The sequence below is a fragment of the Phyllobates terribilis genome, unplaced genomic scaffold (genome assembly GCF_046119375.1).
Source record: "Phyllobates terribilis strain yellow unplaced genomic scaffold, ASM4611937v1 Scaffold_8__6_contigs__length_399053987, whole genome shotgun sequence".
In the NCBI taxonomy this organism is placed as follows: domain Eukaryota; kingdom Metazoa; phylum Chordata; class Amphibia; order Anura; family Dendrobatidae; genus Phyllobates; species Phyllobates terribilis.
Genome location: NW_027362768.1, coordinates 82124741 through 82268919, shown reverse-complemented (window position 1 = coordinate 82268919; position 144179 = coordinate 82124741). Strand labels below are relative to the sequence as shown.

Below are 144179 nucleotides of genomic sequence, written 5' to 3'. Positions count from 1 at the left end.
GCTGTCCAAGAAAAATAACAGAAACATATGGCTCCGTATGCAGCCTTGGATGGTAAAATAACTACGGGCTATTCAATGATGTTCCTAGATATACTTATTATATTGATATATTATATTGATTAATAGATTTCATGTAGTTTGGGTATTCTATTTTTGGATTAGTTAGTATTTACACCTATATACATTCATTTAGATTCTTAAATGTTAAACATTAAAAGACAAGGATGACTGCTCACTACTATATATAATTATTTACACTATATTACTATAGAAATGTTTGGAAGTTGAAGCTTCTCAGCCAATGAATCCATCGGGCTTCTTCTTGGAAAAGCTTCTTGTTTAACCCCTTAACGACATGTGCCTTACATGTACGGCACATGTCGTGTCTCTCCCTTTGGCGCGGGCTCCTGAGTTGAGCCCGCACGTTTCCAGGAACATGACAGCTGATCTGTCATGACATGACTGTGGGTCGCCAATGGGTTGGCATGACAACCCGGGGTCTGCAGGAGACCCCTGCAGTTGTCATTGCCAGGTTGCTATGAGCGCCACCCAGAGGTCGGCGCTCATAGCAAGTGAGCATTTCTGCTACACACTAAGTGATCTGAGGATCAGAACATCACAGCTTCTAACCTCCCTTGGAGATTTCTGAAGCAACTAAAAAGAAAAACATAATGTTTTTAAAAATATTAAAAAAATATAAAAGTTTAAATCACCCCTCCATCGCCCCATTCAAAATACAACAATAAAAAAAAATCAAATATACACATATTTGGTATCGCCGCGTTCAGAATCGCCCGATCTATCAATATAAAAAAGAATGAATTTGCTCGGTAAGCGGTGTAATGAGAAAAAAAATCAAAACGCCAGAATTACATTTTTTTGTTCACAATAAAAATCAATAATGGGTGATCAAAACATCGTATCTACCCCAAATTGGTATCAATAAAAACGTCGTTCAAAAGTACAACTTGTCCTGCAAAAAAATAAGCTCTCACATGGCCATATTGACCACCATAACTGAAAGCCAGCAACTCCTGGGAGGAAATAAGTTCATTCTCTCCCAGTAGCTGCACCTTCATTAAGTTTACTTGTAGATTGAACCTATATCTGCAGGTTAATAGCGATTTCCAAGGTGACAAGTTCTCTTTAAATCTCCTTACCTAGATCCTAACCTGGCATATTTTCCAAAAATTATAACATTTTTTTCACTAATGTTTGGACAGAGGTGTCTGTTTCTGCTTTTAAGATATGTTTGGAGGGAAGTCCTCTCCTTTAATCACTGCATTGTCTTGATGATATATAATTCAGGGCATATAAACCCAGCTGTATTTATCTCACCTGTTTGTCACTAAGTTTTCGATTTGTATACTCTTTATTAACCCCTTGAGGACCCAGCCATTTCGCATGTTAATGATCTTGCCAGTTTTTGTAAATCTTAATACGTGTGAATATTTTAGGAAATAACTGTCGATCTTTTGACATCCAAGCAATTTTTTTTCTGTCAAATGGTGTACTTACTTTTGTTGAACATTTTTTGTGCTTATTAATGAAAAATCATGAAAAACTGCAAAAAAAAAAAAAATAAAAAAGTCTTACTTTTAATTGTTTTATATTAAATATTTGTGTACGCACTATGAAAATCTGGTAGAAATGTATATTTGCTTTTACTATTTTGGGCATATTTCAAAGGGTATAAAAGTGACAATAATTAAATACAAAATTTACATTTTTTAATGTTCTATGCCAAGATTACATGGGCTAAGAAGGGGTACAATTTTAGAAACCCCCAACAAAGCACCCCATTTTGAAATCTTACACCCATTCAGGTATTTATCCAGCAGTGTAAAGCTTATTTTAAATGAAAGGAGGCGTTATCAGTGTGAGATATGTAATGACTGACAGTCTGCTCTCCTGATCTGCATGTCTCACACTGGTAAAGCCTCTTTTCATTTATTATAAGCTCTGTAGGCTGATTCTCATTGGGATCTATGTCCAACCCATAGATCTTAACAGCTCATTAACATATTAAAAAATGTGGATTTCTCTGGAATAAGACATCGGATCACAGATATCAAGGTATCATTTTATTCAAATTCCTATGACCGGCGTGCCCATATAGACGCTTAGGAGGATTGATCCTGCTGACAGATTCCCTTTAATGAGCATTGCTACTAATAAGATTGTTACTTACAATAGATGACACTTGAGTTTTAGTCTCTTCCTCTCTGAAGAGGCAATTTAATTTCCTAGACCAGCATTGCATGGCCTAAAAGTCTCCACAAACTAGCATGGCACTCTCCACAATGAGAAACATTATCCCTTAGATCTCTATCAGAGGCCTCTCATCCATCCAAATCAAGCCTATTACTTTGCACTGATGAAGGGCAAACACCCTGAAACACATTCCTGCAAATAGAGTGTTTGGTTTGGCTTCCTACCATAAGGTGGCTCAGTAGTTAGCACTGTTGCTTTGCAGCATTTAGATACTCGGTTCAAATCCCACCAAGGACAACTTCTGCAAGGAGTTTGTATGTTTTCCCCATATTTGCGTGAGTTTTCTCTGGTTTCTCCGGTTTCTTCCGACCCTCCAAAGACATACTGATAGGAAATTTAGATTGTGAGCCCCAATGGGGACAGCGATGACAATATATGTAAGGCCATGTGAAATATGATGGTGCTATATAAGTAAGCATAATAAATAACTAATAATTTATCTGACAAGGCTCATTAAAGGGTAAATTTTGACTTTTAGGATTGCTATTTCAAAAAGGAGGCACTAGAGTTCGTGTCACCTCTCTCTGAAGAGTTTGCATATTTCACAAATGTGTCACTTTTTTGACAGATGTGCATATACAACACAAAGTGAATTCGGAAAAAGCACACCAAGTTGCACTGAAAGATTTTAAGGCCAAATAAAACCCTCAAGATATTCATTTATGAGTATAATGAGAATTTAAAGAGAACTAGTCAGCGGAAGAAAAAAGATAAATAAATGCTATTTACCAACTGTGATAGTGGTAATCTGCAGGTAAATAGCATTTTAGATATGTTCAGCTGTGTAAATGGAAAAGAAGATGCAAGGAGAAACTGAAGTTTTGTTCTCCCTGCAGCTACTTACTTCTAGTCATTGGGGCAGCACAAGGGACAGTGATCAGTTAGAGCTCCCCTAACACATTAAGAACGCTGCAATCACTCTTCTGCATCTCAACTGACATCCTGCTCTGCACAGACATGCTGCAAAAAAATAATTTGGGTAGCTTAAGATAAATTGCTGGGAGTATAAATTGGTTTATTCAGTTATTAAATTTATAAATTCTTCTGAACAAAAATACTTATAAAAATGCACAACAATTAATTCCCCCAAATTAATATTCATTCCTTAGACTGAAGTAAAATCAAGAATTTGAGAGGTATATGTGGTGATAGGCTGGAAATCAAGATCACTGGCCCTTGAGCTAGGCTCAGCTGGCTCCATCTTGACTGGGGTTTATCACTCCTCCTGCATGACCAGGACAGGAAAAATTTCCTCAATCTCGGTGGCATGTCTTTTTCAGAACAGATCATCTCATAATCTTTATAGAGCGGGTGAAATAAGTATTGAACATGTCACTCATTTTTTAAGTAAATATATTTCTAAAGGTGCTATTGTCATGGAATTCTCACCAGATGTCGGCAATAACCCATCCAATCCACACAGGCAAAGAAATAAAACCATAGATGTCCATAAATTAAAGGGAACCTGTCACCATAAAAAATGTTGTTAACCTGCAAATATAGGGTGAATTTCCAGGTTAATAGCATTATTATGCTGCCCGGCGCCCACACTTAGCCAAACGCTGCAGGGAGAGAATGAACTTTCAGTCTCCGGGGTGGCGCCAGCGCGGGTTTAGTCACCAAGCTGTGGCTGTAACCGCGCCCTGGCCGGGAAGCGGTTACAGTTGCCACTATCTATACTCAGAGCGGTGACTGAACCAGCGCCACCCGGTGACTCAAACCGGAACGATGCAGGGGAAATAAAGTTCATTTTCTCCCCCCTGCATTTGACTGCATGCAGGCACTGGGCAGGTTAATAACGCTATTAACCTGCAGATTAACCCCATATCTGCAGGTTAATAGCATTTTTTCTCATGACAGGTTCACTTTAAGTAATGTTTAATAATAAAAAATAACACAGGGAAAAAGTATTGAACACACTTACTGAAATTTACTTAATACTTTGTACAAAAGCCTTTGTTGGTGATGACTGCTTCAAGAAACTAGCCGCACTTGGGGTGAACATGCATGTACGTGGGGGCCATGTACACATTTGGAGTTAGAGAGACTGCCACTATGGACAGGGGTGCACATATTTATTCTCCTTTGGGAAAATGGCAGCAGCCTGAGGAACCAACCCAGCCCAAATTGTGGGGAGGGTGGTTCTAGACAAGTCAAATCCCTGCCTCCCAGGATTTAGCGGTGGGAATAAGAAGACCTACAAGTGCAGACCAGCTTGTAAACCTCGAGCAGAGGTACAGTATGCTGCAACTGAGAATTGTTAAGACTGTACCAACTATTAGAGGGGTGGGAAGTGTTTTGAGGAATGGTGACCCAGAGAATGAGCAAATAACTGTGCCAAGTACCATCGGGACTTGAGGTGGAGACCAGGGTCCCAAAGTGGAGACCAGTGTTGCATTATAAACTTGGGTATATGGCTGCCAATTGTTTCATCATGACTAAGCCAATGGACTATAACATCTCCAGACGACTCATCCTGACTGCATAACCAGTTTATGCTGCAGAGACTGTGACAGAGACTGAACGTCAATAGACTTTCCCCTATTCTGGAAAAAAATGTTACCTATGTTAAAAATGTTACTAATATAAATGTGTGCCCTAAGGTTAGCCCCAAACCATTTGACCCAGATGTTAAGATACCAGGAGACAGAGGGGGCATTCCAATTAATAACACATTTCCACTGGTTGGTAATAGTTAAAAGTAAGAGGAAGTTCCTGATATGGGTGAGACAGAATAGTCAAGTGACAATTTTGATACTGTTCAGAGATCCCAGGTTGTTAAATGATGTATCACAACACACATATGCTAGGGGGACATCAGGGGTGTGAAAATACCAAAGAGCCTGTTCTACAATGTTTTTTCTGGCTAAGGATTTTTACGAATGTAGGGAGGTGGAAGGGTTGAAAAAGTCGTAGTGGCAACCGGGAGTTATATAATATTGTGCGCTGTTGTATTTATATGTGTGTGATAAAGAATGTTTATATTTTATTCCTATGACCGGTCTGTGTCTTGGTTCTCCTAGAAATTTTATCCTCAAGGCCGCCCCTGGGAATGGGGATGGTCTGTCCTCTAGGGAGACCATGCAAAGCATAGGGATATCGTTTGCACTACACAGGGCAGTAAAGAGTTAATAGTTTGGCATTAGCCCACAAGATGGGATGGCTTAGACCAATTTTAAAGAAAAAGTTTTTTTTTTCCAGGTTTTAGTCAGTCAAGGAGTTGAGTCTAGTCAGTGAAGGAGTGAAGGACAGTGGAGTTCAGCGGAAGGATAGACATTACAGTGTTAACAGGTTATAAGAAAGTGGAGGCAGTAGAGGTGGAAGGGTCCTGTCAGTACAAACCTCCTAACAGTATGAGGGCAAATCCGAAGCGCCGTCTGGATGCCAGGACAGTCTTGGGTCTAAGGCCCAGAACAGGAATTGAGTGTCATATCTCTGTCTCCCTTTGTGAGGAAGATGTCGGCCGGGTTGCAGAGGAAGGTAAGGATGGTGGGCCTCAGGGAAGCTGTTATGTCCGATAGGAAGTCCCTAGGGTCAATAGAAGAAGTTGGGCTAGGAACAGGTAAGGTAAAACGGAGGCAAAGACTAATATTACACAGGACAAAGGGAACATCACCTAAAAGAGATTCTGTCTTAATCTGTAAGCTGCAGCCATGTGTAACCGAATTGCACAGTAAAGCTGAACCTGTTAAACCGGACCCAAGGTCTCCTGTCTTGTCTGTAGCAGGATCCAGTCCCATGGACGGGGAGGTAACATGGACTCCCGAACTAAGAGTGAGTAAAGAACGAACTCCACATCACCTCACACAGCAGTCAGACTCCTGTTTAGAAGAGGGGCTTCAGGGCAAAGTGAACTCAGTTCCGGCCCACAGCAAACCAGCCCTGTACCCCCTTTCAAGTGGCGCTGCGAGCAGGGTCAGGCCCTGGAAAACGAGGAAACCAAAGAAAAAGAAGAAATGAGAAAATAAAGAATTAAGTACCTTAAAGGCGAAAAAGATTTCGGACAGCAACTTGAGCTCCAAAATGGCGGATAGCGGTGCGATTCCCAAGATGGCTGACAGCAACGTGAGTCCTAAGATAGCGACTACTGTTGGTCCGAGGATGGGAGATCCTGCCCATCGTGGGAGTGATCAGTGTCCAATGGCGTGAAAAGAGTGTGCCCGGCCCATGGAAGAAACGGCCTCCAAGATGTGTTCAGGATCCAGGATCCAACCCAGAAAGGGTGGAGCGGCACAGAAGAAGAAGGCATGGACAAGGATAAGAGAGGCCTCACCTGATAAGAGACGAGATCAAAGGGCGCATCTGGAGGCGGAGTCATGGGAGTGACAGCAGAGGTGTCTGCCGTGTCATTGGTGCGGAGCCTATCGGGCGGGAAATGCACCGGAAGTGACTTGTCAGCACTATTCTGCTTCCAGTACTTGTACAGTGAAGACATGTGCAGAGTAATTCTGAAGATGAAGCGAGCCGACCAGATAGATTGCTCCTCCAAAAGAAGATAATCTATTTAACCACCACAAGGGCCGCTGAAAGGAAAATTGCCAGCAAGGCCAAGGAAGAAGAATCACTGATGGCGCTTGCGGTTCATTGGGAGGCGACACCACGTCCTGAGGTGGGCCTCGTGCAACACGAGGTTTGGCTTGTATATTGGAGTCGGATGTCTGAGGAAGACCGGATGCCAGCCCTGGAAGCAGTAACACCTACAGGTCAGTGCATCCCTGCTGGGCCATCCATGCTGTCCCAAGAGGCCAAAGAGGAGGAGGAGGAGGAAGCTCCGGTACCTGCCCCTGCCACGGGCTACGCCCGATAATTTCGACTGGGACCATGGACAATGTGACCCCGCAATCCCTGAGAGGCCGGAGTTGCCTAATGTTGTTGAAGAATGAATGCTTCCCGACGCTCTTGCCCGGGAGTGGTTGGCAGGACCAAAGCATTCCCTGTTTGAGGAACAGTGTACGGAGGGGAGGTGTCGCTTCATCAAAGCAGGGGACTGGGGATGAAGTACGGTATATGCTAACAGAGCCTTGGTAAAGATAGACGTCTTGCCGTATCGCTTGCACAGCCTGTATGTAGGTGAGAAAATTAATTTCTGTAAAGTGTTGTGTCGCAAAGGCTGGTACGTTGTGGGCATCACACAGCCAGCAACCAGCGAAGAGGTCTCTAGGTGGGAGGAGGAAGTCGACCTTGAGAGGGCCCACTGTCACCAACGCCGTCACCCACCGCCTGCCTAGTCGATGTTCCGGGCATCAGAGTTGCCCAGTACACCTAAAAACGAAGTGCAGGCACCTACAGCAGTGCACCAAATCCCGTTTGGGCCGGAGAAGCAAAACTCTCTGGCGCTGAAGTACCCCATGTAGCCAGTCAGAGTATTTCTCTTGCCAAAAACAATTCGGCGCACATTGTAGTTTCCGGCACTGATATTCCAGAAGTTGACCACAGGAGGGAGAAGTTCCCTGATCATCCCTAGAGGTGGGATTGCCCTCCATCCCCCAACACCTGGCTAAAATGTCAGAAAGAGAAGCAAAAGTGAAAGTCTACAGATATTTCCAAGTGTTTTTTTTCTGTGATGTTCTTTCCAGAGTGGTCAAGTTCTAAAGGCCACTAGCTCAGTCAGTTCTGCCGGGCTCAGCAGGACACCGGAGTGAGCGTTCCAGTGGTCCAGTTTTTTTCTCTCTGTAGCCGTTTGCTACTGTAGCATCGGCGTCTCTGCCCCCTGACAGGCAGAGACGCCGCCCCCCTTACCGCCATGCTCCTGGCCCGGCGTCTTCCGGCTCTCCTGCTGCTGCCGCGTGCGTCGTCCTAAGGAGCCCCCGGCCAATGGCTGGAGGACTTCTCATATAAAAGGCACCTCCTCCAAAATGGAGGTGCCCGTGCAAGGTTGTAGCTCTGTGTACTAATTCTGCTTCAGCCCTCAGGTCCCGCTGCTATCCTGACTACCAGTCCAGTCCGCCAGCCTGACTACCAGCCTAGTACGCCAGCCTGACTACCAAGCCTAGTCCGCCAGCCTGACTACCAGCCTAGTCCGCCAGCCTGACTACCAGTCCAGTCCGCCAGCCTGACTACTAGTCCAGTCTGCCAGCCTGACTACCAGTCCAGTCCACCAGCCTGACTACCAGTCCAGCCCGACAGTCTGTTTACAGCCCAGCCCGCCAGTCTGTCTATGGGCCAGGTTAGTCTGCCTACCCGGAGAACGTACCAGTTACCTACCGTGCCTACCAGCCAGCCTACCTGGAGGCTCCTGCCTGTTACCTGCCGTGCCTACCAGCCTGCCTACCTGGAGGCTCCTGCCAGTTACCCGTGGTGTCTGCCAGTCCGTCTACGCAGATCACCCGTAAGCCTGACTGCCGAGCTCATCTGCTGTACCAGTCAGTCCCTGCCTTCTGACCCGTGGGAGTCACCTGCTCTCATACAAGGACTGGCCCAGAGTAGCACCTGGTCCCTCTGCTCGGTCCTTCCTTGGTTCATGGAGTCGATTGAGCCGCCGTGCAACCTTGGTCAGTCCGAGTTGATACCTAGTTACGCCCCTCTGGTCCCTCCTTGCACCGCAGCACAGAGGTTCCACCACCTGGATCCGTAACAGTTTGCACGGGCCATGGAACCAGGTGGCCCCCCAGGCTCCTTCGCTTGCCGACCTGTACCAGGAGGTTTCTCGTCAGAGATCCCAACAGGAAACCATCCTGACCTTCCTGCGATCTGTCAACTCCTGCCTGGACATGCTGTCCGTCTCACCTGTGTCTGCCTCGAGCCGAGCGGCATCCGCTCAGGCGGCGCCTCAGCCTACTGGTGCCATGGCATCCAGCTCTGGACCCCGGCTCTCTGCGCCTCCTCGTTTTGGGGGTGACCCCATCTTATGTCAGGGTTTTCTGAACCAGTGCACCCTGCACTTTGAGCTCCTGGTGACTAGCCCAGAGGAAGATGGGGATAACCTTTAGCCTGGCCTTTAGGGGTGTCGCGGTGGTCGGCTCCCGGGCCCGTACCCTGGGCCTCTCTTTAAAAAGGGGTTGATATTTGTAAAGTTTATAAAAGAAAGAGTTCGTGACGCCACCTGTGGTTTCTGGTGAGGATCACCAGCGCTGCGCAGTCCACTGAGGCTGATGATAGGGCAGCTTGATGGTATTGCTCTCCACAGGTAGAGCTGGGCCTCAGGGCAGTATTGGAACGGGGATGCAGGACAAAGAGACTACGCCGGGCCAGAGCAAGAACAGGGACGGACACGATAGTCACTTCAGTACCTTTTACTGGTGGAATTTCAGGCACTCCCCGGAGCACTGTAGGGTGAAGGGTGTATGTCCGGATCCTCCCCAATGAGCAGGTTTTGGGCCTCCTGGTTCTTGCTGCTGCGTAATAAGTTTCTGACCTGCCTGGAGCTAGGCCTAACTTTGTCTCTGTCCTGCGCTGGCTGACCTTGTGGTAGGGCCTTCTCTTGGAGTGCACGCTCCCGACCTACGGGGCCTATGTGTCTCCTGGCTCCGGTACGTATCAGCACTTTAGCAATCCTGGGACTTGTAGTTCTCCAGGGATTCCGGTTTATCTTACTGGGTCGTGGAGATCCCGGCAAGCTTCGGACCCGGTGTCCGGTAACTGATTCTCCTTCGGGGTGAGCTAGTTAAGCTCCTCTGCCCCCTATGTACTAACTCTCTACTCCTTCGCCTTCGGCCTACTCGGACCCTCAATAGGCTACTCACACTAACGGCAGCGTGCCGCGGTTCACCGATCTTATGGCGCCGGCACACCTAAAGCTCACCTCACTGAGCTACACCGAGCCTTGATCTGGATAAGCTCCACTGCAGACCGACCTCTCTCAGGCTTTTACACTGCAGGAACTCTCTCAACAGGTTTACTCTCTGTCAGTTCCAGTCTAGACTAACGGCTGCCTGGCTCCACCTTCCCTTATATATCTCCCTAAGGAGCTCCCTCTGGTGGTCTGAGGTGGAAGGTGGAGATGTGTGAATGGTTATGGGGGCCTCTTGTGGAGGAATCCTTCAATACACCCTTCTAGGATCTATGATACCAAGCACAGCTGGGCTTCACGCTGGCACATCAGTTTCCCTCCGACGGGGCCAAGGTGGCATTCATCATGTCTCACCTCACTGGGGAAGCATTGGCATGGCTAAACCCTTTATGGGAGAGAGGGGATCCCCTGGTGTCCGATCTTCTGGATTTCCTCACTGCCTTTCGGAATGTCTTCGATGAGCCCGGACGAAAATCTTCTACTGCCTCCTCATTGCTCGGTCTCCGCCAAGGGAGTCACACCGTGGGCCAGTATGCCATACAGTTCCGTACCCTCGCATCTGAGCTTGCCTGGAACAACGAGGCCCTGGTGTCCACCTTCTGGGAGGGTCTTTCCGGACGGATCAAGGACGAGCTAGCCGGCCGGGACATTCCTACCACCCTGGATGACCTGGTGTCACTAGCTACCGGATTGACATCCGTTTCCTGGAACGAGCTAAGGAGACTACCCGGGAGAGAAGATTTCCTCGTCTTGCTCCTGTTTTACAGAAACCTGCCTCCCAACCAGCAACTCCCTGGGCACGCTCGCCCGAACCCATGCAGATCGACCAGACCAAGATGGTCAAGTCTCGCCAAGAAACACGCCCAGCCGAGGGGAGCTGCTTCTACTGTGGTAGTAAGGAGCATCTGATCCATTCCTGTCCGGTGAAGCCGGGAAACTCCAGTGTCTAGGACCGCTCAGAGAGGTCATCCTAGGCAAGAGTAAATCGTCTCCGTCCTTGACACTATCCGTTTCTATTTCCTGTGGAGAGACCCGCTTCTTTGAAACCGCCCACCTGGATTCCGGAGCCGCTGGGAATCTCATTTCTCAGTCCCTTGTGGAGAAGTATCAGATTCCCACCAAACCTCTGGCTGAGCCATTTGCAGTCACTTCTGTGGATGGAAGAATCCTTCCGGTGACCATCTTGCTCGTCACAGAGCCGGTAACCCTTCAGGTGGGAATGCTGCACTCGGAGAGGATCTCCTTCAATGTGCTATCCGGACTCTCTCACTCCCTTTTGCTAGGTCTACCCTGGCTACAGACACATGAACCCGTTCTGAATTGGCGACCTGGTGAGGTGGTCCGTTGGGGGCAGGATTGCCATGAGACCTGCCTGGTTCCGGTTCGCCCGGCTCGACCTCCGTCTACCCCGGATAATTTACCTGGTCTACCGGCACCTTACTGGTCCTATGCAGATGTCTTCAACAAGAAGGAAGCAGAGACACTGCCACCTCATAGGCCTCTCCACCCCGTGGGTGTATCTACCCCTTGTCGCTGGCCGAAACCTGGGCCATGTCTGAGTATATCGAAGAAAATCTGGCTAGGGGATTCATCCAGAACTCTACCTCCCTGGCTGGAGCAGGATTCTTCTTCGTAAAAAAGAAAGACGGTTCACTACACCGCTGTATCGATTATAGGGGACTCAACCAGATTACCATCAAAAACAAATACCCCCTGCCGCTCATCTCAGAGCTGTTCGACCGCCTTAAAGGCGCGAAGATCTTCACCAAGCTCGATCTTCGTGGGGCGTATAACTTGGTCTGCATCCACCAAAGAGATGAGTGGAAGACGGCATTCAATACCCCGGATGGCCACTATGAATACCGTGTGATGCCCTTCGGCCTCTGTAATGCTCCAGCCATCTTCCAAGAACTAGTTAGCGACATCTTCCGTGACCTCTTATATTCATGCATGGTGGTGTACCTGGACGACATCTTGGTCTTCTCTCCGCATCTATCCACACACCGGGGGGATGTTCGTCAGGTCCTGCTTAGGCTCAGGCAGAATCACCTATACGCAAAATTTGAGAAATGCCTCTTCGAACAGACCTCTCTTCCGTTCCTGGGCTATATTATCTCTAAGACTTGTCTACGGATGGACTCCGAGAAGGTCTCTGCCGTCTTAAAGTGGCCCCGACCAGAGGGGTTGAAGGCGATTCAGCGATTCCTGGGCTTCGCTAACTATTACCGCCTCTTCATTCCACATTTCTCTTCCCGGACTGCTCCCATCTCTGCGCTCACCCGTTGTTAGAACCCTCCTGTTAGTTTTTTCTATTTTGCTGGTCACATGACTTTTTGCCTATATAATCCAGCTCCGCCCTCCTGGCCTTGCTGGACTTCAGTGTTTCATTTACTCTTAAGCTAGCCAGGTGCCTTGTACCTTACTCTGTAGTTTGCTTGGTCTTTTGACCACTAGTATTTCTGTTTGTTTGTTTGTCTTTGCTCTGCTACAATTTCTGCTAGGAGGTGTCCAACTATATCCCAGTCCTTAGTTCTTGTAGGGACCCCTCCCTTATATCTATAGGTCTGCGTTCAGACTAGCCGAGGACTTAGGCGGGTCTGTTCACAAGGAACAGGTCTCCCGCTGCATCGTAGGGAATCAGCTTAGTCCTATTGTAGGGACAGTTTTCCTTTCTTTCCTTAGTGCTTGTAGCAGTTCATAACACCCGTAAGGGAGCGAATCCTAAGGAATAGGCGTCCAATGCGGAGGAGGCCTTCCTCTCCTTAAAACAAGCCTTCTCTTCTGCCCCGGTGCTGCACCGTCCGGATTGAAACAAACAGTTCTTTCTGGAGGTTGATGCTTCCTCTTCCGGAGCCGGAGCGGTGCTCACCCAGAAATCTCCATCTGGGAGAATGGTAACCTGTAGCTTCTTCTCCAAGCTGTTCTCCTCGTCTGAGCGCAATTACTCCATAGGAGACCGAGAACTGCTAGCCATCAAATTGGCGCTGGAGAAGTGACGTTACCTGCTAGAGCGGGCTCTGCACCCGGTGGTCATCTACACTGACCACAAAAACCTGGTATATCTAAAAAATGGCCAAAGACTCAATCCGCGTCAGGCCCGGTGGTCTTTGTTCTTCGCCCGTTTCAACTTTACCCTACATTACCGCCCTGCGGACAAGAACGTTAAAGCCGACGCTTTGTCCTGATCCTTCTTGTCCTCCGATCAAGAAGAGGAGCCTATGCATATCATCGATCCCTCCAAAGTGATGAATGTGGCTCCGTTGTACCTGTCTCGTCTCCCACCCGGTAAGACATTTGTAGCGGTTCCGGATCGTAAGAAGGTTCTTCACTGGGGTCATTCATCTAAACTAGCTGGCCATGCTGGCCAGAGGAAGACCTTCCTGCTCATTACTGGTGGCCTTCCCTGCGCAAGGATGTCGTAGACTTCGTCACGGCCTGTTCATCCTGTGCCCGCAACAAGGTTCCCAGACATCTTCCAGCCGGCCGTCTCCTGCCTCTTCCCGTACCTGCTGCCCCGTGGCAACACATTGCTATGGACTTTATTACTGATCTCCCTGTTTATGCCGGTTGTACTGTCATTTGGGTGGTCGCTGACCGCTTTTCTAAAATGGCCCACTTTATCCCTCTGCCTGGTCTCCCGTCTGCATCTGTGCTGGCTAAGGACTTCATCCATCACATCTTTCATCTCCACGGCCTACACCTCCACATTGTGTCTGATCGAGGGGCCAAGTTCACTTCACGCTTCTGGAGAGCTACGTGTAAGCTGCTGGATGTCTCCCTGGATTTCTCCTCTGCTTATCATCCTCAGTCCAATGGCCAAGTGGAACGTATCAACCAGATCCTTACCAGCTTCCTCCGGCACTTCGTCAACGCTCACCATACCGATTGGGTAGAGCTCCTACCATGGGCCGAGTTCTCCTATAACAACCATGAGAGTGAATCTTCTTCCAAGTCCCTGTTCTTTGTGGTCTATGGTCAACACCCCCGGATTCCGTTTCCCATCTCCGCTTCAGTGGACAATCCTGCCGCGGAGTCTCTGGTCAGCGAATTTTTCACCATTTGGGAGGCCACTAGATCCGCTCTTCTTCAATCCTCTGAGTGGATGAAGAGACATGCCGACAAGAGACGTCTGGACCCACCTCAATTAAGTCCGGGAGACAAGGTTTGGCTCTCCTCCAAACATGTTCGTCTCAAAATACCCTCCTATAAGTCAGGTCCACGGTTCATCGGTCCATTTGAAGTCCTCAAGAAAATCAATCCAGTGGCCTACAAGTTAAAACTCCCGGCCACCTTACGGATTCCCAACTCCTTCCACGTATCTTTCCTCAAACCGGTTGTTCTTAATTCTTTTTCCGACGATCCAGGTACCTCCTCAGCTCCGGTCTCCACTGAGGACATCTATGAGGTAGAGAACATTCTGGTCACCAAGAGAGTAAGAGAAAAAAACTTTTTTTCGGTGGATTGGAACGGGTTTGGCCCAGAGGAGAGAACTTGGGAACCCAGGGAGAACATCCACGCCCCGCTTCTTCTTAACATTTTTTTTTCTGGCCTAAAAAAGAGGGGGTGTAAAGGGGGGGGTACTGTAGCATCGGCGTCTCTGCCCCCTGACAGGCAGAGACGCCGCCCCCCTTACCGCCGTGCTCCTGGCCCGGCGTCTTCCGGCTCTCCTGCTGCTGCCGGCGCGTGCAGCTTCCTGGGCACTGTGCTTAGGGTGCGCGCGCTCCCTCCCTCTTAGAGGGGCCGCACGCGTCGTCCTAAGGAGTCCCCGGCCAATGGCCAGAGGACTTCTCATATAAAAGGCACCTCCTCCAAAATGGAGGTGCCTGTGCAAGGTTGTAGCTCTGTGTACTAATTCTGCTTCAGCCCTCAGGTCCCGCTGCTAGCCTGACTACCAGTCCAGTCCGCCAGCCTGACTACCAGCTTAGTCCGCCAGCCTGAATACCAGCCTAATCCGCCAGCCTGACTACCAGACCAGTTCGCCAGCCTGACTACCAGTTCAGTCCGCCAGCCTGACTACTAGTCCAGTCCGCCAGCCTGACTACCAGTCCCGTCCGCCAGCCTGACTACCAGTCCAGCCCAACAGTCTGCTTACAGCCCAGCCCGCCAGTCTGTCTATTGGCCAGGTTAGCCTGCCTACCCGGAGAACGTACAAGTTAACGGCCATGCCTACCAGCCAGCCTACCTGGAAGCTCCTGCCTGTTACCTGCCGTGCCTACCAGCCTGCCTACCTGGAGGCTCCTGCCAGTTACCCGTGGTGTCTGCCAGTCCGTCTACCCGGATCACCCGTCAGCCTGCCTGCCGAGCTCATCTGCTGTACCGGTCAGTCCCTGCCTTCTGACCCGTGGGAGTCACCTGCTCTCATACAAGGACTGGCCCAGAGTAGCACCTGGTCCCTCTGCTCGGTCCTTCCCTGGTTCACGGAGTCGATTGAGCAGCCGTGCGACCTTGGTCAGTCCGAGTTGATACCTAGTTACGCCCCTCTGGTCCCTCCTTGCACCGCAGCACAGAGGTTCCACCACCCGGATCCGTAACAGCTACTTGGAGCCTGTTGCCTCACAAAGGGACACAAACACTCCGGTCAGGTGACCCAGCCCATGTGAACGACAGTTGTTTAAAGGATGAGGATGTCGTACACAGGAGAAGTAAAGATGGGGTTTGAACTGTTTTGTTTGTATGCAGTGTTTTGTGTGTTCTAAATGGTCAGATATGACCATGTTTTGCTGTGGGGGCATGTAGTGGGTGTAAGGCAGCTACCGGGCATATAGTTGATGGGAGGTATGTATCACAGAGATGGTTGTCAACTGTGATGTAATCCTGGAGTATTGCTCTAGTGCACATAGAACTAAGAGGATTGTTTGGTGCATCAGGGCCAGGTTTTACGGGCAGCCTGAGAGATGGGCGGATCTGGTTGCCCACATACCTCACCTCTGGGTGTGTTAAGAGGTTAAAATGGAGTCCGTTGTTTGACACATGGTCTGTGTATGGAGGGAGAAGGCCTCCTGTGTGGTTGATCCAGACTAAGCCAGGATACTGGACTGACTAACCATAGACTTTGTCTAAAGGACTGTTTTCTTTGTTTTGCCTGCACAGAAGGCAGTTTATTTTCCTTTTGCTTGAGGGCGGTTTATGAAGCAATAAACTGACATGGACGTTTAAACGGAAATGCTTCCTGTTTTGCCTCCCGACGCATCCAAGTGAGTAGCAGTCCCTACAATTGGTTTCACAAGTGCGGGCAGCATTCAGAGCAAACATGTTTGACTGCTACAAAAGGCAGCAAGCGACAACAGACAAAATGGAGGACCTGATTAAACATCTGGTGCAAACGCAGCAGCAACAGTACCAGCAGCACCAGCAACTGTTACAGCAGCAACAGCTGGCGCAACAGGAAACAAGGAGGCTGCTTATGCAGCAGATCCAGCTACAGCAGCAGCAGCGGCAACAGGACCAGCACTGACAACAGCAGCAGCAGATCGCTTTGCTCACTGAGGCGGTTCGTGGCACGATGACAGCTCCAACTCCAAGGTCAGTGAACAAGTTTTCAATCCGGAAGGTGGTAAGGAGAGCCCTTCAGAAAATGACCCTGGGGGACGACACAGAGGCCTTTTTGACCGTGTTTGAAAGGGTCGCTGAGAGGGAGAAACTTTAACCAGAGCAATAGGCAGAGGTGCTGGCGCCATAGTTGACGGGGAAACCCCAGAAGGCCTACTATGACTGAAATTTTGGCGCGCTTGGTGGTGACGATGACTGAGAGGGTGCAGCAGGTCCACCATTACAAACCCCCTCGCTCCCAAATGTTTGACCTACTGCACCTGGTCCAAAAATAGTTGCAGCCAGAGTCCTCTACCCCTGCGTAGATGGTAGAGCGAGAGGTGATGGAGCGGTTTGTGCATTCCCTGCCGAGGCCAATACAGACTTGGGTTGCCCAAGGTGAACCCCCAAACACCGATGAACTGGTCAGACTGATCAAGGGGTATCAGGGGGTCGAGGTTCCTTGGGAAAGCAGTCTACTCCATACTGGGGGTCCCAAAAGGGGGTGGGGTGTCCAATGTTAAAATAATGTTAAAAGGGGCAGGTGAGGTCTCTACTGGTGATATTAAATGTTGTAAATGTCATGGCCCAGACCACACAGCCGCCCGTTGCCCCCTGGCCTCAGAGCAAATGGACTGTAGCCTGGGACACTGCTGTTCATACTATGCATATCCGGTTTGCCGTATGAACGGTCCACCAAGCAAGGGGCCACAAGCTTGTTCCGTAAAAGTAAATGGTTGGCAAGTAACTAGACTGCTAGACTCAGGGAGTTTGGTGACCCTCATGAGGGCCACTCTTTCTCTCCAACTGATCGCTGGGAAGAATGTTGGCGTCCACTGCATTCATGGCAATGCTAAGGACTATCCAATGGCCAGAGTGGACATTGAAACGGCCCAAGATACGGAGTCCCATGAGGTCGGCGTTGTCCAGGACTTGTTGCACCCCATCATCATAGGCCAGGATTTTTGTTTGTTTTGGGACCTGTAAGGTGAGGGGACAGGGCTCAGTTGCTCGGATAAGAAATGAGGTGGCTCTAAAGCAGTATCACCACACCCAGAGTCGGACGGGTTCCTCTTCTGTGTCCTTATGTGGGATAAGGAGGTCATGTCCCCTGAGGCTGATATTCCAGAGCTAGGGGTGACCGGCGAAAATTTTGGGTCCACCCAACATAGTGACCTAACTCTAAGGGTAGTATTTAACAATGTAACTGTCATAAATGCTATAGCACAGAAGCCGGGGGCTGACACCAGGTTTCCCTATTTTATGTTAAGTGGGGAGTTATTATACCGGGTTACGAAAGTGAGGGAGGAGCGAGTGGAACAGTTATTGGTACTAGGACCCTATAGACGGAGGGTGTTGGACATGGAACATTCACATGTCTTAGGGGGCCATTTGGGGGTGGAAAAAACTCAGGAACGGATCATGCAGAGGTTCTTTTGGCATGGATATCATTGGGAAATCTTAAGGATTGCAGATCGTGTCCCACGTGCAAGCTAACTGCCCCCTCCTCCCACTTTTCAAATTCCCCTAGTACCTTTACCCATCATAGAAGTGCTGATTGAGAGAATTGCCATGGAATTGGTCGGACCCCTGGTTAAGTCTGCTCAAGGGCATCTATATATATTGGTCATCCTAGACTATGCTACGCGGTATCCTGAAGCAGTTCCCTTGAGGAATTCCTTGGTGAAAAGTATAGCACTCGAGTTGGTCCACATTTTTTCTCAGACAGGATTAGAGAGGGAAATCCTGACAGACCAAGGAACGCCCTTTATGAGTAAGGTGATGAGGTAAATGTGTAATGCCCTGCAAAATACACAACTGAAGACATCAGTATACCATCCCCAGACAGACGACCTTGTGGAAAGGTTCAATAAAACCCTCAAGAGTATGCTTAGGAAGACCATAGAGAAGGATGGTAGAGACTGGGACTGTCTACTACCTTATCTGCTGTTCTCTATCCTGTTCCACAGGCCTCTACTGGGTTCTCTCGGTTCAAGCTTCAGTATGGTCATCATCCGCAGAGTCTCCTTGATATAGCGAAAGAAACCTGGGAAGCCAAAGTCACGCCCCACCGGAGCATCATTGAGCACATCGCTCAGATGCATGAGAGGATTGCAAAAGTGATGCCCATCGTAAAAGGACATCTCCTCCAGGCACAAGAAGCTCAAGCTAGGGTCAACAACCGTTCAGCCAGAGTGAGGCAATTCAACCCTGGGGACCGATTCCTAGTACTAATTCCCGCCATGGAGAGCAAATTCCTGGCCAAGTGGCAGGGGCCTTATGAGGTGGTGAAAAAGCTTGGGGAAGTGAATTACAAGATTCATCAGCTGGGAAGACATAAGCCCTACCAGGTCTACCACATCAATGGTGTACAAAGATAATTGAACACGAGGTTATGACGGAACCCAATGTGCTGGTGAACTTGAAGCCCTATCGAATTCCTGAGGCTCGACGAGAGCTGATCTCCAAAGAAGTCAGTCGTATGTTAAAACTTGGAGTCATTAAGGAGTCCAAAAGTGGATGGTCCAGCCCGATTGTTCTGGTTCCAAAACCCGATGGCAAGTGGAGATTCTTCAACGATTATAGGAAGCTGAATTAAGTCTCCAAGTTCGACGCATATCCGATGCCATATGTGGATGAGCTGATCGAGAGACTTGGGCTGGACAGGTACATAACCACCTTGGATTTAATGAATGGATATTGGCAAATCCCTATGTCACAGAAAGCCAAAGATAAGACCGCTTTTTCTGTGCCTGATGGATTACATCCAGATGCCATTTGGACTGCAGGGAGCCCTTGCTTCTTTCCAGAGAGGCATAGACCATATCCTCGCACCCCATAAGAATTATGCTGCAGCAAATCTGGACGATATTATAATCTTCAGCCGGATTGGGGAAGTCACCTGAAAAAGGTCTAGGCGGTGTTTAATGCTCTTAGGAAGACGGGGTTTTCGATAAATCAAAAAAAATGTACCATGGGGAAGGAAGAGACCAAATACCTGGGATATATAGTAGGTAGAGGCAAGATAAAACCTCAAATCAGTAAAGTGGACGCAATCCAACCCTGGTCAAGACCGCTCTCAAAGAAGCAGGCTAGAGCCTTTTTAGGAATCGTGGGATGCTACAGGAGATTCATCCCAAACTTTGCCATGATGGCCGCACCCCTGACTGACCTCCTTAAAGGGACAACCATCAGACATGGTGTAGCATCGGCTTCTCTGCCTCCTGCCGGGCAGAGATGCCGTTCCCCTCACTGCCGTGGTCCCGGTTCGGCGTCTACGTGCTCCGCCGCTGCTGCTGTGGTGCGCAGCTTCCCGGGCACTGTGCTTAGGGCGCTCGTGCTCCCTCCCTCTTGGTCGGAGGACTTCTCCTATTTAAGGCACCTTCTCCAAAATGGTGGTGCCTGTGCAAGGTTGTTGTTTTGTGTGCTAACACTTTCCTCAGCCCTCAGGTCCTGCTGCCTGTCAGTCCTGCCCGCCAGTCTGTCTATCAGTCCAGCCCGCCAGTCAGTCTTACAGTCCCGCCCGCCAGTCTGTCTAACAGTCCTGTCCGCCAGACGGCCAGTTACCTGCCAAGCCCGCCAGCCTGCTTACCTGGAGCACCTGCCAGTAACTTGCCGTGCCCGCCAGCCTGGAGCACCTGCCAGTTACCTGCCGTGTCCGCCAGCCTGCCTACCCAGAGCTCCTGCCAGTAACCTGCCGAGCCTGCCAGCCTGCCTACCCGGAGCAACTGCCAGTAACCTGCCATGTCCACCAGCCTGCCTACCTGGAGCACCTGCCAGTTACCTGCCGTGTCCGCCAGCCTGCCTACCCAGAGCTCCTGCCAGTTACCTTCCGTGCCAGCCAGCTTGCCTACCCGGAGCACCCGTCTGACTAACCGCCGTACTCGTCTGCTTGCCTACCCGGAGCACCTGTCTGGCTATCAGCCGTACCTGCCTGCTTATCTACCCGGACCACCCGCCAGCCTTCCTGCCGTGTTCATCCGCTGTACCAGTCAGCTCCTGTCATTTGACCAGTGGGAGTCACCTGCTCTCACACAAGGTCAGTCCCAGAGTGGCACCCGGTTCACCTGCCCGGTCCCTCCCTGGTTCACGGAGTCGACTAAGCCGTCGTGTGACCTGGGTCGGTCCAAGTAGGGACTTAGTTACGCCCCTTTGGTCCCTCCTTGCACCAAAACACAGAGGTTCCACCACCCGGACCCGTAACATATGGCCAAGTGGGCTGTGGAAGCGGAGACGGCCTTTCAAAAACTGAAAGTGGCTCTGTGTAAGCAACTGGTCCTGGTTGCCCCAGACTTCAAGAGGGAATTTGAAGTTGGTTTAAGAGCAGTCCTTTCTCAGGAGATACACTGGGAGGAGGAATGCTCGTTGAAGCAAAAAAAAGTCATGTCCACTTCAGCTGACGGGCTCTCACTCAGCCTGACTGGAGCAGGTAAACAAGTGGAGGTTCTGCGTGACAGAGGAGGAAGAAGCAGCAGATGCGTTTGATGGGGCGACCGATGGTTGGTGAGGCACCCTGGTCCACATTTTATCTTAGTGAGATTGCCAGAGTAGTGCATGTTGATCGTGCATGTGACAGTTTATGCATGTAGTAGTCAAATGGTAGTCAAAAGTGTAGTAGTCACTTTTTCCCTCTACTGAGTGTTTTTTTGCAAAGTTGGCAGATAACGTGAGTTGGCTCATCCTTTATGGTGTCCAAAAAGGCCCAGGCTAGGCAACCCTTGCAGCCCCTGCGAGCTGCAGACCCGCGACCCCTGGGCCGTGGGGTACCCGGTGCCGGGCCGGTAGATGCTGGGGGTTGTAGTCACTGTGGCGGTGACCCGGTCCGTGACCCAGGGCGGTCAATCCCAGGGGAAATTGTATATAGAGATTATGATGTTCGACTACGCCACCTGTGGAATGCGGCTAAAGGGGGCCGCCGCTGTGGAACAGTCCTCTGAAGCTGGTGGTTTTGCAGCAATGATGGTGCAACTCCCCACAGGAAGAGTTAGTTTCAGGGCAGCGTGTGGATGATGGTGATTGTGCAGGTTGTGCTGGGCGTTGTAGTGCAGGGAGTGTTGGCACAGCAAGAAACACAGAGACAAGGGGGTGCAGTCCCAGGGTCTTTTACTCACGGTTATTGCAGTCAAGTTACAGAGCTCAGTATAACTATCCACGTCGTGCTGCGTTTACTCAGTGAGGGGTTCAGTCCACCCTCAGATATCTCTGGAGTACTTAGCAGGACCCCCTTCTGTGTCTTCTCTCTGGCTGACTCCCTGAAACCCACACCAAGTGTCCCAGTCCAGTATCTGCGGGCCTTAGCGGGCAACGTCTGTTCCGTCCCCTGGGTCCTATGTAGTTACCTTCCTGGTGAGACTGGCATGGAATGTTGGCTAGAGGACATGAAATACTGCAGCCTCCGGTTTCTAGTTAAGATGTACAATCTTTTGCTAGTTGAGGGATCCGGTTCCCTTTATGCAGCCTGACCCCTCCACCTCCCGGTAGATGCGGGCATACGGGTGGCCTTCTGCACGGCCCGTACCCCTAGGGTCCCTTCTTCCGTTCCTGGAGCCTTCCTGCTCCCTCTCCTCTTTTCTCTCCTTCTCTTCCCAGACTTGGGCCTCACTGTCCAGGCCCGCCTCTGGAGCAAAGCTCGTACAGAGCGTCGGCTCCTGTCACTTCTCCTCCTCTGACTGGCTTGTCCTTCTAAGATGGTGTCTGTGCTTATATCTTTCTTTTATGTGCTCCCCTTAACTACGTCCTCCACCCACACCCACTACATGGTTCCCCCTCTCTAGGTTTCCCCCACTCCAGCCAGGGAAGGGGCTCAGCAAGTACGAGGGAGGCATCTTGCCCCTCCTGCTGGCCTGGAGTGGTGTGTGTCGGATGCAGGTGTTAGGGTCCTGAGCTGTACTCCATCCTTACCTGAGAGTGAGATACCACACCTCTGGGTGAGATGCAGTACCTCTGTGGCGACTGAACCCTCAGGGGCGCCACACCCCCCCTGGTAAAACACAGCACGTCCGCGGGCTGGAACAGAGTAAAAACAATTTTAAAGACATGCAAAATTTTGGAATGCATTCGCATAGAAGATTATCAACATAACATTTCTTCCCTTTTATAGGAGGCTCTCTTTCTTTAACGTTACTGGTTACGTTTTCTCTTTCAAAAATATTATAAAACTTTCTTCATTTGTATAGACACATCTTTTGCATATAAAACATTTTTCTCATAAACATTCTTCATATTAAGCATTTGTCATATCAAAACATTTTTCTTGGCAACACATTTTCCATATAAAACTTTTGTCAACCGGTCACAGTGCAATTTGCAACCAGGTGTCCATTTTCTTTAATAAAGTGCTAACTGGTAAACACGAACATGAGGGACCCATCCGAAAACATTCAACGTAGGCCCTGGGCGTGGCTGCAGGGCATAGGTGATCCGGCGGTGGACCACGTCTTCGGCCACGCCAAAAGGGTTTTTGTTCTGAGGTAACTTGTTGTACAATTATAAAACCAATAGGGGGCACCTTAATAAGTGCAACTATTTACAAGGGAAAGTTCTTTGGTTATTCACCGTCCATAACCTGACAGTTTTTTTTGGTACCCTTACCGGGTAAGTATGCACACACAACTTTTTAACTTAAGGCTGTACCCTTCCGGGCAACTGGGTAAACATAAAACTCTTTTAACTTGCAGTGTCTCTGCTATACCCTGACGGGTAACTTATTTACAGTTAAAGTTCCAGCTACTGTGCTCAGTAGTGGTGCTCCCTCCGGGGAAGCTCTTGTCCACTGTAGGCTGACCCAGCCGGGTCTTCAGCACTGTAGGGTAGAAAGTTGCTCTTTGTCTCCACCCGGTGGACGTTCAGGGCATACCAGCCCCTTTCGCCTCGATGCCTTGTATAGGACACGGTGTCCCCTGGATACAGGTCCTGATCTGGGTGTCCTTCTTGTAAGCGGGACTCCACATCTCTCCTATTTACAAATAGATCCGTGTCGGACAGCGGGTCCCGGATGAACCCCCATCCTGCTTCAAGATTAAATTTTACTATAGTCCCGGTGACTCTGGGACCACGAGCTGCTTGTTTGTCCTTGCGGGTCCGGGCCTTCTCCTCCATATTTGTGGCCTCTAGCTTCTCCTACCGCACCCGCCGTAGTTGTCGCTCCTTCTCTAGCTGGGCCAGCTCTCTGCGGCAGTACTCCCTCCTGCGAGCCGCCGCTGCCCTAGACTCCTGGGTAAACCCCATCAGGTCTTCCCCAGAGTGATCCCATTCAAACTGAGCTTCGTCTTCCGGCTGCGGGTAGACGGCGGCGGGCTGCGGAGCGGGTAGGAACGAGGGCCGCTGGTCCTCCACTTCTGCGGACCAGTCCCATGGATGACGCCCATACACCCATGCGGGTGTCAGAGGAGGCGGTTCCTGGAGAGGGCCTAGGAGCGGGCCAGTGTCGCAAGTGCCCGGAGGTAATGGTTCCGGGACCTGGAGGGCGTCTAGGACGGACGCGCTTGGAGGTACAGGGCTGCTCTGGTGTGAGTGGGGTGGGCTGGCAGTGGCTTCGCCCGGGGTTGGAGGGCCTTGCTGGGGCTTTAGGAGTGGGGTGGCTTCAGTTGTGCCCGGGGTTAGCGGTTCCACCAGGGGGCTCAGGAGCAGGTCGACGCTAGCAGCACCCGGGACAGGGAGACTCCTCCTACCTGCTCCTGCGGCCGCTCCTGTGTCACACGCTGCCTCCTGATGCTGGTCTCGATCCTCGGAGGCTGAGGTGCTGCCGGTGTTTGGCGTCGCTGGCTGCCGGGTCGCCATCCTCTGCTCCATCTCTCTTTTCCATTCCTCGATGGGGTCCCGCTGGGCCCTTGCCATTCTCCGGCCCAGGTCTTCCATGCCAGAGCGGAGGAATTCTGTGTCCTCCCGGGGAAGCTTGGCCACCAGCTCCTCCAGTGTGTAGGGTGCTGCTGCCTGCAGCAGGCCGCTGGCAGGGACTCCGGTGCCTCTATCCTCCATGTCCTTTACCGGGTGCGGTCGGCCTAGACTGGTCCAGACCACACCCTGTCTCCCAGTTTTCTTCTCTCCTCTCCCCCTTCGGGGGCGGTTCCATGGTAGCCTGCTGTCGGTCACTCCTGGGGGCGTCTCTTCCAGACTGATGGACAGGTCCAGGGTCATGGCCACTGTTGCAGTGGGTGGGTGACGCTTTTGGCGCCATTCTGGGACCCGGCCCACGATGGGAGGTGATCTTTTGTTGTTGTTTGGCTCGCACATAATGGCGCCCGTTATTCAGGGGCGGGCGCCACATTTAGTAGAAAACACAGTCTTTTAGGCGCACAACACTCGGTGATAACGGGTGGGTTAAATATCCTGCCGACTACGCCAAAGTTGACGCGCCCCCTGGGCCGTGGGGTACCCGGTGCCGGGCCGGTAGATGCTGGGGGTTGTAGTCACTGTGGCGGTGACCCGGTCCGTGACCCAGGGCGGTCAATCCCAGGGGAAATTGTATATAGAGTTTATGATGTCTGACTACGCCACCTGTGGAATGCGGCTAAAGGGGGCCGCCACTGCGGAACAGTCCTCTGAAGCTGGTGGTTTTGCAGCAATAATGGTGCAACTCCCCACAGGAAGAGTTAGTTTCAGTGCAGTGTGTGGATGATGGTGGTTGTGCGGGTTGTGCTGGGAGTTGTAGTGCAGGGAGTGTTGGCACAGCAAGAAACACAGAGACAAGGGGGTGCAGTCCCAGGGTCTTTTACTCACGGTTATTGCAGTCCAAGCAGGGGTGGATTAAGAGTAGCAAGGGCCCCGGGCAGTTTAGAAGGCGTGCCCCCCCCCCCACACACACACCTGATGTATCACATGTCACATGATCCCCTGTGATAGATCATGTGATAGTTCACGTGAAATTAATTTGGCACAATATTAATATATTAATTATAATAATTTTTTTTAGGCTGTGTGCCCACTATGCGTTTCTTAAGCGTTTCCGAAGCGGCTATTCCGCTGCAGAAACGCTTAAAAAACGCTTGGTAGAAGGTCTGCCATGTTCCCCAATGATAAGCTGCATGTACTGTGCACATGCTGCGGAAATTTTCGCTGCGGATTATCATTGTGGAAAAATCCGCAGCACTACCAATTACAGTTATATGAAAAAGTTTGGGCACCCCTATTAATCTTAAGCTAAATGTTTTATAAAAATTGGTGTTTTTGCAACAGCTATTTCAGTTTGATATATGTAATAACTGCTGGACACAGTAATGTTTCTGATTTGAAATGAGGTTTATTGTACTAACAGAAAATGTGCAATCTGCATTCAAACAAAATTTGACAGGTGCATAAGTATGGGCACCTCACCAGAAAAGTGACATTAATATTTAGTAGATCCTCCTTTTGCAAAAATAACAGCCTCTAGTCGCTTCCTGTAGCTTTTAATGAGTTCCTGGATCCTGGATGAAGGTATTTTTGACCATTCCTCTTTACAAAACAATTCCAGTTCAGTTAAGTTTGATGGTCGCCGAGCATGGACAGCCCTCTTCAAATGATCCCACAGATGTTCAATGATATTCAGGTCTGGGGACTGGGATGGCCATTCCAGAACATTGTAATTGTTCCTCTGCATGAATGCCTGAGTAGATTTGGAGCGCTGTTTTGGATCATTGTCTTGCTGGAAGATCCATCCCCTGCTTAACTTCAACTTTGTCACTGATTCTTGAACATTATTGTCAAGAATCTGCTGATACTGAGTGGAATCCATGCGTCCCTCAACTTTAACAAGATTCCCGGTGCCGGCATTGGCCACACAGCCCCAAAGCATGATGGAACCTCCACCAAATGTTACTGTGGGTAGCAAGTATTTTTCTTGGAATGCTGTGTTTTTTTGCCGCCATGCATAACGCCTTTTTGTATGACCAAACAGCTCAATCTTGGTTTCATCAGTCCACAGGACCTTCTTCCAAAAAGAAATTGGCTTCTCCAAATATGCTTTTGCATACCTCAGCCGACTCTGTTTGTTGCGTGCTTGCAGAAACGGCTTCTTTTGCATCACTCTCCCATACAGCTTCTCCTTGTGCAAAGTGCGTTGTATAGTTGACCGATGCACAGTGACACCATCTGCAGCAAGTTGATGCTGCAGCTCTCTGGAGGTGGTCTGAGGATTGTCCTTGACTGATCTCACCGTTCTTCTTCTCTGCCTTTCTGATGTTTTTCTTGGCCTGCCACTTATGGCCTTATCAAGAACTGTCCCTGTGTTCTTCCATTTCCTTACTATGTTCCTCACAGTGGAAACTGACAGGTTAAATCTCTGAGACAGCTTTTTGTATCCTTCCCCTGAACAACTATGTTGAATAATCTTTGTTTTCAGATCATTTGACAGTTGTTTTGAGGAGCCCATGATGCCACTCTTCAGAGGAGATTCAAACAGGAGAACAACTTGCAAGTGGCCACTTTAAGTAGCTTTTCTCATGATTGCATACACATGGCTATGAAGTTCAAAGCTCAATGAGGTTACAAAACCAAAAAAAGTGCTTTAGTAAGTCAGTAAAAAGTAGGTAGGAGTATTTAAAACAAGAAAATGATAAGGGTGCCCATACTTATGCACCTGTCAAATTTTGTTTGAATGCAGATTGCACATTTTCTGTTAGTACAATAAACCTCATTTCAAGGCAGAAACATTACTGTGTCCAACAGTTATTACATATATCAAACTGAAATAGCTGTTGCAAAAACACCAATTTTTATAAAACATTAAGCTTAAGATTAATAGGGGTGCCCAAACTTTTTCATATAACTGTATTTTGCGGAAGCGCAGCGTTTTAGCCGTCATTGACTTGCATTGGAACGCATGGAATCCGCATCACTGCATCTGTACATGCGGAATCCATGCGTTCCAATGTGAGGATGGTACCCGGGTCTGGAGAAGAGGAGACTCTCCTCCGGACCCGGGTACCATAGAACCTGTAAAAAAAAGAATGAAATAAAAAATAAATATACTTACCTTCTGATGGCCCCCGGTGTCTTTTTCCGATGCGTCCTGGCTTGCCGGCAGCTCGCGGTAGACTAAAGGACCTGTGGTGACGTCATTTAGTCATGTGACGGGTCACGCGACCGCTGACGTCAGCAGGCCATCAGAAGGTAAGTATATATTTATTTTTTTTTTTTTACCATTCTTTTACAGTCACACTATATAAATCCATGCCGGCTGCATGGATTTATATAGTGTGACCAAGTTGTCAAGTACTTTTCCAAGTGATGCTAAAATCGCTTGGAAAGCGCTAGACAACCCGCATGAGGAAATGCATGTGAAGAACGCTTCACATCCGCTTATCCCTGGCAGGAAAAACGCATGTACAATCCGCATGCGTTTTTTCTGCCAGGGAGAGCAGAAATGCGCAAAAAAAATCCGGAGCGTTTCTGCATCGTGGGCACATAGCCTTACATTAATTGCATGGCTTAATATTGAGCACACGTAGCCATCTATACACAGCAGGAGGCCGCACGTAGCCATCTTTACACAGCAGGAGGCTGCACGTAGCCATCTATACACAGCAGGAGGCCGCATGTAGCCATCTATACACAGCAGGAGGCTGCACGTAGCCATCTATACACTGCAGGAGGCCGCACGTAGCCATCTATACACAGCAGGAGGCCGCATGGTGCCATCTATACACAGCAGGGGGCCGCACGTAGCCATCTATACACAGCAGGAGGCTGCACGTAGCCATCTATACACAGCAGGAGGCCGCACGTAGCCATCTTTACACAGCGGGAGGCCGCACGTAGCCATCTATACACAGCGGGAGGCCGCACGTAGCCATCTATATACAGCGGCAGGCCGCACGGCGCCATCTATACACAGCGGGAGGCCGCACGGCGCCATCTATACACAGCGGGAGGCTGCACGTAGCCATCTATACACAGCGGGAGGCCGCACGTAGCCATCTATACACAGCGGGAGGCCGCATGGTGCCATCTATGCATAGCGGGAGGCCGCACGGCGCCATCTATACACAGCGGGAGGCCGCACGGCACCATTTATACACAGCAGGAGGCCGCACGGCGCCATCTATACACAGCAGACGGCCGCACGCAGTCATGCACACACACAAACATATACAGACATATACATACACGCATAAACACATTTGAAACACAAAAATACATATAAACAGACATCACATAATGATATCTGCCTGCACACACACACACTCACTCACTCAATCACTCACACACACACACACACACACACACACTCACACACACTCTCACACACACTCTCTCACACACACACACACACACTCACTATCCCCCGGCTCGGCTCCAGTCCTCCAGCTCCTCTCCGGGGCAGCAGTGCAGCACGCACTGTGTGATGTCACACTAGCAGACACGGCCGCGCACAGGGCCGTGTCTCCTAGCAGTGACACGGCCGAGCCCGCACACAGGGAAGTTAACAGGTGCAGTGCTGGCCCAGCCGAAGAAGAAGTAGCGGCCGTGTGCCGCTGCTGGGGGAGTGGTCCCAGGGCCCCCCCGCCTCTGACTGCCAGTATATGCCACGGTGACGCATGTATTATAATGAGGGCAATCTGGCCATGGACCCCCCGGAGCCCCGGGCTGTAGCCCAGATTGCCCTCATTATAATCCGCCTATGAATCCAAGTTACAGAGCTCAGTATAACTATCCACGTCATGCTGCGTTTACTCAGTGAGGGGTTCAGTCCACCCTCAGATATCTCTGGAGTACTTAGCAGGACCCCCTTCTGTGTCTTCTCTCTGGCTGTCTCCCTGAACTCCACACCAAGTGTCCCAGTCCAGTATCTGCGGGCCTTAGCGGGCGACGTCTGTTCCATCCCCTGGGTCCTATGTAGTTACCTTCCTGGTGAGACTGGCATGGAATGTTGGCTACAGGACATGAAATACTGCAGCCTCCGGTTTCTAGTTAAGATGTACAATCTTTTGCTAGTTGAGGGATCCGATTCCCTTTATGCAGCCTGACCCCTCCACCTCCCGGTAGATGCGGGCGTACAGGTGGCCTTCTGCACGGCCCGTACCCCTAGGGTCCCTTCTTCCGCTCCTGGAGCCTTCCTGCTCCCTCTCCTCTGTTCTCTCCTTCTCTTCCCAGACTTGGGCCTCACTGTCCAGGCCCACCTCTGGAGCAGAGCTCGTACAGAGCCTCTGCTCCTGTCACTTCTCCTCCTCTGACTGGCTTGTCTTTCTAAGATGGTGTCTGTACTTATATCTTTCTTTTATGTGCTCCCCTTAACTACATCCTCCACCCACACCCACTACATGGTTCCCCCTCTCTACGTTCCCCCCACTCCAGCCAGGGAAGGGGCTCAGCAAGTACGAAGGAGGCATCTTGCCCCTCCTGCTGGCCTGCAGCGGTGTGTGTTGGATGCAGGTGTTAGGGTCCTGAGCTGTACTCCATCCTTACCTGAGAGTGAGATACCACACCTCTGGGTGAGATGCAGTACCTCTGTGGCGACTGAACCCTCAGGGGCACCACAGATGCAGTGCTCGTCGTGGTTGCATCACTCCGTGTCTGTGCCGTAGGGCGCAACGTAACCTCCTTGTCTTCCTCCTCCTCCACCTCCTCAGATGAGCTACTCTGATGCGTTTATCTGGGTTCACACCAAGTGGGATCTACAACCTCGTCATCATCCTCTCTGTTATCCCATTCCTCGCCCTGAGAGTGACACTCCTCCTCTTCCTGCCCTGACAGCACAAAACAGTCCTCGTGAGCCTCAGGTATCTGAGTCTCATCAGGATCACTCCCCCACCCCCCCGGGGGTTAACATCTGGTGACAAGGGTCAGGATGGTGCTCGGACCCTACTTCGTCCTGCTATGGATCCAACCTAAAAAAATTTTGGGCATCGGTAAAGATGCTTTCCTCCTCTTGAGTCTGTGAATCTTTGGAGCAGACTTCTGATGCCCATGGCATAGAATGTGTGAACAGCTCTGCAGATGCACCCATCTGTGGTTCCCTACAGTCAGTTGGGTGGTTGGAGAGTTGTGACGCAGGGGGAAACTCTGAGGATTGTACTGTGTGTGATGTTGAGGTAGAGGAAGAGGAAGAGAGGCCACTTGATGCAGCGCTTGCCATCCACTGGAGCACATGCTCTTTCTGGCCCTTATGTACAAGGCGTACTGCTGTGCGGCTGCCAAAGAGAGGGAGTAGAGAAGCCCGTCCAGTAACAGAAGTTGTCAGTTGTGTTTGGATAGGACATGACGGTGTTGGTTCACTAGTGCTTTCACTAACATTACCACCAACCCCACGTATACCATGAACACCAAGCCTATTCCCCCTTCCACCACGACCTCGCTTTTTCCCACTCATGTCGCTCAGAAAGTGTGGTTGGAGTACGCTATCAGCATCAAAAAATTATATTTTTTTTACTGTGGATGAGGCCAGTATTAAATAGAATATATGCTTCAAATAATTTCAAACTGAGATCTGGCCTGCTGTATCACGTTAGTAACAGAAGAAATTATTTTTTTTACTGTGGATGAGGCTTGTATTAAATAGAATATATGCTTCAAACAATTTCAAACTGAGATTTGGCCTACTGTATCACATTAGTAAAAGAAGAAATTATTTTTTTTACTGTGGATGAGGCTTGTATTAAATAGAATATATGCTTCAAACAATTTCAAACTGAGATCTGGCCTACTGTATCACGTTAGTAACAGAAGATTTTTTTTTTACTGTGGATGAGGCCTGTATTAAATAGAATATATGCTTCAAATAATTTCAAACTGAGATCTGGCCTGCTGTATCACGTTAGTAACAGAAGAAATTATTTTTTTTACTGTGGATGAGGCTTGTATTAAATAGAATATATGCTTCAAACAATTTCAAACTGAGATTTGGCCTACTGTATCACATTAGTAAAAGAAGAAATTATTTTTTTTACTGTGGATGAGGCTTGTATTAAATAGAATATATGCTTCAAACAATTTCAAACTGAGATCTGGCCTACTGTATCACGTTAGTAACAGAAGATTTTTTTTTTACTGTGGATGAGGCCTGTATTAAATAGAATATATGCTCCAACCAATTTAAAACTGAGATCTGGCCTAATGTATCATGTTAGTAACAGAAGAAATTTTTTTTTTTTTTTTACTGTGGATGAGGCCTGTATTAAATAGAATATATGCTCCAAACAATTTCAAACTGAGATCTAGCCTACTGTATCACATTAGTAAAAGAAGAATTCTTTTTTTTACTATGGATAAGGCCTGTATAACATAGAATATATGGTCCAAACAATTTCAAACTGAGATCTGGCCTATTGTATCACCTTAGTAACAGATTTTTATTTATTTTTTTTTACTGTGAATGAGGCCTGAATTAAATAGAATATATGCTCTAAACAATTTCAAACTGAGATCTGGCCTGCGGCATCACCTTAGTAACGGAAGATATTACTTTTTTTATGGTGGATGAAGCCAGTATTAAATAGAATATATGCTCCAAACAATTTCAAACTGAAATCTGACCTACTGTATCATGTTAGTAACAGAAGAATTTTTTTTTTACTGCGAATGAGGCGTGTATAACATAGAATATATGCGCCAAACAATTTCAAACTGAGATTTGACCTACTGTATCATGTTAGTAACAGATTATTTTTTTTTTTTACTGTTGATGAGGCCTGTATTAAATAGAATATATGCTCTAAACAATTTCAAACTGAGATCTGGCCTACTGTATCACGTTAGTAAAAGAAGATTTTTTTTTACTGTGGATGAGGCCTGTATAACGTAGAATATATGGTCCAAGCAATTTCAAAATGAGATCTGGCCTATTGTATCACCTTAGTAACAGAAAAAAATATTTTTTTTACTGTGGATGAGGCCTGTATTAAATAGAATATGTGCTCCAAACAATTTCAAACTGAGATCTGGCCTGCTGTATCACCTTAGTACCCTCCAAAAAATAAATAAAAAAAAACAAAACACAAAAACAGTGCTGGCTACCTCCTCCTCCGCCTCTTCCACTTACACCACCACACACACCTCCTCCTCAACCTCCTCCTCCATTTGGACCTGGTTCACGATTATTTTTTATTTGATGTTATTTTAAGCCATTTTCCTATCTACATTTGTTTGCAGGGCAATTGTCCTGCTCTTACTCCCATTTTGCTTTCTTTTGAAGCCCCATAGCCCTGACTATGACCATTTTACGGCCATTTTACAGCACCAAAGTTTGGGTCCACATTGACTTCTATTCGGTTCGGGGTCAAGTTCTGATACCTGAACCGAACTTTGGACTACAGTTCAGCCGAACTTGACGAACCCGAACATCGACGGGTCCACTCATCCCTAAACCTGTGTACTTCTGTCTTGAATTCTCATAGCTGGTAGGGGGCGCTGTTGTACAAATCATTTAAAAAAATGCTTAGTCATTATTACTGCTATCACTGTCTCGTCCAAGTACTGTATGGAAACCAGGGGAAGACTAAAGTGTGCACATGAAGCAGCCCTCAAGCCTTTTTGTGAATTCCCAGGGGCTTGTATATACATGGTAAACATCTACACTGACAATGCACAGCTCTAACAGAAGGTGCTTAGTCACGCAAGGATGTGTCCAGTCATCGGATCACTGTAAGGGATTTTGTTTCTTTGTCAGCAATGAAATAGAAGTGGAATCTTTCAAGTAATGATTTCAAAGAAATCTTTCAAGAAATACAAGTTTAACAGCCATGAATGATGAACTTGAACGTGTAAGATTATTGGCACAACTTCATGGAAAAGCACCATTAGATTGATTTTTTATTGTGATTGCATAGTAATTTGCAATGTATAATACCAAAATAACTTTGGCTTGTTATGCGTGTTCATATATGTGTGAATAGCAGCCTGAATAATTCATGCATGGGTAACTGTATTTCTCTGCACAGCAGGATGGGAAGCATGAAAGATGCAAATTCTGAAAACAGCTGAGACCTCTGCATGTTAGCACTTAAGGTGAGTTATACTAAAGTTCCATTTTTTTTAATGGAAATGCACTTTAAAATATATAAAGAGAAAAGAAGATTCCAGCGGAAAAAATAGTAAATGAAATTGTTTTTTTATTAGAATTTTTTTAAAAAGACGATGTCACTACATATCCAGCAGGCACACTGGCAAGCCAACGCGTTTCAGCTTTACGCATCCTTACTCATAAAGCTGAAACGCGTTAGTTTGTTAGTGTGCCTGCTGGATATGTAGTGGCATCATCTTTTTCAAACTTTGTCTACTAAAAAACAGATTTTATTTACTTTTTTTTTCTGCCGGAATCTTCTCCTCTCTTTTGCTGTGTGACAACTGGTTGGATCCCAGATCACTCCATGCGGAATCATCACCTGTGTCCAGTCTTCACATCTCCGGTGAGCTGACTGTCCCTCTCCCTTCCTCACCTTCTCCCTGCATTATCTTAAAATATATGAGGGATCTTGATTGAGCTAGAATATAGACATACTGTAGGATTGTGTTATTCTGATTATTCTATAGATAAAGAGTTTAAGGATTCTTTAAGGTTGGTAAAGAGTAAGGATTGGAATGAAATAAAAGAAGTATAAGGGCAGGTGCAGACAAATGTATATTCGTTCTGAGTGTGATCGTTCAGACAGCACTCAGACCAATGTTATTCTATGGGGTGGCTCACATATTTGATTTTTTTTCCTATCAGACAGTGTCCCTGTTTGCCGGACATGCACGGCCTGCCTTGATTGCCTCGGGCCAAGAGTTTGGCACGCGTTGCAGAAAGCACATGCGCCACAACGTGCTGATCCCATCAGCTGTCTCCGGTCACATGACCGGATTTCAGCCTATTTAAAGCATGGGGGACATTTTAGTACCCCAGACTCCCCTGAGGAAGCGACATCTATGTACGCGAAACTTACGTTGTGGTAGCATGCTTGTGTAGCATTTTGGTAACAACAACCAGTCCATATTCATCATAAGTAAGAGCATTTCTGCCATACACCTATGACAAAGTGAATTTATGCAAAGGTGCAGATATGGTTTGTGCTCATAGTTCTTTGACCAATGTCTATTATTTAGGACTTTTTAGCTTTGCACATTCAAATTAATGTACCTGTCGGTCACACCTAATCTTATTACATTATATGCACTTTGTCTGTATTCGTCTCATATGTACCGAATTATTCTGTTTGCTATATGTGTATAATCAATAAAGCAATAATGTTAACCATTAAACTCTTTTTTTGTTCAAAGTTAGTGTGGAGTTAGCAATTACTTCTATTTAAATATTGAAGGTTCCCTTAGACTTAACCAGTTATTAGAAAAATTAACCCATCGGACACATACTGTTTAACAAATCGCTGCATGCCCCAGTTTGATCTGATACTCGACCATGCAAGTCAATGAGTCTGTGGAAATATCGGACTGCAGTCGGATGACATTTGAGTGCAGTCCGATTTCCGCGGCCTCACAAAATGGAGAAGTGGAGACATTTTTTTCTCCATCTACTCTTCATCCAAAAGAATTGGATCACACTATGTTGAGTGTGATTTACATAATCAGCCTGATCTTCTCGGATGAGAGAATCTACAGCCCTTGGCCACTGCCCTTAGTCATCCACTCCTCTGCTGCTCTCTGTCAGTGTGGGATGTCCCATCCATCATTGATTCTTTCTTGATACCTCTCTCTTCATCTAAGTGAGTCTCTGCTGTGATTTTTGCATGTATGGTACTCAACATTCTCTACTCTGCCTACTTTTTAAAATATTCAGGAAACCTCCTTTAACATGGATCCACAAATTACTGGCACTCTAGTAAGTGTAGGGAAATAAGAGTAATATTTGAAATTGCTGCCTAATCTATGACCCTAAAGGAATAAGTCTAGTCACCGTGCATTTTATTATATTAGAAGGGCGAAACACCTAGTTGTAAGACGAGAACATTTTTCACAAAGTCTTTCCACAATGTCAGGCACACGAGTGTCTTTTTCATTCAGTTGTAGTCTAGTATTTTTATGTAAATAATAAGAAAAATACTCATGTATTTGCTGAATTTTATCTGTTATTTGTTACGTATTTGCTTGTAACGTGTTACTCTCAAATACTGAAACATTGTAAACCTATGACTTAAATGAATCTCTGATCTGTAAGTGTAAATATATTTTTAGGGGGGGGGGGCATTTTTTATCAATAGCCTAATTGAGGGGTACTTAAAGGGTTCTTCTCATCGTCATTGATCGGTATTGTCGGATAATGTTTATAAAAAAAACAAGCACTTTTGCAATTTTCTGTTTTTTTTTTAATTGTTCAGGCGTTCTTAGACATTAGCACTTTTTTCCTATTTACAGCTTCTTGTCTATGAGGCCGACCACCACTGCTGTCTACCAGAAGTGGCCAAACATGTGCAGTACTTACAAGCTGTTTTCTATTCAACTTGTAAGAATTGCTGGAACATGCTATTGGCTTCCAGTTTCAGTGCAGTACTTCTGTGTCACCCTGGCCTGGATGCCACAAATGTATAATAAAGCTGTGTCGTCTAGTCAAGGATCATTAGCATGCAGCACCTCCTGTCCCAGACCAGTAGGGGGAGCAGGCTGCCCCTATAAAAGCTGGAACTGGGGGCAGGGTTAGGGAGAACTGGACAACCTGTCTCTGGATTGAGAGGTGTCCCAGAGCTGGGACAGACAGTTGTGTTGCAGCCTAAGAGGACGTGTGGCAGTAGGAGAGCCACGAGCCAGGGACAAAAGGCAAAGTGAGTCTGTCCTGGCAGATAAAGAAACTAATCCACCAGACTGTGGTGTCTGAGGCTGTGAGGATTCCACATCCTACAGCAGATAACCAGTCTACAGGGGACTGTATGTTCCTTGGCCTAAGAAGCCCGGAGGCTCCGCCACAGCAGAAGGGACCAGCAGAGCCGTACCAGGCCGGGAGTAGCAAGGGACCCAAGTTGCAAGCCATACGGGTGAGAGGACACGGTGAGCTCGGGAAATTGGGCTGTTACATTACCAGAAGGGAAATAGCCAGAAGGAGCACAAAGAGCACGGTAGGCCGACACCCTCATCTTGACCAGGGCCAGCTTCCCACTTGCTCTCAGACATCCAGGCCCCCTCCTAGCCGGGCCTGTTTCTGGGTCGTTTTACCTGTTCTAATAAAGACCCTGAACTGTTTAAGAGGCCTCCGTTTCCTGGCTAACGCGGTTGGAATCATCCCCTCCATCATCCATCATACACTGCCCTGGGGCCCTACTCTTCCCGTGGGGAGTTGTACTATTCAGAGCTGCACATTTACATCTGCCCCAGCGGTCTGCACTGCAGCGGCGGTTAGCACTGACCGCAATCCACGGGTGGCGTAGTCGGACATTACTTAAAACTTATAAAGGACTGCCACTGGTCTGACCACCCTGAGCCATGGACCGGGTTGCCACTACTACCCCCATCGTCTCCCTATTGCCCGGCTCCGAGTGCCCCACGGCCCAGGGGGCGAGTCACTTCCAAGCTAGAATGCAGCAGTGGTCTAAAATTGTTGATATGTCAAAAATGGCTGTAAATTTTAATAAACAGTACATTGCAAAAGTGCTTTTCTTGTTTCATAAGTACTTTATGACCTATTTTACAAATAGTTTTTGACCCATTTATGAAGTTGGGATTAACTCTGTTATTAGGTTCAGTAAAGTTCTGCTTCTATTGGTTTGAGGTCAGATGAAGGTCCAAACTGAACACAAATGGTAAAGATGTCATCTTGTTAATCTTTCGTAACCCTTCTAGAAACATCCAAATCAGGATTTATTATCGTTACTGGAAAAAACAGACCAGACCATTATTTCAGATCAGACCTCCAAAATAATTAATGTTGTTGTCCGGTCACAGCATATTGATGGCCTATCCACTGCAGAACTGATCCTATTACAATGAATTTTTAAAGTGTTTCCAATTAAAAGTGTTTAATGTGGAGCAAATAACAGCTGATAAGTGGGGGTGCCAATGTCGTAACCCGACCAACTTGATATTGATCCTTTGGATAAGTCATCCATTGATTGTGCATAGACAACCCCTTTAAGACCCCAGAACCTTAAACTCATTCAGACCCCAGTCCAGACCCAACAAGTCTTCAAGACTCCAGATCAGATCCTTAAAATCATTAAAACACCTTGAAAAAAAATGCCTAGAAATATTAGTAAATGCATTTAAGGAGATACTGCTGTCCTCCATTGCATGTATGATAGCAGGTTTACAAGATTTGGACAGCTATCAGTCCCTGTCCAGATTTAGACCAAGGTCCACCAATTGAGTACCTCTAGCCTACTATAGTGGAGCTACTACTCCTATTAGATGGGCACTGAAGACCAAGTGAACCTGATAAAGAGCAACTACTACATGGAGCTTTTATGTTCTACCAGTGTTAGCGAGTGCTACTCCCAGGACTACAGCTTCATCTCATAATCCTAATTCTCTAAAGAGAGCTTGTAAACCAAAAAAATGAGTAGAGGAGTCCTTCCAGTTGATCTGTCACTTGATTTCACTACACAAACTGCATACATTATTAAATAGATCTCCGAGACCTGATGAGCTTGCTGTATTTATTTTGAAAATCCACATCAAAATGGCTATAGAAATCAGATCACAGAGCTGGACTCATAAAATGCTCATTTCAATATTAGGTAAGGAAACTTTCATTACGAAATATACAGTCAAGTTTACATGGAATTTCAAAGTAAGTACACCTGCCTCATCAGGTCCAAGAGAGCTATTTAATAATGTATGTAGTTTATGATTGAAGTTTTTTAAGTTTTGACTTTTTAACTTTTGAAAATTTAAAAGGACAAATGTAAATATCTATCTATCTTGTCTTTCAAATCACCAATCCAAGCCTGCACCACCTCATGCTACCTCCAACTTTCCAGAATTTGTCCCCTTCTCAACCCTCAATCTACTAAAATGTTAGTACACACCCTCATCATCTCCCACCTCATCTACTGCAACATCCTCCTCTGTGCCCTCCCAACTAACACTCGCACCTCTCCAGTCCATCCTTAACTCTGCTGCCCGATTAATCCACCTCTCCCCTCGCTAATCCTCTCCGCCTCTTTGCTCTGAAAATCTCTTCCCTGGCTCCCAAATTCTCAAAAGATACAGTTTAAACTTCTAACACTGACCTACAAAGCCGTCCATGATCTGTCTCCTCCGAATATCTCTGAACTAATCTCTCCATATCTTCCAACATGCAAACTACGGTCCTCCGAGTCCCAAGACCTCCTTCTCTCCACCACATTCAAACATTTCTCACCCTATCGCCTCCATTGACTTCTCCCGAGTATCCGCCATCCTCTGGAATACCGTGACAAAACACGTCCAATTAACCATCACATTCGGTTCTAGAAGGAACTTCAGAACCCATCTCTTCAGAAAGCTTACAGCCTACAATAACCCACCCCTCTACCCCCAGAGCTGCCACAGACCCCCAACCTACTGCCTCCTTCCCCATTATCCTGTAGACTATAAGCCCCATAGGGCAGGGTCCTCTCCCCTCCTGTACCAGTCTATCATTGGTAGTTTGTTCATCGTAATTTATATTTGTATCTTGTACAGTATGTAACCCCCATCTCATGTACAGCACCATGGAATCAATGGTGCTCTAGGAAGAAATAATAATAAATAACGTATGAAAGATATACATCCTGTATTTGAAGGTGCATAGTGTGTAACATATAATATATAATGAAGCAATGAGCAGTAGTATATAATGTATATTGTATATGATGACACTATAGCATATAATGTATGTAGTATATAATGTATATTGTATATGATGACACTATAGCATATAATGTATATAGTATATAATGTATATTGTATATGATGACACTATAGTATATAATGTATATAATGTATATTGTATATGATGACACTATAGTATATAATGTATATTGTATATGATGACACTATAGCATATAATGTATGTAGTATATAATGTATATTGTATAAGATGACACTATAGCATATAATGTATATAGTATATAATGTATATTGTATATGATGACACTATAGCATATAATGTATGTAGTATATAATGTATATTGTATATGATGACACTATAGCATATAATGTATGTAGTATATAATGTATATTGTATATGATGACACTATAGTATATAATGTATGTAGTATATAATGTATATTGTATATGATGACACTATAGTATATAATATATGTAGTATATAATGTATATTGTATATGATGATACTATAGCATATAATGTATATAGTATATAATGTATATTGTATATGATGACACTATCGCATATAATGTATGTAGTATATAATGTATATAGTATATATAATGAAGCTATTGATGTCAGGCACACCTCTATTTCTATGACAGAAGATGAAAGACACTGACTGGGCTCCTCCTTGCATTTTTTTTTCCTTTCAGATCTTTCTTAAGACTAGGAAAAATCTTGATTCATTTTCTCCCTGCCTCAGACCTGTCTTCACACCCAAAGGTAAGATGCCTGTATATGTCTAGAGAACGAACCTAGAAAAGTGAGCAGAGCATCTTTAGTTCTAATCTACTACAGCTTTGTACATTTTTACAAGTTGTATAAAAATCCATTAAGGCTAAATGACATTTCAGAAGTGTCTGAATCTAGGACTCTGTCAGCTCCGTACATTTGTGCTGACGTGAGGGTAGCAGGATTTTGGTGGGAGAGGGGCAATTTTTGCTCATTTTCACGAGTCTGAGTTTATTGGGTGTCATGTCTAGGCTCTTAATTAATAAGAGGAGAGTTTCGCCTTGGGTTTTGAAAAATGTATAGAGTTTGAGTCTAAACTAATACAGGTCTGACCTTGGGTTTAAATGAATTTGGGGATCTGAGCCTGGAGTATGAATTTGTTTTTGAAGTTTCAGTCCAAGTTCAAATTAATTTTCGACTTTGATTGTGAGTTAATTTTCAGGAGATGAATTATTGTAGGGGTCTTACTCTGGGGTCTAGGATCTAAGTCTGTGATCTGAAATAATGTAGGGGTCTGATTATACAACTTACAAAAATGTTAGTCCAGGAAGAGGCAAAGAAGAACATGATGTGTTTGTGAATGGTACTGGGAAAGGGACTGATCCAAAATTTGAGCTGAGGCCCATGGGAATCTAGATATGTAATTGTGTGTATGTATGTGCATATTGTATGTGTATGAAATGTGAGTGTGTATGTGTGCTTGTATATATGTAGCAAGTGTATTTGCATGCATGCAAGTTCTGAATGGAAATTTATTTATTTGAGCAGGCAAATATCTAGCAGATGTGCATATTTGTGCTTGCATTTATCTATTTATTATATGGCACTATTATGTGAGCCTTGTACGGTATTATTTGTATATAAAGTAGCTCCAAAAAAGAGGTAGCACTAAGCTGATAAATTCTGTCTCAATGCATAAGCTGTAAATGATTCACTTTTGCCTTGGCTAGACTTGATTGACAGGTCTATCCCTAGGTGTGTTTAAAGAGAAACCTGTCAATCATGCAGTGTTGGACAGGCCAGGAGATATTTGTAAGGGCACAGACAGACAGCTGTATAACTCGTGCGATGATCACATCACACTGCACGGACTGGCCAGCACCTCTCCTGACCTGAGAATGACAGCTGATGTATTTCTATGCAGCTGTCAAGCTCAGGTCAGAAGAGCAGGTAGCCAGTACAAGGATTGCATGAGAAATCCTGCAGTATCTGTCTTTGATTCATTCAATTTGGGGTTTGGCTCGAATGAATCATCTGACAGGTTCCCTTTAAAGCTTATAATGCTGACAAATTTAATACTACGACGCTTGCAGCAATGACAAATATCAAGCTTTCAAGACTATTTCGTTATTTTCCTGCTCCATGTTGTTACCTCCCATTATCTTTTCATTAGATCAGTAAAGGCAACCGAAGTAACAAGTGAGAACTCTCAAGTTTGATCTTTTCTAAAACAATATACACATACTGCCGAAGCAGGTCCTAACATTCTCCTGAAAAGAAAATAAATTACATAATAAGTAGAGATGATCGAACCTTTCAAGGTTCGATTCCGATCTGATCGACAAATTTCTTGATGTTTGCCGAACGGTTTATCGAACATATCCGAACCCCATAGAATTCACTGGGAGACAAAACCAAACACATAGACAACACCTTCAAGAGGGCCCAAAAGCTGCTAAAACAGATCAAATTAGGGGCAGACACCAGGAAAAGTGGCATCAATTGACCCACAGTCGAAATTTTATAATGGCACAGCAGCTGTCAGCCATGGGCCATGCATGAGATATCAAGGTCTGGGCCAGAATTTACAGCTTTGAATTGAACTTCAAATTTAGACGAGGTGGGTGAGGGATCGGTGTAGGCCTGCTGTGCTGGGAGCCCTGATATCACATACAACAGCTCAAGCTGCTTTTATGCTCAACCACACTCAGGTGGAACAAACATCCGTTTCATAGAGTACTATTGGTAGAAAACTTCAAGGATAGTAACACAGGTAGTTGACTGAAAGTAAGTGCACGCCTGCCGGTCTGGGAACCCTACTGCTACAGGCAACATACATGAAGGAGACGAAACCAGGAGTATCCACATTTAAAAAAATTATTGCGACATACCACTAAAGTGGCATCAATTTCCCCAGAATAGAAATAGTATAATGGGGACAGACACCCCTTCAACTACATGAAACACACCAGATAAAGACCCAACCAGGAGTCTCCACATTTCAAAAAACTTATTGATAACATCAGCAGCAGTAGCAACACCAGACACAGAAGCCACGACAAAGGTGTCACAGACTGCAATAACTCGAGATCAATGCAGCACACTTAAAACTACACCATCGCCTAGTCTGCACAGTCTGCGATTGGGGTGCAAAGTTCTTGGAGATCCATGAGTTGTTCATCTTGATGAAAGTTAGGCGATCTACACTTTCAGGGAACAGTCGGATGCGCTTATCCGTCAGGACACCACCAGCAGCGCTGAAGACACGTTCTGAAAAAACCCTGGCTGCTGGGCATGACAAAACCTCCAAGACACGAACTCAGGCCACTCTTCCATTTTTGAAGACCAAAATGCAAAAGGATCCAAACCCTCCCTGATGGTACTGATATTGAGCTTGATATTCTCCTGCACCATCCTCTCCAGTCGTTCACTACGTGTCAGACTTGTACTCTGTTGTGCTGGTGCACAGGCTGGTCAGAAAAAATGTGTGAAATGACTCACAGAAACTGCTTCTGCCACTTACACTGCTGCTGCTGCTAATGTTTTTGCATTGACGAATTGACATTCCTGGGGTTGGAAGTCTACAACTGTGATGCACTCTGTGTGCCTCACTGCTGTCTTGAGGAAAACCACTCTTAAGGTTGTCTACAAGCGTGTTGTGATCCTCCAGCATGCACAAGTCCCTTTCCAGGGTGGGAAGTGTCTGGCAAAATTTACTCTTGTACCTTGAATCTAACAGTGGCAACCCAGTAGAAAACACTATATCGAATCCTAACAATACGGGGATGATGTTCCAGATAGTGCAACAAGAAGGCGCGCATGTGTCTTGCTCTTCCATGAGGTCCAAGTCCATGGTGTGTTGGTGGCGGGGTAACACTGAAGCTTGCTTTCTCCATCTCCTCAGCCAACCACGGACAACAGAGCGGGGATCATTATCCTCTTCATTTTCTGACTGTTGTGCTCCCATCACCTCTTTCTGCTCGTCACTCTCCATTTGCTCCTCGGCCCCTTCACCTTCACTAACAGTTTGTCTGGTACCATGAGCCCCCCTCAATCTCTGTAATCCACCCCCCCTCGGCACCTGCCTGTTCGCCAACAGTCTGGAACTTAGAGATATTGTTATCCCTTCTGCATCCTCCTCTGCTTCCCCCTCTTCCTCTGAGACCACCACCTCCTCACACAGACTGTTCAAAGTGTGCTCCAGCAGGTAGTCATCGTCAGTGCTAACCATCGTTATAGCCATACGAAACAACAATAATTACCTCACTAGATTCCACCTTGCTGCTGAAAAGCATGCAGAAAAGGCGATAGAATGAATGGTACGTGCAAGTGGACATATAGTTAACCACTTGTTGTTAATGGTAGGTGTGGTTGATTTAACCCTTAGATAGTGCCCCAACCACAGTAAATGAGTATAGATAAGTTGGAAGTTTAAAACCAAAAGGTAGCAACAAATGTTGCCTTAAGGTACAAAAGATAGCAGTGAATATGTCAATATATGACTTACTGTGACAAGGACAGTTGGCTCAAGTGAGGCAATGTGTCCATTAGCCAGGTCCTCATGTAGCAGGGAAATGCGGCCTAATGGAGCGATGTATCCTGCGCCCGTCACTATATGCAAGGGGATCATGCAGGTATTTCCTCAAAAACAGGCTGTGCGGTGCGGGAGCGTCCTCCCGTTGATGTTCCTCTTTGCAGCCACACGATACTGATTCAGAAACACCGCGGTCCAGCCGGAATCGCTAGTGTGAGAACGCGCGGCTGGTAGGGGGCTTGACAACGTGACGTCACTTCCAAGAGTACGGAGTCTGGAACTAGCCACAAAAACTGATGCGTTTCAAAGGACTCAGTCCTTTTTCCTCAGGATGTGGCTTGCCCAGACAACTGGCCTTAACATAGCCTTACTAAAGAGGAACACCTGCTGATGTCTGAAGAGCCTCAAATATATAGAGAAAAAGAAGCCCATCGAATCCCATGGTGAACCATTATAAATATAGTAAAGTTAAAGTACAAAGAGGCATGCACACTAAGACAAAGCCTGCCTAAAAGGACACGCAGGATCTCCTGGATACCCATTGTTGAATAAAAATAAATTGAGTTTAAAATACTAATCTTTACTGGGTAAATTAAAATATGTGTATACCTGTGGGACCTGGGGAATTGTCTGCATGGTAATTAAGCCCTAAACACTATTATGGTTAAAATAAATTCCATTCTACGTATAGTGGTAATAATATGCTCCATTATCATGTCTGCGCTGGACACATTATTCTTAGTATATGTTTATGCCAGGATCTGATGCAATAAACAACAGAGCTGTTTTGCTGTTTGACAGTATACGAGGGAAACAAATTAAAATGATTTAAGTTTCTGTTTTAAAAAGCTACTTTAGGAAAAATAAAAATAAAAAACTGATCAATAAAATATAGATAAAACATAGACATATAAGGTAGGTATGAAGAAGTGGATAATTAGCAACAAATCCTGCTCATCCCCTACTGGGTGAGTGGGATCAAGGATCCCACGTACTGTACACTGTGTTCCAAATTATTATGCAAATAATATTTTCTCAGATTTTCCCAAATTACCTATATGAATTGCAGTCATTGTAATTTTCCAGTCAAATAACTATTAGAGTACAATTGAAAGGTTTTTGTACAAACTGCCTATGATAACAGTATATTTTTTTTAAAAAATAAAAAACTCAAACTGCACTCAAAATGCATGTTCCAAATTATTATGCAAAGCAGAGTTTTCAACTTTTTCATTTTAATAAAGAACAAAAAAATGGTCATTTTTGAAATTATAAGGAGAGCATGGTACACTCACATTAGGCGGGATTCCTAGTTTTAACAGATACTCCCAACTCACAGCACTAATAGAGGAAAACTATACATCTAATTGAATGGATACTCAAGGCTCAATTGAAAAAACTCCTACTACCAACCAAATAAATCATAGGGACCACAAAAGAGTGACCACTAACAAACAACTAAGGGAGCTTAAGAATCAGCCCAATTGAAGTACCGCCACTGGTAACACAACTTCTAGGAAAACAAACAACAACTCAATAGCAAGCAGGCATTTGGGGAATTCCACCATTAGGAATAAGGGACTAAGATCCCATGGGCAATCCCAAATCAATCGGGATTTTTTCAAGGTAAGGGTGGCAAAACCAAAAGAGGTAGTGGGGGGGGGATCACCAAAAAGAAAAGGGATTTAAAATTGACCCCGGTCCAAAAAATCTTTAATCTCAGCTCTTACACATTATCGGAAGAGGAAGAAACCCTGTTACAGAAAGGACTCAAATTTGCCCCAACATCTGAAGACCTCCCATTCAATTTATACATAAGTATGAAACAATATCTACGTAACCTAGCCGTAAAGAAATAATTCATCAAAAAGGCACAAGAAGGCCCCAGATTCACTAATCCTGACCCATCAGATTACAAACATGCCATGCTTGCTATCAAATCTGCGTTTAATCCAACCAATGAATATTCTAGTGCATTCATCACCTTCAACAATATGGTAACCTTGGATATTAGGAAAATTACCAAACGGAATCATAAATATACACCACACAACCTTAACAAAAACGAGAAAAGGCGATCATTTAGCTTTAGGAAAATCACAATATTATTATTCGACCAGCCGACAAAGGGGGTGGAATTGTTATACTCGATAAAAAAATGTATGAGCATGAATCACAGTGTCTTTTGGGGGATTTAGTTACATATAAAAAATTAAGTAGTGACCCCACATTAAGATACACTAGAAAATTGGAAGTTCTTGCCACAAAAGGCAAATCATTGGGAATCTTGAATAAGAAGGAGTTCCAATTTATATTCAAAAAGACCCCAAGCTTAGCGGCCTTTTACTATATCCCAAAAATTCACAAGAGTACCACACGCCCCCCAGGAAGACCAATTATTTCAGTCATAAACTGCCTAACAGAAAACCTTTCTCAATATGTTGATACACACCTACAATAATGTGTACCCCACCTACCGGCGTATCTAAAAGATACGGGACACACATTACAGATTCTAGAACCCATTAAGTGGAAAAGTAGTTATACCCTGGATACTCTGGATATTAGATCCCTATATACAGTTATCAATCGACAAAAGGAATGTGAAGCAGCTGGGTATTTTTTATGTGCATCTAACACATATGGGGAAGTCCAAATCCAATTTATTTTGGATAGTATAAATTTCATCTTAACTCACAACTATTTTATATATGACCAACAGTTCTTCCTCCAAATATGGGGCACAGCTATGGGGACTAAATTTGCCCCTAGCTATGCCAATTTATATGTGGGCAAATGGGAGGAATCCTTCATCTTCAATAATGGACAGTTACGTAAAAGGCTAATACTCTGGAGTCGCTTTATAGACGACATTCTTTTTATTTGGGATGGATCACAAGTGGACATTAAAGTCTTCCTTGCTGAACTCAATGAAAACAATTTTGGTCTGGAATTTACCCCCACTATTAGTAAATCAACTGTCAATTTATTGGATCTTACCATCTATGTTGATCATCATGATCTAAAAACAAAGTGTTACCTTAAGAAGGTAGACTCGAATAGTTATATACACATTTCAAGTTGTCATTTACCAGTTTGGCTAAATAATATCCTAAATTGTACTAACATAGAGGATTACTTCACTGAAGCTGCATATATGAAGCAGCAATTTATAAATAAAGGTAACGATGGACCCGGGTTGGAAGAATCTGTACAGGAGTTGGGATCCATCTCTAGAAATGAACTATTTTACAAAGAGAAGCCAATAAAAGATCTGCCCACTCTCCCTCAACAGATCAACCAATTAGCAATAATGACCCAATATCATTCCAATCATAGGCTATTTACCAATATTGTTCGGAAATATTGGCCCATCCTCCAACAAGACAAAATAATAGGTGAATTTTTACCAAAATACGCAAGGTTCACCTATAGAAAAGCCCAAACTTTGGGCAATTTGGTAGCTCCCACAATTAAAGGCCACAAAAAAAATCATGTACGACCAATACAGGCAACTTTCTACCGCCAAACATAGGTTTTATTCCATGTGGAAAGTGTTCATGCTGTATCCGCACCAAAATCACCGAAACTCTCCAAACAAGCTTCACTAACGCTGGGGGCACTAATCACTTCACCATAAGGGAAGCAATTTCTTGCTACACAATGGGGGTCATATATATGATAAGGTGCCCATGTGACAAGATATATATTAGCCTTCCCAAATGCAGCTGACAAAACGAATTAAGAAACATCTAGATAACATCAATAAAGGCTATAGGGGGCATCCATTATCACTTCATTTTGCCGAAAAGCATAATCGATCGTGTGAGGGGGTCCACTTTTGCGGCATCCAGGTAGTTCGAAGAAAGTGGAGAGGAGGGGAATTTTTAAAACAAATGTCCAGAGTGGAATCCAAATGGATATTCTTACTGGACAGTTTGGCCCCAAAAGGTTTAAACTATGAGATTGAGTTGTATGCCTTCCACATTTTAGGGGGAGCTGTAGGTAATGACTGAACATAAGTATTATGAATACAGAAGGTAGAGGCGCTAAGTATTTTTGGGCAGTTTTGGCATACCTCTAAAAACTCCCTACCCATAAACAGAGGAGCATTGCACGGTGAATAAGCCTCCTTACTTTGGCATGCCAGAGCCGGTGTGTCACTCTCCACAAGAAGAAACATTACCCCTTAGACCTCATTCCACCTAGCCAAATCAGTTCTCATACTTTGCACTGACGAGGGCTGTAAAGATGTGCGGTTGTGGATTTTAATAATCACCTAGGCAGGTTATCGATGCAAATAGTTTTATTCCTTCCGACCACAGTGAACAGCAATTCCAGGTAAATGTCCAACAGGCAATTCTCTTAGTCCTCGAATCTCCAACTTGGGATCAGTAGTTCCACTGCCCCGTACCAGGTGATACCCACTGTCCCCCAACTTTTGGTTGGCCCACAGCTTTTTGTATCTCCCGCCGGTATATTGGCAGTCACAGCATATACTCCTTCGGATGATGGATATCACGACCGCAGCCCGTGATACCACCCAACTCTCAGTCCGACTAGCAATGAATCTTCCCTTTCTCCTGCACAGGGTTCAGCCCCCTGAATCGGCAGAAGAGCTCACCCCTCCCTCCCCAGCTAATTGTGCCTTAGTGGAGATATTTTCTCAGATGGAACCCATCCCCTGGGTTTGCATGTGAGACCTGTGGTGACGGAGAGAACAATGGCCCAAGGTCTCGGAGATATGGTCACTGAATGGAATAGATACCTGAGGTTGAACTGATGAGCAAACAAATCACTAACAAAATACAGGAAGCAAATTTCTAACAAAATACAAAAATAAGATCGATGAAAATGGGTGCTCAGTAGTGTTGAGCGAGTATGTTCTAGTAACCCTTTCGCCGAGTATGCTCGCTCCGAGTATTTATAGCTGCTCGGTGATATGGTTGAATCGCTTCCGTGTGCATGATTTGCAACTGTTTGACAGTTTTATTACATGTGAGGAATGTCTATTTCTTATACATTCCTCACATGTAATAAAACTGTCAAACAGTTGCAAATCATGCACACGGCAGCGATTCAACCATATCACCGAGCAGCTATAAATACTAGGAGCTCAGCCCGAGCATACTTGGACAGAACATACTCGCTCAACACTAGTACTCAGTGCTGGAAAAGTATTTAGTAAGTGGCCAGGTCCTCACAAGGGCCAACAGCCCAAAACACTGTGTCTGCAAATTGAGATTCTGATTTTGCTATTATCCTAAGTCATATTGCACGACTCGTTAAAGGGTTGATTGTGACTTGTAGGATTGTGGCTTCCAATAGGTGGCGCTATAGAGTTCAAGTCCTCTTTTTCGCTGAAGAGGCAATTTGCATGTTAAATTTCCCAGAGGAGCATTGCACGGCGAATAAGCCTCCTTACCTTGACACGCCAGAGCCAGTGTGTCACTCTCCACAAGGAGAAACGTTACCCCTTAAGGCCCCGTCACACTAAGCGATGCAGCAGCGATCCCGACAACGATACGACCTGTCGTTGCTGCGTCGCTAATACATCGCTGGTGAGCTGTCAAACAGGCAGGCTCACCAACGATCAGGGGAGCAGCGACATCGTGGAAAGAATCGTTCCACGATGTCCTGCTCCCGGTTACCAGCCTGCTGCTGAAGCAGGAGCAGGCTCGTAACCATGATAAACATCGGGTTACTAAGTGCGCGTGTGCCCCTAGTAACCCGATGTTTACCATGGATACCACTCTGCTACGGTGCGCGGGAGGTTACCGTTCACCTTAGCAGAGCCGTATCCATGATAAACATCGGGTTACTAGGGGCATACGCGCACTTAGTAACCCGATGTTTATCATGGATACGACTCTGCTACCGTGAGCGGTAACCTCCCGTGCACCGTAGCAGAGTGGTATCCATGGTAAACAGCGGGTTACTAAGTGCGCGCGTGCCCCTAGTAACCCGATGTTTACCATGGATACCAGCCTGATCGTTGGTCCCGCTGGTCACACACAGCGATGTGTGCTGGCCAGCGGGAGGCCAACGACCAAAAAATGATCCAGGACACTTTGCAGCGATCAGCGACCTCACAGCAGGGGCCTGATCGCTGCAAAGTGTCACACACAGCGACATCGCTGATGAGGTCTCTGTTGCGTCACCACAACCGTGACACAGCAGCGATCTCGCTAGCGATATCGCTATGTGAGACGGGGCCTTTAGACCTCAGTTCAGAGCCTCTCGCCGAGCCAAATCAGTTCTCATACTTTGCACTGACGAGGGCCAACAACCCGAAACACCGTGTCTGCAAACTGAGATTCTGATTTGGCTATTATCCTAAGTCATATTACACGACTCGTTAAAGGGTCAATTGTGACTTGTAGGATTGCTGCTTCCAATAGGTGGCGCTATAGAGTTCAAGTCCTCTTTTTCTCTGAAGAGGCAATTTGCATACCTATTGACATACATGGTATCCCTGATCCCACTCACCCAGTAGGGGATGAGCAGGATTTGTTACTAATTATCTACTTCTTCATACCTACCTTATATGTCTATGTTTTATCTATATTTTATTGATCAGTTTTTTATTTTTATTTTTCCCAAAGTAGCTTTTTAAAACAGCAACTTAAATTATCTTAACTTGTTTCCCTCGTATACTGTCAAACAGCAAAACAGTTATGTTGTTTATTGCATCAGATCCTGGCATAAACATATACTAAGAATAATGTGTCCAGCGGAGACTTGATAATGGAACATATTATTACTAGTGTTCAGCGAGCACTAAAATGCTCGGGTGCTCGAATCTCGGGCCGAGCTCGCCGTGATACTCGGGTGCTCGACCCGAGCAACGAGCCCAATGTTAGTCTATGGGAGACTCGAGCATTTTTGCGGTGGCACCCCCGGCAGTCTTTTAAAAGCCTAACAAGTGCCCAAAACGATAGTGACAGTGCTCAAATGACATGGGGACAGCATGGGGATCGCCCCAGGAAGCATTTCTGACCCCCAGGTCACTGCTGTCAACAACGTGGTCAGAGGTATTAAGCCACATTTACGAGCTCACAATAAAACGTTCAAAAACGAAAGTGAAACTTTTTTCCTGTGAAATATGTTAAGGAACATCCTTTCCAGGGAAAAGACTTGTGTATAAGTTAAAATAAATGACCAAAAACAAAAATACTCCTCCACACCTTCGGCTATGTTCACAAGTAGCATTTTTTATGTGTTTTTGCACTTTTGTATTGCTTTCAACTATGACAAATGCATTCACCGGGAAATGTAATTTTAACATTTTACAACCTTATCTGGCCATGTGCTGTGTGACACATGCATAAAGTGCTGAAAAGACATGGGAACAGCATGGGGAAGACCCCTGGAAGCATCTCTGACTCCCAGGTCACTGTCTAAAAGTGTGCCCATCATAAGTGATCCTTGCCGCATCAGAAGATGCAGACTTGCAACTATCCCCATGCAAGTTCTAGTCCCAGGGCAGTGTTCAATTGTAACTCCCCCATTCCTTGCAATACAAGCGCAAGTATGCAGCCTGCCACCCACCCACCCCCAGGCTGCAATACCATACTGCTTGCTTGCTTGAACTTGAAATTGTGCCTTTTAGGCATGTGGAGGCGGAATCTGGCCACCACGTCATGGCTGTGTTGGCGGCCTGGAATCCATACTCAGTCCCCAGCCGCCCGGCGGCCAGGTGTCCATACTCAGTCCCCAGCCGCCCCGCGGCCAAGTGTCCACACGGTCCCCAGCCGCCTGGGGGCAGTCGGGTGTCCATAAACAGTCCCCAGCCGCCCCTATTTCTCCTTGGAACATCCCCCCACACACTTTTCTTAGCCCGGCCTGCTTTAGGCAGTATTGGACGAGCCCACCAGAGAACCAGACTCCTCTGGTGGGCCCTGACTTCTCCATCGGTGGAGTTGAGAGTGCCAAGGTGAGGAGCATGATGATGATGACAGAAGTTAGCATCTGCTATGTTTTCTTTTAATGCAAGTGTAAGTGTGCAGCCTGCCACCCACCCACCCCCAGACTGCAATTCCATACTGCTAGCTTGCACTTGAAATGGGGCCTTTTAGTTTAGAGGAGGCCGAAGCTGGCCACTACCTCATGGCTGCTTCGGCAGCGAGGTATCCATACTCAGTCCCCAGCCGCCCCTATTTGTCCTGGTGTGCCTTATACATAAGATTAAGCGCGTATACCAAAACATTACCTGTGCCCTCCCCAGTGCATTTAGTGGGAAGGAGAGCCTATTCCGCTGTAGTGTGTGCATGCCAAACCCCTGTTCATGGTACATGCGAAGATGCCTCCCACCTTGCACCTGTCGTTGCAGACTTGCAACTATCCCCATTCAAGTCCTTGTCCCAGGGCAGTGTTCAATTGTACCTCTCCCATTCTTTGCAATGCAAGCGCAAATATGCAGCCTGCCACCCACCCACCCCCAGGCTGCAATACCATACTGCTTGCTTGCTTGCACTTTAAATTGGGCCTTTTAGGCATGTAGAGGCGGAATCTGGCCACCACGCCATGACTGTGTCGGCGGCCTGGTATCCATACTCAGTCCCCAGCCACCTGGTGGCCGGGTGTCCCCGCTAGCTCCCTAGCCTCCAGGGGGTGGCCGGGTGTCCATACTCGGTCCCCAGCCACCCCTATTTGTACCAGTAACCTTTCCCACACTTTTCTTAGCCTGGCCTGCTTTAGGGCAGCATTGGCCGAGCCCACCGGACTATCAGACTCCTCCGGTGGGCCCTGGCTTCTCCATCAGGGGAGTTGAGAGTGCCAAGGTGAGGAGCATGATGAGGATGATAGAAGTTAGCATCTGCTTTGTTTTGTTGTAATGCAAGCGCATGTATGTAGTAGCGGCTAGGCCTGAGGTGGTCAGCGTTTTGGCGCATATCCTACCTCCTCCGAGGATTGCTGGATGTTTTCCTGCTACTATCCAAGTTCTATGACTCCCGTTAAAACAAAGCTTCAGGTGATAAATGATGGATGAGGTAGTGGCAAAGGAGAAAGAGCAGGAGGAACAGGGACCATTCACATCAATATCAGGCCAGTCAACCAGATATGTCTTGTAGGATATGTTTCTGTAACAAAAGGAGCGGTTCGGCTACACAGTTATAGGGCATACAGTGAGTGCAATGCCTACCAAAAATTTCGAGGCACTCCAATGCCCCTTGGAAATGACATGGAGGTCAGAGGGCGTTAACTAAACCTTTTTTTCCATTTATAGCAACTGGGTCTCCTGTGCACTGTTGGCCTAAGCAGTGAATGGAAGGCTTTCCAAAAATTATGAGGTACTGCAATGCCCCTTACAAAAGCCATGTGTGGCACCCCAGGGGTCTGGTCACCACAGTAATAGAGATTACGTCAGAGAGCAAGTGGGAGGTTTCCTGGTCAGGATCCCTTAAACATGCAACATCCTCCTGCCCCAGTCCTGGGAGGGGAGAATTCTGCCCTTATAAACTGGATCTGGGGTGGGGTTGAGTGAGTCAGAGAACAGAGAACAGTCAGAGTCAGAGTGAGAGCAAGGGAAAGTAACAGCAAGGAGCTCTGTAGGAGCTAGGAGCTAAAGACGAGGGGCTGGAAGCTGAGCAGAGCTCGCCCTGGCAGAAGACAATAGGAACCGGACACAGGAGTCCGAAGCTGTGAGGACTTATATATCCAGCAACAGAAACCAGCCAGCAGGGGATTTCAGGTCCTCTGGCCATAGAAGCCCGGAGGCTCAGTCACAAGCAAGGGACCAGCACCGCCGTCGTGGAGCGGAGGCTAACAGAAGGCCCCAAGTCACCAGCCATACGGGTGAGCACTACACGGTACACTCAGGGACGTGGGCTACTTCTACCCGCTTACAGCAAGGTAGCCAGGAAGAGTGCAGACAGATGGGGAGGCCTACAACTCCACCTGGCCAGGGGAACTCCTGCTTGCTCACAGACTGACCAGGCCTCTTATGCTAGCCAGTACTCCCGGGAGGGTCTACCTTATAATCATCAGTAAAGACCCTGAACTGCACTGCAAAGACTCTGAGTCATTCCTGCTGCGCTCGTGCACCATCACCCCCATCATCCACACTCACTGCCCTGAGGCTATACTCCTCCCGAGGGGAGTTATCCCATTTTATGCTGCACACACAACACCAGCCTCAGCGGTCTGCCTCGCAGCGGTGGTACTCCCTGACCGCAATCCACGGGTGGCGCAGTCAGACAATTAACCTCAAAACCTAAGAAAGATTGCCACTGGTTTGACCAGCCTGAGCCATGGGACCGGGTCACCGCCACGGAGACTACAGACCCCAGAGACCCGGCACCGGGTATCCCACACACGTGTACACACGGCCCAGGGGGCGCGTCACATGCAGTACTGCATATTACAAACATAAGTCCCATTATTGGGGAGTGGGTGTCCCATAGTATTTGCTTATGCCTTGCAAGCAAAAGCTGCCAAAAATTAGGACGGAGCAACTTGCAATGCCCCTTACAAGAGCCATGCAGTACAGCATATTACAAACATAAGTCCCATTATTGGGGAGTGGGTCTCCCATAGTATGTGCTTATACTTTCCCAGCAAAAGCTGCCAAAAATTAGGACGGAGCAACTTGCAATGCCCCTTACAAGAGCCATGCAGTGCAGCATATTACAAACATAAGTCCCATTATTGGGGAGTGGGTCTCCCATAGTATTTGCTTATGCTTTCCCAGCAAAAGCTGCCAAAAATTAGGACGGAGCAACTTGCAATGCCCCTTACAAGAGCCATGCAGTACAGCATATTACAAACATAAGTCCCATTATTGGGGAGTGGGTCTCCCATAGTATTTGCTTATGCTTTCCCAGCAAAAGCTGCCAAAAATTAGGACGGAGCAACTTGCAATGCCCCTTACAAGAGCCATGCAGTACAGCATATTACAAACATAAGTCCCATTATTGGGGAGTCGGTGTCCCATGGTATTTGCTTATGCTTTCCCAGCAAAAGCTGCCAAAAATTAGGACGGAGGAACTTGCAATGCTGGCACCCTGGTGGTATAGTGGTGGTGGAGGCTGAGGATAAGGAGAAGAAGATTAAACAGCCGAAATGAGGAAGCGTATACCCATGTGTGGGTGTGAAGCGGTGCATGTGAATACACCTCCCGAAATAACACAGTGGATTTGACTTTATGTTACTCTGCTGTCATTTGGTGGTGATGAGAAGTCTGGCCCAATCCAGCCCTTGTTCATTTTGATAAGGGTCAGCTTGTCAGCATTGTCAGTCGACAGGCGAGTGCGCTTATCAGTTATAATTCCCCCAGCGGCACTAAAAACACGCTCCGATAACACGCTAGCGGCAGGGCAGGCCAGGACCTCCAAGGCGTACAGAGCGAGTTCATTCCAAGTGTCCAGCTTGGATACCCAATAATTAAAAGGCACAGAGGAATCACGGAGGACGCTGGTACGATCGGCAAGGTACTCCCTCACCATCTTTTGAAACTTTCCACTCCTTGTGAGAGTACCCCGCGCCTCAGGGCCTGTAAGCTGGGCGGGTGTCAGAAAACTGTCCCAGAACGTTGACAGTGTTCCCCTGCCTCTGCTGGATTGGAGTTGCATCTCTCTCGCCTCTACGCCTTGGTTGGGCAACGAACTGTGACCTCTGCTGCTAGCGTGTTCAGATGGGAATTTTTTTAAGAGTTCTGCAGCAAGTGCCTTCTGGTATTGCCCCATTTTTGTAGACCTCTCCACCTCAGGAATAAGAGAGTGAAAGTTCTCCTTGTAGCGGGGGTCTACAAGTGTCACCAACCAGTAATGACTGTCACCCAACATTTTGACAACGCGAGGGTCACGGTTAAGGCAGCGTAACATAAAGTCAGCCATGCGTGCCAGACTGGTAACGGGCAAGATTTCTGTGTCCTCACCAAGATGACGATTGACCATGCTCTCCTCCTCCTCTTCCTCCTCCCCCCTGTCCTCAGGCCACCCACGCTGAACCGACGGTATGACACTTGTACAGGTACTACCGTCTACAACGCATGATAGCAGCTCCTGTTCTTCCTCCTCCTCCTCCTCCTCCTCTCCCTCATTGTCCCCCCAATGCATGTTGGGATGAGATGAGGCTGGGCTGTGTGTAATCGCCCGCTACGGCTTCTTGATACATCTCATCATACTCTGGCTGCAATGCCTCCTCTTTAATTCTCTGCAGAGAGCGTTGCAAAAGACAGACAAGTGGGATGCTGACACTAATGATGGCGTCATCGCCACTCACCATCTTGGTGGCCTCCTCAAAGTTTGTCAGGATGGTACATATGTCAGACATCCAGGTCCACTCCTGAGGTCTTATGTGTGGAGTCTGACCTGAATATCGACGGCCTTGTTGCAGCTGGTACTCCACAACTGCTCTGTTCTGCTCACAAATCCTTTGCAACATGTGGAGGGTAGAGTTCCAACGTGTGGGGACATCACACACCAGTCGGTGTGCCGGAAGCTGCAAACGCTGCTGCAACACAACAAGGGCGGCGGAAGCTGTAGCCGACTTGCGAAAATGAGCTGACAGGCGGCGTACTTTCACGAGCAGATCTGGCAACTCGGGGTACGATTTAAGAAACCACTGAACCACGAGGTTAAGCACATGAGCCAGGCATGGTACGTGTGTGATCTCACCTCGCCTCAGAGCCGCCACCAGGTTACGGCCATTGTCACACACGACCATGCCGGGATGTAGGTTCAGCGGTCTCAGCCACAGATCTGCCTGCTCTTTCACAGCTGTCCACAACTCACAAGCAGTGTGAGGTTTATCACCTAAGCTTATGAGTTTCAGCACAGCCTGTTGCCGTTTGGCGGAGGCAGTACTGCAATGCTTCCAGCTTGTAACTGATGTGGTGATATCTGAGATGGAGGCTGAACATGAGGAGGAGGAGGAGGAGGATGCGCAGGAGCTGTACACTGTGGGGGCAACTCTGACTGACATAGGGCCTGCAATCCTCGGTGTGGGGAGGATGTGTTCCGTCTCAAGGTCCGACTGGGTCCCGGCTTCCACTATGTTTACCCAGTGTGCCGTCAGAGAGATGCGTCCCTGGCCACAAGCACTTGTCCACGTGTCCGTTGTCAGGTGGACTCTCCCAGTAACTGCGTTGTTGAGGGCACGGCAGATGCTTTGGGACACATGCTTGTGTAGTGCTGGGATGGCACACCGGGCAAAATAGTGTCGGCTGGGGACCGAGTACCGAGGGACGGCCACCGCCATAAGATTGCGGAAGGATTCCGTCTCCACCAGCCTAAAAGGCAGCATTTCCAATGCAAGCAGTCGTGAAATGTGCGAATTTAGGACTGTGGCCTGTGGGGCGTTAGCTGCGAATTTCCGCTTTCGTTCAAAGGTCTGGGATATGGACAATTGAACCCTGCGGTGGGACGTGGACGTGGACGTTGATGCTGTTTCTTGAGAAACTGCCATAACAAGTGAAGACTGAGAGGAGGGGGCATCTTTACATGCAGTATGGACAGGGGATTGCCTTGCACACACAACAGGGGGTTCTATTGCACGCACAACAGTGGAAGAAGCAGTGGTGACAACCGCTGACACTGGTCGTGGATCCTGGGTTTCGCCCCACAAAGTCGGGTGCTTTGCTGCCTGATCATGCTGGTGGTGGTCAGGCTGGTAGTTTTGTCACCCCTGCTGATGCTGGCATGGCAGGAGGAACATATGGCCTTTTTGGGGTTATCAGCAGAGTCTTTAAAAAAATTCCAGACTCTGGAAGACCTACCGCTTGTACTGGCTACGTCCCTCGTGTTGGTGTTACGGGGAACGGTTGCCTGCCTTCTGTCTGCGGCCACCACACTGCTTCTTCCTGCCTGTTGGGGTACTCTGCCTCCCTCCCCCTGTGTGCTGCTGGCCTCACTCTGCATGTCCTCCTTCCACGTTGGGTCAGTTACTAGATCATCCACCACCTCCTCCTCTTCCACTTGCGCACCACGATCCTCCTCCTCACTTCTTGGCAATTGTGTCTCGTCATCGTCCACCTCTTGTGACAGATTGCCAACGTCGACTTCCTGTGGCCGTGGCTGTTCAAATATTTGGGCATCGCAACATGGGATATCCTCTTCCACCACTTCAAGCGTATCAGGCGAGGGGCCCAAATATGGAAATGGACCAGTGAACAGCTCTTCAGAGTGTCCAAGTGTGGGATCACTTGCTGTCTGACGACACTCGGCATGGTGGGAGGAAGGAGCATCAGGGTGAGGAGGAGTATGCGGTCGAGACTCACGGCTACTAAGAGTTGACTGTGTGGAAGACAGAACGGAGGTGGTGGTGCCCAGGTAACTGGAAGTATTGTCTGCTATCCAATTAATAACCTGTTCACACTGATCAGTTCTCAATACTGGTGTTGTTCTGTGCTTCCCTAGTAATTCGGTCAAGAAGTGGGAGCGAGAAGATGTGGCTGTTGGTTGTGGCACATTTTCACCTTGGCCACGGCCCCGTCCTCTGCACGAACCATCACCAGAACGTCCACTTCCACGTCCCTTGCCACGCGCCTTGCCCATTGTAAATGAAGTAAAATAGATTACACTTGCACTATCAATGGAAAAAGGGTAATAAAGAGTAGATTAGAACCGTGGAAGAGGAAAACCACAGTTATTGTTTACTGGGGTATACCACACTTTTTTAAATAGAGATATTTGCGGCTGAACAGTGAGCGACACACTCAAACTGCTTTTTTTTTAGATACCAAAGGTCCAAAACTGGATAGTACAGCGATTTGACCTGTGGAACTGCGAAACCACACTGGGATGTCGGGCCTACACAAGACTATTTTCAACAGATATATTTTTGTGTCACAACAGTCAGGAGACACTACTGTTTTTCTTTATGGAAAAAACTACCAAAACCTGAATAATAGTGATTTTTTACCGTGGAACAGCAAAACCACAGTTATAATTTACTGGTGTATACCAGGCTTTTTAAAATATATATATATTTGCGGCTGAACAGTGAGCGACACACTCAAACTGTTTTTTTTTAGATACAAATGGCCCAAAAGTGGATAATACAGAGGTTTGTACCGTGGAACTGCAAAACCACACTTGTATTTCTCTGGCCTACACCAGACTATTTTCAACAGATATATTTGTGTCTGAAAAATCAGGGAGACACTATTTTTTTTTTTTACAGCAAAAAATGCAAAAAGCAGGATAATAGAGATTTTTTACGGTGGAACAGCAAAAGCACACTTCTGTCTCTCTGGCCTACACCAGACTATTTTCAACAGATATATTTGTGTCTGAAAAATCAGGGAGACACTATTATTATTTTTCTACAGCAAAAAATGCCAAAAACAGGATAATAGAGATGTTTTACCGTGGAACATCAAACCACAGTAATAATTTACTGGTGTATACCAGGCTTTTTAAAATATATATATATTTGCGGCTGAACAGTGAGCGACACACTCAAACAGTTTTTTTTAGATACAAATGGCCCAAAAGTGGATAATACAGAGGTTTGTACCGTGGAACTGCAAAACCACACTTCTATTTCTCGGGCCTACACCAGACTATTTTCAACAGATATATTTGTGTCTGAAAAATCAGGGAGACACTATTTTTTTTTTTTTACAGAAAAAAAATGAAAAAAGCAGGATAATAAAGATTTTTTACCGTGGAACAGCAAAAGCACACTTCTGTCTCTCTGGCCTACACCAGACTATTTTCAACAGATATATGTGTGTCTGAAAAATCAGGGAGACACTATTATTATTTTTATACAGAAAAAAATGCCAAAAACAGGATAATAGAGATGTTTTACCGTGGAACATAAAAACCACAGTAATAATTTACTGGTGTATACCAGGCTTTTTAAAATATATATGTAGCACCCTGAGGATTCGGCTGCTACAGGGGTATTGCACCTCAACCCAGAGGTGTGATATTCCACTCCCGGGTAAGGATGGAGTGTGGATCTGAGCTCGGTAGGCTGCATGCACTACACACATCCCATTTCCGAGGAGCAGACCGACGGTACTCCCACTTAGAAATGTGCAGGTACGACCGAGTCTGTTCCTGGCTGGAGTGGGAGGGGGGTGGTACATCCCAAGTAGTGTAGGGGCAGATAGGGGGAGCAGCCTGGGTAAAGATAGGAGCTCATTGGGTGCTGGTCACCTGAGCTCACACATAGAGGGTGTATATAAGGTGGGCACCAACTAAGAACAGGGTCAGATGCAGAGGATCAGATGCAGAGAGTCAGTCAGCTGCAGAGAACAAGTCAGGAGCAGAGGAGAGAAGAAAGACAAAGACCCAGAGTGAGAGAGGAGAAAAGAGAGAGACCCAGAGCACAGAAGAGAAGGACTCTGAGATCCCAACTAAAAGCACAGGGTGAAGAGTCGGCATCAGGGTACCGGAACCCAAGCTGGTGGGGGTAAAAACATTCCCCAGCCAGAGACCGGAGACCGTGGGCAGCGTCTGCCACGGTCACCCATCACATCCATCCCGAAGGCACACCACATGAAGGGTCAGGGAACCAAGGGCCAAGGGTGTCCCAACAGAAGGCCCGAGGGAGCTGGACCTAGGTGGATTACTGGTGGGGACGGCCAGAGTACGGGACAGAAAGAGAGCTCAGGGCCACGCTCCGGACTTGTTTGGGGGTTGGCTGGATCCAGGACCTGGTGGACGCAGCACGGCTCGGGTGGTCACTAGCAGCTGGAGTGACCAGTACAACATCTGCAGTAAGTAAACACCCTTAACTGCACAACCCGACTCTGTCTTCACTGCCGTCTGCACTACACCACCACAACCCCCATCCTCTGCGCCTGTCCCCTCTGAGGCTATACCCCTCCCGTTGGGGGTTATCCCACCAAGCTGCGCACCCACCATCAGCCTCAGCGGACCCTGCTGCAGCGGCGGCCACAGTGACCGCATCACAACGGGTGGCGTAGTCGACACAAAAGAACTCTTAATAACATCTGTAGGACTGCCACACAACACTGAGCTTGACGCCCTGGGCACGGGGCCGGGTCACAGCCGCTCGGAGACTACAACCCCCCATCTGATCCGGTGCCGGGTATTCCCCTCAAAAAGGAATATGTCCCAGGGGGCGCGTCAACTTTGGCGTAGTCGGCAGGATTACGTGCCCACAACAACCGGGTACTGCGTGCCTGAAGAAAAGAACGAGTTTACCTCAAAAAGAAGTCTCCTGCCGGTTCCGGAGGGTCCCCGCCATCGGACCCCATCACCAGTCGATTCCCGCCGGTTGTCCGCCATTAACAGCGTTTTCCCGCCATCTGCAGAGTTTCCCGCCAAGGGGAAGCGATTCCCGCCATTTCCAAAGGTTTCCCGCCTTGGAAGAGCGGACGCCATTATGGGCGTGCCAGAGGGTGGCAGGAAGCCACCTCCCATCGTGGGCCAGGACCGAAAATGGCGCCAAAAGTGGAAACCGCCCCCACCAACAGAGACTGTGATGCTAGAGGTGTCTGTCAGCGTGAAAGAACAGCCCCTGGAGCTGACAATCACCAAGTGGCCCCGGGACCGCCCTCGAAGGGGGAGGAGACGAAAGGAGAGAGCAAAGATGGGTGCCGCCTGGAGCAGTCTGGAGCGAGCGCACCCGGAGACAAGAAGCCTGGAGGAGAATATCGGAGGAGCTTACCCGGAGGTGGCGAGAAAGCAGAGCAGCACCGGCCCGTTGGCCAGGAGCCTGCTAGAAACCGAGGAGGGAGAGCAGAGCAGCACCGGCCCGCTGGCCAGGAGCCTGCTGGAGACAACTGTAGGAGAGCAGAGCAGCACCGACCCGTTGGTCAGGAGCCTGCTGGAAACAACGACCCCACTAGGCCTAGTGGAGGTCCTAGCACAGCTCCCCCGAGACCGGGAGTGTGCACAGACCGCTCTGGAGGGCCTCGCACGGAGGATGGCCCGGGTGCAGCGAGAGACGTTGGCGGAATGGAGCCGGGAGATGGCCCAGCAAGCTGAAACCAAGACGCAAGCTGAAACCAAGACCCGGAGCACGCCAGCCGAGATGAGGAAGGAGACCGCCTCTGAGGATGGCGCGGGAGGACCAAAGGCCGGAGACGGCGCCGAGAAGGGAGCCGAGCGCATGGAGGCAGGTAAAGGGGACGTCTACACCCCAAGCCGGGACACCGCTTACCTGCCCCAGCTCCCCGTCGCAGAGCCCGAAAGTCCCCCTGCTGTGCCCGAAAACGCCATGTCACCGACGCAGACTAGGCCCCAACCGGAAGCCGCCGCCGCGACCCCTGTGACGTCACACGCCTCGACCCCGAGCGTGACCAAGCAGGAAGTACCACCAGCCTGGTCGCAGGGCCTAGAATTCCCGGGCGCCGCAATACCAACAGCGCCCCCTACCTCCGCGGAGCCTCCGGCCTGGTCGCAAGGCCAGGTAGCCCAGGGCGCCGCCGTCCTAACGGTGCCCTTCACCTTCCAGGTGCCCCAGGCCTGGCCGCAAGGCCTGGGCAACCCGGGCGCCACCACCACCGCGCCCGCACCCGTGAAACCAAGGGTGCCGCGTCTGGGAGAGGACTTGTTTGCTCAGCACACGTGGCCGGACGGGCAGCCTTTCATCTGGCCCCAGAAGTATTACGAACTGGAGCACCAGAGGAGGGTTGGGGCCATGTGTGCACCCCTGATTCCGGCTCCGAAGCCCGTAATAAGGATCTCGCCCCCGCTAGCGGAAGCGCAGTTTGAGTGGGACCCCACCGGAGAAGATCTAATGGGGTTCACTCAGGAAACCAGGGCGGCTGCGGCGGAGCGTGCTGAGTGCTGCCGCCAACAGCTCGAGGAGTTTGCGAGGGAGCGGAGAGAGAGGCGGGTCCGGGAACAGCAAGCTCAAGTGAGGAGCGCGGAGCAGAAGAGCCGGACCAGGAGGGACCCCCGTGCAGCGCATTGTCCCCGCACCATCGGGACAGTGATAAAGTTCAACCAGCAGCACGGGTGGGGCTTTATCAGAGACAACAACACCCCCGGCGACGTCTTTGTCACACGCAGAGACGTGGAGTCCCATCTGCCGGAGGGGCACAGAGGTCGTGACCTCTACATCGGAGACGAGGTCACCTTCACCCGGCACAAGTGTGCCAAAGGACCTTGCGCCCTCCACGTACACCACCTGACGGAGGAGGAGTTGCGGTGCGAGGAGGAGGAGCAAGAGGACCCGGACGGGTCTGAAGTTACCACCAGCAAAAAGCAAAGAGCAGGAGGAAGACGCCGTTGAGTGCGGCAGAGAAGTGCTGTAAATAAGTTACCCAATCGGGGTATAAAGAAACTGAAACTGTTGTTGCTAATATAGTCCCCGTTGGGACCAGCTGAGTGAACTGTTTACCCGTTAACCCCTTAATCCCACAGGCTGAGGACTGTGAGCAGCCATTCCCTTCCCTCTACCTGGCCGAGGACTGAGAGCGGCCATATCCCCTGTATATAGTTGCGCGTCCTAAAGCGCCCCCTACCGGTTTTATAGGAAAACCAGTTTTTCTAAGAGACTGTCGCACTTTTCCCGGACACACGTTGCACAGTGTCCGGAGGAGGAGGAACCAGGAGCCTGAGACGACGAGAAAGTTTTATCTGCTAAGATATGTTATATATATAATGTTTTATATATTTTATATGTTTATGAAAAATTTTGTATGTTATGTGATGTTTATGTCTTACAGCCCGAGGACGTGCTGTGATTTACCAGGGGGGAATGTAGCACCCTGAGGATTCGGCTGCTACAGGGGTATTGCACCTCAACCCAGAGGTGTGATATTCCACTCCCGGGTAAGGATGGAGTGTGGATCTGAGCTCGGTAGGCTGCATGCACTACACACATCCCATTTCCGAGGAGCAGACCGACGGTACTCCCACTTAGAAATGTGCAGGTACGACCGAGTCTGTTCCTGGCTGGAGTGGGAGGGGGGTGGTACATCCCAAGTAGTGTAGGGGCAGATAGGGGGAGCAGCCTGGGTAAAGATAGGAGCTCATTGGGTGCTGGTCACCTGAGCTCACACATAGAGGGTGTATATAAGGTGGGCACCAACTAAGAACAGGGTCAGATGCAGAGGATCAGATGCAGAGAGTCAGTCAGCTGCAGAGAACAAGTCAGGAGCAGAGGAGAGAAGAAAGACAAAGACCCAGAGTGAGAGAGGAGAAAAGAGAGAGACCCAGAGCACAGAAGAGAAGGACTCTGAGATCCCAACTAAAAGCACAGGGTGAAGAGTCGGCATCAGGGTACCGGAACCCAAGCTGGTGGGGGTAAAAACATTCCCCAGCCAGAGACCGGAGACCGTGGGCAGCGTCTGCCACGGTCACCCATCACATCCACCCCGAAGGCACACCACATGAAGGGTCAGGGAACCCAGGGCCAAGGGTGTCCCAACAGAAGGCCCGAGGGAGCTGGACCTAGGTGGATTACTGGTGGGGACGGCCAGAGTACGGGACAGAAAGAGAGCTCAGGGCCACGCTCCGGACTTGTTTGGGGGTTGGCTGGATCCAGGACCTGGTGGACGCAGCACGGCTCGGGTGGTCACTAGCAGCTGGAGTGACCAGTACAACATCTGCAGTAAGTAAACACCCTTAACTGCACAACCCGACTCTGTCTTCACTGCCGTCTGCACTACACCACCACAACCCCCATCCTCTGCGCCTGTCCCCTCTGAGGCTATACCCCTCCCGTTGGGGGTTATCCCACCAAGCTGCGCACCCACCATCAGCCTCAGCGGACCCTGCTGCAGCGGCGGCCACAGTGACCGCATCACAACGGGTGGCGTAGTCGACACAAAAGAACTCTTAATAACATCTGTAGGACTGCCACACAACACTGAGCTTGACGCCCTGGGCACGGGGCCGGGTCACAGCCGCTCGGAGACTACAACCCCCCATCTGATCCGGTGCCGGGTATTCCCCTCAAAAAGGAATATGTCCCAGGGGGCGCGTCATATATATATTTGCAGCTGAACAGTGAGCGACACACTCAAACTGTTTTTTTTAGATACAAATGGCCCAAAAGTGGATAATACAGAGGTGTGTACCGTGGAACTGCAAAACCACACTTGTATTTCTCGGGCCAAACCAGACTATTTTCAACAGATATATTTGTGTCTGAAAAATCAGGGAGACACTATTTTTTTTTTTTTTACAGCAAAAAATGCAAAAAGCAGGATAATAGAGATTTTTTACCGTGGAACAGCAAAAGCACACTTCTGTCTCTCTGGCCTACACCAGACTATTTTCAACAGATATATTTGTGTCTGAAAAATCAGGGAGACACTATTATTATTTTTATACAGCAAAAAATGCCAAAAACAGGATAATAGAGATGTTTTACCGTGGAACATCAAAACCACAGTAATAATTTACTGGTGTATACCAGGCTTTTTAAAATATATATATATTTGCGGCTGAACAGTGAGCGACACACTCAAACTGTTTTTTTTAGATACAAATGGCCCAAAAGTGGATAATACAGAGGTTTGTACCGTGGAACTGCAAAACCACACTTGTATTTCCTGGGCCTACACCAGACTATTTTCAACAGATATATTTGTGTCTGGAAAATCAGGGAGACACTATTTTTTTTTTTTACAGCAAAAAATGCAAAAAGCAGGATAATAGAGATTTTTTACCGTGGAACAGCAAAAGCACACTTCTGTCTCTCTGGCCTACACCAGACTATTTTGAACAGATATATTTGTGTCTGAAAAATCAGGGAGACACTATTTTTTTTTATTTTTACAGCAAAAAATGCAAAAAGCAGGATAATAGAGATATTTTACCGTGGAACAGCAAAAGCACACTTCTGTCTCTCTGGCCTACACCAGACTATTTTCAACAGATATATTTGTGTCTGAAAAATCAGGGAGACACTATTATTATTTTTATACAACAAAAAATGCCAAAAACAGGATAATAGAGATGTTTTACCGTGGAACATCAAAACCACAGTAATAATTTACTGGTGTATACCAGGCTTTTTAAAATATATATATATTTGCGGCTGAACAGTGAGCGACACACTCAAACTGTTTTTTTTAGATACAAATGGCCCATAGAACTGCAAAACCACACTTCTATTTCTCTGGCCTACACCAGACTATTTTCAACAGATATATTTGATGGGTATTTGTACATTGTGAAGGAGGAAAAAAAAAAGAGGATTTAGATAAAAAAAAAGGATTTTTCCTGGCCCCCGGGACCTGGAGCTAAGTCCAGCAATTTCAGCAACAGGAGCAGCACACAGGACTGTAATGCAGCGTTTGCTGGTATAACCACTGCGTCTCCCATACAGCCTGCCTGCCTGCCTGCCTGATATACCTGGGATGGATATTAGTCCTGAGAAGGACTGTTTGTTTGATCTGGCAGCCTTTACAGACCCTACACTAACTATTTTGCAGGATATATCTCTCCCTAAATCAGCAGCGCTGTCCCTACACTGTCTGATCCGGAGCGACTGTGTCCAAGGTGGCGGCGCCCGGTTTTAAATACTCGAGGTGACGCTGTGCGGCCAGCCAATCACTGTAATGCCCACAACCAACATGGCTGCGGCATTACAGTGACTGGCTGGCAATCCCTGCATGTTCATTGGCTCTGTAAAGAGCGCCAAACATGCAGGGCGGAGACCCGAGCTCCCGCCCGAGTAACCCGGAAATGCTCGGTGCTCGCCGAACATCCCGAGTAGCGTGATGCTCGGGCGAGTACCGAGCAGTGTCGAGCATGTTCGCTCAACATTAATTATTACCACTATACGTAGAATGGAATTTATTTTAACCATAATAGTGTTTAGGGCTTAATTACCATGCAGACAATTCCCCAGGTCCCACAGGTATACACATATTTTAATTTACCCAATAAAGATTAATATTTTAAATTCTAAGTTATTTTTATTCAACAATGGGTATCCAGGAGATCTTGCGCGTGCTTTTAGGCAGGCTTTGTCTTAGTGTGTATGCCTCTTTGTATTTTAACTTTACTATATTTATAATGGTTCACCATGGGGTTTGATGGGCTTCTTTTTCTCTATATATTTGCGGCTCTTCAGACATCAGCAGGTGTTCCCCTTTAGTATGGCTATGTTAAGGCCAGTTGTCTGGGCAAGCCACATCCTGAGGAAGAAGGACTGAGTCCTTCGAAACGTGTCGGTCTTTGTGGCTAGTTCCAGACTCCGTACTCTTGGCCGTGATGTCACGTTTTCAAGCCCCCTACCAGCTGCGCGTTCTCACACGTTCTCCCGCACCGCCTGTTTTTGAGGAAATACCTGCACGATCCCTTTGCATATACTGACGGGCGCAGGATACATCTCTCCACTCGGCAGCATTTCCCTGCTACATGAGGACCTGGCTAATGGACACATTGCCTCACTGGAGCCAACTATCCCTCTCACAGTAAGTCATATATTGACATATTCACTGCTATCTTTTGTACCGTAAGGCAACATTTGTTGCTACCATTTGGTTTTAAACTTCCAATTTATCTATACTCATTTACTGTGGTTGGGGCACTATCTAAGGGTTGAATCAACCACACCTACAATTAACAACAAGTGGTTAACTATCCCCACTTGCACCTATCATTCATTCTATCCCCTTTTCAGCACGCTTTTCAGCAGCAAGGTGGAACCTAGTGAGGTAATTATTGCTGTTTTGTGTAGATAATTCTTGATTTACCGGTAGGCATACACATGGGGCTTACCAAATTACCAGCAGCTTATTTCCTTTCTCTTTGTGAAAGTGCCAGTGTATATATCCGTTTTTGTGTGTTCATCTTTAAAGCCATTTTGAAACTGTGCAGAAGGGTCCGGAGGTCCTTAATCTGTGCCCATTCCACAAATGTGATTTGCACCATGTCTGTACTGTGTTGGCCCAGGCTATGCAAAATGATATACTGCGTCAGGGCTCGTCGCTGCTGCCAAAGTCGCTGCAACATGTGAAGAATGGAATTCCACCGTGTCGGCACATCGAATATCAACTGGTTAACCGGTAGGGCGAAGACCTCTGTAGCGATGCAAGTAGATGACTTACAGGATGCGTATGGCAGAAGTGAGCACACAACGACCATGCTTTCTGTAGAAGCAACTGACTCGCCCCCTGGGTCGCACGGGGTACCCGGAACCAGGCCTTTTTGTAGGATGCTGGGGGGTTGCAGTCTCCGTGTGGCGGTGACCCGGTCCGTGGCTCAGGGTTGTCAATTCAGTGGCAGTCTTAGTGTTATGATAAGTGTCCGACTATGCCACCCGTGGATTGCGGTCAGTGGGGACCGCCGCTGCGCTGCAGACCGCTGAGGCTGGTGTTGTATGCGCAGCCAAGAATGGGATAACTCCCCACGGGAGGAGTATTGCCTCAGGGCAGCTGGTGTGGATGATGGGAGTGATGGTGTGAGCGTCCCAATACTAATGGTGCTGGTGCGGCGATGAAACACAGAGACTTGTAATTGCAGTTTCCAATGCTTTACTCACAGTTGTTATTCGTGTCAATGCTGCAGGCAATGACTGCCCAAGCCGTGCTGCGTCCACCAGGTGAGGGGCTCGACCAACTCCCAGGCAATTCCAGAGTGTGGCACAGCGCTCCCTTCTCTTCCCTTCTCTGGCCGTCCCCACCAGTGACCCACCTTTGTCCAGCTTCCTCGGGCCTTCTGTTGGCGACACCTCTCTCCGGTTTCCCTGACCCTATGTGATATGCTTTCCTGGTGGATGTAGTGAGGGGTCGCACCAAGATGTGGTCACAACCTCCGGTTTTGGCTGAGGATTAGTCGCCTCCACCAATTTGGGTTCCGGTACCCTGCTCTGCCAACCCTTCACCCGTTATCTCGTGGGTTCCTAAGGTTCCTTCTTCACTCGTGTCTCTGGGCCTTTCTCTGTGTTCCTGTTCCTTTCTTACTGTCCTTTCTGTTCCTTCTCCTTTCTCTCTCTCCCAGGCTCCAGCCTCCTGACAAGGCCTGCCTGCAGAGCAGAGCCCATGCAGAGGCTCTGCTTCCTGTCTTCTCCTCAGACTGCACTGAACACTGATCTAAGATGGTGCCCACCTTATATACCTCCTTCTAACACCCGAGCCCAGGTGACTAGCAACCAATGGGCTCCTACCTATGCCCAGAGACCCACCCCTATCTGCTCCTACACCACTGGGTGTACTTTCCCCTCCCCACTCCAGCCAGGAACAGATGCTGTTGTGCCTGCACTTCTGTCTAGTGGGAGCACCGTTGAGCTGTCCCTCGGAAATGGGGTGTGTGTGGTGCATGCAGCCTGCCGAGTCCTGGTCCACACTCCATCCTTACCCGGGAGTGGAATATCACACCTCTGGTTCGAGGTGCAATACCCCTGTAGCAGCCGAGCCCTCGGGGTGCTACACAACCAGGATGGGATAGAGGCGGAGAAATTGCTGTACCACCAGGTTGAGTACATGAGCCATACAAGGCACGTGTGTGAGGTTGCCCCGGCGTAGGGCAACACACACACGGCCTTCCCTGGCTCCAGGTTCAGTGGAGACAGCCATTGCTCAAACTCAGCCTGGATAGCTGTCCACAACTCTTGGGCTGTGTGACTGCGATCTCCAAGGCGTATTAATTTTAACACTGCCTGATTGCGGTGAGCCCTAGCTGTGCAGTACGGAGGTGGTGTGGACTTGCTCTGCACTGTTGGAACGCGTGTCTCATTAAGGCACAGGTTGAGGGCACAGGTGGAGGCCCTAGAGGAGGGGGAAGAGGCAGAAGCAGAGGAGGAAGTGTTCGATACAGAAGTTTGTCCCGCAAGCTTTGGGGATTCCAAGACTTGTGGAGCAGACCCTTCCCTGCCTGCCCCCACAGCCACCCAGTGCGCAGTCAGTGAGATGTAACGCCATGGCCATGCTTGTTTGTCCAGGTGTCTGTGGTGAAATGCTCCCTGGCACACATAGATTTTTTCAAGGAACGGGTGATGTTGTCTGTGACATGCTGGTGTAGCACAGGCACAGCTTTCTTAGAGAAGTAATGGCGATTGGGCAACTGGTACTGGGGAACTGCAACAGCCATCAGCTTTTGGAATTCGTCTGTATCCACAGGCGGAAAGGCAGCATTTCTGTGGCCAAGAGATTGGAGATGGTGGAGTTCAAGCTCTTAGCTTTGGCATGTGTAGGAGTCAACAATCTTTTACACGACCACAACTGCGCAACCGAGGGCTGGCTGCTGTGCTGCGCGAGGGTGGAGTAGGGTGAACACGACAAACTGCTGAACTGTGAGTGAGGTGCAGGCGGAGATGTTCTGGTGGATCGAGAAAGATGTGGCGTGCTCAGTGAAACAAAAACAGCAGGCATGTCTGTAACAACTGACGGGCTCTCACTCACCTCGACTGGAGAGGGTAAACAAGTGGAGGTTGTGCGGCCGTAGACCTGTGTGAGAACAATTGCCACGGTGACGGAGGAGGAATAAGCAGCAGATGAAGTTGATGGGGTGGCCGGTGGTTGGTGAGACCTACTAGTCTGCATTTTATTGCAGTGAGTTTCTCAGACTTATTGATCGCGCACGTGCCGGTTCATGCATTTAGTAGTCAAATTATTGCAATTTTTGCCTGAACTCAGTCGTTTTTTACAAAGTTGGCAGATAAAGTGAGTTGGGTCATCCTTTGCGGTCTCAAAAAAGGCCCAGGCTAAGCAACCCTTGCCGCCCCTGCGCACTGGAGACCTGCGACTGCTGCTGGCCACAGCCACAGTTGTGGCTGAGGATGCAGTGCTTGTCATGGTTGCATCACTCCATGCGGGAGGCTGCAAAGTAACCTCCTCGTCTTCCTCCTCCTCCACCTCCTCTGCTGAGCTACTCAGCTGCATGCCTCTGGGTTCACACGAAGTAGGATCTACAACCTCATCGTCATTCTCTATGTTCTCCCACTCTTCACCCTGAGAGTCATTCTCCTCCTCTTCCTGCCCTGACAGCACAGTACAGTCCGCGTGCGTCTCAGGTATCTGAGTCTCGTCAGGATCACCTCCCCCACGGGGGTTAACATCTGGTGACGAGGGTCTGGATTCTCCTCGGACTCTACTTTGTCCTGCCCTGGAGCCAACAGAAAAAATTTTGGGCATCGGTGCAGATGCTTTCCTCCTCTTGAGTCTGTGAATCTTTGGAGCAGATCTTGTTTGCCCATGGCATAGAATGTGTGAACAGCTCTGCAGACTCGCCCTTCTGTGGTTCGCTACAGTCAGTTGGGCGGTTGGAGAGTTGAACAAGGGTTATTGGGGTGCCACCTCTGTGGTCTGTACTGTGTTTCGCATTGAGGTGGAGGAAGAAGAGGAGAGGCCACTTGATGCAGTGCTTGCCATTCATTGGAGCACATGCTCTTTCTGGCCCTCATTTACAAGGCATACCACTGTGCAGCTGCCAAATAAAGGGAGTGGAGTAGCCCATCCAGTAACAGAAGTTGTTAGTTGTCTTTGGATAGGATGAGATGGTGTTTGTTCAGTAGAGCTTTCACTAACCTTACCACCTACCCCACGTACACCTTGAACACCAAGCCTATTCCTCCTTCAGACCTCACTTTTTCCCACTCATTTAGGATGTACCCTTCCCCTCTTTTAACCAGCTGTTTCACAAACCTAGGTCCAGACCTGTCAGTCACCTGTCACTAAATTACCAATCAGTATTTGCTGAGATAGTGTGGCTGGAGCACTCTATTAGCAACAAAAATTTAGATTTTGAAATGTGGACTCCTGGCTGAAGCAAAACTAGTAGCACAAAATATTTATATGCAGTAATGTGACCTATTTTCTATAGCATGCTAGTAGCAGAAAGAATTTAGATTTTCAAATGTGGACCCCTGGATGGAGCAGAATATTAGCACAAAAGAATTAAAAGCTGAAATGTGCCCTGGTTTCTGTAGCACGCTAGTAGCTGAAAAAAATTAGATTTTCAAATGAGAACTTCTGCCTGGCCAAAAAAATTACCAGCACCAAATATTTCTTTTAACACATGTAGCCTTGTTTCAGTGCCACGTTATTAGCAAAAAGAATTTACATTTTGAAATATGAACTCCTGGCTGAAGCAAAATTAGTAGCACAAAGTATTTATATGCAGTAATATGGCCTGTTTTCTGGAGCATGCTAGTAGCACAAAGAATGTATATTTTGAAATGTGAATTCCTGGATGGACCACAATATTGGCACAGAAGAATTAAAAGCTGAAATGTGGCCTGCTTTCAGGACCATGCTATTAGCAGGAAAAATTTAAATTTTCAAATGTGAACTACTGCCTGGCCAAAAAAAATAGCAGCACCAAATCTTTCTAAAAACATATGTGGCATTGTTTCAGTGCCACGCTTGTAGCAGAAAGAATTTAGATTTTCAAATGAGAACTCCTGCCTGTCCAAAAAAATTACCAGCACCAAATCTTTCTATGCACAAATGTGGCCTTGTTTTAATGCCACGCTGGTTAGCAAAAATAATTTAGATTTTCAAATGAGAACTCCTGCATGGAGCACAATATTAGCAGCACAACAGAGTTATATGCTGAAATGTGGCCCTGGTGTCTCTGGACCACACTATTAGCAAAAAGGATTGATCTGCTGGAAGGTTGATTTCACAGCCACACAGGATTCACAGCTACACAAACAACTGCCTAGCTAACTATCTCACTATCCAGTAGCAGCAGCAAGAGCAGCTTCTCTGTGCTGTTACACTGATAAAATGGCACCAAAACAAGACGTCTGCTCTTTAAATGGAGAGGAAGATGTGACTTCGGCAGCCAATGACACAAGCCATTATGTCTGGAAGTTGTGGATGGTTCCTGCACCCTGGTTGGCTTCCAGAATCTCCACACATTAAGTTAAGAAAAAAAAAATTAAGAATAACAGTCCGCCGCTCCTCTTACCTCTCCCCACCAACTCCACTCATCAAACATGTCCCCCCCTGCTCATCATACAGCACCTCTATCCTAGCCAAAAAAAACACTAGTGGAAACGTGATCATTTACCGCACTTTGGCCGAATTTTGCCGGTTTTGAGTAAAAACACTCGGGGGTCCAAACATGAAACCGAATGTGCAATGTTCATACTGAATTTGAGATTGGCAAACATTTTCTGAACAAGTTCGCTCATCTCTAGTAATAAGACAAAATCAAATTATCGGAAATCCTTCATATCGTTGTCAGGTCTCATTCATAATTTTCCATATTACAAATTCTGGCTCAGAGGATCCATAATACAACACCTATATCCTGTAAGGCCACGTTCCCACAATGAGTTATTGGTGAGTTTTTTACACTACGTATTTTCAAAAAAATGCAAGTAACCTATTCTACTTAATGAATGCAGAAATGGTGCAGAAAATCTTCAACATCAAAAACTCATCAAAACCTATTGAGGGAACATAGCCTTACAGTCCCATCTTGTACACCTGTGTTTCTGATTTTATGTGAGGGCATACTGTATGTGTTTTTTTCCTTGTAGATTCCGAGATTTTGCAAGAATGTCCTGACTCAGAGAAAAACAAATTCTATTGTATTTTTAAAAAAACAGAAACCAGAAAGGCTGAGTCCACTGAGTCATAACTCTTTGTTAATGCAATAGATGATCATACCTGTGGTGGTTGCACCATTTTGTCAGCAGTTTTATAAATTTTTGATTGTTGTGTCTGTTGGAAAAAATCATATACTCTAATCACATTTAGGCCACAGCCCCACTATCAGTATTTGGTCAGTATTGTTTCTTAGGAGTGGGAGCCAAAACCAGGAGTGAGAGATAAACGCAGTGACTTGGTGACTTGTTTCTATTATGCCTTTTCTCTGATTGTTCCTGACCTGGTGTTGGCTTCCACTCCTGAGAAAAAATACTGACCAGATACTGACCAAATACTGATAGTGGGGCCGTGACCTTAAACCACAATGTATTTAAATTAGAAAGATGTGGACGTTACAGAGGCGATACAGAGGCCATACAGAGTACATGACAAAGGGTATAGGCGAGTCATGCGTGTTCCACACCCCCCCCCCATCTAAATATACTCTTCCCCTTAATAAACACTCAACACCAGGGTGGATTTTAATGGCCACAGCAGCCTTTATTATAACAATACAACAAGTATAACAATTTAAACTAGGAGGATGGTCCTCAAAGCCCTTAACCCATGACAGGCAGTATGCAAATAACCAACTGCTCAGGTTGAATATTTTACCTCTAGTTGTTAAGCGCCAGCTCAGGGGCAGCTGTTAACCAACCTGGCATTCTTAGCATGGACCACCACCAACTAACCCTTCCACCCCCTTAAACACAGGGGTTCCACTAACTGCCGCCACTTACAAGATTCCAATTGGGGCGTCCAGAACCTTGTGGGTCCCCTCCTCACCGACCCACCACTAACCACGTCCACCAACTTCGAGGACCCTCCCCTCCTTTTGCCACACTTCTGCGACAATAATATACTTAATTAAGATTTGTAACATAATACCCAAATAAATAACGGCTTACGAGTACCATTCTTTTTTTTTTTTTTTAATGCATATAAACATTTACCCTTTCAGAACCACAAGGGAGGGTGGGTTGGAGATTCCTCTTCTCTTTCAGGATGTGCCCAAGATGGCTGCTCACTTCCTGGATAATCCTTTATGTATCCCTTCCCTGTTATACCCCCGCCTATTGTTCCTCCTCCCCCCACTGGTAAGCCCGATACCCTCTCCTACTAAATTCACCCTATCCGTAACCCTCAACCCAATTTACACTATATTTCCCGCCCCAATCCTGTCATGTCGGCCTCCCTTCTATGGCAGGGCCCAGTACAGCCTCACTTGACAAAGGTTATAGGCGAGTCATGCGTGCTCACCCCCCCCCATCTAAACATACTCTTCCCCTTAATAAACACTCAACACCAGGGTGGATTTTAATGGCCACAGCAGCCTTTATTATAACAATACAACAAGTATAACAATTTAAACTAGGAGGATGGTCCTCAAAGCCCTTAACCCATGACAGGCAGTATGCAAATAACCAACTGCTCAGGTTGAATATTTTACCTCTAACTGTTAAGCGCCAGCTCAGGGGCAGCTGTTAACCAACCTTGCATTCTTAACATGGACCACCACCAACTAACCCTTCCACTCCCTTAAACACAGGGGTTCCACTAACTGCCACCACTTACAAGATTCCACTTGGGGGGTCCAGAACCTTGTGGGTCCCCCCTCCACCGATCCGCCACTAACCACGTCCACCAACTTCGAGGACCCTCCCCTCCTTTTGCCACTAGCATAAATGTTTTGTACCCCTCAAACATTTGTGTCCCTCCACAACTTTAACCCAAGCTCAATGCCCTCCTGAATTACTAAACACCACATGTCTAGACACACCGCGTTAAGGTGCACTCCATCCCGCCTCCAGAATTCACCTTCACCCGATTCCAGTTCCGTATGCCGCACTGCCACTGCACCATTCCTGGCCATGAAACGGCCCACCGCTCTATTAACCTTGATCCTTGCCTTGCTGATCCTGTCCACCGACCTGGCCCCCCGCCACACTTTCCTCGGGATAATATCTGACCACACCGTGATCACTTTGGGAAACATTACCCATAACCTTAATAAATCAAACTTAATATCCCTTATTAGTTCTCTAAAAGGCCTCCTTCCCAAATCATTGCCCCCGATGTGTAACACTAGGATATCCGGTGCTCTATTCAACCTCACGAACCGGTGGAACTCAGGGAGAAATTGGCTCCATACCATGCCCCGATTACCTATTCACCAGAGTATGGCCTCCTCCCTCGCAATTCCCAGCTGTCCGCCCGAAGGCCGAACCGCGGCGCGCAGCGCTGCCCAAAACACAAAGGAATGGCCCATAATCCATACTAGTTGAGACCCAGCGTCTGTAAGGAAAATCAAAGACAAAAATAAAAACAATTTTTAAAAAAAAATAAAATCACAATAAATCACAACCGAGTGGGACGTATATAAGACCTAAATCTTGACGAGTCCCATCTACCAATCCGTTTCACTATATCATCACTGAGCCCATTCGTCGCGGCTTCAGTAGGCACCCCTATCCGGAAGGAATGTCCGCTATAATCCACAGGTGACACACCCCCAGCCTCTAAACAACGTTTAAAGATGGCTACAAATTGAAATCTGGACAAAAACGACCTGTCCGCATGGACTAATAAAGGAGCATCCGCACTAGCACTAGTTGTCCTGAAGTCCCTTAAGCACTTTACTGGGCACATCTCGGAGCCCTAAACTCCAAAAATCACCACTTTACAACCTTTACCGACTTGATTAGTCTTTGAAGACCGAATGACCAACTCAATCCTGTCCACATAAAGGTCTACATCTTCGTTAAAGAGACCTCCTTTATTTGTCCTGGAGGCACTGACAAGTTCCCCTAACTGTAACGCTGCAAAGAATGCCAAAGAAAATGCCAGCTTGAATAAGCGACTTTCCCATCTGTCTCCCCAAAAGTAGCAACAAATCATATGAAACTGGATGTCTCCTATCGAACAATTTCCAACCCCTCCTCCAACCTCTTAACGCCTGAACCACTAAGAAGGATTTTGTTACGTCCTTAACGCCTCTAACTTTAAAACCAAATGCTAAGCCTGCCATCAACCTATTTATTCTTGACACCGACCATCCTTCTTCCCGACAATTACCCACTAGGAGCAGTAACAGACTTTCCTCACCAACTACCTCGCCCTGAGCTAACTTCCAGTCCTCCCAAATTTTCCAAACGCGAGAATAAGCCGACCAAGTTCCACCTGACAAAGGCGAGGTAATCAGTTCTCCGGCCGTTCGAATGGCAGATTCCACAGTTCTGCGGGGCACGACGAACCTGTCGCGTCCGCCATCGGTGCTACTTCCCGAAAACGCTCCCACTGTGAATGAGAAAGTGCATGAACAATTGGATTTTTGCTACCCAGATCAAATTCTGCCACCACCCATGCGTTTAAAGACAAACATAACAAAACAAGATGTTGCAGCACCCTAGCCACTTGAGGAGATGAGGCAGATAACAAATTAACTGTGGACACCACCCCCATATTGTCATGACGGAATTTTCCCTTTTTATTCTTGAACCTGTGCCCCCATAGTGCTAACGACACTATGATGGGGAACAGTCAGAGCAACGTCAAATTTTTGACTAGACCAAGTGCTTGCCATTTTTCAGGCCATTTACAAACAACCCAACTCGTCTGACAATAAACTCCAAAACCACTCTGTACATCCGCGTCTAAAAACATATCCAGCTCATCAGCACCAGTGACTGGCTCCATCCACAGAGATCTTCTATTGTAGGATCCTAAGAATTCTTCCCACACTCGTAAATCTTCCCTTAACTCCTTCTTTAACCTGATAAAATGATGTGGGGCCCTTACCCCCGCTGTTGCCATTGCCATCCTTCTACAAAAAACTCTGCCCATCGGCATAATGCGGCATGCAAAATTCAATTTGCCCAGCAATGATTGCAGCTTTTTCAACGTTACCTTACGTAAATGTTTAACTCTCTGTACCTTCGCCATAAGATCCACTAACTTCTCCTGGGATAACCTACATTCCATAGCCCTTGTATCGATAACAATGCCCAGGAAATTCAACACTGTAACCGGTCCTTCTGTTTTTTCCTCCGCCAAAGGTACACCAAATTTTCGGGCTATATTTTCCATGGAATGTAACAACAATGAACATTCAAACGATCCCGACGGGCCAATGAATAAAAAATTGTCCAGGTAGTGTATGCAAGATTTAATGCCAGAAACATCTTTTACCACCCATTCCAAAAAGGTGCTGAAAGATTCAAAATATGCACAAGACAAGGAGCACCCCATTGGCAAACACCTGTCAACAAAATAACCTCCCTCCCAAAAACAACCCAGCAAATGCATACTATCTGGGTGAACCGGTAACAGCCTGAAAGCAGCTTCAATGTTGGTTTTTGCCAACAGTGCTCCCTTGCTGAAAGATCAAACCCACTCTACCGCTGTTTCAAAGGAAGTGTATACTACTGAACATAGCTCAGGATCTATGCCGTCATTAACCGAGGTACCCCTTGGAAATGATAGGTGGTGAATCAACCGGAACTTGTTAGGTTCCTTTTTTGGTACAACCCCTAACGGTGAAACTCTAAGATTACCAAGGGGAACCTCTGCAAAAGGCCCATCCATTCTACCCAAAGAAACTTCCTTTTTTAATTTTTCAGACACTACCTCGGGAAATTCTAAAGCAGATTTTCCGTTTTTTGTTGAAAATTTAACTTTACCGTTAACAGACGGTATCTTAAAACCATGACGAAAACTCGCCTCTAACAAATCAGCCGTGACCCTATCAGGGTACATATTTAGAAAATCCTGCATCTCTGCTAGCCGCACTGGCGTCACTCCTTTTTTCAGAGCTATCTTTTTGCTTTCCTCCCCTCAAACATTTTGATGGACTAGGGCCACCCCCCCCCCCCGCAAGATGAGCATTCGTGCTTGAATTTGCACTTTGTGCCAACTTGCAGACTCCCTCATTGAAAATGAAGCACAATCCTCGTTGCATGGCCACCGAGTGTCCTGAATGACTCGAACCCCTGGTGCTCCCTGGAAAGGACTGACTCCCCTGACTTGCTCTATTCGGGGCGGTTACCCATAACCACAAGCCGGTGTCTTTATGATCCCACTGAATATTAGAACGCACCGCCTTACACTGACGAAATTGTTCGTCATACCGTAACCACCCTGCCCCCCATATATTCTGTATGCCTGCCCATTGGCGTCCATATAGCAAAACAGAGTTGAACAATTTTCCGGCGCTTTCTCTCCTATCACGCTAGCAGAAATGGCAAACGCCTGAAGCCAATTTGAAAAGGTACTTGGAATTAAACGATACCTCCTTCTTTCCTCTTTCTTTGAATCATCTTTTTGACTCTATCCAAATTAAAACGCTCCAGAGGTAAGAGTGAAAAAATTTAAACGTATTCGTTTTTCCAAATTGTTTCTTTTCTCTTGTTTTAAATGTGCCCCCAGCAGCCCCTCGAAGCACACATAGACTTCCCCTTTTGCGGAATCATCAATCCTCACTGACTCTTCTTGTTCTTTTTCTACCCCAGATTGCGTTGGAACTGCTGACACATAGCCTGCAGCACCTACCCCTACTACCGCTGAACCTGATGCCTCCGCCCCTTGACCTCTATTAGCTAAGACTGACATATCAGATGCCCCGCTCCCCAATCCCGAATCTAATGTGCCTGTCCATGCCATTGCCGGTGCTCCCGTACCCTGTGTCCCCCCTGCTCCCAAGGCCGCTACTAAATTCTGCAAACTCTGCACTACTAAACCCATGCCTCCGCCAACCCCCCCAGAAAGACCCCCTAACCCACTGTTCTCAGGGGCCAGTAGCGGAGAAAGGAAAATTTTGGTTAATCTCACCTTGCTGCCTGGGTGCTGAGTTCCCAGCAGCTGCAGATCCGGAAGCCTGAAGAGGTTCTACCACGTCCGGTCCTGCGGTGGGGCTTCTGTGGAGTCTCGCAGAGCCTCTGCTGCCTGTAGGGGGGCTCAATGCGAGTGCGTCACGAAACGTGGTGTTGGGGGCAGGGCCAGCCGACTGCTGCCCGAATGACACCTGATGCTGTTGATGTATGGCTGGGTACCATATTGTGTGTGCGGGGCCAGCACACTCATTTTGGGCAGAGCCCACTGGCTGCTGCCCGTGTGCTATATAGGTGGATGTAGCTGGAAAATGTGTGCTGGGGCTGGGGGTTACCTCTGGGCTTACCGCGGCCGTCGGATCTCAGGAGGGGACTGAGATTGTCCACCTCCAACCCCCTGGAGCAGGCTCTGGACAGAGGCCTGCAGCCAATCTTCTCCCATTAGTCCGGCAGCACTCCTCAGCTGGTGTAGGGCGGACTCAACGGACTCCATCCTGGGGATAATGGCACTCAGGTAAGAAAATGTGAGATTCCTCTTCTCTTTCAGGATGTGCCCAAGATGGCTGCTCACTTCCTGGATAATCCCTTATGTACCCCTTTCCTGTTATACCCCCGCCTATTGTCCCTCCTCCCCCCACTGGTAAGCCCGATAGCCTCTCCTACTAAATTAACCCTATCCGTAACCCTCAACCCAATTTACACTTTATTTCCCGCCCCAGCCCTGTCATGTCGTTCTCCCTTCTATGGCAGGGCCCAGTACGGCCTCACTTGGCAACATAAACGCATGACTTGTAGCCACATTTTAAATGCAACATACCAGACTAGTACTTGAGAAAACCAAAGAGGAGATTCTTCTGAATTTAAAAAAAAGCTGCAAGAGCTGATTATGTGTTAAAGGGAATCTGGCACCAGGTTTTTGCTATGTAATAGAAGAGCAGCATAATGTAGGGGCAGAGAGTCTGATTCCAGGGATGTTTTACTTACGCTGCTTGCTGCACTTTTAATAAAATCACAATTTTATCGGCTACCAGTTCCCTGAATGCTGAGCTCTGTATAACCCCACCTACATCACTGACAGGCAGCTTCTTGTGTACACTGTGCATAGGCAGAAAGCTGTTAATCAGTGTTGGGGGCTTGGTAAAACAGACCAGGAGGACTACATAGCACCAGACAACTAGTCCTCTAGTAATTATGTCCTGCTGATAAAACACTGATTTAATTGAAACAACACATAGCCTAGTCAGTGACACATCACTGTAATCAGGCTCTCTGCCCCTACATTATGCTGCTTTCAGATAAATAGCAAAAACCTGCTGGCAGATTCCCTTTAAGGTTCATTTTAGACTTTCTTTCAAATGGTTCCCTACCCTTAGACTAGTTTCAGGCAAGCGTAATTTTGATCAGTCTGTCGTCCATGCGTACAACGAACAGTATACAGACCAATGTAATTGAATGTGCTAGCACACATGAGCGAGTAAGAAACATCATGCACGGGTCTTGTCCATCTGACAGACATGACAGTGCTAGTTTCAGTGATATGGATGAGTGTACGGACCTCCACAAGGTTGGGACTAATCTGTGATATTCATGTGATCATGTAAACGCAGCCTCTATAAGTTCTATTTCTAAACACTTTTCTATTAACTTCAATTAATGCAGAGTATATGTTTATTTTGCACCTGTCAGATCCTATTGATGCCAGAATAAACAATTTTTTTCTGTATTCTGTGTTTTATTAAAGTGCTTCTTTCCCAACAGATGGATCCTTTACTACAAAATATCATAGTTTTACTCATGGCAAGTTTCCCTATCTACACGTATGCCTATCCAAATGGGCAAGTTACAGCTGTCTGTGACTCAATGACTCCGTCACATGGTGCTTCATCCCAAACCTCAAGCCCACCATATACTTTATCCCTGGATAAATACACCTATAGTGCTGGGGACAAAATAAAAGGTAAGTACATTGGTTGAGAAAAAAACTAAAATATATTGGAACTAGTGTTGAGTGAACGTGCTCGGATAACGTGATATCCGAGTATATTCGGCTGTTATTCGAGTATCTTGGGTGTGCTCTGCTAATATGTTTGACTCCCTGCGGCTGCATGTTTTGCGGCGGTGGACAGACGCAACACATGTGGGGATTGCAACACACATACACAATATATAAATTCTCACATACATACTGGCCCTCATTTCTGTTTATCGGCATATCCGTTGTCAACGCTCCGCAGACCACTTTCGACTAACAGCCACACTAATCCGTATCTCCCACTCCCGACTCCAAGACTTCTCCCAAGCTGCACCTATTCTTTGGAATGCTCTACCCCCAGAAATTAGGATGAACCACAACTTACACAGTTTTAGGCACTCCCTAAAAACAAACCTGTTTAGGGCGGCCTATCACGTTCCCTAATCGAATTCCTTTTATATTTTTATAGCCCATTGATTATTTCTCCAAACATAAGACTCCACCACACCCAACAGCACTACAAATACTGGGTGGTGACGAGCTCATGCAGCCTTTATCTATCCCTCATCCCCTCAAGATGGCTAGATTGTAAGCTCTTACAAGTGTGGTCTTCATTATTTTTGCTTTAATTATTGTATTATCTTTAGCTATGTTACTTGTTGTATATGAACCTCTGAATTGTAAAACTCTGCGGAATATGTTGGCGCTATATACATAAAGATTATTATTGTACATGCTCATATACATACACAATGCATTGAAGCTCACATACATACACAGTGTATATGACTCGCCCCCTGGGCCGTGGGGCACGCGGAACCGAGCAGTAGGGAGACGCTGGGAGTACTAGTGGCGGCCCGGTCCCGCGGCTCAGGGTGGTCAGACCAATGGTAGTCTGCTACGTGCTTTAGATGATGTCCGACTACGCCACCCGTGGATTTGCGGTCATTAGGAACCGCCGCTGCAAGACAGACCGCTGGGGCTGATGGAAGTGTGCAGCAGTGAATGGCTTGACTCCCCACGGGAGGAGTATAACCCCAGGGCAGTGCAGGGATGTTGGGAGTAGTAATGGTAGTGAGAGTCCCAGTACCGGTAGTGCTGGAGGCGCAAAGGAGCACACAGACAACACGTTACAGTCCAGGGTCTTTACTCACAGTTCATGTGCTCCGGGTCACTTCGGCACCAGTAGTGACCGCCCGAGCCGTGCTGCGTCCACCAGGTGTGGGGCTCGGTCAACTCCCAGGCAGTTCAGAAGTATGGCTCAGGACCCCCTTTTGTCCTTTCTCTGGCCTGCCTCACCAGTGACCCACTTTTGTCCAGCTGCCGCGGACTTGTGCGGTTAAACGTGGGCCCCGTCCTCCGCTGTCCTATATGGTGCCTTCCTAGCAGGTTTGATGAGGTGTCGCACCAATAAATGATCACGACGACCGGTCTTTGGCTGAGGGTAGTTTCTCCTCCACCAACTTGGGATCCGGTACCCTTAATCTGCCTGACCCTTCACCCTGTATTCTCGTGGGTTCTTAGGGTCCCTTCCACCTTCTTGTTCCTGAGCCCTTCTGTTTCTCTGTCTCTTCTTCTCCTTTTCTGTTCCTTCCTTTTCCTTTCTGTTCCTTTCTCTTGGAGCTGGGATGAGACGCAATCTCAGCTCCCCTTCACCTCCTCCTCGGCCTCTCACTGGCCCTCCTGGAGTAGAGCTCCTACAGAGCCTCTACTCCCTGTCTTCTCCTCTCTGGACAGAACCTAGATCTAAGATGGTGCCCACCTTTTATACCTCCCTCTAGCCATGAGCCCAGGTGACCAGCAACCAATGAGCTCCTATCTACGCTCAGGAACCAACCCCTATCTGCCCCTACAGCACTGAGTGTTCCACCCCCCTCCCCACTCCAGGCAGGGACATAGTCGGTCGTGCCTGCACTTCTGTCTAGTGGGAGCACCGTTGAGCTGTCCCTCTGAAATGGGGTGTGTGTGCTGTATGCAGCTAACTGAGCCCTGGTCCATACTCCATCCTTACCCGGGAGTGGAATATCACACCTCTGGTTTGAGGTGCAATACTCCTGTAGTGGCCGAACCCTCGGGGCGCTACATATACATGCTTACATACATACACAGCGCATACATGCTCACATACTGACACAATACATACATGTTAACATATATACACAATGCATACATGCTCACAGACACACAATGCATACATTCATGGTCACATACACAAACAAAGCAGGCATGATCACACACATACACAATATATACATTCTCACATACAGACACAATGTATACAGGCTCACATACAAACATGCTCACATACACACAGTGACATAATAATCATACATACACAATACATACATGCTCACATACACACAGTGACATAATAATCATACATACACAATACATACATGCTCACATACATGCACAATGTATACATGCTCACATACATACATGGCCACATGCATGTGGCACCCCAGGGGTCCGGTTGCCACAGTGGCATTGCCTCCCTCACAGGGGATGATGCCATGCCTGGAAGCCAGCAGGGGTCCCCTAATCAAGTATACTAACATGCAACACGTTCCTGGCTCCAGACCAGCAAGGGGAGCTCCTCCCCTTAGCAACTGGAATCTGGAGGCGGAGTTAGTAAGAGTGAGTTGTTAGTTGTTGGAGACAGGAGAGCGACAAGGAAGGACCTGGGGAAGGGAGCTGTGAATAAGCTCGCCCCAGAGAGGAGCACAAAGGAACTGGACACCGGAGTCCGTGGTTGTGGGGCACTGAAGGCCCAGCAGCAGAATCCGGAGGGCAGGAGACTCCAGGTCTCCTAGCCCCACTAGACGCCTGAAGAAACAGCACCATAGGGCCCAGCACCGCCACGTGGTAGCGACACTTAAGGAAGGCCTGAGCTGCCTGCCATACGGGTGAGGAAAAAGACGTTTTACTCAGGGACGAGGGCCGCAGCATAGCTTCAAGCAGCAGGGCCAAAGAGACTAGCGCAGAGGGGAGGCCTACAACTTCACCTGGCGAGGTGGATCCCCAACTTGCTTCCAGGCCGCCTGAACCTCTACTACCAGCTAGTACCCGTGCCCCGGGCCGCTTAACAAACCGCAAGTAAAGATAAGAGGAAACCGCCATTAAGCTGTGGACTGGTCATTATCTGCGCCGTCACCTGCATTACACCGCACCAACAACATCTACCTCATAAAATCACCATCTACTGCCCTGGAGCTAAGCTCTGCCTGTGGAGAGCTGAACCAACTCTGCTGCGTCACCATCAGCTCCAGAGGATCTGCACCGCAGCGGCGGCCCCATATAGCCGCATACCACAGGTGGCGTCACAAACATTATCTCTAAAAACTTTATTTCCCCTTTTACCTGTTCCTTTAATTGACCACCCTTGGTCATGGACCGGGTCACTGCCACCGTGACATCCCCCAGCATCGACCAGCCCGGCTACCGAGTACCCCACGGCCCAGGAGGCGCGTCATACACACAATGCAAACATGATCACACACATGCACAATATATACAATCTCACATAAATGCTCACATACACACAATGCATTCATGCTCACATACATTCATGGTCACATACACACAATGCAAACATGATCACACACATACACAATATATACATTCTCACATACATGCTCACATACACACAGAATGCATACATGCTCACATACATACACAATTCATACATGCACAATGTATACATGCATGCTCACATACAGACAATACATACATGCACACATGCTTACACAATGTAAATATGGTCACATACATAATGTATACATGCTCACAAAGATACACAATACATACAAGCTCACAAACATGATCACACACACAATATATACATTCTCACATACATACATGCTCACATGCACACAATGCATACATGCTCACATATATACATGCTCACATACAGACACAATGCATACATGCTCACACACATACACAATGTAAATATGCTCACATAAATACATGCTCACATACATACACAATACATACAAACTCACATACATACACAATGTATAAATGCTCACTGTGAAGATACGGCGTCTTCCGTGGGCATAATACTACTCAGACAGCACAGGGTGAGGGTAAAACAGTGTGGCAATACTTTATTGAACCGCAACATGGACAATAAACACAGACCAGTCCCTGCAAATACCCATAAAACATTACACAGTCCTCGCCCTTCCGCTGGCCCGCCTGGGATAGAACAGCTGCAACTTTGTGACTTCCAAGGCCACCTCAACCAGTGGTCCCCCGATTCTGGCATGCCCCCACAGAGATAAGGTAGCTGCAATCTTAGGAACTAGCAGTCCATCGAGGTACAAGGCCAGGAGACCCGAAGGTCCCACCCTGGCCTCTACAAGAGTTTCCATAGGTTCCAGGCAACCGGAGGGTCCCACCTGGCAACCCCAAACAACATATCCATGGGGCCAGGTGACTTCATCGTCCCAACCTGGTCTCCCCAAATGTATCCATGGGCTCTCTGATGGTCAATTGAGCAGATCCGTATCTTTCCAATCAGGGCCATATACCCTTAGGCCGGAATCATGTAGAATCCAAATCTGTGTCTCTTTGGTTAAAGCCATGCTTCCAAGCTGATGGTCTCAGAGTCTGATCTTTGATTCTCCTTGTCAAGTCTTTCTGATTCTCCTTGATTCAAGTCTGACTGCTACAGAAGCATATCTCCTTTTTAAGTACACATCCACAGGTCAAGGGTTTAGGGAGGACTTTACTCACATTGTTTGTGCATTTAATCAATTTACATAGATGGTGTAGGAGGGGGCTCTTTAAATCAATATCTAGCTGGCTTTTAGTACAATATGTCTTTAGCATATTAACAAACATCATTGTTTCCAAACAAAGAGAAGTCAACATTCAGTTTTATACGAATAATAGTATGTCCTTCTTGACCAGCCACAGAAATACACATACATTCATAAGTCAACAGAAACACAATAGTGTATTTCTTTTGGTTTAACAAATCTAATCGTCTGGCTGATTAAGATTATAGGCTGTATCGTCACACTCACATACATTCATGGTCACATACACACACATACACAATATATATGTGGCGTCGCTGAGGGTTCGGTCGCCACAGAGGTACTGCATCTCACCCAGAGGTGTGGTACCTCACTCTCAGGTAAGAAAGGAGTACAGCCCGGCACCCTAACACCTGCATCCAACACTACACTACTCCAGGCCAGCTGGAAGGGCAAGATGTATCGCGCTTCCTGCTGAGCCCTGTCCCTTGCTGGAGTGGGGGGAACCAAAGTAGGGGGAACCATGTAGTGGGTGTGGGTGGAGGAAGTAAATCAGGGGAGCATTGAAAGAAGTGATATAAAAAGAGGGTTGAACATTCTAGAGGGAGTTCAGTCAGTTCTTCAGTGAGAGGAGGAGTTGGGAGCAGGAGCTCTGCTCAGGAGGAGGGCCTGAGGAGAGGCCCTGGACAGACTGAGGGAGCAGGAGAGGCTCCAGGAACGTGGAAGGGACCCCAGGGGTACGGGAAGTGCTGGAGGCCACCCGTATGCCCGAATCTGCCAGACGGTGGAGGGGTCAGGTCGCACAGAGGGGACCGGTCCCTAAACTAGCAGAGTTCTTCAAGTCTCAACTAGGAAACCAGAGGCTGTAGTATTTCAGGTACTGCAGCCACAATCCACATTGGTCTCACCAAGAAGGTAACCATAGAGGACTCAGGGGACAGAGAAGACGTCGCCCGACCAGGTCCGTGGTCACTGGATTGGGACACTAGGTGTGAGGTGTAGGGAGACGGCCAGAAGGAATACACAGAAGGGGGTCCTGCTATGTACTCTGGAGGTACCTGAGGGTTGGCTGAACCCCTGCCTGGTGAACGCAGCGCGATGTGGGAGGCTGTAAGCTGTACAGTGCAACCTGAGGAATTTGACAACTGTGAGTAAAACCCTGAAGACTGCCCCCCAGCGTCTCTGTCAGTTATTGCTGCTGCGCCATCACACCCTGCACTATACCGCAACATCTTTAACATCTACACTGCCCTGGAGCTAAGCTCTACCTGTGGAGAGCTAAACCAACTCTGCTGCATTCACACCAGCTCCAGAGGACCTGCTCCGCAGCGGCAGCTCCCCTTTAGCCGCATACCACAGGTGGCGTCACGAACTGTATATAAAAACTATAAATCCCCTGAAAATATTCCCCTTTGATTGACCGCCCTGGGTCACGGACCAGATCACCGCCACTGTGACATCTCCCCTAGCAACGACCGGTCCAGCACCGAGTACCCCACGGCCCAGGGGGCGCGTTATGTACATTCTCACATACAGACATGTTCACATACACACAATGTATACATGCTCAAATACATACATATACACAATGCATACATGCTTACATACATGCTCACATGCATACACAATGTAAACATACTCAAATACATACATGCTCACATGCATACACAATGTAAACATACTCAAATACATACATGCTCACATACAGACACAATGTATACATGCTCACATACACACACAATGCAAACATGATCAAATGTATACATTTTCACATACAGACATGCTCACATACAGACACAATGCATGCATACTCACGTACATGCTCACATACACACACAATGTAACCATGATCACATACATACACAATGTATACATTTTCACATACATACATGCTCACATACATACACACAATGTATACATGCTCACATACATACACAATACATGAAAGCTCACATACATACACAAGGTATACATGCTCACATACATACACAATTTAATAATAATAAATACTAATCTTTCTATATATACAGTACAGACCAAAAGTTTGGACACACCTTCTCATTTAAAGATTTTTCTGTATTTTCATGACTATGAAAATTGTACATTCACACTGAAGGCATCAAAACTATGAATTAACACATGTGGAATTATATACTTAACAAAAAAGTGTGAAACAACCGAAAGTATGTCTTATATTCTAGGTTCTTCAAATTAGCCACCTTTTGCTTTGATGACTGCTTTGCACACTCTTGGCATTCTCTTGATGAGCTTCAAGAGATAGTCACCGGAAATGGTCTTCCAACAATCTTGAAGGAGTTCCCAGAGATGCTTAGCACTTGTTGGCCCTTTTGCCTTCACTCTGCGGTCGAGCTCACCCCAAACCATCTCGATTGGGTTCAGGTCTGGTGACTGTGGAGGCCAGGTCATCTGGCGAAGCACCCCATCACTCTCCTTCTTGGTCAGATAACCCTTACACAGCCTGGAGGTGTGTTTGGGGTCATTGTCCTGTTGAAAAATAAATGATGGTCCAGCTAAACGCAAACCGGATGGAATAGCATGCCGCTGCAAGATGCTGTGGTAGCCATGCTGGTTCAGTATGCCTTCAATTTTGAATAAATTCCCAACAGTGTCACCAGCAAAGCACCCCCACACCATCACACCTCCTCCTCCATGCTTCACGGTGGGAACCAGGCATGTACAGTCCATCCGTTCACCATTTCTGCGTCGCACAAAGACAGGGTGGTTGGAACCAAAGATCTCAAATTTGGACTCATCAGACCAAAGCACAGATTTCCACTGGTATAATGTCCATTCCTTGTGTTCTTTAGCCCAAACAAGTCTCTTCTGCTTGTTGCCTGTCCTTAGCAGTGGTTTTCTAGCAGCTATTTTACCATGAAGGCCTGCTGCACAAAGTCTCCTCTTAACAGTTGTTGAAGAGATGTGTCTGCTGCTAGAACTCTGTGTGGCATTGACCTGGTCTCTAATCTGAGCTGCTGTTAACCTGCAATTTCTGAGGCTGGTGACTCGGATAAACTTATCCTCAGAAGCAGAGGTGACTCTTGGTCTTCCTTTCCTCGGGCGGTCCTCATGTGAGCAAGTTTCTTTGTAGCGCTTGATGGTTTTTGCAACTGCACTTGGGGACACTTTCAAAGTTTGCCCAATTTTTCGGACTGACTGAGCTTCATTTCTTAAAGTAATGATGGACACTCGTTCTTCTTTACTTAGCTGCTTTTTTCTTGCCATAATACAAATTCTAACAGTTTATTCGGTAGGACTATCAGCTGTGTATCCACCAGACTTCTGCACAACACAACTGATGGTCCCAACCCCATTTATAAGGCAAGAAATCCTATTTATTAAACCCGACAGGGCATACCTGTGAAGTGAAAACCATTTCCGGTGACTAGCTCTTGAAGCTCATCAAGAGAACGCCAAGAGTGTGCAAAGCAGTCATCAAAGCAAAAGGTGGCTACTTTGAAGAACCTAGAATATAAGACATATTTTCAGTTGTTTCACACTTTTTTGTTAAGTATATAATTTCACATGTGTTAATTCATAGTTTTGATGCATTCAGTGTGAATGTACAATTTTCATAGTCAAGAAAATACAGAAAAATCTTTAAATGAGAAGGTGTGTCCAAACTTTTGGTCTGTACTGTATAGTGCCAACATATTCCGCAGCGCTTTACAATTCAGACAATTTACATACATTATCATGGCTGTCCCCATTGGGGCTCACAATTTACATTCCCTATCAGTATGTCTTTGGAATGTGGGAGGAAACCAGAAAACAAGGAGGAAACCCACGCAAACACGGGAAGAACTGCATACATGTTCACATTCATACACAATACATACATGCTCACATACATACATGCAAAAATCAAACTTTAGATAGATTAAGGGTCTGTATCACAACAAAACCAAAGGAAAAAAACCCTAAAAAACATAGCTTACATTAATACATTTTTAAAAAAGCAGCAATAAATAAAAATAGGTTTGGGAGTCCAGTAAATTAATGTGATCTGTCACAGAAAATAATTTGATAATGGTCACAATATTCAGAAAAATTCTAAAGGAGATAGAAGGTGTCTTTATCCTTCATATCCCTGTCTACCAGCGGAGGTTGGCACCCTAGGGGACACAATGTGGCACTCCCGCTCCACGTCGACTGTCCCTAATTGACCCTGGCTTCTTCCAGTGATGTGGGCATCTGGTGGAGTGCATCTGCATTCCACCATGGAGAAAGGCATGCTGACATGTATCTCCAGCACGCTGTATGTGGCGCGGGATTGGTGAGCTTAATTTACATTTCACACGTAGTACTTCTGGTATATGTTGTGGCACGTGGGAGATTTAAACGGGTGGAGCGCATGCTATACATGCAGCAATCTATTATGATGAGTGCAGTCTCGAGGAAGGGAGCTGGATTGTAGCTCTCCTCTTTACCAGATTAAGATCCCCTGATGAAGCCCTTGTGCGATTCACGAGAGGAGAAATGCGTCTGGATGGGGTATTTAATCTAAAGATAAGTTGGATGATTGATCTACACTCTTTGGCAGCTGGTAATATGCTTTATATACTTTATGGCTTAAGGGCTACTGAATATTGGCCACTGTGCAAATTGACTCTATATGGTGCATAACTATCTATGGGTATGCTTATGTGGGTGTATAATTCCTGTCTTGCTACCAGGGTTCAATCTTTGACAGATATGACATCTATATGTGATATTATAGTTAGATCTGACTACCACATTTTCCTTCTCTCTGATATTTTGAAAAAACAAAAAGGGTAGTGAGTGGTATTAGAGTTTTATATACTCTGCAGTATTATAATCTGAAATATATGCACAGCTATTGAGGTTAATGAACATTACTATTTAGACCCCTTTGATACACGGGCTATTGAATTTCGAAGCACTGACAACGTGAAGTAAATTGATGTTCTAGATAGCCATTGATACTTGCTTATATGTGGACATTTAACTCTAGGCAGATTATCTGTCATCTATCCACAAAACCTCCTTGGGAGAGTATACAGTTATATGAAAAAGTTTGGGCACCCCTATTAATCTTAAGCTTAATGTTTTCTTAAAATTGGTGTTTTTGCAACAGCTATTTCAGTTTGATCTATGTAATAACTGTTGGACACAGTAATGTTTCTGCCTTGAAATGAGGTTTATTGTACTAACAGAAAATGTGCAATCTGCATTCAAACAAAATTTGACAGGTGCATAAGTATGGGCACCCTTAGCACTTTCTTCTTTTAAATACTCCTACCTACTTTTTACTAACTTACTAAAGCACTTTTTTGGTTTTGTAACCTCATTGAGCTTTGAACTTCATAGCCAGGTGTATGCAATCATGAGAAAAGCTACTTAAAGTGGCCACTTGCAAGTTGTTCTCCTGTTTGAATCTCCTCTGAAGAGTGGCATCATGGGCTCCTCAAAACAACTGTCAAATGATCTGAAAACAAAGATTATTCAACATAGTTGTTCAGGGGAAGGATACAAAAAGCTGTCTCAGAGATTTAACCTGTCAGTTTCCACTGTGAGGAGCATAGTAAGGAAATGGAAGAACACAGGGACAGTTCTTGTTAAGGCCAGAAGTGGCAGGCCAAGAAAAACATCAGAAAGGCAGAGAAGAAGAATGGTGAGATCAGTCAAGGACAATCCTCAGACCACCTCCAGAGAGCTGCAGCATCAACTTGCTGCAGATGGTGTCACTGTGCATCGGTCAACTATACAACGCACTTTGCACAAGGAGAAGCTGTATAGGAGAGTGATGCGAAAGAAGCCATTTCTGCAAGCACGCCACAAACAGAGTCGGCTGAGGTATGCAAAAGCACATTTGGAGAAGCCAATTTCTTTTTGGAAGAAGGTCCTGTGGACTGATGAAACCAAGATTGAGTTGTTTGGTCATACAAAAAGGCGTTATGCATGGCAGCAAAAAAAGACAGCATTCCAAGAAAAACACTTGCTACCCACAGTAAAATTTGGTGGAGGTTCCATCATGCTTTGGGGCTGTGTGGCCAATGCCGGCACCGGGAATCTTGTTAAAGTTGAGGGACGCATGGATTCCCCTCAGTATCAGCAGATTCTTGACAATAATGTTCAAGAATCAGTGATAAAGTTGAAGTTATGCAGGGGATGGATCTTTCAGCAAGACAATGATCCAAAACACCGCTCCAAATCTACTCAGGCATTCATGCAGAGGAACAATTACAATGTTCTGGAATGGCCATCCCAGTCCCCAGACCTGAATATCATTGAACATCTGTGGGATCATTTGAAGAGGGCTGTCCATGCTCGGCGACCATCAAACTTAACTGAACTGGAATTGTTTTGTAAAGAGGAATGGTCAAAAATACCTTCATCCAGGATCCAGGAACTCATTAAAAGCTACAGGAAGCGACTAGAGGCTGTTATTTTTGCAAAAGGAGGATCTACTAAATATTAATGTCACTTTTCTGGTGAGGTGCCCATACTTATGCACCTGTCAAATTTTGTTTGAATGCAGATTGCACATTTTCTGTTAGTACAATAAACCTCATTTCAAGGCAGAAACATTACTGTGTCCAACAGTTATTACATATATCAAACTGAAATAGCTGTTGCAAATACACCAATTTTAAGAAAACATTAAGCTTAAGATTAATAGGGGTGCCCAAACTTTTTCATATAACTGTATATAGATATAGAGGCACACAATTTACAACCTTCTCAGATTTGTCGATATTGATAAAGAGTATATCTCACTTACAAATTTTATATCTCATTTCAGCCAAAAGCATATTCAGTAAATTTTAAAGCACTTAAGCACTTTTATGGGTGATGGTGTTGGCTTTGGTGAGTTCCAGTTAAGGTTCTGTTAGGGGCAGTCGACGTGGAGCAGGGGTGCCACATCATGTCCCCTAGGGTGCCAACCTCCGCTGGTAGACAGGGATATGAAGGATAAAGACACCTTCTATCTCCTTTAGAACTTTTCTGAATATTGCAACAATTATCAAATTATTTTCTGTGACGGATCACATTAATTTACCGGACTTCCAAACCTATTTTGATTTATCGCTGCTTTTTTAAAAATTTATCAATAAAGCTATATTTTATAGTTTTTTTTTTTGTTTGATTCACATACAGTACAGACCAAAAGTTTAGACACACCTTCTCATTTAAAGATCTTTCTGTATTTTCTTGACTATGAAAATTGTACATTCACACTGAAGGCATCAAAACTATGAATTAACACATGTGGAATTATATACTTAACAAAAAAGTGTGAAACAACTGAAAATATGTCTTATATTCTAGGTTCTTCAAAGTAGCCACCTTTTGCTTTGATGACTGCTTTGCACACTCTTGGCATTCTCTTGATGAGCTTCAAGAGGTAGTCACCGGAAATGGTCTTCCAACAATCTTGAAGGAGTTCCCAGAGATGCTTAGCACTTGTTGGCCCTTTTGCCTTCACTCTGCGGTCCAGCTCACCCCAAACCATCTCGATTGGGTTCAGGTCTGGTGATTCTAGAGGCCAGGTCATCTGGCGTAGCACCCCATCACTCTCCTTTTTGGTCATATAGCCCTTACACAGCCTGGAGGTGTGTTTGGGGTCATTGTCCTGTTGAAAAATCAATGATGGTCCAGCTAAACGCAAACCGGATGGAATAGCATGCCGCTTCAAGATGCTGTGGTAGTCATTCTGGTTCAGTATGCCTTCAATTTTCAAATTTTCAAATAAATCCCCAACAGTGTCACCAGCAAAGCACCCCCACACCATCACACCTCCTCCTCCATGCTTCACGGTGGGAACCAGGCATGTAGAGTCCATCCGTTCACCTTTTCTGCGTCGCACAAAGACACGGTGGTTGGAACCAAAGATCTCAAATTTGGACTCATCAGACCAAAGCACAGATTTCCACTAGTCTAATGTCCATTCCTTGTGTTCTTTAGCCCAAACAAGTCTCTTCTGCTTGTTGCCTGTCCTTAGCAGTGGTTTCCTAGCAGCTATTTTACCATGAAGGCCTGCTGCACAAAGTCTCCTCTTAACAGTTGTTGTAGAGATGTGTCTGCTGCTAGAACTCTGTGTGGCATTGACCTGGTCTCTAATCTGAGCTGCTGTTAACCTGCTATTTCTGAGGCTGGTGACTCAGATAAACTTATCCTCAGAAGCAGAGGTGGCTCTTGGTCTTCCTTTCCTGGGGCGGTCCTCATGTGAGACATTTTCTTTGTAGCGCTTGATGATTTTTGCAACTGCACTTGGGGACATTTTCAAAGTTTGCCCAATTTTTCGGACTGACTGACCTTCATTTCTTAAAGTAATAATGGCCACTCGTTTTTCTTTACTTAGCTGCTTTTTTCTTGCCATAATACAAATTCTAACAGTCTATTCAGTAGGACTATCAGCTGTGTATCCACCTGACTTCTACACAACACACCTGATGGTCCCAACCCCATTTATAAGGCAAGAAATCCCACTTATTAAACCTGACAGGGCACACCTGTGAAGTGAAAACCATTTCCGGTGACTACCTCTTGAAGCTCATCAAGAGAATGCCAAGAGTGTGCAAAGCAGTCATCAAAGCAAAAGGTGGCTACTTTGAAAAACCTAGAATATAAGACATATTTTCAGTTGTTTCACACTTTTTTGTTAAGTATATAATTCCACATGTGTCAATTCATAGTCTTGATGCCTTCAGTGTGAATGTACAATTTTCAAGGTCATGAAAATACAGAAAAATCTTTAAATGAGAAGGTGTGTTCAAACTTTTGGTCTGTACTGTACATACATGCTCACATATATACACAATGCAAACATGCTCCCATACACACAGTGGCATAATTATCATTTTATAAGCGTCCAAGCAAGTTTTGTTTCTGGGAACCAACTGTGCAAACTTTCCATTTATGGAAGTCTGAATGTGTCGTAGATCCTAAAGTCAGACATCCACTTTAATTCAGACCACAGACTCAGACACCAATTCATCATTACATTTGCATCTGTTTATTTGTCTAGTGTGTGTTTTTTTTTAGTTTGCATCCAATTCATTATTCTATTTGACATTTTTTTAAGTTTATTATGTACCTGTTTTTTTTCCTTGTTTTCCACTGTGTGGGCGATTGAGATTAGTGATTTCAGATGTTTTTTGCCAGGTTCAATTGTGACTTTTTAAAAAGTTGCAAAATTTGGCACACCGGTACTTTAGTCCCTCCCATGGTTTATTTTTGAGTACGCCAGTATTTTGGCGCAATTTTTGCACCAGTTTAGGGAATGTATGACTTTTAGCACCAGTCACAAAAACAGTTCAAGACAGAAAAAAAGCTTGTTTTTGACTTCGAATAATGTGGCCACAAAAATGGCAACTAATGCCACAAGACAAAAAAGGAAAGTGGCTTATAAAAAAAATCACAAAATCGGGGCTTCAGACATATAATTCCATTTAGACCTCAAACATAATCTCCAAGGTATGAGGCCCAGTAACAATCCAGATTGCCACATCCAAATGTATAGTGGGGCTCCAAAGGAGTTGCAGCCCATAATAAACTGTTGCCCCATGATTAATATCCCAGTGTCCCACTTTGAATTTAGTCTGGTCAAATGTTAATGGGCAGATTAAAAGCACTAGCTCCTTGTAGATGCTCAAAGAAACACTGCTTACCCTCTTATGTGACTTTCACTAGTTGAGAAAACTATTTTTTTCTCTTTTGACTGTTAAAAGTTGATAAACAGCTGTATGAATAAACTAGGTCAAGAAAGTCCCGCCTCCTTAGGCACTGGCCCACATCAGGTTAACTACATGGTTAAGCTATTCCACATCAAGTTGGTATAGTCTCCTACCAAAAACAGAAAACCACTTTTAGTTCCCACGTATGTAGTGAGGACCAGTCACACGGTCAAATGTGTCCAGTTTTTGCCATTAGTTTGTTGTAGTTTTTAATTATTTTTTTAAATACGGCATATACGAGCCTTGGGCCTTTCTATTTAGTGCTACTTTTTATGTTCTTTACAAAGTTTATATTTTACCGGCAGTTTATGAGATCTGATTGGGTCACATTTAATGTCAGATATCTGACTAATCATTAAATGGTGTTGATACCTTATGCACTGTCACATATTGAATCTAGTATAATTTGCTGTGATTCACTAACGCTCATGTGAACTTTATCTTTTTTTATTATTTGCAGTTACTCTCAGCAGCAGTGCGTCCCAGTTCAGAGGCTTTATGATCCAGGCACGTTCAGGGAGTTCTACTGTCCCTTTGGGCTCCTTTGTGACCAGCAATTCTAACTCTCAAGTCTTAACTTGTACTTCTGCCGCAGTAAGTGGATAACTGGTTTGCTTTGAAACGATTCATACAGGTGTGACACGCCCCCAGGGCCGTGGGGTACTCGGCAGCCGGGCCTCTGGTTGCCGGGGATATCAAGGTGGCTGGCCCGGTCCGTGACACAGGGCGGTCAGTGAAATGGGGGGAAACTTTTATATGGGGTTTTTGGGATTTTTCGTGACGCCACCTGTGGTGTCTGGTGAGGATCACCAGCGCTGCAACTGTCCTCTGAGGCAGATGGTAGGGCAGCTTGAGATGGAACGGCTCCCCACAGGTGGAGCAGGCCTCAGGGCAGTGTAGAGAAATGGAGTAGGTGCGCTGGGCATTGTAGTGCAGGGAGGGAAATGGCACCGGCGAAATAAAGGAGCGGAGGCAGCTCAGTGCAGTCATCCAAGATTTACTCACAGTTTTTAGACAGTCCACAGGTGCACTGTACCGGTGCAAGCCTCCCGCATCGCACTGCTTTCACCGGGCAGGGGTTCAGTCCTTCCTCAGGCAGTTCGGGTGTACCTGGCGGAACCCCACTTTCTTATGTACCTCTCTAGACCCACTTCACGCTGGGTCTTACTCCCTCCTGCCACTGTGAATCCTGTTCGGGTGCTCTGAGGTCCCCCCTGTCCGTCGGAGTTGCACAGACCTGCTTGACCTTACTTGGACTGAAGTGGGAGTTTGGCTCCTGGCTATAGAAGTCAGAAGCCTCCGATTTTTCCAGCCGAGGCTTGAAGCTGCACGACTGGGCCAGGGGCCAGTCCCCTTCTTGAGGCCTAGATCCTCCTGACACCTGGCAGGTTCGGGGTGTACGGGTGCCGCCTGCACTCGCCGTACCCCCTAGGATCCCTTCTACAGAACGGAGCTTCCTCCCTGCTCCCCTCCTGGGCCTCTGAGGCTAGGCCCTGCTTGGGGAGCAGAGCTCTGACAGAGACTCTGCTCCCTGACTGTCTTCACTCTCTTCTCTCACTGACTGGACTGCACTATTCTAAGATGGCTTCTTTTTATATCTTTACTGTATGAGTGCTCCCCTAAACTACTTCCGCCATCCACCCCCACTACTGGTTCCCCCTACCTTTGGGTTCCCCCTACTCCAGCCAGGGTCAGGGCTCAGCAGAAAACTACATTGCGTCTTGCCCCTCCTGCTGGCCTGGGGTAGTGTAGTGTTGGATGTAGGTGTTGGGGTTCCGGGCAGCACTCCCTCCTTACCTGAGTGAAGGGAGGCACCACACCTCTGAGTGAGGTGCAGTACCTCTGTGGCGACCGAACCCTCAGGGGCGCCACAGGTGCATCTCACTAAATTAGAATTTAAGTTTATATTTTACCGGCAGTTTGTGTTTTCATTGGCTGTAAGCTATAATCATCAGCATTAACAGAAATAAACACTTGAAATAGATCACTCTGTTTGTAATGACTCATAATATTTGAGTTTCACTTTTTGTATTGAAGAACTGAAATAAATTAACTTTTTAATGATATTCTAATTTAGTGAGATGCACCTGTATGTTCTCCTTGTCCCTTGGGCTCATCATATTAAAACTTATAAAATAACACAGAGAATTTCCATAGAGGGGTGATTCATACATGCCAATTAGAGAGACATTAGTATTCACCTCTAATGCCTGATTTCTTAACTGCGCTGTCTTCACTCTCTACCCATTCCCTCTAACAAGTGGACTTAAGGCTATGTGCCCACGATGCAGAAATGCTCAGGATTTTTTTCTGAGCGTTTCTGCATCTCCCTGGCAGAAAAAAACGCATGCAGACTGTACATGCGTTTTCCTGCCAGGGACATGCGGAAATGGAGCGTTATTCAATGACATTTCTGCATGCGGATTGACAAGCTCTTTCCAAGCGATTAGCATCACTTGGAAAGTGCTTGTGACAACTAGGTCACACTATATAAATCCATGCAAACTGCATGGATTTATATAGTGTGACCCGAGAGAGTGGTTAAAAATAAAAAAATAAATATATACTTACCCTCCGATGGCCCGCGCTGGCTTGCTTCGTTCGGTGCCGGCAGCGATGGATTGAAAGACCTGCCGATGTCAGTGTCTCGTGACCCGTCACATGACTCTGACGTCAGCGCAGGTCCTTCAATCCACTGCAAAGTGCCGGGAAACAAGTAGGAGCGCAGCGCGGGCCGCCGGAAGGTAAGTATACATTTATTTTTTATTTTATTCTTTTTTTACAGATTTTTTAATGGTACCTGGGTGTGGATGAGACTCTCCTCTCCTCTACACCCGGGTACCATCCGCACATTAGAACGCGCCAATTACGCAAGTATAGATGCAGTCTTGCGGAATTGGCGCGTTCTAATGCAAGTCAATGGCGGCGAAAACGCAGCATTTCCGCAAAATAATTGGTAGTGCTGCGTTTTTTTCCGCAATGATAATCCGCAGCGGAAATTTCCGCAGCATGTGCATAGCACATGCGGATTATCATTGGGGGACATAGAATCATAGAATCATAGAATCATAGAATGGTAGAGTTGGAAGGGACCTCCTGGGTCATCTGGTCCAACCCCCTGCTCAAAGCAGGATTCACTAGATCATCTCAGACAGATGTCTGTCCAGCCTCTGTTTGAAGACGTCCATTGAAGGGGAACTCACCACCTCTCGTGGCAGCCTGTTCCACTCATTAATCACCCTAACTGTCAAAAAGTTTTTTCTAATATCTAATCTGTGTCTCCTCCCATTTAGTTTCATCCCATTGCTTCTAGTCTTTCCTTGTGCAAATGAGAATAAAGATGATCCTTCTACAATGTGACAGCCCTTGACATATTTGTAGACAGCTATTAAGTCTCCTCTCAGTCTTCTTTTTTGCAAGCTAAACATTCCCAAATCCTGCAACCGTTCCTCATAGGACATGGTTTGCAGACCAGTCACCATTCTGGTCGCTCTTCTCTGAACTTGCTCCAGTTTGTCTATGTCTTTTTTAAAATGTGGTGCCCAAAACTGTACACAGTATTCCAGATGAGGTCTGACCAAAGAGGAGTAAAGACCGATAATGACTTCACGTGATCTAGACTGTATGCTTCTGTTAATACATCCCAGAATTGTATTTGCCTTTTTTGCTGCTGCATCACACTGTTGACTCATGTTCAGTCTATGATCTATTAGTATACCTAAGTCTTTTTCACATGTACTGTTGCTAAGCTCTATTCCTCCCATTCTGTATATGCTTTTTTCATTTTTATTGCCCAGATGTAGTACTTTGCATTTTTCCCTGTTAAAAACCATTCTGTTGGTTGCTGCCCACTGCTCCAGTTTATTTAGGTCTTTTTGAATCATCTCTCTCTCTTCTCTAGTATTAGCTATCCCTCCTAGCTTTGTGTCATCAGCAAATTTAATCAGTTTACCCTCAATTCCTTCATCTAAATCATTGATAAAGATGTTGAACAATACAGGTCCCAGGACGGAGCCCTGTGGTACCCCACTTGAGACATTCATCCAGCTGGATGTGAAGCCATTTACAACCACCCTTTGAGTCCGATCACTAAGCCAGTTATGAATCCACCTAACAGTTGCCTGGTCCATTGCATACTTGGTCATTTTTTCAATAAGGATGATGTGAGATACTTTGTCAAATGCTTTGCTGAAGTCAAGATATACTATATCTACAGCATTTCCCTGATCCACCCAGTCAGTGATTCTGTCATAGAAGGAAATTAAGTTAGTCTGACATGACTTGTTAGTTACAAACCCATGCTGACTCTGGTTAATCACTTCATTCTTATCCATGTACTTACATACATGTTGTTTAATAATTTGTTCAAAGATCTTTCCTGGTATAGAAGTCAGACTCACCGGCCTATAGTTCCCTGGGTCCACCTTCTTCCCCTTTTTGAAGATAGGAACAACATTTGCTCTTCTCTAGTCTTCTGGGACTTCTCCTGTTCTCCAAGAATTTTCAAAGATTATGGAGAGTGGTTCTAAAATTTCTTCTACAATCTCCTTCAGTACTCTGGGGTGTAATTCATCTGGACCTGGAGACTTGAACTCATTTATGTTAGCTAAATATTCCCTCACAATCTTTCTGTTTACTGATAACTTGGATTCCTCTATTCCTTTAAAAGGACAGTGAAGATCAGTTGATGTTACATTTTCTTTCTGAGAGAAAACAGATGCAAAATAGGAATTAAAAAGTTCGGCCTTCTCAACATCCTCTCTTACCATTTCTCCATTTTCATCCTGTAAAAATCCTATAGCATCTTTGACTTTTCTTTTACTTTTGACATACCCCCAAAATCCTTTTTTATTGCTTTTGACATCTCTTGCAAGCCTTAATTCATTGTCAGCTTTAGCTAACCTGATACGTGCCCTACAGGATCTGCAGACTGCATTATAATCTTCTTTAGATATGCCTCCCTCTTTCCATTTAATAAACATTTCTTTCTTTCTTTTTAGCATGTGTTTAAGTTCTGTGTTCATCCATCCTGGTTTCCTTAAATGCTTCCCATTCTTCCTACTTTTCGGGATTGTTAACGATTGTGCTTTGAGAATCTCATTTTTAAAAATTTCCCATCCTTCCTGGACATTTTTGTCCTTAAGGACATCCAGCCATTGGATCCCTCCTATTCTCTTTCTGAGTCTCTTAAAATCTGCCTTTCTAAAATCTAACCTTGAAGTTTGAGTCTTCACATGTCTTCCTCCTCTAGTTATCCAAAATTCTATAATAGCATGATCGCTGCCTCCTAGGGTCCCAGCCACCTTTACCTCCTCAACCATTTCCTCCCTGTTTATAAGGATTAGATCCAAAGTAGCAGATCCCCTTGTTTTCTCCCCTACCTTTTGGAAGATAAAGTTGTCAGCAAGAGAGGATAAGAATTTGCTTGACCTGTTAGTTTTACTTGAGAGAGATTCCCAACAAATGTCTGGATAGTTGAAATCTCCCATGACCACTACGTCATATTTTTTGGAGAACTTGGTCATTTGATACATAAAGAGTTCATCCATATCTTCAGCTTGCCCAGGTGGCCTGTAGTAAATGCCTACAATGGTGTCCTTTCCGTTGTTCTCTCCTTGTATTCTTACCCAAACAGTTTCCACAGAACTCCCAGTCTCTGAAGCTTCAATCTCTGTGCAGATATACGCTTTTCTAACATACAATGCAACACCTTCTCCTCGTTTATCAAGTCTGTTTCTTGCAAATAAGTTGTATCCTTTTAGCCTTTTATTCCAATCATGTGTATCGTCCCACCAAGTTTCAGTGATTCCAATGACATCATATTCCTTTTCCTGCATTAGTAGTTCCAATTCTCCTTGTTTGTTGCCCATGCTTTGTGCATTTGTATAAAAACATTTTAGTTTGTGATTGGTTTCTCTTCCTCCCATATTTTTATTATTTAGATTTTTTGGTCTTCTACCATGCGTTTTTAATGCGTTTCCGCAGCTGCAAAAACGCTGCAGAAACGCATTAAAAACGCATCGTGGGCACGCAGCCTAAAGGGGTTTTCCCACGAACAAAAGTTCATTTTATAAATTGTCTGTGTCTGACCGTGTAGGGAACATACCACAGCTCCTGGGCAGGGGAGGAAGCAAAAGACAATACAGACAGGACAGCAGGGGATCACAGAGGATTCTTTTGTGAAGAAAAATATTTCACTGACTGTTTTTTAAACAATATTTTGTCATACACGTTATATTTACAGAGCGCTGTAAGTCAAACATCAAGCATTGGAAAGTCCAGCATAGACGTTACCTGGGTCGCTCCATCCTCCATTACTACAGATATTCAAATCAAGTAAGATACTCTCATCAATGAAAGAAAATCTAAACCTGGAAACTACAGATGAGTGAATCTTTAAAAATTCAAATTCAATTAGTGGTAAATCAGTTTGAGATGAATCATAAGCAGATACATTTCCTTGAAAAGACTTGCATAATGCTTGAGGTCTCCTAGGACTGCGTCCAACCCCCTTAAAGCTCTTTAACTCAAGCTTAGTAATGTTAAAGTGACTTGCTCATATATAATTATGGGTAGATGGATGACAACTGTTTTTCACTGCTTTGCTGTAGCACACTATCTGTAAAGTTTCTTCAGTGTTTTATGGTTTTCCATCCCTATTTCTATTAAGATAGTGTGAGCTCTGGTGTCATCTTATTATCCAGATTCATCCCAAAATGCTGCTGCATTCCCTACCTCTGACTTTATACTGGCTGTGATAGTCCCTTCTCATTGTGCAAATTGAAGTGGTCAGTGGGGCGCTAGAAACTGGATAAGGCGCTGGAAAAGCACTGCGCTTTTCCACCCCACCCCCTTTTTTGTCTTTAGTCCCTTCTCATTGGCTGTGCTATACCCTGTGATGTGATAACTGCAAGGCATTATAGGGAAGCCCACCAGGTTATGTCCGAGATCATGTGAGCCTTCTCTGGCTGATACAATTTTCTATAATTGGTAAAACGGCAGTGGCATTTTTTTGGTGTTTCGCACAAACTGTAAAAATATGCCGGATTTAGCAAATTCCCCAAGATTTTACACCAATTTGATTTGCATGAAATCAATTTCCTCATCTCTACTAGCAAATAATAAAAACTCTACAATTTGGGATCATGTGACTGGATGTTAAGTATTAACCCAAAAAATAATAAATCAATTCTATATACGTTATAGAGCAACCGTTGTTCAAACTGGACAGGTATTCTGGACAAATGTAGCGAGTGCAAAGATTGCATATGTTCCCACCACCACCACTCCCAGTACTACAGTGAGAAATCCATCCAGTACCAATACAACAGTGAAAACAGATTCGACCACAACTACAAATACCTCCACTTCCTCCTCTACTACCTCAACCTCTACCCCACTTGTCGTCAAATCCACGGTGCGCAACAATGGAGTCCAACGTGTAAGTCTACTTTATTTTCCGCCCCATTGCACTTCCTGACTATAACCATTTAGTAGCTGATTATTAATATTCTTCAATTTCTACAATTTCCTACATAGCAAATTCATATTAAAATGACTGCATGCACTAATGTGCTGCAACGCCCTGGGCTCATTAAGATGTTACCCCCATTATTTAGCAGAGTGAGCTGTGGGAGCGCAAATGGGTGATAGGTGACCATAGCTGTTCTATATGATTCATTATGGCATCTTTAGATTAGGATGTTGCAAGAAATGCATGCTGATACCAGGAGAGTGATATCTGTCTGTTTACGTCTAAATTCTCCATTGTCATATTTACTCTATTTTGTTTGCAGACTTGGACCCTTGAAGTACTGCTGATATCTTGTGGTCTCGTGATTGCTTCTTTTTTAAGTTAATCATATTCTGAGATTGAATTAATCTTCATGGTAGCAATTAATAAATCTTCTGCTTTCTGATAATGAGAAGCGTTGGAGGATAAGTTTGGAAATGAAGACAATATAAATATGTCTGATAGAAATAAAATTGTACTGTAATATCTGTAATATAAATATCATAAATAAGAGGAGTCTATAAGTTGGTGTATGCCTATAAAAAGAAGGGAGTTGATCCACCACTTCAGTGGATCAACTCCCTTCTTTTTATGGACTGCTTTTCCTTGGATTTAGGATCCTGTGCACTTGTGGCACGGTGACCTGATCACATCTTTTTTGTTATTACGGTGTATGTCTACCTGTACTGTAACATCTGTAATCATGTAATATTGTTAAATAAATATGAATTATATATATGGAATATAAATATGGAATATGTATAATATAAATATTAGATAAATATATGAAACTAGATGGTGGCCCGATTCAAACGCATTGGGTATTCTAGAATATGTATGCGGTACACCGGGCGCAATCAGCAGAGCGGTGATTAAATTTGGCGCCAAAATTGCTGATTGGTCACGGCCGGCGACCATGACCAATCAGCAAAGCGGTGTTTAAATTTGGCGCCAATATCGCTGATTGGTCACGGCCGGTGGCCGCGACCAATCAGCGAATCGTATTAGTGAGGACCGGGGAGCGGCGCTGCTTGTGCGGGTACTTCCGCAGCGAGCAGCCGGGACATGACCGGCTGCTCGCAGCAGAAGTATCCTGACCGGCGGCGCCTCTCCCCGGTCCTCCCTTCACACTTGCCGTCGGGAGATCAGCGGCCCTAGCCGCTGATCTCCCGATGGTAGCCGCATGGAGGTCAGCGACGCCGCCGGTCGGGGTACTTCGGCTGCATCGCCGCTGACATCTGTGCAGAGCGGTGTTTAAATTTGGCGCCAATATCGCTGATTGGTTGTGGCGCTGCCTGTGCGGGTACTTCCGCTGCGAGCATCAGGGAGATGGGCGGCTGCTCGCAGCAGAAGCATCCCGACCGGCGGCGCCGCTCCCCGGTCCTCCCTTCACACTTGCCGTCGGGAGATCAGCGGCGCCGCCGGTCGGGGTAGTTCTGCTGCGAGCAGCCGGGAGATGACCGGCTGGCGCCGGTCATCTCCCGGCTGCATAGCCGCTGACCTCCATGCGGCAGATGAGCCGCTAACGGCCGCCATCTTTTTCTGAAATCCCGAGTCGCTGATTGGCCTGGACAGAAGGACAGACAGACAGGATAAGACAATTATATATATTAGATAAGGAGAAGAAATGAGGAGAATGTTACAAGGTGTTTGTTTAACTAAAAAAGAACTATATTTGAAATTACAATTTAAACTGGAATGTCCATAAGCAAAGACCATTAAGTTCCTCACTGCACTTTCTCCAACCACAAACCAAATAAACGTACAGATTGTGATACGGGTAAGTTGGGTACTGCAGATTTTTCTCAGAGGACAAATAAATAAAATACTTTGTATTTATTGAACCTTACAGCTGTTTTATTCTTCATAAAAAATATTACACATAAATCCCTCTTATTGCACTTACTATTCCATTTTGAGGTCATCATTTAAAGGTACCATGTATCTATAAACATGGGCAGGGCTGTCCTTAGGCTGAATATGCAAAACTGGCAGTTACCGTCTCCAACTCATTGTTTTTTAAGTTATTCTTTGCTGGATACATGTGTGGGCCTGAGGCTCTCTTGTATATCCTAGTAAAATTGACTTAGGCTTCCTTCACGCCTTCTTTTCCTATCATAAAATGACCTCACCCATATGTATTGCACTATAAAGTGCAGCAGAACCTCATGATACATTCCTCGCTGCTGCAGAACCTCATAATACACCTCAGCTGCTGCAGAACCTCATAACACACCTCAGCTGCTGTAGAGTCTCACAAGACACATTTGAGTTGCTAACATCACATTTAATTGTTAGAATTCCTTTTATTTCCACAATAAACTATTACATGATGATTTGATTAAGAGATAAAAATGATGCAACATTACTAGAATTCAGGCTTTATTGCTAATGCAATTTGCCTAAGTTAATTATTTTTTTTTCACATTTATTCAAGTGCCATTACAGGAGTTATTGAAAGTGAGTGATGCTGATGACATTATGATCCCGCACACCTGTTCATTATTGGCTGGTGTCGTCCATGAGTCCCGGCGGGTGTGTGGGAAAGTTAAATAGATTGTAAACTTTCCCTATTAACAGAGCGTGGTACAAAACTCTATGATGGCTGACACAGACTGTCATGTCAGGTCTCAGGATACTGGACAAACAATGGTCTGTTTCTAAGGTCAACTTGCAGAGTTACACACATGACATTTATTAGACATAGTAAGTGACGCGCCCCTGGGCCTGTGTCGCGCTGCGTTGCGCACGCGGGAGCTTACCCGGAGCCGGATCTGTTTAGGGTTGTAGTCTCGTGGCGGTGACCCGGTCCGTGCCCAGGGAGTCAAACTGGACGGCAGTCTGTTAGCGGTAGAAAATGGTTGATGACTACGCCACCCGTTGAATGCAGCCAGGGGGCTGCTGCTGCAGGGCAGACCGCTGAGGCCGGTGGAAGGATGGTGCAGCGTGATAGTATAACCCCCAACGGGAGGGGTATGGCCTCAGGGCAGCCGACGTGGATGATGGGGGTAGCAGGAACCACTCAGAGACGGTATGGTAGCGTTCAGGGTCTTTACTGGTAACAACGATAGACCCTCCCGGAGTACTTGCTAGCGAACGGGGCCTGGTCAGTCCTTGAGCAGATGGGATCTCCCCTGGCCAGGCGTAGTTGTAGGCCTCCCAAGCTGACTGTACTCTTCTGGCTACCTTGCTAGAAGCTGATGTAAGTAGCCCACGTCCCTGAGTGTACCGTGTGGTGCTCACCCGTATGGCCGGTGACTCGGGGCCTTCTAATGGCTTCCGCTCCACGATGGCGGTGCTGGTCCCACGCGTGTGACCGGGCCTTCGGGCTTCTGGGCCAGGGGACCTGAAATCCCCTGCCTGACGGATTCTGCTGCTGGGTAGAAGTTAGTCCCCACAGCCTCGGACTCCGGGTCCGGTAAAGAATCTTCTTAGTCAGGGCGAGCTCTGTAGCTGCCAGCCCCTGACTCCTTGTGACTCTGCTGCTTCCTATGCTGCTCTTGTCTCTACTCTTCCTGGACTCCCTAACCCTGCCTCAGCCCCGGGTTTATACAGGGGAAGTTCTTCCCCTCCCAAGGCTGGGCAGGAGGTGTGGCATGCACAGGATCCCTGACCAAAGGACCTCCCACCTGCTCTCAGACGTAATATCTCTATCACTGTGACAACCAGACCCCTGGGGTGTCACACTCCCCCCTAGTGAAATTTAGTACTCCGGGACTAAACACTTTTTAGAAAAATATAACAAGGTATATCAAAGAACAATAAAATACAATAAGGAAACACAATAAGATGGTCACGGATGTCCGCAACCGGGTGCAGTCTTTGAAGAAAAGCAAAGGTGTCCATTTCACCAACACAGGGAGACGTAACCAGGTAGGGGTCTGTCCTACCCCGAGTCCTTAACAGTCTCTAGTCCATCCTGGGTTACGCTCCAACTATATACAAAGGATTCCCGGTAAATCCACCGAAGACTCCTAAAAACAACTAGAAACACAAAATTACACACAAGCAACAATAAACAGGTAAACATTGTAAAACAACTTAAACATTTAGATCCTCCAACGTGCGGGTAACTGGCCTCTAGTGGCCCTAGTGGACCTACGGAGCTGACTGTCTGGCCCTGAACTACAGGGTGTAGGAGCTGTCAAGGGTAAACTGGGCAGCTGTCTACCGGCTCTTTGTCTCACTAGGGGTACGGCAGGCTCACTATAAGCAGAGGGTGGATTCTCCTGTTCCGCTTGGGTGGAGTCTTCTGCCTCCTGGACCGGCTGCTCTTCCAGCTCTACCCGTTGCTCCGTAGGTTCTTGGGATGATGGTTGGAGGAAGGTGAGTACGGGTACCACAACTGCACCATTGACTTGAGTCCAAGACCGAGGGAAGTCCCCGAGCACGGTACTAACCATATCTTCCCTTTCTTCCACGGGTCGATGGTCTTCCTGTTCCTCCTCAGGGTTCCTCAGTTGTTCGGGGCACTTCTTCAGGTGGTCCCGGGATACAATGGCTGTGGTTTCCCCTCCGTCTTTACTGATGGTACAGACCTTCGGGTTCTCGTGGCTTGAGGGCAGTACGGTGTACGGGTCCTTCTCCCACTGGTCGTCCAACTTGTGGAGCCGTCTCTTCCTCTTCAAGACCTGCTCTCCGGGTACCAGGGGAACAGCGGGAGCATACTGGTTGTAAGTCTTCTCTTGTCTTTCCCTAGCCTGACAGAGACTTCGCTCCACGCTCTCCTGTACTTTCCGGTACTGCTGCTGCCTCTCTGTGTCCCAGTCTGTTTCTGGTGAAGTGTCCTCGGGCGTCAGGACTCCCATTTCCAGGTCAACAGGTAACTTACCAGGTCTTGCCCTCATTAGGTAAGCCGGGGTACAGTTGGTGGAACCTACCGGGATGTGGTTGTATAGGTCCACCAGATCGGGCAACTTCTCAGGCCACAGACTGCGTTCTTCCAGGGGCAACGTTTTTAGAAGATCCATTACCACCTGGTTCATTTTCTCACAAAGTCCATTAGTTTGCGGATGGTAGGGTGTCGTCCTTATCTTCCGGCAGCCATACAGATTGCAGAATTCCTGGAAGACCTCCGCTTCAAAGGCAGGTCCCTGGTCCGTCAGCACTTGGTCCGGGTACCCGTGTGGACGGCAAAAGTGCTGCTGGAAGGCTCTAGCTGCTGTTCGAGCCGTTAAGTCCTTGACGGGGACGACAACCAGAAACCGGGAGTAATGATCCACGATGGTTAACGCGTAGACGTAGCCACTTCTGCTGGGGGTCAGTTTTACATGATCCAAGGCTACCAGTTCCAACGGTTGCCGGGTGACGATGGACTGCAGGGGAGTCTTCTGGCTGGCCCGGTCCTTCCTTCTCAGATTGCACGGGCCACAGTCTCTGCACCACTTCTCGATGGTTCCCCTCATGCCTACCCAGTGGAACCGCTCGCGCAGCAGGAACTCCAGCTTTTTCCACCCGAAGTGTCCAGCTCCGTCGTGGTATGCCTCCATCACCATGGCTGCGTCTCTTCGTGGCACCACTACTTGCCAGAGTAGTTCATGCGTCCTGGAGTTAACCATTCTGCGGCACAACTTCCCCTTGTAAAGGAACAGTCGACTCTTCTCTGCCCATAGTTGTTTGGCTTCCTCTGGAGCGTCTGATTCCAGGCTAGCCTCCGGGCGAGTCAGCATCTCCTTCACCAGTCGGACGGCAGGGTCGCTGTCTTGCGTTTCCGCCCAGTTGTAGTGAGGTAAGGGGTTCAACGTAGCAGCCTGCTTACTCCTTACCCGGTGGGAATACTGGATAGTCCCATGACGGTGGAACGCAGGGAGTTCAACTTCTTCCAGTCCCTCCGGATCTTCTCCTCCGTCCGGCAGGTTGGGCATCCTGGACAGGGCGTCCGCGTTGGTATTGGAGCGCCCTGCCCGGTATTTAATTGTGAACTCGTAGTTGGACAGACGGGCCATCCACCTCTGCTCCAGGGCACCGAGTCTTGCCGTGTCCAGGTGTGTCAGCGGGTTGTTATCCGTGTATACGGTGAACCGGGAAGAAGCGAGGTAATGCTTAAAGCGCTCGGTGACTGCCCATACCACGGCCAGGAACTCTAGCTTAAATGAGCTATAATTCTCGGGATTCCTTTCGGTGGGTCGCAGTTTTCGGCTGGCATAGGCGATTACTCGCTCTTTCCCCTGCTGAATCTGGGACAGTACGGCTCCTAGCCCGACGTTACTGGCGTCGGTGTAGAGGATGAAGGGCTGGCTATAGTCCGGATACGCCAAGATTTCATCCCCCGTGAGGGCCATCTTCAGCTGGCGGAAGGACTCTTCCTCTAGCTCTTCCCATTTGAAGGGCGGCTTCTGGTTCTTGGCCTTCCGGGACTGGCCTATCAGGAGGTCCTGCATAGGCGCCGCCTTTTTGGTGAAACCGGGAATAAACCTTCGGTAGTAGCCTACCAACCCTAGGAACTGCCGCACTTCTTTTACGCTGGAAGGGCTTAGCCATCCTTTGATTGCGGTGATCTTATCGGGGTCGGGAGCCACTCCGTCAGCGCTCACCACGTGTCCCAGGTATTGCACCTTTGGTTTCAGGAGGTGACACTTGGAGGGTTTCACCTTTAGGCCGTAACTCGCCAGAGCTTCGAACACCTCCGCCAGGTGTTTCAGGTGGTCCTCATAAGTTTTGGAGTATACGATGACATCGTCCAGGTACAACAGGACCGTCTCGAAGTTTCTGTGGCCCAGACAGCACTCCATTAATCGTTGGAAGGTTCCTGGGGCGTTGCAGAGTCCGAACGGCATGCAGGTGAACTCGCTAAGTCCCATCGGGGTGGTGAATGCGGTCTTCTCCCGGTCCGCCTCTGCTACAGGAACCTGCCAGTACCCGCTAGTGAGATCCAAGGTAGAGAAGAAGTTAGCAGATCTTAAAGCAGCCAATGACTCCTCTATCCTTGGTAAGGGGTACGCATCCTTGTGTGTGATACGGTTGATTTTCCGGTAATCTACACACATCCTCATGGTGTTGTCTTTCTTTTTGACTAAAACTAGTGGGGCTGCCCAGGGGCTACAGCTATCCCGGATTACCCCAGCCTCCTTCATGTCTCTAAGCATCCCCTTGGCGTGTTGGTAATGTGCAGGGGGTACGGGTCGATACCTCTCTTTTATGGGAGGATGATCTCCCGTGGGGATGCGGTGTTCTACCCCCTTGACTCGCCCGAAGTCTAACGGGTGTTTACTAAACACTCTCTCATACTCTTGAACCACCCGATAGACTCCTTGTTTCTGGTGTGAGGGAGTGGAGTCAGTACCCAGATGTAGTTGCTGACACCAGTCCTCCATGTCTTTCTTAGAGCCGTTACCTTCCTCCGGGTGAGATGGAGGCAAGGGTTCCACAGATTGTATAGAATTTTGATTAGTGGTATATAATTTGGCTAGCGTGGCATACCGGGGCAGGTACACTTCCCTCTCCCCGATATTTATTATGCGAACGGGCACCCTCCCATGGCGTACATTGACCACCCCCCGTGCTGTCAAAATGGTGGGCCTACTGTCTGAGTAAACTGGTTCTACCATTGCCTGGTAATCTCTACCTCTCAGACCAATAGCTGCCCGGCACCAAATCATCATTTCACTTTTTGGGGGCATGGCAATAGGAAAAGGGTCACACATTCTTACGCTACCAATCTCACCGCCGGAGAGTTCCACTTGTTGCCGTTGCATCAGTGCCCGGATCTCTTTCTGGAGCACCCGCTGCTCGCCGGAGCTGGCATTCTTGGCAACCTGCTGTAAAAGGAAAATCACCTCTGCAAGACAATTTTCAATTACATTAGTTCCTAGAGTTATTTTTGGGTGACTCTCATGTTTGTCAATATCTACAATGATCAGTCCCTGTGCGGCCAGTTCGACTCTACCAATTTTGATGGTCACCTCTTTAAATCCGATCTGTGGCACGGGCTGACCATTGCTGGCGATGATACTCAAGTCGTCGTCAGGGTAGCGGGTAATATCCGAGTCATTCCAGTACTGCTTGAAGAGCACGTACGGGATGGTGGTGACCTGTGACCCGGTGTCCAGTAGGGCACTCATGGGAATGCCATCCAGTACCACAGGCAAGACTGGACGTCCTCCCACATATCTGTCGCGCCAGTTCGATGGGCCTGGTGATCTTTTTCCTGGGGGTTGGCCCTCTACCCCAGGTTGTGCCCGTTTAAAGAACAGTACCTTTCCATATGTCCGGGTTGATTGCAGCGGCGGCAGATGGGTCGTCCGTCCTCGCTGTATCGGTCACTGGGTCTTCCTCTGGCCGGTGGGGTCCTCCTTGGTCGACGCCACGGGATGTCCTCCGGTCCGGATGCCAGCTGGATCTTCCCTGGAGTGGAAACCTGTAAAGACTGCACAGTTCGGGTTAGCGCAGCAACGCTTTTAGCTAGCTCTTGGACCTGATGGTGTAGGTCTGGAGCCGGGTCATTGTCCAAAGCCTGCGCATCAGCTCCCACAGGCCCTGCTGACAAGGGCGCCGCCTCCTGGTAGTAAGTGGTAGTGGGGCGTCTGTGGGTCACAACGCCACCTGGTGCCGGTTCTCGGAGCACCCGGATGGCTCTGTCCTTGAACTGTGCAAATTCTAGATGAGGGTCCTGTAAGGCCATTGCCCGCAACTGGGTGCGGTGGGCATTGCAATATAAACCCTCTATAAATTGTTCGGTCAACAGCCTGTCCTCGTTTCCCACTCCATTAGGGTCGGTCTGCTTAATGGCCCTCAGGGCCTCTTGTAGGTTGAGTGCATAGTCCCTTATACTCTCATGCGCTCGCTGCTTGCACCCGTAGAATCTAAGTTTAATCTCGGCTGAGGTGCGGGTATCAAAAGTGTCCTTCAGCCGGGTTAGTATCCCTGCGACAGTCTTCCTCCCAGGTGGCCAGGATTTTACTTCCCTTTTGGCTGCCCCAGTTAGTTGGGCCACCAGGATGCTCACTTTTTGCTCTTCTGTGAGGGGGTACACCTGGAAGAGGCTATCCAGCTTTTCTCTAAAGTCATGCAGGGTATGTGACTCCCCTGAGTACTGGGGTAGCCAAGCTGCTCCCGGGATATAGGGCATGGTGAAGGGCATAACTGCAACAGCGGTAGCGCTGGCGGGGGTTGAGGCAGTGGAGCTCTCCTCCGTATCCGACATCTTCCTCCCCCCTAGTGGACCGTGGCCTACCTTGCGATGATCCTGTTCCGTAGGCCGCGGCTCCGCAGTGGATCGTCAGGGTTGAGGACCTTCCGTCGCGCTCCTGTGACGTCGGCGTCTGCTGGGCTCCTTCCAGGACCTTACGCAACGTCCGGACGTGAGGCGGGGCTTCAGTTCTCGCGCGCTTTCGGAGTCCACGCCCCTCTTCTTCCCGCGCGGCGTCCTCAAGATGGCGTCCAATGGCGGGAAAACTCCACGGATGGCGGGAAGAAGGCTGAAGATGGCGCCGGATGGCGGGAAACTTCACCGATGGCGGGAATATTCACCACTGGTAAGTTTGAACAGTCTTTGCTTTTCAGGCACGCAGTACCCGGTGGTTGCGGGCACGTGATCCTGCCGACTACGCCAAAGTGACGCGCCCCTGGGCCTGTGTCGCGCTGCGTTGCGCACGCGGGAGCTTACCCGGAGCCGGATCTGTTTAGGGTTGTAGTCTCGTGGCGGTGACCCGGTCCGTGCCCAGGGAGTCAAACTGGACGGCAGTCTGTTAGCGGTAGAAAATGGTTGATGACTACGCCACCCGTTGAATGCAGCCAGGGGGCTGCTGCTGCAGGGCAGACCGCTGAGGCCGGTGGAAGGATGGTGCAGCGTGATAGTATAACCCCCAACGGGAGGGGTATGGCCTCAGGGCAGCCGACGTGGATGATGGGGGTAGCAGGAACCACTCAGAGACGGTATGGTAGCGTTCAGGGTCTTTACTGGTAACAACGATAGACCCTCCCGGAGTACTTGCTAGCGAACGGGGCCTGGTCAGTCCTTGAGCAGATGGGATCTCCCCTGGCCAGGCGTAGTTGTAGGCCTCCCAAGCTGACTGTACTCTTCTGGCTACCTTGCTAGAAGCTGATGTAAGTAGCCCACGTCCCTGAGTGTACCGTGTGGTGCTCACCCGTATGGCCGGTGACTCGGGGCCTTCTAATGGCTTCCGCTCCACGATGGCGGTGCTGGTCCCACGCGTGTGACCGGGCCTTCGGGCTTCTGGGCCAGGGGACCTGAAATCCCCTGCCTGACGGATTCTGCTGCTGGGTAGAAGTTAGTCCCCACAGCCTCGGACTCCGGGTCCGGTAAAGAATCTTCTTAGTCAGGGCGAGCTCTGTAGCTGCCAGCCCCTGACTCCTTGTGACTCTGCTGCTTCCTATGCTGCTCTTGTCTCTACTCTTCCTGGACTCCCTAACCCTGCCTCAGCCCCGGGTTTATACAGGGGAAGTTCTTCCCCTCCCAAGGCTGGGCAGGAGGTGTGGCATGCACAGGATCCCTGACCAAAGGACCTCCCACCTGCTCTCAGACGTAATATCTCTATCACTGTGACAACCAGACCCCTGGGGTGTCACATAGATGACTTAGAACTAGAGATAAGAGAATTCCCTAAAATTCCATTGAAGTAGATTCACTTGAATTCAGATTTGATTTGCATTGAATAACTTTGCTGCGAATTGCAAGTGAACCGATTGCTGAAAGACGTTTATTATGCTGAAAGGTTTCTCCAGACCCCAAACAGTAATAAATACAAAGGACAGAAGAGATAAAAAAAAAAAAATTAAAATAAAAAAAAAACAGCCGACGTCAGCGCCTTCAGAGAAAGTTACAGCAGCGCACCAACAAGTATTAGTCTGTGGTTCTACATTCGAGTCTACGGACGCTGAGCCGACGCTGGTCCTGTCTGCTCCTCATCTTGGATACGGAGGTAGGAAAAATCTCCCAGCAGCTTCTTTCTCCGCTGCACCTCCAATCGCCTTATGGGGAGACAGAACAGTCAGAAATTGTCTTAGAGTCCAGTCACCGTGTCTGCCTTATGCCTGCACAGCAGAGCGCAGCTGTATCTCACACAGGAATCTCCCTAGCAACAGGCAAGTCAGGGAGAGGCGCAGCGCGTCTGCAATAATCTACACTCACCTAGAAGTCTTCTACAAACTTTACCAAGCAGTTTTCACATTTAGATGAACCCTTTGCTTGGACAATTAAAGAACAGTTTATGTATGTACAGTTTCACCTGAGATCACACATTTTAAAGAGACTTCATGCATATTTTACCTCAGATTGTTATAACAATTTTCCACGTAGCAATAGTCACCCAGACTGGAAACCCCGCAATTCACTCAAAATATTTTGGGAATCTTATTTAAGTGACCCATAGGAGCTGTGTAGTAATTTCCAGCACCCAAAATCAAATAGGCTGAAAAATGTCCGGCGCAATCTCCCGGTTCTGAAATACAGCAAGAGCAACCTGATTCTGAAGACTATGAGGAGCAGGAATCAGAGCACACACTAGCAGCAGACAAAATCTCACGACCAATACGCTCTTTAAAACCGATGCTAAAAGTCATTGAAAACTACCAAATGACAAAAGATGAGCTCTGCGATAGGTATGCGACCTTTCTAAACGACTCTAATATCGATGAAGCCTTGTCGGAACTAAGCAAAGCAGAATCCATAGACAGAAAGAGAGCCCACGGTGCAGGGTGTTAAGGATAAAGCAGAACTTAGTATCACTCTTTCGCAAGAAACCAGATCACATAGATACAAAATTAATCTAAACATTTTGCGCAGTCATACAGATCATCTTGCCCAAGAAGTTCGGTCCTGAGTGACAGAATACTAGATGCCCGTATAAACGCAAAGCAATCCTAAGTAAGACATTCCTTCTCAAAAAAGGAAGCAGAAGCAGAGGCTCGGATAAAGATTATTCAGACAGAGATGGTGGAAGAAATAACACTAGCCAAGGTAAAAGTACTTGAATAATTGACGCGCCCCCGGGGCAATGGGGTACTCGGCAGCCGGGCCTATGGATGCTGGGGGGGTATGTCACAGTGGCTGGCCCGGTCCCTGACCCAGGGCGGTCAACCAAAAAAGGGGATCGTAACTTGGATAGAAAATAAAATAAAAAAGTAAATAGTTTGTGATGCCACCTGTGGTACCTGGTAAGGATTACCAGCGCTGCTGCAGACCTCCGGGTGGTGATGGGATGGCAGCTGTGATGTTTCTGCTCCCCACAGGTGGAGTGGGCCCCCGGGGCAGTGTGGAGTTTGATGGTGGGTGGTGATGCTGGAGCTTGTAGTGCAGGAGGTAGTGATGGCGCAGCTGAAATAATGGATGGAGGCAGTGCGGTGCAGTCATCCGAGTCTTTACTCACAGGTCTCATGTACGTTCCACTGATACACTGCGCGGGTGCCAGCCTCCCACGTCGCGCTGCGTTCACCAGACCGGGAGTTCAGCTCTTCCTCAGGTAGGTTAGGAGCACCTGACGGAACCCCGCTTTCTTATGTTCCTCTCTAGACCGACTTCACTCTGGGTCTTCTCCCTCCTGCTCTGCGCTTCCCCACTCACAGTCCTGCTCGGGTGCTCTGAAGTCCCTCTGGACAACTTGGAGTTCCCGGACCTGCTTAACCCTCACGGTGACTAGGATGAGGCTTTGGCAACTGCACTATAAAAGCCAGAAGCCTCCTTTTTTTCCAGCCAAAGTTACCTGAAGTAACACGGCTGGTCCAGGGGCCGGTCCCCTTCTTGCGGCCTGATCCCTCTGTCTTCTGACAGATTCGGGGCGTACGGGTGCCGTCCTGCACTTGCCGTACCCCCTGGGATCACTTCAATAGAACGGAGCCTTCCTCTTCTTGTCCCCTCCTGGGTCTCTAGCACTAGGCCCCACTGGTGGGGCAGAGCTCCTAAAGAGACTCTGCTCCCAGACTGTCTTCACTCTCTCCTCTCACTGACTGCTCTGCCACCCTAAGATGGCTTCCCTTTATATACTTCCTTCTATGATGCTCCCCTACTCTACTTCCTCCACCCACACCCACTACTGGTTCCCCCTACCTTTGGGTTCCCCGCACTCCAGCCAGGGACAGGGCTCAGAAGGAAAACACCTTTCATCTTGCCCTTTCTGTCGGCCTGGAGCAGTGTAGTGTTGGATGCAGGTGTTGGGGTTTCAGGCAGCACTCCCTCCTTACCTGAGAGAAGGAGATACGACACCTCTGGGTGAGATGCAGTACCTCTGTGGCGACTGAACCCTCAGCGGTGCCACATAATCATTGAGTCAAAGTCTTCATCCAGTTTTTCTACCACCAAAGGAAGAAGATAATCCAGTTAATCGTACCAGTGACTACGTGCTGAAACAGTCATCAGCAATGCCTCCTATTTTCAGCAATGTTCAAGCTGACAACGCTAAAACTTCCAAGTCAGCTCTACCTGTATTGCTGGTGTCGCCCTGAGTACCCGCATAAACCCAAAAGTAACACCCCGAAGAGCCCTCTCAACGTCAGTTATTACAGCAAGACATCCACAAGGTACTTTCTGGCCTGTTTCTACAGCTCAAGCAGCAGTCATCAGAACCTCCAGAGGCTAAACCACAGCTCAACCTTGCAACAACATTGTTCTACCTAGGAACATCTCACCCCTTCAAGCTAGACAGCTTATACTCCCAAGGGGTATCACAAGTCTCTCAAAATTTGACAACCGTGCAGAGAACTACAGAGCCTGGAATGCAAGCTTCAAGGCCGCAATAGCCGACCTCAACCAATCTGTGGAGCAGGAGCTCGATCTCATAATCAAATGGTTGTCCCAAGCTCTACAAATCATATCAAGAGCCTTAGTAATGTCTATGTGGGACAATCAGGAGCAGGTCTCGCTGCTGCATTGCAGAGACTTGAACGAACCTTTGGCAGAGCTGAAGCCATAGAAATGGCACTATTCAAGAGACTGCAGAACATCCCAAGGATCAATCTTAAGGAAGTACACAAGCTTCTGGACTTAAGTCATCTACTCATGGAATTTGAACTTGCAAAAAGAGACCCTCGTCTGTCAGGACTGTGGTATCTGGACACTGCCCATGGAGTGAACCCAATTTTCACAAAGCTGCCACATAGTTTGCAAGAGAAGTGGGCAACGTGGGTCTCAAGATATGAAAGAACATACAATGTCACTTTTCCTCCATTTATTCATTTCTGCAGGTTCATCGATGAACAGGCCCAGATGAGGAATGACCCCAGCCTCAATTTTTTGGAGTTTAACACTGCAGCTCTAGCATCATCATCATCAAGTTATGAAATAATCACATATAAACACAGACTTTAAGAACAGTTTGAGTGTTAAAAAGACTAACCTGCCACTACCTGCAGTACCTACCAGTAAACATTACACTACCTCGTCAGGAGACAAGTCTTTTAGTCGTGTATGTCCAATTCATAAAATAACACTCACTGAACAAGTGCAGAGGATTTATGTCCAAAACCATACAGGAGCGCAAGAACATCCGTGAACTTGAGTTATATTTCAGATGCTGCGCCTCATTGAAACAAATGACCAAGGACTGTAAATCTACCATTAAGTGTGAGGAGTGTTGTAGTAACAGACACGCCTCAGCTATGCATCCAACCACACCTACCAGTGATGCACCGGCCACAATCACTAGTCCCGCTCCAAGCCATGGCGGGGAGCCATAGAATCACGCAAACTCTACCACATCTGTTTCCTGCTCATGCATGGAGCTATGTGGGGAGAGCCAGTGTGTCAAAAGCTGTGTCAATATATGGCTAATCTGAGTTTACCCATAAGGATAACCAGAAAACCAGAAAATGCAGTGAAAAGGTATGCTATCATTGATAATCAGAGCAATCGGGCCCTAGCTGGACCTAAGTTTTTTGAAGCCTTTGGAATCAAGGGACAAGCAAAACCCTAAACTCTGAACACTTAGTTGGGCCGCATAAAGACTAGTGGCAGAAGGGCAAAAGGATCAATTGCTTCTCCTATCAATAGAGACAAGGAAATACCCTTACCAACGCTGATCGAATGCCATCAAATACCCGACCATAGGGATGAGATCCCTACCCCGGAAGCTGCATTTCACCATTTCACCACACACACTTAAGGCACGTAGAAGAAAGGAAGGGAGGTTGTAAATTTGTAGCCAAGAGAGGTCGGTCTTTAGGTGACATGTTGTCACTAAACTTTGTCTGCAATTCTAAACAGCCCACCACCTGGCTCTGTCACAGGCTTTTTCAAATGTGCCAATGCCAGATGCCATGTATGTTGTTCTGCAGACAATAAAAAATAAAACTTTTTTTCTTCCCAAGGTATTTCTTATCAAATCAGGTCATTTATTAATTGTGAATCCAGTCATATGGTATAGTGCATTCAATCAGTATTACATAGGATACACCACAAGAAAATTTAAAAAAAGGATAACAGAGCAGAGAGCACATTTCAAACATCGCTATTACCAATTCAGATTATTCTGAACACTTCACTACCGTACATAGTGGTGACATTTCTCAATTGTCCTTTTTTGGTGTCGACCGTCCAAGCCGTGGGGGTAATTGGCAAAAGCAGATGGCATTGTGTGAAGCTTTTTGGATATTACAACTAGATACGAAATACCCACACGGAATGAACTATAGAAACTATCTGTTTTACATCTATTGAATCTATTGATCTTATGTAGAAATTTATGTGCATTTATTCTCAAAGGGGTTTTTGTATTCCTTTTCTCTGTATATTTGCCATTCGCGATGTCAGGATGTAATTTACATATTAGTTACTTCGGACATATGCAGCTGACTTCTGTTTCAATTAGAGTAATTGTTTTCATCTGTATTTGATAGATGGTTTATATGGTAGCTCACTTACTAACCTCATTTACCCAAGAATAAGGGTGTCGTTGTACACCAGAAACACGTCAGGTTCTGAGGTTTCTGCTTTTTAATGTTTTTAAGATAAAACCTTAGGCACAAATTAAACCTTAAGTCAATGATAATTAGTTTTCAGTTTTTAATGCTGGAGTATGAGACAGATTTCAAACCAACGTTTCGGCCTTTAGGCCTTTATCAAGGTTATCTGCATATGACAAATTATCAAGCATTAGTATATACAGAGACAAAATAAATGAAAACAAAACATCAGTCTCAACCATATAAGCAAAAGTTCATCAAAAAGACAGGAACAAATAAAAATAAAAATCAGCATAACCGCAAATAAGGTACATCTTGTGTTAGACTCCAGGATTATAAGAAAAAGCCATTGTACCCAAAATAAAATATACTTGCTGAAACAGAATCAAGTAATGTATATTAATAAAAAGGAAAAAATAGCTAATCAGGTCAGGCGGACCTCTGGTATCATGAAATAGGAAGGAGATCAGCTGATAAGACTAGTGGAAAACAAATGGAGGATAATGAACACATAGTAAAGGAGAAAATATCTACCTGTTAATGGTGCCTGGCTATGAGCATGGTTATCTATGGAAACCATATAAGGTAAGACTAGAGGCTATATGGATAAAAACCCATAATGTCAGAATAGGTAAAATAACCAAGAGTAAGTAATACCTGGAAAATCCTGTGTGATCCACGAAAGGGGGATGCGGCCGAGTGCGGGCAGTGTGTGACATTATCTGCCGTGACCCGGATCTATATAGCACGCACGACAGAAGTGAGTCGGAGCTGATAATTATCAAAAGAATGGTCTATTCTCATCAGATCTATATCCACAGGTGTACACCACCAAAATAGTCATGTAAGATAGGGAAAGGGGAAAGTAGGAAAAGTGTGGATATAAAGAAATATAAAATGCATAAACTTTATTGATTAATTTAAATCCTATAGATGTAAAATTGCTCATGCATCTATAGATGCATATAAGGTAACCACCTACTGATAGAAAAAGTGGTACCCACTAATAGATCTGGCTGGATGTAGTGTAGGGCAAATTATGGGACACCATGTGTGATTGAGCAGAGAGTGAGTGCTGATGTCTGATATCTCCCACTGTTACAATACTTAAAACAACTGGATTTTTGCAAGCCTATATATATATATATATGTCCGTCAGGTGCTGAATAGTAATGCCCTAAGGCAGACTTATACATGTACATTTTGCTACATAGCAATATATATTTTCAACTTTAATTGTTCCACCTGACATTCATATTTAGGCTATTCCAATATATGGGGATATCACATATATATATACAACCTCGGTCCTACATTAGAGGGACTTGACTGAGGTGTCCCATAATTTGCCCTACACTACATCCAGCCAGATCTATTAGTGGGTACCACTTTTTCTATCAGTAGGTGGTTACCTTATATGCATCTATAGATGCATGAGCAATTTTACATCTATAGGATTTTAATTAATCAATAAAGTTTATGCATTTTATATTTCTTTATATCCACACTTTTCCTACTTTCCCCTTTCCCTATCTTACGGAGCTGATAATTAGCTGTGCGGTGACGTCTGTGACCAGACCGCACATGCGCCGTTTCCCACCAATTTTAATGTTTTTAATCTTTAATCAAAAAAGAATTTTTATTTTATTTTCTGGTTGGATATGCTGATGAATTCTCTCCTTCCTTTCTTCTACATGGCTGTAATCACCAGCGGATGCGGCACCCACCAGATGGACTCCTATTAGAATTGAAGACTGCAACTGCCAACATGGTGAGCTCCTAAACTCCCTCTCCCACCTATACTGCTGCACACTTAAGGCATATAGCCAGCATAATCCTGCCTATGGATATGGATGCCGAGATTCTATTCCTGCTTGTCAGAGATGATTTAAGGGTACACAAGGTGTGTCAACAGTGTAATGGTCCTGACTACGCCCCTTACACTCAGAGACTGGACTTGGGGTGGGTAGTCATAGGAAAGGTATGCTTGGATCGACCAGAAGTTGACTCCTTTAAGACTTGTGACGCGCCCCCTGGGCCGTGGGGTACCCGGAGCTGGGCCTGTATATGGCTGGGGGTTGTAGTCACCATGGTCGCGACCCGGTCTGTGACCCAGGGCGGTCAAACCAGTGGCAGTCTATGTGTGTCTGTTATATAGTCCGACTACGCCACCTGTGGACTGCGGTTATGGAGAACCGCCGCTGCGGAGCAGTCCACTGAAGCTGGTGATATGCGCAGCAAGTGTAGAATAACTCCCCACAGGAAGAGTGTAGCTTCAGGGCAGCGCAGGTGAATGATGGTGGTTGTGCGGGGCGTCCCAGTGCAGTGAGTGCTGGCGCAGTAAGAAACACGGAGACAAGGTGATGCAGTCCCAGGGTCTTTACTCACGGTTATCAGTTTCCAAGTTACACTGCAGATCATAACTTCCCGCGTCGTGCTGTGCGTACTCAGTGAGGAGCTCAGTCCACCTTCAGGTATCTCCAGATCACTTTTCAGGACCCCGTTCTATGTACCTTTCTCTGGCCTCTCTCCTTGTACCTCACACCTAGCGGCACCTCTGTCCAGTGTCCTCGGGCCTTGGCGGGCGACGTGTGTTCCGTCCCTTGGCCCTATGTGGCTACCTTCCTGGTGGCTGGTGTGGGCGGCTTGCCGTACTTGAAGTGTTGCAGCCTCTAGTTCCCAGTTGAGCCCTGTAGTCTCTGCTGGTTGAGGGATCCGGTTCCCTTTCTTCTAGCCTGACCCCCCTACCTCCTGGCAGCGGCAGGCGTACGGGTGGCAGCTGCACGGCCCGTACCCCTGGGGTCCCTTTGTTCCTTTCCTGGAGCCTTCCTGCTCCCTCTTTCCTCTCCTTTCTCCTTCAGGCTCAGGCCTCTTGACTAGGCCTGCCTGTAGAGCAGAGCTCGTACAGAGCCCCTGCTCCTGTCACCTCTCCTCACCACTACTCACTAACCAACTGCTGAACCAAAATGAATCCTTATTTTTATACCTCCTACTCCAGTGCTCCCAGGATCTACGTTCTCCACCCATCCACTACCTAGTTCCCCCTCTTTAGTGGTTCCTCTCCCACTCCAGCCAGGGATCAGGGACAGTTGTGGTTCCCCACAGGGGCATTGTCGCCCTGCCCCCCGGAAATGTGATGTAGTGAATGCAGTGTTAGGGTCCTGAGCCATACTCCTTCCTTACCTGAGAGTGAGGTACCACACCTCTGGGTGAGATGCAATACCTCTGTGGCGACCGAACCCTCAGGGGCGCCACACTTACGTGCGCAGGGAAAGATGCACAACCTTCTGCAAGTCGTGCCCTTATCACTATGAGGTGAAAGAGAAGTCTCCAGACCTCATACAGCTGCCTGACACCATTCCTTCCCCTTACACTGACGACTTGGGAAGATCAATGTTTCGCACAACTAAGGCTATGTGCCCACGATGCAGAAATGCTCCGGATTTTTCCTGAGCGTTTCTGCATCTCCCTTGCAGAAAAAACGCATGCGGATTGTACATGCATTTTTCCTGCCAGGGACATGCGGATGTGAAGCGTTCTTCACATGCATTTCCGCATGCGGGTTGACAAGCGCTTTCCAAGCGATTTTAGCATCACTTGGAAAGTGCTTATCAACTTGGTCACACTATACAGTTATATGAAAAAGTTTGGGCACCCCTATTAATCTTAAGCTTAATGTTTTATAAAAATTGGTGTTTTTGCAACAGCTATTTCAGTTTGATATATGTAATAACTGCTGGACACAGTAATGTTTCTGACTTGAAATGAGGTTTATTGTACTAACAGAAAATGTGCAATCTGCATTCAAACAAAATTTGACAGGTGCATAAGTATGGGCACCTCACCAGAAAAGTGACATTAATATTTAGTAGATCCTCCTTTTGCAAAAATAACAGCCTCTAGTCGCTTCCTGTAGCTTTTAATGATTTCCTGGATCCTGGATGAAGGTATTTTTGACCATTCCTCTTTACAAAACAATTCCAATTCAGTTAAGTTTGATGGTCGCCGAGCATGGACAGCCCTCTTCAAATGATCCCACAGATGTTCAATGATATTCAGGTCTGGGGACTGGGATGGCCATTCCAGAACATTGTAATTGTTCCTCTGCATGAATGCCTGAGTAGCTTTGGAGCGGTGTTTTGGATCATTGTCTTGCTTAAAGATCCATCCCCTGCGTAGCTTCAACTTTGTCACTGATTCTTGAACATTATTGTCAAGAATCTGCTGATACTGAGTGGAATCCATGCGTCCCTCAACTTTAACAAGATTCCCGGTGACGGCATTGGCCCCAAAGCATGATGGAACCTCCACCAAATTTTACTGTGGGTAGCAAGTGTTTTTCTTGGAATGCTGTGTTTTTTTGCCGCCATGCATAACGCCTTTTTGTATGGCCAAACAACTCAATCTTGGTTTCATCAAGCCACAGGACCTTCTTCCAAAAAGAAATTGGCTTCTCCAAATGTGCTTTTGCATACCTCAGCCGACTCTGTTTGTGGCGTGCTTCCAGAAACGGCTTCTTTCGCATCACTTTCCCATACAGCTTCTCCTTGTGCAAAGTGCGTTGTATAGTTGACCGATGCACAGTGACACCATCTGCAGAAAGTTGATGCTGCAGCTCTCTGGAGGTGGTCTGAGGATTGTCCTTGACTGATCTCACCATTCTTCTTCTCTGCCTTTCTGATGTTTTTCTTGGCCTGCCACTTCTGGCCTTAACAAGAACTGTCCCTGTGTTCTTCCATTTCCTTACTATGTTCCTCACAGTGGAAACTGACAGGTTAAATCTCTGAGACAGCTTTTTGTATCCTTCCCCTGAACAACTATGTTGAATAATCTTTGTTTTCAGATCATTTGACAGTTGTTTTGAGGAGCCCATGATGCCACTCTTCAGAGGAGATTCAAACAGGAGAACAACTTGCAAGTGACCACTTTAAGTAGCTTTTCTCATGATTGCATACACCTGGCTATGAAGTTCAAAGCTCAATGAGGTTACAAAACCAAAAAAAGTGCTTTAGTAAGTCAGTAAAAAGTAGGTAGGAGTATTTAAAACAAGAAAATGATAAGGGTGCCCATACTTATGCACCTGTCAAATTTTGTTTGAATGCAGATTGCACATTTTCTGTTAGTACAATAAACCTCATTTCAAGACAGAAACATTACTGTGTCCAACAGTTATTGCATATGTCAAACTGAAATAGCTGTTGCAAAAACACCAATTTTTATAAAACATTAAGCTTAAGATTAATAGGGGTGCCCAAACTTTTTCATATAACTGTATAAATCCATGCAAACGGCATGGATTTGTAGCACCCTGAGGATTCGGCTGCTACAGGGGTATTACACCTCAAGCCAGAGGTGTGGTATTCCACTCCCGGGTAAGGATGGAGTGTGGAACTGAGCTCAGTTAGCTGCATGCACTACACACATCCCATTTCCGAGGAACAGACCGATGGTACTCCCACTAGAGAAATGTGCAGGTACGACAGTGTCTGTTCCTGGCTGGAGTGGGAGGGGGGTGGAACATCCCAGTAGTGTAGGGGCAGATAGGGGGAGCAGTCTGGGTAGTGCTAGGAGCTCATTGGGTGCTGGTCACCTGAGCTCACACATAGAGGGAGTATATAAGGTGGGCACCATCTTAGGACAGGGTCTTTTGCAGAGTGAGGTCAGTCTGTCAGAGCAGAGGAGAAGAGGAGCTCCAAGGCCAAGAGAGAGAGAGAGAGAGGAGAAAGAAAGACCCAGAGGGGGAGAAAGAAGGAACTCCAAGAGCCCAAATTAGATCAGAGGGTGAAGAGTTGGCAACAGGGTACCGGATCCCAAGCTGGCAGAGGCTACAGCACACCTTAGCCAGGAACCGGAGGTCGTGGGCAGGACCGATCTGCCACGATCACCCACTAAATCCACCCGGAAGGCAGACCAGGAATAGGGTCAGGGAACCCAGAGACAAGGGTTTACCACCAAGAGGCCCGAGGGAGCCGGACATAGGTGGATCCCTGGTGGGGAAGGCCAGAGAAGAGGACAGGACAGAAAGGGAGCTCAGGACCACGCTCCAGAATCACCTGGGGGTTGGCTGAGTCCAGGACCTGGTGGACGCAGCACGGCTCGGGTGGTCACTCAAGGCCGGAGTGACCAGAACAACTGCAGTAAGTAAACAAACCCTGAACTGCACAGCCCGACTCTGAGTCTCATTTCCATCCTCGCTGCACCACCACAACCCCCATCCTCTGCAACTGACCCCCTGAGGCTATACCCCTCCCGTTGGGGGTTATACTACCTGAGCTGCACATACATCATCAGCCTCAGCGGACCCTGCTGCAGCGGCGGCCGTATTGACCGCAATTCAACGGGTGGCGTAGTCGACACAAAAGAACATCTAGAAACATCATAAGGACTGCCACACACTGAGCTTGACACCCTGGGCACGGACCGGATCACAGCCACTCGGAGACTACAACCCCCATCTGATCCGGCTCCGGGTATCCCTAACAGCACTGGCCCAGGGGGCGCGTCAGATTTATATAGTGTGACCCCAAAGAATGGTTAAAAATAAAAAAATAAATCTATACTTACCTTTGATGGCCCCCGGAGTCTTGCTTTGCTCCGTCCTGGCTGCCAGCAAATCGCGGTACACTGAAGGACCTGCCGTCACATGACTATGACGTCAGCGCAGGTCCGTCAGTTCTGCCGGCATGGGAGGACAAACTCACCGGGAGCCATCAGAAAGTAAATACATTATAATATTTATTTTTTATTTTATTCTTTTTTTCACAGGTTCTATGGTACCCGGGTCCGGAGGAGAGTCTCCTGTCCTCCACATCCGGGTACCATCCGCACATTGGAACGCATGGAATGCGCATCTACATATGCAGTGATGCATAATCCATGCGTTCCAATGCAAGTCAATGGTGGCAAAAACACAGCGCTTCCGCAAAATTAATGGACATGCTGCGTTTTTTTCCGGAATTATAATCCACAGCGGAAATTTCCGCAGCATGTGCATAGCATATGCGGATTATTGATGGGGAACAAGGCAGGCCTTCTACCATGCGTTTTTTAAGCATTTCTGCAGCGTTTTTGCCGCTGCGGAAACGCTTAAAAAACGCATCGTGGGCACACAGCCTTGCAGTGTGCTGCTTTGTTTGTTAGTTGTTTATGGAGGTAGCTGCTCCTAAGTAAACACCTGTTCATACCTATTTTTTGTTTTGGAAGTGCTGACCAGTTTTTTCTGTTACTGAGAGATTTTAGCTAGTTAGATAGGCGGTTGCTTCTCAGTAAGATAGTTTAGGTAGCGTCCTGTGTGTAATGACCGGAACGCCGGTCGTATGTGTATGAGGAATATGCGCTGCTATGAATGACTCTGACCTTTGTATAGTGGCAAATAACTTTCTTTTTACTGGTCACAAAAATGACAGGGTTAAACAATTCTACAAAATATGGGCCACAACAGCCACTAACACAAAATACAAGTTATGCAGCCCGAGAGAGCCCAAGTGCCAATCTCGCGGGGATGAGTCAATCTACCCCTGGGCTATGCCGCTCCCACCCTTATTCAGTACAGGGCCTACCCAGGACGTTACCGCGGACGTGGCACGTGGTCCTCCCAGGAATATAACCTTACACCCCCCTCCCACAATAATACAATGGGATCTGGGTACCCTTGTTTTCCCTTTATATTTTACCAACACGTTACCTATACAGTGTACAGTTTCTCTTCTTACAAGAGCAAAGAGAAATCTCTAAGACTTAATACATATGCAAACAGTTAACAAACTAAACCTTTAACTAGACTCTGATCTCTGGCCACAGTGTTTGATCTGCTTCTCCTTCTCAACAAGCTCTCCAGCACATCCAGGTGTCAGCAGTAATTAAAATCAATCTCAGTCTCAAAGTGTAGTTCACAACAGGGCTCCTTTGCAGTATCCACGTGCACAGTCTTAGTATACCAGATCCTTCACAATCTCTGGATCAAGCCTGCTCAGTCCATCAGCAGTGATATACACCAGGCAGTTCTCAGCACTACTGGAATCACTAACTAGCTTTCCCTAACTGACTACACAGTTGGTGACCGGTCACATATCTCAGTTACTCACAGGGCGCAGTTTCTCCTTGGAAACACAGTCTGTATAAGCTCTCCAACGTCAAAACAGCATCAGCCCGCACATCGCCTTCTTTCTGGACTTCCTGGATCAGTCTTTTCCCGGGCTTTTCACAGATCCCAGGGCTTTTTCTTTACTTGTTTCTTGCTGACCCCTAATGGCCGGACTAATTCATTGCAGGAGAAATTTACACTGTCATAAATATGAGCTCATTGCTAGAAAGACATATCAACATGTTACACTGTGTAGTGTTGAGTGGCTGTGAAATCGACCTGCCAGCAGATTTTTTTTTCCTTGTGCCATTACTGAGGTCCACACAAAGACAGTAGGGCACATGTTATAGAAGTCTGTTGTGCACTGCTTCTATTGTGCTCCATGCACGAGTACATCTTTAAAACATTTTTTTTTTCAGTTGCTAATGTGATGCAGCAAGCTATAGTAGCCCACCTTGTCATTTTGTGGGGGTGAAATTCAGCTGTATGCAGATGTAAAAATGTTTTTCTTCTGTGAGTAACGTGACGCTGCACGCCATAAGCCACCTTGTCATTTTGTGGCATTGGAATTCAGCTGTTTTCAGAGTAAAAAAATCTATTTTTTCTGTTGCTAACAAGAGTAAAAAAACATTTTTTTCTCTGTGACAAACATGATACAGTACGTCATATGTCACCTTGTCATTTTGTGGCAGTGAAATTCATCTGTATGCAGAGCTCATGCAGAGTAAAACATCTTTTTTTCTGTGACAAACGTGATACAGTCCGCCATAAGCCACCTTGTCTTTTTGTGGTGGTGAAATTATGCTGTGTGTACACTGAGTAAACAAACCATTTTTTTATGTTGCTTACAAGAGTAAATTTTTTTTTTTCTGTGACAAACGTGATACAGTACATTATAAGCCACCTTGTCCTTTACTGGCAGTGAAATTAAGCTCTGTGTACAATTTTTTTCTGTTGCTAACAAAAGTAAAAAAATATATATATTTTTCTATTAAAAACGTGATACAGTGCGTCATATCACAGCTTGTCATTTTGTGGTGGTGAAATTCAGCTGTATGCAGAGATCATGCTTAGTAAAAAAATCTATTTTTTTCTGTGACTAATGTAATACAGCAGGCTAGATCTGAGTTTAAAATATCTTGGAGCATATATTCTATGTTACACAGGCCTCATCCACATTAAAAAAATACTTTCTTCTGTTATTAATATGATATAATGGGGGACATCTCAGTTTGAGTTAGTTTGGAGCATATCTGCCATGTTATACAGGCCTCATCCACACTAAAAAAATATTTTCTTCTGTTACTAACGTTATACAGCAGGGCACATCTCAGTTTGAAATAGTTTGGAGCATATCTCCAATGTTATACAGGCGTCATCCACACTAAAAAAATACTTTCTTCTGTTACTAACATCATACAGTAGGGGACACATCAGTTTGAAATAGTTTGGAACATATCTTGTATGCTATACAGGCGTCATTCACACTAAAAAAATACTTTCTTCTGTTACTAACATCATACAGTAGGGGAAATCTCAATTTGAAATCGTTTGGAGCATATCTCCTATTTTATACAGGCGTCATCTACACTAAAAAAATACTTTCTTCTGTTACTAACGTCATACAGTATGGGACATCTCAGTTTGAAATAGTTTGGAGCATATCTCGTATGTTATACAGACATCATCCAAACTAAAAAAATACTTTCTTCTGTTACCAACGTTATACAGTATGGGACATCTCAGTTTGAAATAGTTTGGAGCATATCTCGTATGTTATACAGACGTTATCCGCACAAAAAAAAATACTTTCTTCTGTTACTAATATGATACAGTAAGTGACATCTCAGTTTGAACTAGTTTAGAGCATATCTGCTATGTTTTACAGGCCTCATCCACACTAAAAAAATACTTTCTTCTGTTAATAACATAATACAGCAGGGGACATCTCAGTTTGAAATATTTTGGAGCATATCTTGTATGTTATACAGGCGTCATCCACTGTAAAAAAATACTTTTATTTGTTACTAACGTCATACAGTAGAGGACATCTCAGGGTGCCAAGGGAGGGTGGATTACTGCGATCGAGTAAGGTGGGTGATACCAGACAAACTGTTAGTGAAGGTGCAAGAGGTGAGGAACAAATGGAGAAAGAAGAGGTGATGAGCGAGCAACAGTCAGAAGAAAAAGAGGAAAATCATCCTCTCTCTGTTATTCGTGGTTGGCAGGAGGGAACAGAGGAAACAAGCATCAGCAGCCACCAACACAGCATGGGCTTAGACCTCATGGAAGAGCCCGATACATGAGTGCCTTCTTGCTGCACTATTTGCAACATGATCCTTGTATAGTTATGATTCGAAATAGTGCTGACTACTGGGTTACCACTCTGTTAGATCCGAGTTATAAGAGTAAATTTTGCCAGATGCATCCCACCCTGGAAAGGGATCCACAAATGCTGGAGTATCAAAACACGCTTTTACACAACCTTTAAGAGAGGTTTTCCCCAAGACAAGAGTGAGACACACAGTGTGCATCGCAGCTCTACACTTCCAACGTCCGGCATGTCAATTCGTCAATGCCAAAATATTAGCAGCAGCAGTAGTGTAAGTGGCAGAAGCAATTTCTGTGAGCCCTTTCACACATTCAAAGAGTACACGTGCTGCTCTTGCTGCTGCTGCAGGTGTTAACACAAATTTTTGGAAATGTGAACTCTCCTGATTGGGTCTCCATCTACTGGGTTGGCTGTGAAGGAAGAGGTGTCGGTCCTAATTATACTATTTGTACTGTAGTGAAATTGATTCTACTTTGCTGGTGTCTGCTAATTAATTTTGGAAACGTGGAGACTCTAGATTGGGTTTCCATCTGCTGGGTTGGCTATAGTGGAAGAGGTTTTGGCCTCCATTATAGCACTTCTACTCTGGTGAAATTGAAGCCACTTCGTTGGTGTCTGCCACTAATTTTTTTAAATGTGAACACTTAAGATTGGGTCTCCATCTGCTGGGTTGGCTGTAGTAGAAGTAGTGTCAGTCCCCATTATTCTAGTTCTACTCTACTGAAATTGATGCCACTTCGGTGGAGTCAGGCAGGGCCGGCGTCAGCACCCGGCTCACCCGGGCAAATGCCGGGGCCCTGAGCAGGCAGAGGGGCCCACTGGCGGTCGCGCACCCCGCTGGGCTATGGGCGGAGGAGAGCGGTGTCAGCGCCCGCCCTTCTCCGCCGCTTGCTCAGGGCCCCGGCATCCCGATACTTACCTCTCCCCGTGCCTCCGCAGATCAGCTGTCTTCCTGCTCTGCGCTCCCTGTGACGTCTCAGGTCAGAGGGCACGGTGACGCCTTTACACCACGCCCTCCTCTGAGCCGTCACAGGAAGCGCTGAGCGGGAAGACACCGACAACGCTGGAGTTTGGACCCGAGCAGCGGGCAGCGGGCAGCAGGTAGCAGGTGAGGAGAAGGGAGGTGAGTATTTGATTTTTTTTTTTTAATGTATGGAGGCATGGGGCATTATAAAGAGGGGAGGGGGTGGCATCCTGCATGGGGCATTATAAAGAGGAGGGGTGACAGCCTGCATGGGGCATTATAAAGAGGGGGGGGATTCCTGCATGGGGCATTATAAAGAGGAGGGGTGACAGCCTGCATGGGGCATTATAAGGTGGGGAACAGCCTGCATGGGGCATTATAAAGAGGGGGGGGGATTCCTGCTTGGGGCATTATAATGAGGAGGGGTGACAGCCTGCATGGGGCATTATAAGGTGGGGACCAGCCTGCATGGGGCATTATAAGGTGGGGAACAGCCTGCATGGGGCATTATAAAGAGAGGGGGGGACATCCTGCATGGGGCATTATAAAGAGGAGGGGTGACAGCCTGCATAGGGCATTGTAAAGAGGGGGGAGCATCCTGCATGGAGCATTATAAAGAGGAGGGGTGACAGCCTGCATGGGGCATTATAAAGGGGGGGGGCAGCCTGTATGGGGCATTATGTGGGGGGTAACAGCCTGCATGGAGCATTAAAAGGGGGGGGCCTGTATGGGGCATTATGTGGGGGGGGGACAGCCTGCATGGAGCATTATAAGGGGGGGGGCAGCCTGTATGGGGCATTATGTGGGGGTAACAGCCTGCATGGAGCATTAAAAGGGGGTCCTGTATGGGGCATTATGTGGGGGGGGGACAGCCTGCATGGAGCATTATAAGGGGGGGCAGCCTGTATGGGGCATTATGTGGGGGGTAACAGCCTGCATGGAGCATTAAAAGGGGGGGCCTGTATGGGGCATTATGTGGGGGGTAACAGCCTGCATGGAGCATTATAAGGGGGGGACAGCCTGTATGGGGCATTATGTGGGGGGTAACAGCCTGCATGCAGCATTATATGGGGGCCAGTATCCTGTATGGAGCGTTATAAGGGGAGCGGTATCCTGTATGGAGCGTTATATGGGGGCCAGTATCCTGTATGGAGTTTTATAAGGGGACCAGTATCCTGTATGGAGCGTTATAAGGGGACCAGTATCCTGTATGGAGCGTTGTATGGGGGCCAGTATTCTGTATGGAGCCTTATATGGGGGCCAGTATTCCGTATGGAGCCTTATATGGAAGCCAGTATTCCGTATGGAGCCTTATATGGGGGCCAGTATTCCATATGGGGGCCAGTATTCCGTATGGAGCCTTATATGGGGGCCAGTATTCCGTATGGAGCCTTATATGGGGGCCAGTATTCCTTATGGAGCCTTATATGGGGGCCAGTATTCCATATGGAGCCTTATATAGGGGCCAGTATTCCGTATGGAGCCTTATATGGGGGCCAGTATTCCATATGGAGCCTTATATAGGGGCCAGTATTCCGTATGGAGCCTTATATGGGGGCCAGTATTCCGTATGGAGCCTTATATGGGGGCCAGTATTCCTTATGGAGCCTTATATGGGGGCCAGTATTCCTTATGGAGCCTTATATGGGGGCCAGTATTCCATATGGAGCCTTATATAGGGGCCAGTATTCCATATGGGGCCTTATATGGGGGCCAGTATTCCGTATGGAGCCTTATATGGGGGCCAGTATTCCGTATGGAGCCTTATATGGGGGCCAGTATTCCGCATGGAGCCTTATATGGGGGTCAGTATTCCGCATGGAGCCTTATATGGGGGTCAGTATTCCGCAAGGAGCCTTATATGGGGGTCAGTATTCCGTATGGGGCCTTATATGGGGGCCAGTATTCCTTATGGGGCCTTATATGGGGGCCAGTATTCCGTATGGGGTCTTATATGGGGGCCAGTATTCCGTATGGGGCCTTATATGGGGGCAAGTATTCCGTATGGGGCCTTATATGGGGGCCAGTATTCCGTATGAAGCGTTATATGGGGGCCAGTATTCCGTATGGGCGTTATATGGGGGCCACTATTCTGTGTGGAGCGATTCACCGGTTCCTGAGCTATTGTGGAATTTACAATAGATATCACTCATGTAATGTAAGAAGTGAAATCTTTGCATTGTACTATATATATATATATATATATATATATATATATATATATATTTCTCCGCTGTATCTCTGCATCATGAATCGTGGTATGTGTTAAAGGGGCCCACTGAGACTCTTTCGCCCGGGGCCCAGAAAAACCTGGAGCCGGCCCTGGAGTCAGGCATTAATTTTTGGAAATGTGGAGACTGCTGATTGGCTCTCCATCTACTGGGTTGGCTGTAGTGGAAGAGGTGTCAGTCCAACTTATAATAGTTATACTGTAGTGAAATTAATTCTTTGGTGCAGATATTGTTCTCACAGGGGTACACATGATAAAATCGAAATTGGTTTTCTTACTGATGAAGTGACCGCGGGCAAGGCCGCGCGTTGATATCCATGATCTGGCCCAGCAAGATCCACACACACAGACTCTACCTTGATAACCGTATCTTTACTTGTATACATTTTTAACACAGCAGAACACAATAAATGACAACCGTAAATGTTCACAGCAATAACATGTACTTATAAGCTGACCCTCACTGTCCCTACTCACACGTTACTAGTCCTTTACTCCAGAAGGATGTGTCCCCTGTCACAGGCCTGTCTGTCTTTGCAGGAAGGCGTCCCAGCCGAAGAAAACAGGAACAGCAGACTTCGCTGAAAGGAAGGAATACTTCGGCCTTTCACCAGAGGTCCCGCTTACAGTCTCTCTGATCCGGGTAGTAGCTCTTGTGGATTCCCTTATGGCGTTCACACTCCAGTAGCGGGGAGTGTAACAGCTGAATCCTTCAGCAGTGCGGAAGCTGGGGAAAACTCTGAGGATAAGGTGTCAGATAACAGAAACCACGTTGAGAGTATCCTCTACGGCACACACGAGGACCTGCACACCGTCCTGGTTCTTTTCACAGACCACCTCAGACTCTTTGCACGCTTTTTCTTTTTTTTTTCACTTTGCTCACGTGACTCTCCAGGGAGCGACACAGGAGACTCAGTCTTTTTCTCTGTCATCACATCCTGCGCAGGTGCAACCTCTTGCCACAAGGTGGCAACACCATCCTGCGTTATAATTTCTGCCACATGCTCTATCTCAATTATCACAGAACAGCCAGAGCCTGTCAGCTCACTACACTACCATGGTATATAATGGCAGGCTACATTTAATCTTTTAATTCTTTGGTGCTGATACTGTATTGTTCTCCATACAGGGGCACACATTAGTGATGAGCGAGCACTAAATGTGCTGCTCAACTTAGTGGTTCAAGGGTTTCTCAAAACCTACCCAGATCTGCCAGAGCTGCTTGTGAAAGTATGCTACGTGTGTGACCATTTCAGAAAGTCAGCTACAGCTTCCGCCACCCTGGCAGTGCTTCAGCAGCTTTTGCAGCTTCCAGCTCATAGACTGGTGTGTGATGTCACCATACATTGGAAATCAACGTTGCAGATGTTGGGAAGGATTTGTGAGCAGCAGAGGGCAGTTGTTGAGTACCACCTTCAACACGCCCGTTGGAATTCAGGTCAGCCTCCGCACATAACAGCTGATGAGTGGACATGGATGTCTGACATCTGTGCCATCCTCCAACACTTTGAGGACTCCACCAAGATAGTGAGCGGCAATGATGCCATGATTAGTGTCAAAATCCCGCTTCTCTGTCTACTGAAACGCTCGCTGCTCACAATTAAAAAGGAAGCATTGCAGGCGGAGCATGGACCTATACAGGGTGATGCTACACTGCCCATCCTCATCTTATCTCAACGCGGATTGGCTGATAATTAAGAGGATGAGGAGGAGAACATGGAAAGTCGTCCTCTTGGTGAGGACAGGGAAGTATTGGCTGTCTTGGAAGTATTGATACCCCTCTTTCAGTCTATGTGAAAGCTGTATGAGTTTTGCTTAATGATGACCTTCAGTGGCCTAATCCGTGGCTTTACTTATGCATGTTATTTCTCAAAAAGCATTACAGATCAGGCCATTGTCCAACTCTGTAGTCATGAAATTCAAGACGTAAAGAAAGATCTTTGTGTGACGAAGCACCATTGAGAAGTGTGAGCTGATGTTTGATGGGCTGTCACTTCTTATGGAACAAGCTGCATTAGAGGACTTCCTGGGAGAAATGACAGCCAGAGAAGATACGGTTTCCCTCTATGCCAGTCGTTTCACCGAGCTAAAGAATATGGCTGTGGTGAAATACAACTGTCACCGAGAAGCAGTGTCAGACTGAACAACATTGGGCCCACCAGAGGATTTGATTCTGAGGGCCCACCTTTCTCCTCCCAGTCAAGAGCCCCATAGCAGCTGCAAGGTTTGCACTCTGAACTCTCCTGAAGGAGAAGCCAGGGCCCACCAGAGGATTCTCTAGTTCTCTGGTGGGCCCGTCCAACCCTGCCGAAAAACCGTCCTGGCTAAGAAAAGTCTATGTGAAGGTTCCTGGACACTCTATGGCTGCTTTTTTACTGTGGACTGGTTCCAGCACTCTATAAAACTTAAGATCTGCAATCTGGTACATTGGCAAAGCCCAATTCTGTTCTCCCTCTGATATCTAACAAACAGGTCATGCTGGAGAAACTTGCACCTACTGCCACTCAGTATTCTTCAGCTTCTTTGTGAGAAACTAATGTTTTTGCAGCCAGTCTATCAAATAAAATTCCTGAGATGGAAATTGTGGGTGGCTTCCCTTCTGGTACTGGGTACTAATACCAAACCATGGTGTGCCATAATTCACTGGAAATATTCCTGGCTGGTTGGAGACAAGCTCATTCCCACAGAAAAGTACCAGTGTCAACACACGGATGCAATGGGAGATAGAGGGGAAAGAAGGGCCCTAGAGGTAGGGAACAAGGGAAGGGACACCTCCTGGCATCAACTTGCGTCTGTCCCTAAGCTACCTTATTGTCCCTGGACGGGTCCTTTTCCCTGTGCGTGATCATGTGCCTAAGCCCTCGCTGGCCCTGGACTTAACGTGGCTAGTGCTCAGGCCAGCAAGACACTAGTCTCACTACTACAATAGGACGACACAAGGAAGGGAAGACAAACAATGGGATAACAACATAAAATGCACTTATCTCTTCAACAGAAAACTTCATTGCTGCAATAGCAATGAACACCAGAGCTTCCTTAGAGACTGGCTCCTTCAAAGAGGTCAGCATAGAATGAACTGTAACCGGCGGTCAGCTGATGGATCATGTGGCTATTTAAAGGGAGGTGGGAGAGGCATCAACCAACATCAGCTGACTGCTAACAAAAGGCTGCCAGCAAAAGACTAACATTAACCCTTGCTGGACCCAAAGTAAAAAATGACATTTAAATTACAGCATAACCAGAGCTGACACAATTCTCCTAAATTATTTGTGACTGCCAGCAAGCTAAAGAGATGGTGGCCTTTATCATCATGAAGGAGTTAGCTCGTTGTCTAGGAGACCGACCACCGCTGCTGTCTACCTTGTGAACATTGTGTTGAAGCTTGCAAGGATTAAGAGGTTACATTGGCGAGCCTGGTTTTTATACTAAAGATCCTGCTGTTTTTATCGTTCTAAGAACACACAGCACACAGAATCCATGGTTTCTGCAGCAGCGCATCCAGGCCGGGATAGAGGCGGAGAAATTGCTGTACCATCAGGTTTAGGATGATGAAAGCCATGCAAGGCATGTGGGTGAGGTTGCCCCAGCGTAGTGCTACCACCAGGCTTGCATTGTTATCGCACACGGCCTTCCCTTGCTCCAGATTCAGTGGAGACAACCATTGCTCAAACTTGGCATGGGTAGCTATTGTGAGGCAGTGAGGGGGATCATATGCGAGGGATGGTTTGTATCCCCCAGGATGCACATAGAGTCATATTGAACCTGCTGGAGTGCATTGCAATCACAGAAGCAGCTGTGCTTGAAGTGAAAAATAAAAGTAAAAGTTTGGACTTGGTCATGCTATTTGACCAAGTCGAATTTAAGAAAACCTGACCTGGGCTTTTATTTTTTGAGTGATCTAAAGGATGGTAGTGGGGCGGATCACTCCCTCCTGCCCAGGTCTTACAATTGGCTCATGTCCGGGATTCACATTTAAACCTCAGCAAAGGTTTGGATGTGTCAATGGTTTGCTTGCTAGCTGTAGAGCAGGAGGCTCTGTGCACCGCAAGCCTGTGTAAAGGCATAACACAGGCCTGTGAAGGCAACATAACGGGTGCACCTCTGAGCAAAACAGCAACCAATTTACACGGACTGTTTGGACAACCTGGCTGCAATCCTGAGGTCATCATTTTCATTTAAGTTGTGAGTTTTTGCAAATAAAAACATTTAAGTTAAACTTTCCTTGGGTCACTGCCTCATTACCGCACAGTGTGAACACTGCCGCACTACACTGTCCACAACTCTTGATCAGTTTGACTGCTATATCCAAGGCATATTAATTGAAACACTGCCTGATTGCAGCGAGCCCTGGCTGTGCAGTACGGAGGTGGGGGGGATTCTATGTGCACTGTTGGAAGGTGTGTGTCATTAAGGCAGAGGTTGAGATCGCAGGTTTAGGCCCTAGAGAAGGTGGAGGATGCAAAAGCACTGGAGGAAGTCTTAGATACAGACGTTTGTCCCAAAAGCCTTGGGGATTCCAAGACTTGCTGTATAGTGACATCTTGGTGTCTAGTGATTTAGTTCTCCATCCCCTGGTGTGTAGTAGTTTAGTTCTCCAACCCGAGCTGTTTAGTAGTTTAGTTTTCCAGCCTCTGTTGTCTATTAGTTTAGTTCTCCATCTTCTGGTGTGTACTGGTTTAGTTTTCCATCCCCCTGGTGTGTAGTAACTTAGTTCTCCACCCCTATCTGTTTAGTAGTTTAGTTTTCCAAACCCTGTTGTCTCTTAGTTTATGTCTCCATGTTCTGGTGTGTATTTGTTTCGTTCTCCAACCCATCCATGCCCACTCTCAGGGGTTGACGTCTGGTGATGAGGGTTTGGATTCTGCTCGGACCCTACTTCGTCCGGCACCGGATCAACTGAAAAAAAATTTGGGCATTGCTACACATGCTTTCCCTTTCTTGAGTCTGTGAAGCTTTGGATCAGACCTCTGATGCCCCGGAATAGATTGTGTGAACAGCTCTGCAGACTCGCCCATCTGTGGTTCCCCACAGTCAGTTGGGCGGTTGGAGAGTTGTGATGGGGGGGGGGGACAAGGGTAATTGGGGTGCCACCTCTGAGGACTGTACTGTGTGATGTTAAGGTGGAGAAAGAGGAGCAGAGTTCACTTGATGCAGCGCTTGTCATCTACTGAAGCACATGTTCTTTCTGGCCCTCATCTACAAAGCATACCGCTGTCTCGGCATCACAGACTTAGCCCTATCTTGGATCTCTTCATACCTAACCAACCGGTCATTCAGTGTCTCCCATTCACACACCACCTCCTCATCTTGCCCCCTATGTGTCAGTGTCCCCCAAGGTTCAGTTCTAGGACCCCTGCTCTTCTCCATCTACACCTTCGGCCTGGGACAGCTGATAGAGTCTCACGGCTTTCAGCATCACCTCTATGCTAATGACACACAGATCTTCCACTCTGGATCTGATATCACCTCCTTATTAACCAGAATCCCACGTGTGTCCACTATTTCATCTTTCTTCTCTGCTAGATTTGTAAAACTTAACATGGATAAAACCGAATTCATCATCTTTCCACCATCTCATTCATCCCCCCCATCTGACCTATCCATTAAAGTCAATGGCTGCCCACTATCCCCAGTCCCATAAGCTTGACTCTGATCTGTCCTTCAAACGTCAGGTCCTTTCCACTTGCTGCCGACTCCAACTCCAAAATATCTCCGCACATTCCTCAACCATGTATCTACCAAACACCAGTGCACTTCCTCATCATCTCCTGCCTCGACTACTGCAAGCTCCTGCTCTGTGGCCTCCCTTCTACCACTCTCGCACCCCTCCAATCTATTCTAAACTGTGCTGGCCGACTAATCCACCTGTCATCCCATTATTCCCCGGCTTCTCCCTTCTGTCAGTCCCTGCACTGGCTCCCCGTTACCCAGAGACTCCAGTTGAAAAGCTTAACTTTGGCATACCAAGCCATCCAAAACTTGTCTCCTCCATACATCTGTGACCTAGTCTCCCTGGACTTACCTGCGCGCAACCTCTCATCCTTCCAAGATCTCCTTCTCTGCTTCCCTCTTATCTCTTCTTGCCACAATTGCATACAAGAATTGTTCCATGCATCTCCCCTACTGTGGAACTCTGTACCCCAACACATCAGACTCTCGCCTACCATGGAAACCTTCAAAAGGAGGCTCAAGATGCACTACTTCTGACAAGCGTACAGTCTGCAGTATCCCTCGCTCCACCATATCACTACATGACCAGCTGTACCCTCACCTACTGTATCCTCACCCATCCTTTGTAGATTGTTTGTGCGCCCTCACAGGCAGAGTTTTTTTCTCCTCTTGTACCAGTCGGTGACCCCTTTTCACATGTAAAGAGCCATGGAATAAATGGTGCTGTAATTATAAATGATAATAATAATTATACTACTTGTAATCTGGGTCAATTGATGGCACTTTCCTTGTGTCTACCCCTAATTTGATGTTTTGGCTGCTTTTGGGCCAGTTTGAAGGTGTTGTGTATGCGTTTGGTTTTGCCCTTCATTGAATCCTATGGTGCTCGGCGATGTTCAGCGAATGTTCGGTGAATATTGCAAATTCCACTATCGTAATCAGAACCAAATATTGAAATATTCACTCATCTCTAGCCAAGACAACTATCGGCAGCCCGAGATTATATCACAGAGGTGTCGATTGAGGTTTGAGGTGCCACTCATTAGGATGGAAAGTTGGGCTGTGTCCTTTAAAGAATCATTGCTTAATGCACTATGTTGCTGGTGACATAACTGGATAAGAGAGCAGCAAAGGGTCAGCATTAGAAAGCGCGATCTTGCACGTGGACACGCGATCAAGAGCATTGAAGTCATTATCTCATCCTCTATCGGTAGCATATGTCATAAATGTTTGATAGATACAGGTTCCATTGCTGAGATCAGGGACCCACTTGTAAATCAAGAACGGCCCCCGTTACACACTGTCAGAAATGGAAAGGTGGCTGCGCATGTGCGTCTATCACCATCCATTTCTATTTCTATGGGAGCTCTGAAATTTGGTGACTTTGCTTGGTTTGGTGTATGTGAGTCACTGTGGGTGTATACGCTGTATATTACCAGTGTAAGCCAGTCCTGCCCGTCCATGTGAGTGTTAGCGCCCGCATAGCTGTCCCTGGCCATTGGCATGGCCGGATCGTGTTCTCACCTGCAGACATTCCGCTATAGGACATAACTTTTTTTGTAAATGATCTGTGTATAAAATAACTGACACAAGGCAACATTATAATAGTAAGTTTGTTTAAAACATTTGTATTTAATGATGAATTTGTTTCCCCTTGATAATATAACGCTGACATAGTCTGTAGCGCTGTACAGGGAAGATCATCATTCATGTTAGGGACAATTTGGAAGAAACCAATTAACCTATCAGTATATTTTTGGAGTGTGGGAGGGAACCGGAGTACCTGGAGGAAACCCACGCAGACACGGGGAGAACATACAAACTTCATGCAGATGTCCGTGGTCAGATTTGTTTCCACGACCTGAGTGCTGCAGACACCAGTGCTAACCACTGAGCCACCGTGCTGCCCGAGAGATGGTGGAACACTGAGATGTGACTTTCCACCAGTCTTCTGGATGACTTCATCTGTGTGCTGCTATCTTGGCCAGGCCGATGATAGGACTAATGATGGAGCTGGATGGTCACTGATGGATTTTCTCAGGTTGGGGTTACAAGAACCAACTTGTTCTGACAGTAGCCGCACCGAATCTTATCGGTGTCGAGAGATTCCGTCCAACGTCTAACTCTGGGGTGGGAGATAAAGCTTATATTAAAGACTGATCCTAAAGGTTCAAATACATCCAACATCAATGACAGAGCCCCTCCATTTCTGACTGCAGAAGTCGTGAAGCAAGTGACGCGCCCCTGGGCCTGCTGTGTCGCGCAGCGTCTCGCGCACGGGGGCTTACCCGGAACCGGATCAGATGAGGGTTGTAGTCTCCGAGTGGCGGGGACCCGGTCCGTGCCCAGGGAGTCAAACTCAGTGTGTGGCAGTCTTGATAGATGTTATTTGAGTGTCGACTACGCCACCCGTTGATTTGCAGCTATGGAGCTGCCGCTGCAGGGCAGACCGCTGAGGCCGGTGTAGAATTGTGCAGCGTGATAGTATAACCCCCAACGGGAGGGGTATGGCCTCAGGGCAGCCTACGTGGAAGATGGGGGTAGCAGGAACCACTCAGAGACGGTGCGGTGTAATTCAGGGTCTTTACTGGTAACAACGATAGACCCTCCCGGAGTACTTGCTAGCGAACGGGGCCTGGTCAGTCCTTGAGCAGATGGGATCTCCCCTGGCCAGGCGGAGTTGTAGGCCTCCCAAACTGACTGTACTCTTCTGGCTACCTTGCTAGAAGCGGATATAAGTAGCCCACGTCCCTGAGTGTACCGTGTGGTGCTCACCCGTATGGCCGGTGACTCGGGGCCTTCTATTGGCTTCCGCTCCACGATGGCGGTGCTGGTCCCACACGCGTGACCGTGCCTTCGGGTTTCTGGGCCTGAGGACCTGAAATCCCCTGCCGGTCGGCTTCTGCTGCTGGGTAAGAGTTAGTCCCCACAGCCTCGGACGCCGGGTCCGGTAAGAAAGCTTCTCAGTCAGGGCGAGCTCTGCAGCTGCCAGCCCCTGACTCGTAGTAGTATTGCTCCCACTGAGCTCCAGCTGTTTCTTCCTATGACTGTCTCTTGTCTCTACTCTCCTTGACTCCTAACCCTGCTTCAGCCCCGGGTTTATATAGGGGAAGTTCTTCCCCTCCCAAGACTGGGCAGGAGGTGTGGCATGCACAGGATCCCTGACCAAAGGACCTCCCACCTGCTCTCAGACATAACATCTCTATCACTGTGGCAACCAGACCCCTGGGGTGTCACATTCCCCCCTAGTGAAATTTAGTACTCCGGGACTAAAAATATTTTAGAAAAACATAAGATAAAAACAATAATAATACAATAAGAAAAACATATAAAGATGGTTACGGCATGTCCGTAACCGGGTGCAGTCTTTGAAGAAAAGCAAGGTGTCCATTTCACCAAAACAGGGAGACGTAACCAGGTAGGGGTTTGTCCTACCCCGAGTCCTTAACAGTCTCTAGTCCGTCCTGGGTTACGCTCCAACTATGTACAAGGATTCCCGGTAAATCCGCCAAGGACTCCTACAAATAACTAGAAACACAAAATTATACACAAGCAACAATACACAGGTAAACATAAATAAAACAATTTATACACTTCAAATCCTCCACCGTGCGGGTAACTGGCCTCTAGTGGCCCTAGTGGACCTACGGAGCTGACTGCCTAGCCCTGAACTACAGGGTGTAGGAGCTGTCAAGGGTAAACTGGGCAGCTGTCTACCGGCTCTTTGGCTCACTAGGGATATGGCAGGCTCACTGCAAGCAGAGGGTTGATCCTCCTGGTCTGCGGGTGTGGGGTCTTCTGCCTCCTGGACCGGCTGTTCTTCCAGCTCTACCTGTTGCTCCGTAGGTGCTTGGGATGCTGGTTGGAGGAAGGTGAGTACGGGTACCACAACTGCACCATTGACTTGAGTCCAAGACCGAGGGAAGTCCCCGAGCACAGTACTAACCATATCTTCCCTTTCCTCTACGGGTCGATGGTCTTCTTGTTCCTCTTCAGGGTTCCTCAGTTGTTCGGGACACTTCTTCAGGTTGTCCCGGGATACAATAGCTGTGGTTTCCCCTCCGTCTTTACTGATGGTACAAACCTTCGGGTTCTCGTGGCTTGAGGGCAGTACGGTGTACGGGTCCTTTTCCCACTGGTCGTCCAACTTGTGGAGCCGTCTCTTCCTCTTCAAGACCTGCTCTCCGGATACCAGGGGAACAGCGGGAGCATACTGGTTGTAAGTTTTCTCTTGTCTTTCCCTAGCCTGACAGAGACTTCGCTCCACGCTCTCCTGTACTCTCCGGTACTGCTGCTGCCTCTCTGTGTCCCAGTCTGTTTCTGGTGAAGTGTCCTCGGGTGTCAGGACTCCCATTTCCAGGTCAACAGGTAACTTACCAGGTCTTGCCCTCATTAGGTAAGCCGGGGTACAGTTGGTGGAACCTACCGGGATGTGGTTGTATAGGTCCACCAGATCGGGCAACTTCTCAGGCCACAGACTGCGTTCTTCCAGGGGCAGCGTTTTTAAAAGATCCATTACCACCTGGTTCATTTTCTCACAAAGTCCATTAGTTTGCGGATGGTAGGGTGTCGTCCTTATCTTCCGGCAGCCATACAGATTGCAGAATTCCTGGAAGACCTCCGCTTCAAAGGCAGGTCCCTGGTCCGTCAGCACTTGGTCTGGGTACCCGTGTGGACGGCAAAAGTGCTGCTGGAAGGCTCTAGCTGCTGTTTGAGCCGTTAAGTCCTTGACGGGGACGACAACCAAGAACCGGGAGTAATGATCCACGATGGTTAACGCGTAGACGTAGCCACTTCTGCTTGGGGTCAGTTTTACATGATCCAAGGCTACCAGTTCCAACGGTTGCCGGGTGACGATGGACTGCAGGGGAGTCTTCTGGCTGGCACGGTCCTTCCTTCTCAGGTTGCACGGGCCACAGTCTCTGCACCACTTCTCAATGGTTCCCCTCATGCCTACCCAGTGGAATCGCTCGCGCAGCAGGAACTCCAGCTTCTTCCACCCGAAGGGTCCAGCTCCGTCGTGGTATGCCTCCATCACCATGGCTGCGTCTCTTCGTGGCACCACTACTTGCCAGAGTAGTTCATGCGTCCGGGAGTTAACCATTCTGCGGCACAACTTCCCCTTGTAAAGGAACAGTCGACTCTTCTCTGCCCATAGTTGTTTGGCTTCCTCCGGAGCGTCTGGTTCAAGGCAAGCCTCCGGGCGAGTCAGCATCTCCTTCACCAGTCGGACGGCAGGGTCGCTGTCTTGTGTTTCCGCCCAGTTGTAGTGAGGTAAGGGGTTCAACGTAGCAGCCTGCTTACTCCTTACCCGGTGGGAATACTGGATAGTACCATGACGGTGGAACGCAGGGAGTTCAACTTCTTCCAGTCCCTCCGGATCTTCTCCTTCGTCCGACAGGTTGGGCATCCTGGACAGGGCATCCGCGTTGGTATTGGAGCGTCCGGCCCGGTATTTGATTGTGAACTCGTAGTTGGACAGACGGGCCATCCACCTCTGCTCCAGGGCACCGAGTCTTGCCGTGTCCAGGTGTGTCAACGGGTTGTTATCCGTGTACACGGTGAACCGGGAAGAAGCGAGGTAATGCTTAAAGCGCTCGGTGACTGCCCATACTACGGCCAGGAACTCTAGCTTGAATGAGCTGTAATTCTCGGGGTTCCTTTCGGTGGGTCGCAGTTTTCGGCTGGCGTAGGCGATTACTCGTTCCTTCCCCTGCTGGATCTGGGACAGTACGGCTCCTAGCCCGATGTTACTGGCGTCGGTGTAGAGGATAAAGGGCTGGCTATAATCCGGGTACGCCAGGATTTCGTCCCCCGTGAGGGCCATCTTCAGCTGGCGGAAGGACTCTTCTTCCAGCTCCTCCCATTTGAAGGGCGGCTTCTGGTTCTTGGCCTTCCGGGACTGGCCTATCAGGAGGTCCTGCATAGGTGCTGCCTTTTTGGTGAAACCGGGAATAAACCTTCGGTAGTAGCCTACCAACCCGAGGAACTGCCGCACTTCTTTTACGCTGGAGGGGCTTGGCCATTCCTTAATTGCGGTGATCTTATCAGGGTCGGGAGCCACTCCGTCAGCGCTCACCACGTGTCCCAGGTACTGCACCTTTGGTTTCAGGAGG

The 144179-nt window shown here is 47.1% G+C and overlaps 1 protein-coding gene across 4 annotated transcripts; it reads left to right on the top strand.

Moving 5' to 3' along the window:
* Positions 1 to 32891: 32891 nt before the first annotated feature.
* Positions 32892 to 103445, top strand: LOC141156381 (putative defense protein 3). 4 transcript variants are annotated; one of them, XM_073642578.1, is made up of 9 exons: positions 32892 to 33008; positions 33388 to 33451; positions 33806 to 33852; positions 39874 to 39943; positions 80721 to 80919; positions 95880 to 96013; positions 101664 to 101755; positions 102626 to 102860; positions 103216 to 103445. In XM_073642578.1, the coding sequence occupies exons 2-9, from the start codon at positions 33437 to 33439 to the stop codon at positions 103276 to 103278; spliced, it is 855 nt and encodes a 284-aa protein (XP_073498679.1). In that variant the 5' UTR covers positions 32892 to 33008; positions 33388 to 33436; the 3' UTR covers positions 103279 to 103445. The 4 variants fall into 4 exon arrangements, with proteins under 4 accessions (XP_073498679.1, XP_073498678.1, XP_073498680.1 ...); XM_073642577.1 differs by having other exon boundaries at positions 32918 to 33088; XM_073642579.1 differs by lacking the exon at positions 33806 to 33852 and having other exon boundaries at positions 32940 to 33008.
* Positions 103446 to 144179: the final 40734 nt, after the last annotated feature.

Bases quoted from the DNA above. Each gene is read 5' to 3' on its own strand.
- LOC141156381 (XM_073642578.1), top strand. The intron at 39,944-80,720 runs GTAAGATGCCTG...CTTTCCCAACAG, and splicing joins ACCTGTCTTCACACCCAAAG to ATGGATCCTTTACTACAAAA. The intron at 96,014-101,663 runs GTAAGTGGATAA...TTATATTTACAG, and splicing joins TAACTTGTACTTCTGCCGCA to AGCGCTGTAAGTCAAACATC.